At 37.2% G+C, this 144,179-nt stretch overlaps 8 protein-coding genes across 11 annotated transcripts in view; 4 read left to right on the forward strand and 4 right to left on the reverse strand.

The window, feature by feature from the left end:
- tfap2e (transcription factor AP-2 epsilon) overlaps positions 1 to 3,553 on the forward strand; it is a 12,995-nt gene extending 9,442 nt beyond the window's left edge. For both annotated transcript variants that reach the window (XM_073822017.1, XM_073822018.1), the window contains exons 6-7: positions 173 to 311; positions 1,666 to 3,553. In XM_073822017.1, coding sequence (XP_073678118.1) covers positions 173 to 311; positions 1,666 to 1,927 — 401 coding nt within the window. In that variant the 3' untranslated portion in view covers positions 1,928 to 3,553. The remainder of the gene's footprint in view (positions 1 to 172; positions 312 to 1,665) is intronic.
- An 878-nt stretch (positions 3,554 to 4,431) lies between these two features.
- psmb2 (proteasome 20S subunit beta 2) lies at positions 4,432 to 14,382 on the reverse strand. Its single transcript, XM_073822132.1, has 6 exons — positions 14,182 to 14,382; positions 13,083 to 13,205; positions 12,748 to 12,818; positions 6,140 to 6,302; positions 6,004 to 6,053; positions 4,432 to 4,622 (listed from the first exon to the last, which is right to left on the reverse strand). The coding sequence occupies exons 1-6, from the start codon at positions 14,270 to 14,272 to the stop codon at positions 4,521 to 4,523; spliced, it is 600 nt and encodes a 199-aa protein (XP_073678233.1). The 5' UTR covers positions 14,273 to 14,382; the 3' UTR covers positions 4,432 to 4,520.
- A 9,853-nt stretch (positions 14,383 to 24,235) lies between these two features.
- LOC141290090 (uncharacterized) lies at positions 24,236 to 26,666 on the reverse strand. 2 transcript variants are annotated; one of them, XM_073822288.1, is made up of 2 exons: positions 26,526 to 26,666; positions 24,236 to 25,548 (listed from the first exon to the last, which is right to left on the reverse strand). In XM_073822288.1, the coding sequence occupies exon 2, from the start codon at positions 25,518 to 25,520 to the stop codon at positions 24,528 to 24,530; it is 993 nt and encodes a 330-aa protein (XP_073678389.1). In that variant the 5' UTR covers positions 25,521 to 25,548; positions 26,526 to 26,666; the 3' UTR covers positions 24,236 to 24,527. The 2 variants fall into 2 exon arrangements, with proteins under 2 accessions (XP_073678389.1, XP_073678388.1); XM_073822287.1 differs by lacking the exon at positions 26,526 to 26,666 and adding an exon at positions 26,370 to 26,516.
- A 3,244-nt stretch (positions 26,667 to 29,910) lies between these two features.
- Positions 29,911 to 42,284, reverse strand: LOC141289797 (claspin). Its single transcript, XM_073821987.1, has 24 exons — positions 42,097 to 42,284; positions 41,497 to 41,611; positions 40,908 to 41,251; positions 40,245 to 40,409; positions 40,097 to 40,153; positions 39,934 to 40,006; positions 38,706 to 38,808; positions 38,112 to 38,608; positions 37,845 to 38,033; positions 37,602 to 37,756; positions 37,254 to 37,447; positions 37,124 to 37,176; positions 36,031 to 36,215; positions 35,063 to 35,588; positions 34,920 to 34,980; positions 34,748 to 34,829; positions 34,407 to 34,522; positions 34,071 to 34,232; positions 33,362 to 33,483; positions 31,941 to 32,068; positions 31,729 to 31,849; positions 31,193 to 31,269; positions 30,856 to 31,017; positions 29,911 to 30,161 (listed from the first exon to the last, which is right to left on the reverse strand). Exons 1-24 carry the CDS (start codon positions 42,118 to 42,120, stop codon positions 30,045 to 30,047), a joined length of 3,828 nt encoding a protein of 1,275 aa, XP_073678088.1. The 5' UTR covers positions 42,121 to 42,284; the 3' UTR covers positions 29,911 to 30,044.
- Positions 42,285 to 44,107: 1,823 nt separating this feature from the next.
- On the forward strand, positions 44,108 to 66,187 carry ago4 (argonaute RISC component 4). 2 transcript variants are annotated; one of them, XM_073821629.1, is made up of 18 exons: positions 44,108 to 44,268; positions 48,765 to 48,936; positions 50,130 to 50,250; positions 50,827 to 51,008; positions 51,102 to 51,238; positions 51,337 to 51,471; positions 51,869 to 51,956; positions 52,891 to 53,038; positions 54,151 to 54,270; positions 54,411 to 54,572; positions 56,679 to 56,812; positions 60,143 to 60,327; positions 60,411 to 60,570; positions 60,902 to 61,217; positions 61,380 to 61,514; positions 63,580 to 63,681; positions 63,798 to 63,997; positions 65,671 to 66,187. In XM_073821629.1, the coding sequence occupies exons 1-18, from the start codon at positions 44,250 to 44,252 to the stop codon at positions 65,777 to 65,779; spliced, it is 2,625 nt and encodes an 874-aa protein (XP_073677730.1). In that variant the 5' UTR covers positions 44,108 to 44,249; the 3' UTR covers positions 65,780 to 66,187. The 2 variants fall into 2 exon arrangements, with proteins under 2 accessions (XP_073677730.1, XP_073677731.1); XM_073821630.1 differs by having other exon boundaries at positions 54,411 to 54,539.
- Positions 66,188 to 70,952: 4,765 nt separating this feature from the next.
- cldn35 (claudin 35) lies at positions 70,953 to 73,711 on the forward strand. The gene has a single exon (XM_073821768.1). It carries the CDS (start codon positions 72,591 to 72,593, stop codon positions 73,275 to 73,277), a length of 687 nt encoding a protein of 228 aa, XP_073677869.1. The 5' UTR covers positions 70,953 to 72,590; the 3' UTR covers positions 73,278 to 73,711.
- Positions 73,712 to 74,395: 684 nt separating this feature from the next.
- Positions 74,396 to 77,604, reverse strand: airim (AFG2 interacting ribosome maturation factor). The gene is made up of 4 exons (XM_073822353.1): positions 77,114 to 77,604; positions 75,983 to 76,162; positions 75,749 to 75,867; positions 74,396 to 75,076 (listed from the first exon to the last, which is right to left on the reverse strand). The coding sequence occupies exons 1-4, from the start codon at positions 77,380 to 77,382 to the stop codon at positions 75,036 to 75,038; spliced, it is 609 nt and encodes a 202-aa protein (XP_073678454.1). The 5' UTR covers positions 77,383 to 77,604; the 3' UTR covers positions 74,396 to 75,035.
- A 202-nt stretch (positions 77,605 to 77,806) lies between these two features.
- Positions 77,807 to 85,488, forward strand: cdca8 (cell division cycle associated 8). Its single transcript, XM_073822355.1, has 11 exons — positions 77,807 to 77,872; positions 77,997 to 78,097; positions 78,173 to 78,301; positions 79,624 to 79,661; positions 79,766 to 79,838; positions 79,931 to 79,995; positions 80,714 to 80,796; positions 80,911 to 81,006; positions 82,138 to 82,267; positions 82,357 to 82,443; positions 84,660 to 85,488. Exons 2-11 carry the CDS (start codon positions 78,004 to 78,006, stop codon positions 84,690 to 84,692), a joined length of 828 nt encoding a protein of 275 aa, XP_073678456.1. The 5' UTR covers positions 77,807 to 77,872; positions 77,997 to 78,003; the 3' UTR covers positions 84,693 to 85,488.
- Positions 85,489 to 144,179: the final 58,691 nt, after the last annotated feature.

Consider the following 144,179-nt stretch of genomic DNA (forward strand, 5'->3'; position numbering starts at 1 on the left):
TGAGAACGTAGATGTTAATCTCAATGTGAAGCAATAACCTTCCTGGGAGTGTTAACTTAAAATTATAAGTGCCTAAGAAGGCATTTTTAAACATTCGGGAGCCTATTATCACCTCAAGCTTTCAGTCAGCACGTTCAAGTTCCACTTTTCAATCTTCACGCTCTCTTCTCAGGTGAGGCGGTTCATCTCGCACGGGACTTTGGGTATGTGTGCGAGACCGAGTTCCCCTCCCGGGCCACTGCAGAGTATCTGTGCAGACAAACGGACCCAGATCAGCTACCCACGCGACGTAGTATGCTGCTGGCCACCAAGTGAGTATTAGATCTGCTGAGATCTTCGAGAGGTTCAATCACTAGTTTTACTTACTCAAAAGGAATAAGTCTATTCAGTTCTAATAAAAACGTTTGAATGGTGTCGAACTTAAATGCATAGTTTCTTTGAATGGTGAAATAAACCTGAAGCACTCAGGTATAGTTCATATATAAACCAAGGGTTGTTCATCAATGCAACTAAAAGTTATTTTATAAGGGGTTTTCAAACTCGGGTCCAGTGGGTCCCACAAGGGTGATACATTTACCAAATTTTTGTTCATATACTGGTCAATCACAATTATTTTATTCTATCAACCACTCTAGTTGTATGCAAATTTTTGTTTACCTAATAAAAATAATTTAAGTAGTAAATAGTTTTCAGATTGTACATATTTTATAAATATATGCATACATACACAAAACATTTTTTCACTGAATGTATATATTTGGCTGTATTTAATTTATACATTAAACGTATATTTACACATTAAAAATGTACATATATATGTGTAAAATTTTAAGGAAATAAAATGTGTGTGTAAATGTATATGTATATGTATATATGTAAATATTCTCCACATTTTATTAATAAAATAATAATGTATTAATATTACACACAAATGCACAAACATAAAAAATGTGTTTATTTTTATTTAGGACTTATATGTAAATATATGTATATATGTAAATATTTTCCATAATTTAAGAAAATAATAATAATATACTAATATTGCACATACACAAAAAGATAAAAAAAGTTTGTTTTATTTGTATGTAAATATTTATATTTATATATTTATATTTATATTAATATATGCATATATGTAAATATTTGTAAATAAATTAAACATGTAATAATAATAATATTACACACATAATATATATATATATATATATATATATATTTATAATTATTTTTATTTTTTTTGACATAATATGGCTGCCTTTAGATTATAAGAAGAGGTTCTATGGCCAAAAAAAATAATATATATATATATATATATATGTGTGTGTGTGTGTGTGTGTGTGTGTTAAATCCGAGAATATTTACTAAATATCTAAATTCTTTTTTTAAGTAAGCCTGAAGAAAAACATAAAGCTAGGGTAGTCAATAGATTAAAAATAATTGTGATTGATCTTATGATTTTTGAACATTTTTGAAATAACAAGGTAATAATTTAACACCCCGGCATTCTCTGGGGTCGCCAGTTTTAAAACAAACTTTAATAAAACAACTTATTTCCAAACACATTTTCCCTAAATTTATCACTTTGTTCTTCCAAACCAATAACAACTGTTTATTTACATGTTTTGCATGGCTTACTGACGCTCACCTCTTGTTCTGTGTCTCCAGGGAGATTTGCAAGGAGTTTGTGGACCTGATGTCTCAGGACAGGTCGCCGTTGGGTGCCAGCCGCCCCACCCCCTGCCTAGAGCCCGGGGTGCAAAGCAGCCTGACCCACTTCAGCCTCCTCACCCACGGTTTCGGCACACCCGCCATCTGCGCCGCCCTCTCGGCCTTCCAGAGTTACTTGCTAGAGGCCCTAAAACTGCTGGATAAAGGAGAGGGAGGAGGAAAAAGCCACCACGACAAGGAACTCAAACACCGCAAATGAACAATCCAGAGAGAGACACTACCTCCCTCACTTTTAGGAGCGTATGAGTGTATTTATGTGTACGAATGTGTGCGTTCACCCCAGCGTTTCGCGTACTGCACTGACTACATTCGCCTCTGATGAAATCCAAGATCGAAAGTGGAAATGCGGACCTCAAGCTTCCTCTGACGGGGCCCTACACGGTGTTCTCTGAAAATCGGAGATCCTAAACCAATCGAATGACATGGACAATTAAAGGAGAAGTTCACTTCCAGAACAAAAATTTACAGATAATTTACTCATCCCCTTGTCATCCAAGATGTTCATGTCTTTCTTTCTTCAGTCGTAAAGAAATTATGTCTTTTGAGGAAAATCATTTCAGGATTTCTCTCCATATAGTGGACTTCTATGGTGCCTCCTAGTTTGAATTTCCAAAATGCAGTTTAAATGCAGCTTCAAATAGCTCTAAATGATCCCAGCCGAGGAAGAAGGGTCTTATCTAGTGGTTGCTCAGTTATTTTCTAAAAAAAAATTACAATTTATACACTTTTTAACCTCAAATGCTCGTCTTGTCTAGCTCTGCGGGTACTGTGTATTCCAGTTCGACACAGTTAGGTTATGTCAAAACACTCAAATCTCATTTTCTCCTCCAACTTCAAAATCATCCTACATCGCTGTTTTACCTTTTTTTTGGTAAAGGGCGTTTGATCTTGCATGTTCACTTTGTAAACACTGGGTCGGTACTTCTGCAGCGATGTAGGATGAATTTGAACCTGGAGGGAAAAAAAGATGGAAGTTTTTTGACATACCCTAACTGTCTTGAACTGGAATACACAGAGTTCATGCAGAGCTAGACAAGACAAGCATTTGAGGTTAAAAAGTATATAAATTGTCGATTTTTTAGAAAATAACCTATCATTTCCCTAGATAAGTCCCTTCTTCCGTGGCCGGGATCATTTAGAGCACTTTGAAGCTGCATCTAAACTGCATTTTGGAAGTTCAAACTCAGGGGCACCATAGAAGTCCACTATATGGTAGGGCTGCACGATTAATCGCACGATGTTGTGAGGCGCATTTAGTCAATGAAACCGGTACTTTGATTAGTAGTAAATCTCCATCAGGTGCGTTCAGCGTTCGGCAATTAATACACAGAGGCGTAAATCACTGACAAGCTACGCCAAATCGCGCTCAAAATCGAATGCGATTTTGAGCGCGATTTGGCGTAGCTTGTCAGTGATTTACGTCTCTGTGTATTAATTGCCGCTCCAGCTGAACGCACCTGATGGAGATTTACTACTAATTAAAGTACCGGCTTCATTGACTAAACGCGCCTCACAACATTGTGCGATTAATCGTGCAGCCCTACTATATGGAGATGCTTTCCCTCAGACAGCATAATTCCTTTACGACTGAAGAAAGAAAGACATGAACATCCTGGATGTCAAAGGGATGAGTACATTATCTGTACATTTTTGTTCTGAAAGTGAACTTCTTTGAGGATGAGGGTGCACAAGTAATTAGGTATTGACAAACAGATTTGAAAATGTCCTTTTGTACTTCATGTTGTATGTTTATTATCAATGTTCCTGTTATTCTTATTGCCGTATTGCAATGTAAATGTAATATATTATTAAACCACTGACTGAATTCAAACGCTTGATGCTGACTTCCTGATGAAAACAACTTTTTCTACATAACAAGCAGGTTTTTGCTTTGCATAAACGGACTTGTTGGCATGGTACAAATCTGGCGTGATTACAAAATTAGCGTGATACAAATTGAGCACCCAGGGGGATGTTTGAAATTTCTAGCCCCATTTGCTAAAGGCAGGGTGACATTAACCCAAACCGAAACCTCAATGTGACACAGTGGCAAATCGGGCAGAATTACCTCTGAGATAAAACAGTCCTGACCACTAACCCCCGGGGGCTCGGCAATCACTGGAGTCGGCGAACGCGGCTAAACAGTTGCTAGGCTCTTCTCTTCCAGCGCTTCTGTCTCCTCTCACCCCATCTGTCACTCTACCTTTCTTCGTCTGCTCAGGGGCCTCCATCTCCATACCTGCCCCCCTGCCGGCTCTCACTCACACGAGCGCACACACGTACCCATCCTGAGTGTCAATTCCCCGCTTCCCCCTCGCCGTGACCCCCTCCCTCCCTTCATCTCTCTTGTCTCTCTGACACTCAGCAGGGCTGCTCTGCATTTCTCTCTGCCTGCAGGCGAACATATGCTGCTCGTCCCTTTAGATTCCGGTGTTTTCAGGAGAGAGGGATTGTTTAATGTTTATTAATCACCTGTCTGCGGAGGAGAGAGAGAGAGAGAGAGGGGAAGGAGACGCGCTCGTGCGAGTGCAAAAACACTTGTGTACAAAGCACTGAGGAAACAAGTACACATCCAAAGATAGCATAAGTGCACGCCGATCCTGTTTCTTCCCTCTCTGCCAACTTCCATGTGACGCAAACAGATCCAACAAACTTTTGGTGTGGAAACCGGCAAAAATCTACAAAATGAAGAACGGAGTATAATTTACAGGGGATCAATGTTTTTATTAGAGTGCAGAGGGTTACATTTGCAGTACAAAAGAGTGTGACTAGAGGGGAATAGCAGTAGTTGCTCATTTAGGGCCCACGGGAAGCTTCTCCATGTCGTGGATGCCGTCTTTGTCGATCAAACGGACAGTGAAGGAAGGCAGGTTCAGGATGAAACGTTTGTTGAGCTGTTGGCGAACAAGGAAATATACAAAAATGGTTATGAAAGCTCGCAAGCATGGCAAAACCCATGATCGAAATAACTCAGAGGTGGTTTGTATAACCCACTGAACCAAAACAGAAGGATTTATACACTTTCTGAACAACATGTGAGAACATGTGGTTCTTGTCGACACAAAAAGGCACAACCACAGTGCTACCACAGTGGTTGCCACCACTTTTTTATTTTTTTCGAAAGTAATACTTTTATTCAGTACAGATGCAACAAATTGGTCAGGAGTGGCGGTAAAAGCATTTACAATGTTACGAAACATCTCTATTACAAATAAATGCTATATCCATCAAACTGTTTTGTTTCCACAAAAATGCGTTGATAATTACAAAATGTTCTTGAGCAGCAAATCAGCATATAAGAATGATTTCTGAAGAAAAATGTGATACTGAAGACTAGAGTAGTGGCTGCTGAAAATTCTGCTTTTCCATCACGCATACAAAAATACATAAATAAATAATTACATTTTATATATATGTATACTACCAAACTACAAAAGTTTTAAACAATAAGACTTTTAATGTTTTTAAAGAAGTCTCTTTTGCGCACCAAGCCTGCATTTATTTGAGTCAAAGTACAGCAAAAACAGTAAAAGTTTGAAATATTTTCACTATTTAAAATAACTGCTTTCTATTTGAATACATTTTAAAATGTAATTTATTCCTGTGATTTCAAAGCTGAATTTTTAGCATCATTACTCCAGTCACATGATCCTTCAGAAATCATTGTAATATTCAGATTTGCTGCTCAAAAACATTTATTATCATTATGTAGAAAACAGCCAAGTAGAATTTTTTCAGACTACTTTGATGAATAGAAAGTTCAGAAGAACAGCATTTATCTGAAACAGAAAACTTTTGGTTATCATCACTTTTGAAAAATTTGAAGCATCCTTGCTAAAGAAAAGTATTAATTTCTCTATATATATTTTTTTTAAATGTGTACTGACTCCAAGCTTTTGAATAGCACAAAAGCTTTTTGGATCTTTGGATTCATCAAAAAATCCTGGAAAATTTAGTTGTAATGATTCACATAGAAAACGGTTATTTTAAATAGCACAAATATATTTAAAATTGTTACTGTTTTTGCTGTACTTTGAATCAAATAAATGCAGACTTGGTGAGCAAAAGAGACATCTTTAAAAATGTTAACTTTTGACTGTTAGTGTATATACACACTTTCAAATAGAAAACAACATTTTTAATTTTGAAGTATGTGGGATTTGTTTGAATCTAACTCCAAGTATGAACAATAGTAATAGTGATGCTTCCCACAGCAGCAACCGATAATTATGAAAGTACAATAAAGAACAGATTAGCATAAGAAGAGCAACTTACCTCCGCTAAACACTTCTTGAGAAGATCCACAGCCTCCTCACGAGTCAGATCTGGAGCGAGAGGAAGAGAAAAACAGGTTTAGAACTCAAAAAATTATAATAATTATGCCCTCATAAAAATGAAAGTGCAGAATCACCTGGTTTGTAATATCTGTCCAGGATGGAGAGGGTGAGGAAGGCCCCATATCCGTGTGCAGCAAAGGGGGCTTTGGCAAGTGCTGACATGTAGTCCATGTAGTACAGTCCTGGACCATCAGCCTCATCATATCCTGCCAACAGCAGGTTCACGTGGTAAGGAGTCTAACAGAGAGAGGGGAAAAAAGTTATTTTAATGACTAAATCCAAAAATGAAGACACAGAAGTACAGCCGGATATATGTGTCAGTCAAAAAGTGGAGGTTATTTGGTGATACCATTATTCAGCTCATCACATGGCTACTAAAAAATGTAATAAATAGACATTTAATTTAATTAATAATACTTAAATTTTTTTAATTCTTATTAAAAAATGTGGAACCCAGTTTCTGCCACAGAATAAAAAAAAATAAAGATAATTTTTTCCTCATAATTGAGATTAAGACTTTTTTCTTAACGTCAGTCAGAATTTTGATAGACATTTTTATTCATTTATTTATTTAATTTATTCCATGGTGGGAACTGGAAAAAACAGATGGAAGACATGAAATTAGCACAGTTACACCACCACTCAGAAGTTTTTGAACAGTAAGATTTTGTGTTTTTTTAAAGTCTCCTCTGCTAACCAAGCCTGCATTTATTTGATCCAAAGCTCAGTTTTAAAATCTTAGCATCATTTTTACAGTCACATGATCCTTCAGAAAACATTCTAATATTTGATTTGCATGTATTATTATTATGTTGAAAACAGCTGAGTAGAATTTGTTCAGGTTTCTTTGATGAATAAAAAGTTCAGAAGAACAGCATTTATCTGAAAAAGAATCATTTTGTAATATTTGTAATGTAAAATTTTACTGTTTTTACTGAACTTTGGATCAAATAACTGCAGGCTTGGTGAGCAGAATAGACCCCCAGAATCAACTGCCTGGGGGAAAATACTTGAGAGGAATTAACCAATCAGAATCAAGTATTTCAGAGAGTCATACAATAAAAATAAAAAAAGTGTATAATAATAACAGCTTGAAAATAAAGCAAAAAAGAAATGTTGCAAAATTCAAACACAGAATCTAAGAATCTTATCAAAAACACCAACAACCACCAAACTTTACCATCAGCAAGAGTAGACGGTTAGATGGAGAGAGAAGAGCAAAGGGAGGGGTGTGAAACAGCCGAGAAAGGGGAGAGAAGGGGAGGGAGTGGAGTGTGGAGCGGTCTGGGGGGGGTCGCTGGTGTCACCAGCAGTGTGACATCTGCAGGAAGACGGCACCCCTGCTGCCGCGAGCACCTACCCACCTCCTCTCTCCTCCCCTCCGTCTCCCGCCCTCACCCCTATGCCCTGGAGCAGTGCCAGCTCTCATTAAAACTTCTTTTAGTCCTCTTCCTCCGTCTATCTCGCTTGCGCTCGCTCTATCTCAAAACTCTGTGCGGCTGAAACTACATTTGCTTTCCCCCACGTTTCCGTCTGTACGGCTCTCAGATAGTGAGATTTCAATCCACATTCTGCCTCCACTGCAATCGGCCAAATTCGGTGCCATCGGGTGGATTTAAAGGTGAAGCGTGTCATTTTTCACAATGTTAAAATTCACAATTTAATGTGCAAGTCTAAGACTTACACAAAGTGTTTGAGAGACCCGACATGACAACTCCAGCCTCAACGAATGATTTAAAGCAACTGTATGCAAGTTTTTGCATATATGAATGGCCTTTTTCATTTCAGAAACAATCTCCGTCATTACACAACCAAAAAAAAAAAAAAAACATTTTGGTCTGTTTACACTGAATTGCAACCACAGAGTTTTCAAACTAAAATGGGGTCTGCAGCATTTTCAAAAGTCTCAGTTTTCGAGGGTCAAAAACTCTGGAGTAGTGTAAACGACAGGCGTAACCGTAGCAAAGGTTATGCGGTTTATAACGAAAACGCACTAGTGTAAACGTATACTTAATTTAGTGAGCGCCTACCAAATCCCGCTAAAAAGGGTGGATTGCCTTACACCAACATCAAATGCACATATACAGTTATCCACAGAAATTATAGTGATATTTATAATAAATTTCATTCACTTAACTGCAGAGGGCTTCGAAGTTGTAAAAAATACAAAAAAACTACATGCACTACAGACCAAAGAAAGACCAAATCTAACGTACACACAGTCAAGTGCAAAGTCTTTCAGAGTAGACTCTATTCGATAGAGTTTTTCTCTTCAGAAGTTATGACCAATAAAAATGTCTTTTTTCATTGTTTAGAAACCATATTACGGTATATTTTGGGCTTAAATAGTCAGGTTAGACTTACTTGTCCAAATAATTAAACACTCAAGGGGCTTGGAAAGAGATCTGCTATTTTTTTTCTAAGTGAAAAAAATGAACCTGAGCTTAGGATCTGAATAATTTACATACTTGTGGGCTCTTTTGGCTTGACATGCTAAAAAAAAACTAAAAAAAAAAAAAACTAAAACAACTCCACATAGCAACAGCATAAATAAACAAAAAGTGCAATTGGGAGTGCAATTTTATCTCATACCTTCAAAAAATTACAGTTCTATGGACTATTTTAACAATATCCTTACTACCCTACCTTTCCAGGATTTCAATGTGTCAGTTGCGTTGCGGTCTATGAGAGTCAGAAAGCTCTCAGATCAATCCAAAATATATTTATTTGTGTTCCAAAGAATATCAAAGGTTCTATGGGTTTGGAACGACATGAGGGTGAGTGATTAATAACATAATTTTTCGGTTGAACTATCCCTTTAACATCTATAGAGCTTTTAAATTCCTAAAAAAAGGTTCTATTTAGTAGTAGAAAAGTGTTATTCACACACAAACAAAAAAGGTTCTTTTAAAGGTCCACTTAAGAAACACAGCATTATTCTATGTGTTGAAGTAATTTCAACTGAAACAGGAAGACAGGGCGGGACATATTAAACAGTCCCGCCCCTTTTTTAAATATCCAATAGCGTTTCGTTTATATCACAGCTTAGGCCAGAGCCGTTAAACTCAGTAAAGCTGAATTTGACAGTATATGACAGCCAGAATCATATCCATATCGCTATAAAATATAAATTCTGTGAAGAATTCAAATAGGTTCGATACGTTTTATGGTGTGCGCCGACTCACGCATATGATTTGCTCCATGCTATCTTGTTTCTGGACAAGAGCAGACTGTGCATGCTGCGCCGGGCACAAAACCAGGCTTTTTTCACCCCAATGGAAAGCAAACTTACATGCATATTTATCTGAATCGGTCTCTATCCCCTATATAGTGCACTACGTGTCATTCACCATACAGAAAATATTAATTCTGTGAACAAGTGACCAATTTCAGCCGCAGCTTCAACGTCTATTTATAGTATAGGGGGTGGGGAGCGTCGGATTCTATATTACTACTAAACTGTGAAAAAACTTTCATTTTGATTGTATGGGGACTTCAAGGACTGTTTACTGAAAGGTTCTTTTGGAAATCCAAAATGGTTCTTCTGTGGAATCACTATTTGAAAGCTTTAAGAGTGTCAAAGTTAATATATAGTATCACTTATAGTTCCTTTCAGCATGGATGAGACTACAGCAGCTCCACCTCAACTCACCTGAGAGGCTTTAATCTGATCTGGGCCATTCCCTGCTCTCGGCAGGTCTCTGGGGCACGTTTGGGTAAGTAAACACCCCCTAGAGAAGCTCACCTATGCAATATGCTTCACTCCCAGCAGGGAGGGTTTAGAGGAACAGAGGCTTGTTGAAAGACAAGGTTTGAGTTTGTATGAAATTCCCCCGAGTGCCATCTACCCCTTCGTATAAACCCAACACCTGTCTCCAACATTCTCCACCAACCTCATGAGCTACGGTTCAAACATTACACCCTTTCCTCTCACCTAAGTCTCTGTTACAAAAATCTGAGGGACACTAAACAAAAGCTCAGTATTGAGGCCAATAATTGTACCATATCATTCATTCATCCTGCCTTCCGCTTTCATGTTCTGTTCCTGCGCTCCCCATCCCTTTGCCCGCCGCCCCAGGACATGTTCTCCTCTTTGGCATCTCTGCCCAATCTGCCGTATTAATTGTTCATCTGTAGCGGAACAGGGGAATGCCTCGCAATATGGCACCAGTAATTATTTGTGCCAGTGTGCCGGGAGAGAATAAGCGGCCAATAATGTTTCATGTGTGCCAATGATGGCAAACTGTTGCTGGACTGTTCTGTGGAGAGCTTAAGGGGATGTTGGAAGCAGCACATGGTTAAAATAAAAAGCACAGCACATAAAACAACCACAGAAAAATGTGTGTTTGGCTGCAAAGAGCCTGTTCAGAATAGTACGTTGGACTATATCTGAGCATCTGTCGCCTCTTTCTTTCTACGTAAAGATCTGTCTGAGAAGCCACTCCAGGGGAGCCCCAAAGGCCCAGTTGTTTTTTTAGAAACCTGGTCCTTTAAGCGTGCATGACATCTCTCTCATTTAAACATCCCGAAGGGTTTAAGCACAAATGAAATGGGTTAAATAATACGCAAGGTTCCTTATTTTAAAGACAAATCTGAGAGTATTGTTACACATCGTGGATTACGGCAGTTTTCAAGTATCAATATGTGAACAAAACAATCTATTAGTCAAACATGCCTCGCTCTGAGGCACATTTGAGGAAAAATATTGAAACTGACTCATTTATTCTCATTTTGTGGGCAAGTAGCATTTAGGTTAAGACAAGCTAAAAGCTTGCGAATTTATGAACTTGTAGCACTTTCTCAGCCCCCCAGAGACCAGCCCTCCCACCCTCTCCCCCCTTTTGGCTTGCTCTAATTGTTTTTTGTAATCATTTTCTCCACTCTGCTATTGTGACAGGAGGCAGTTACACTCGTCCTAACAAATTAACACACACACTACCAGACAAAAGAGCCAGGATGGCGACAAGCCCATTTTTACACAGATGGGTGCACTCTATGTTGCCCTGAGTTTAACACACACACACACACACACACACACACACACACACATTTGGAGAATGTATCATATAAGCAGGATCACATTACATAGGAGGCGCAGGTGTCAACGACCTCTGAGACCTTGATATCACCTCCACACGTTCAAAACATACTGGCATCTGTTTTTACGCACATTTTAAAACCGGCTGCATTCAGATGTACTCTGTGGCACACCGCGCTTTGTTGTCGATAAAAGGGACTGAAGAGAGAAAGCAAAGTGCAAGAAAAAGTGATCGAAAATGTGTTTTTAACTGATATACAGTCAAACCAAACATTATTCAGACACCAGATATAATTTTACTAGTGGGTGAAAATTTGATTCGACAGTTTGACCAGACCATGTTTTGTTACATACCTTTTATCAAAGTTATCTGACATTATCAAGACACATTTGTTTAACTATTGATTTCTTGTCATATTTTATTAACATTTTCTAAACTATAGTGAATAAACTGTAATAATGCAAAAAAAAAACTGAAGGTATCTGAATACATTTTGATTGACTGTATATTAATTTGTGATTATCAAGATGAGTTTGTTCTGACACAGTCTGAGTTCTTGTCATACTTTATTACCATTTTCTAAACTATAGTGAATAAACTGTGATATTTTGAGAAATGTTGAAGGTTTCTGAATACATTTTGGTTTGACTGTATACACCATCAAAAATTTGGGCTTAGGAAGATTTTCTTTTAAAGAAAAACAGTAAGGCTGCATTAAACTGAATAAAAATGACAGTAAAAGCCTTGTTGTTAAAGATGTGAATTTAAAATGAATGCTAATACTTCTAAAAACTTTCTATTCATCAAAGAGTTGTGGAAAAAATATACCAGGTTTCCACAAAAATATTAAAAAGCACATTTCTAACATATCATGTGACACTGACGAATGAAGTATAGGCTACTGAAAGAACTTGAAATAGTAAAATTACATTTTAAAATATATTACAACAGTTATTTTAACTTGTAATGATATTTTACGTCATTACCAACCCCAAACTTTTGAACGGTAGTGTATATAGTCACTATAATACACTACCTATTGCGTATAATAAAGTGTTTTGTTTTTGTGCCATTTTTATTGTTTTCAAACAGGTTTCCTGTATCCACCTTTTTCTTTAAAGTAGAAGTAAGCCTATGGGTGAGACTTCTGGTTTATTAGCCACTACAGTAAACGGTAAAACTGTTAGCACTACAAATCAGTGTATTCATAATGAGGATAATACATTAAAATAGCATGGTAAGACACATCAACGTGCAATATAAAGCAGCAAAACAAACTGTTTTGTACTGCTAAAAATAGCTGGACGCCAATGAGACCGGAAGCCTAACCCATAAAATCTACAAATGGCCACAGCCGTTCTTATGGGGGAAAAAAAGGTGGATACCCTTTTGAATTACGTAAATCTACTTTTTTCATATGTATGTTAGAGTAGAAAGAGGAAAATTATTTATGTTAATTATGTTTAATCATTTTACAAGTAACCCTAGGTTTGATCCATTTTAGATGTATCCCAGGTTGGGAATCACTGATCTACAGTAGGTGTAATTAATCTATTGAGAAATGAAGGTTTGTAACCAAACTATTCAATATTTACAGATATAAGGGTGCATTCACAGATCATTCATAGAGCTTCTATACCAACCCGACTCCGCAGATAGTCTGCTAGGTTTTTCCTTGTGAAGTTTGCAGCGGCTGCTGGGCTGAGCTCATATCCTGCAAAAACAGAAAGATATATTAAAATCACTTCATAAAACAGCAGAAACAGTAGCCACGCACAGCACATATCTATAGTATGACAGATTTTAAATTCAAAATCTAATGATAATTTCTTGACATAAAATTAATTTTCAAAAGACTGAAAGCAACTCATGTAAATGATATTTAGAATTAAAAACAACAAAACAAAGACACAGTGTAATAGCTTGACACTCTATACAGGGGTGTGACTTCAGGCAAAAATGGAAAACTAATGCTTACCATTTCTCATTTTGTAAAGCTGGACATTTTTCTGAATGTATTCTGCAAACTGTACTGTGTCACCGGCTTCACCCACACACAGGAGCAGGATCTTTTCACTGAGCTTGAACATCTTGTCATAATCTGGTAAACATACATAACAGATCATCTTAACATTAGGTCCAACACAACCCTATCACATTTTACTAGAGCTCAGGTTTCTGTAATCATTCCGCATGATCTGTTTTAAGTATTAGTGGTCATAGAAACCCACTGGACACCTACAGTTTGCTATATTGACATTTTTGTGGAAATAAGAAAGTGAGGCTGCTTGTTACTATAGATATAGGTATATAGCTAGACGCCCTTTAGTTTACAATACATCATTACTTTCTAAAGCTTATCAGACTAAGGTGTTTTACAGGCAGAGACACTGCTCTTTTTGAGAGCATTTTATTGGATAAAGTTTTGTATACAGGTTTTATCAACATTTTTCTCAAAAAGAATAAGTACATTTTCACTGCATGCATCTGTTAAAAATAATATGACGGGGTCTTGGGTGTATGATGTTAGGTTAAGTTTTAACATACAACATAATATAGCATAAACAACACTAATTCTACTTTATGGTGTTTCCTTTGCGGTGAATAACTTGCGTTTTAATATTCCTCGTTCGTAACTACGTAGATTTAGAGACGCTCTTACTTTCACTTTCACCAATAAATCGCAAACTCATCCAAGGATACTCAACTGACACTCGAGGATAATCACACTCCAACAACTAACATGCTGCTCCCATTAAAAGTTAAAAGTGTATCCTAACTGAAGTTTAATATGTTGATTTAAATATCTATTAATGTGTAAATCAGTTCAGCGCACAAACTGTGTTAGCACGGGGTAAGTTAGCTAACGTAACGTTACCTCGGCTAAAAAATCTTAGCAATTGCTATATATTCTGAAGTGGAGATTTCATTTAAATGCAGTTGAGACAAAAGTGTATGAACATTGATATGTGGCTAATTATAGTAGTCTGCAACATTTTTATTCATAATTATGAGCTGTCATATTGCTGGCTGGCCGCTTAGCATGCTGCTAACATGCTACCACACATCAAACTCACCGTGTTTCATCTGGATTATGCTGCTGGCTGCTACATTATCTGCCGCAACCAGCACAAAGTCTGTCCCCTGAATCCCGATTAAGTATTCCATATTGCAGACCGAGATTAAAGGCAATTAAACACACTCTGGTCAGTAAGTACACTAGCAATGCAGCTCTATCAGATATTACACAGCAAAAGCTGAATGGAGTTCAACGGCGGCGCACTGTTCAGACGTCATCAGAGAGTGCGTGTTCGGCGGTCACGTGACGGTCTGTTATGGACCTTGCAAACTGGTGTAAGCAGTAAAAAAGTGACAGTTTACTGTCTGCTGGAAAGACATGGAAAATGTTAGACAATATTACAGTCATTAAAATATAAGAAAAAAAGACGTTTTTACTATTTTCAAACCTGGAAAAGTCGAGGCAATTAATAAAATCTCTCCGTAATATGACATCTGATTTGCAATCTCTAATTATATTACATCTCTAAAAGTATGTATGCCGCCTCTCTCTCACACACACATACACACTCTTGTCTAGATAGATAGATCGATTTTTTTGGCACTTTGTTAGAAGCATAGCATCAATCGGCCATATTGGCGGAACTGAACGTAAACATTGCCACTGAACCGAACGAAACTCGCACATTTTGCCGATTATTGCTGCTGAAAATGGTCAATTATTGTCATGTTTTGGTCTGTACTAATTGTCGGACCGGGAAAAACATTTGGAGTATAGACTGACAAAAATTATAACAAATTAAGGAGAAGAGTGCAAAAAACTGTCTGAGAAACAAAAGGTGTTTGTGGTTGGCCAAACTGAACCAGGATTTCCAGGGCAAGAATCTTAAATCTTCAAACATTGATGTTTGTTGTTGTCATTTCCAGTCAGGTAGGTGAAATATTAGGCTAATATCTTAATTAATACTGCTCGCGCATATCTTTACCACCTGTTAACTTTAGTTTGTCAAAATAATGCGAACTTTCATGCTTACCAAGTCATTTTCTATATGCTTTAGCAGCTTCCACACGTTTTTCCATGGTTTACACTGCATACATTAGCAGAACAACGTATTCAGTAGTGAATTAACTGTACAATCCATGCGTTAGTTTACATCCAAGTATCACCATTATGGCCGTGCATCCATGTAACTGACCAAATCGTGACATAAGTGCAAACTCTCTATACATGTAGATGGTTTTAAAACCTTTCCAAAACCCTAAGACTTGTGATTTTATTATGTTTTGCAGTGCATTTGTAAAAAATGTATAGTGTTATGCCTATTCCATTCCCACAAAATAGCTTCAGTGAGTATGAATGATTGATCATGTTGTCTAGACAGAAGGGGTTTCAGATCCTGTATACCCTCAGCTGCAGTAGGAACTTCTATAGCCCCCAACCACTACAAAGACTCCCATTCACGTTCATTAGTTTTGCCTCTTTGTGTCCCTTTCCTAAACCATGGTGCAGCTTCATAGTATTTAGATGTATAGTGAGAAAAATAATAGGCCTATCTTCTTTTGACTAATCTTTACTAGTTTGGTTTATATATTGTGCAGATAGTTTTACTGTAGAAATTTTTAAGACTGAACATTGTGTATCCATGTGATGAAAGTATTTCTCTCTCCCCATCTCTCTCTTTCAGTTGTTGTCACTGGTTCAGCCTGACTGCTTCGTTAGGACTCATCATTTGCATTCAGATTAATTATCTAATTACCGACAAATGTCCGGCGGCCACCCCGCACTCCGGCTCGTCAGCTCTGTGCCTGTAATTATTTTAATCATTTACTTTCATCTGGAGTGTTCCTGCCATACTTCTGTGTTTAGAGGCCATTCTTAATTACCCTGCCAAGACACTCTTCCCCTCTTTTCATGTGAGGAAAAGGGGCAGAGAGAGAGAGAGAGCCCAATGGGGACAAAATCCAGGAATCTTGACAGCATCATAAAAGCTCGGAGCTCTGCTGGTTGTTCACTCTGTTTTCCCCCCTTCAACTTCTCTCTCTCCATTTCTCTGTCTCTGACTCCCCCACCCCTCCGCCAACCCATATCCTTCTCCAATTCGAACTATTCCTCCCTCTCTCTCTCTTTCTCTCTCTTGCTCCCCCACCCTCCCTCACTTCCTCCAGTTCCCCCTTTATCGCAAGCACACACAGGAATCGCCTCCGGGGCCCAGTGCTCTGACTACTAATACACTCACACACACAGTGACATACATCATGCGCCACGTTCCCCGCATATTATCTGTTCGGTAAATCTATACACCTCTTTCTCCGCAGCTTCTCTTTATTTAGGCACCACCAGTCTGGTTCTTGGCTGCATCTGGTTTGTGTCTGGTAGTTGTTGGCTCAATTCCTGCCATCGCTGCTCTCGCTGTTGTGCCCTCTCAGCAATTGTGAGACACGCGCTGCGCACTGGTGCAAATATATAAGCTATAATTGGGGCCCCTGGCTGTTTAAGGATTATTCCAACTTTGGAATATCTAAAGTCGGGATGGTGGCGTTTCATTTTCATTCAGTTGGAACTCATTAACTGAAAATTGTTGTTTCCTGTCATCTGAACGTAAAATACTGCTTGAGAACTGTAATATAGTTCAGATGGGCATTTGGCAGAAAAAAAGCACTGTTTCTGCTCCGTCCAGATAAAATGATGGGTTTACTCGTGGTATTGTCCTATTTTGAGATCAACTCTTCAGCCAGAGACTCTGCAGAGAAAGAACAGCGCTGAGCATTAAGAGACACGCTGGCTCCAGAGGGACTCGCTCGTCTGAGTTTGGGGATTATGGACTCATAGCCCAAGGGTAGTTTGTTAAGAGTAGGGTATGTTTTGAACTCCGATTAAGAATATAGGTGGTGCATGAAGGGGGCAGAGCAAATTAATAGTATTCATGGTTTTTGTGTGGGCCCCACTTCAATCAGTGGATGAGAAATATGGAGGTTGCAGTCTTCGGTGTGATAAATAGTTCAAAATGCTGAGTGTTTGTGGGGAGGGTGATCACACAATGGATTGCAAGATGAGAAGAGTTTTTAAGAATTCTCTTCTGCTTACCAAGCCTGCATTTATTTGATTCAAAATATAGTAAAGGCAGTAATATTGTGAACTGTTTTTACTATTTAAAGTAACTGTTTTCTATTTGAATATTTCTTAAAATGCAATTTATTCCTGTGATCAAAGCTGAATTTTCAACATCATTACTCCGGTCTTGATCCTTCAGAAATCATTCTAATATGCTAATTTTCTGTTCAAGAAACATTTTGTATTATTATTTCATTTTTATCAATATTTAAAACAGTTGACTCATTTTATTCAGGATTCTTTGAAGAATAGAAAGATCCAAAGATCAGCGTTTATGTGATTACTGGGGAGAAATTATAGAAAATGATACTTTTATTTAGCAAGGATGCTTTAAATTGATCAAAAGTAATAAAGACATTTATAATGTTACAAAATATTTCTATTTCAGATAAATGCTGTTCTTCTGAACTTTCTATTCATCAAAGAAACCTGACAAAATTCTACTCTGCTTTCAACATAATAATACGTGTTTTTTGAACAGAAAATCAGAAAATTAGAATTATTTCTGAAGGATCATTTGACACTGAAGACTGGAGTAATAATGCTAAAAATTCAGCTTTGAAATCAGAGAAATAAATTACATTTTAAAATATATTCAAATCAAATATTTTTACTGTTTTTGCTGTACTTCAGAACAAATAAATGCAGGCTTTGTGAGCAGAAGAGACTAGTTAAAAAAAACCCATTAAAATCTTACTGTTCTGACTGTATCTATTTTTATTTACTTGAACTTGTATTTAATTACTGTAAAGTAAGCTAACCAATTACCAATTACTAGTCACTAGTACTTATATTTTTCCTTTGCTAGAACTTATATTTAATTATTGTAAAGTAAGCTAACCAATTACCATTTAGTACTTATACTTTTTTTTTTTGCTACTCCTTAAACCAAACGTCACAAGAAGCAAATTGCAATTTTAATATAATTTTGATATTCATTATTCACCTTTTGACTTGAATTCTTTATAATTTTGGTTACTAAATAAATACTATGATCTAGTCCAGACAATAGCACCTATTTATTAGAAACTAGTGTTTATTTAATTGTTACTAGTAACAATCTTACTGTAAGATTTTTTTATTAGAACTATAAAGTAGCCATTCTGATTAAACAAGTAAAAAAAACTGTAATAGAACTTAACTGAAAAAATACTAGTAGGCCTACCTTTGGAATAGTTAAAAGTAACTGGGTACAAATAGTATAATAAATGGAATAGGCACCAGTAAGTAGTTGAAAGTGAACAGTAGATTGTCCATGAAATTCAAAGGTCAGTATTGAGCATTACTGAGCATATTATCAATTCAACTGCACTGATACTATCAAATGAATACAACATTGTAACTAAGCTGGAGCTGTACAGCTGAAATTTAATTTGTTTAATTCTTATTGAATTCTGTAGCATTTACACGTATTTTCCTGTTTTTGTAAAGCTGCTTTGTATAATTCCAAATCGCTACTTATCAATACTGGGATAGTGACCGCAAAGGAAGAAGTACTAGCATCTAATGAAGTTAAAGTGCAACCGATAACACTTTGAGGGAAACATGTTTAAACGACTTGCCACACGCAATGCGTTGCTGTAATATATTCATGTCTTTTCACTTTATCTAGTCCAAACTTTGACTGTGAACAAAGGTTGCATCAGGGGAATATGGTCAGTCGTGATGGGAGCGTGTTCAACATTGCAATTTCCACATTTGCATTCTTGAAGAAACGCAACGCCGGTGTCACCGGCACCGCTTTTTCGGTTTAATCTGCAATTTCACGCTGCTGAGAGCGGGCCGGGTTGAATTCATTGTTCCGGCCTGTCGTCGTTTAGCGGCGCTTTGCTTTTGTTAAGTGGCAGAGGGCGTCCACAGGACCTGGGCACGAGAGGGACCACTTCATCTGAAGGGGTGAAAAAGAGCAAGCTAAATGGAAGTGACAGCCTCTGAAAAAATTCCTACCGGCAGCTGGGAGGATTTGACATGGCGAGCTCCCCCACCACTGTCGGCCCTGTGACCCCCGTGCCTGGCACACGCACCTGCCGCTCTGAGGCGCGCTTTCACCGGCGGAGAGATTATCGCGGGGCGTGGTGTGGTCGACCCGTCGTCAATGAAGTCCTGTGAAAACCCCCTTATGCGTGAAAGAGCCTCTATTCAAACGCCTTTGTTCAACACATTTTTATGGGACAACATTGGGCATTATGAGGTTTCGAGATTTACATGGGACTCCATAGAGGGGTATAATCCTTTCAAGCAGCAAACGAATAAAAGTTTAAACCCGCTGTTTTCATATTTATTAGCTGGTTAAAGCAGACGAGGCAGCTGATCCCACTTAAACCAACAGGCTTCAATATGTCTCTAGAAGATTATTAAACGCAACCAATACTGAATAAAGACAAGTTGTGTTCAGTTGTATAGATCTATCTATCTATCTATCTATCTATCTATCTATCTATCTATCTATCTATCTATCTATCTATCTATCTATCTATCTATCTTTTTATCATGTATGGACCCCAAGGCTGTCCACATCCCCCTGACTCTGCCACCCATTCTCTGTCCAAGCTGATTGTTTCCACACCAGTGGAGCGCTAGGGGCTACTTCACTGTCACACTGCATCATGAAGAGGGAAAGATGAGGGGAGAGGTAAGAAAGACAGAGAAAGAGAGTTGAAAATCGTTGAGGGCACACATGAGAAGGGACATGGTTACCAACAGCGATGCCTATTCACTTGAATGTGCCTGATATTGCCCCCTCGTGTTGAGGAATGTTTAATGCAACCACTTCCTTTCGCTTTACCCATGCATTTTAATCACTAACACCTTGAGTAGTTGCGAATTGCATGTTGGAAATAATTTTATTCAGGAATTGTGCCACATACACATATGCAAAAATGCAGTGCTGGATTAAAAAAGCCCTTTCCGAAAGAAAGTTCACGTTTCGACAAAACGGGCTATTATAAAAGTCCAGTTATTTTCTCAGACACATATGAAATACGTAATAATCACAAAAAATGCATACTATTGTTATAAAGCCCAGTAGTCAGAATAGAAACTGTGCCAGTAAGAGGATAATATCTACTTGGTTGATAGATAGTTCACGATAGAACTTGAGAGATCCGGTGAAGCATATTTAGATACAGTTTTGTGTTTGCTGTCGTAGCGGTGATACTTTCTATAACTAAGTTAAACGTATATAGCTCATCTCTCTTTATTTTGGGCGCAAAATCATCAGCTCCGCACCGTGAGAAACTCGGCGTTTTATCCTGCAGCACACCCGTATCTTACTTCATCTCCTCAGGTGGAGAAACGTTCTCACCGTTGCCGTTATTCGCGCCCAGCGGGGACCTTCTCACTCAGCAGTTTGTCCCACTGCCTACATTATACAGTGTGGCTTTTGACTTATTTTTATTTTTTTGAATGTTTTCTGGGCGAAAACACACCGAGTCACATCAAAAAACACTGCTGAACTATCAGGATCAACAACCCACCCCGCCATTCCTCCCGGAGTCATCCCAGGGGCCTTATAAGAGCAGGATAGCTACAGAAATAAAACTGAAGTACATTACATCATTACAAGGGGCAGTTTCTAATGTAGATGAGTTTAATGTTGTCCTGAAACTGGTAGTCTGTCCTCAATAAAGGGGAGTGTTCACCCAAAAATAAAAATAAACTCTTTCATGCTTTACTCACCCAAGCTGTTCCAAACATGTATGTTTTTTTCTTCTGCTGAAGATAGAATATATTGTGAAGAATGTGAGACTTCCATGGGGAAAATACTATCAAAGTCAATAGGGAGCATTAACTTTGGTTACCAATTCTTCAAAATATCTTCTTTTCTGTTCTGCAGAAGAATGCGAGAATGTTTAAAATATCTTCCATTCACCAAGCCTGCATTTATTTAGTCCGAACACAATCAAATTTCGAAATTTTATTTAAAATGACTGTTTTTATAATTGAATATATTTTAAAATGTAATTTATTCCTGTGATCATCAAGGCTAAAGTTTCAGCATCATTACTCCAGTCTTCAGTGTCACATGATTCTTCTAGAAATCATTCTAATATGCTGATTTCCTGTTCAAGAAACATGTTTTATTTTTGTTATTATTTAAAACAGTTGAGTAAATTTTTTCAGGATTCTATGATGAATAGAAAGATCCAAAAATCAGCATTCATCTGAAACAAAAAGCTTTTGTAACATTACAAACTACCGTTCAAAAGCTTTGCAAGGATGCGTTAAATTGATCAAAAGTGATGATAAAGACATTTGTAATGTTACAAAAGTCTTCTGTTTCAGATAAATGCTGTTCTTCTGAACTTTCCATTCGTCAAAGAAACCTGAAAAAATTATTTTTATATTATCTATAAAATATTATTTCAACATAATAATAAATGTTTTTGAGCAGCAAATCAGAATATGATCAGAATGATTTCTGAAGGATCATGGTAACGATGCTAAAATTTCAGCTTTGAAATCACAGGAATAAATTGCATTTTAAAATATATTAAAATAGAATTTTTTTTTTTTTTTTTTTTTTTCAAAAATTTAACTTTTTTTGCTCCACTCAAATAAATGCAGGCTTGGTGAGCTGAAGAGACTTCTTAAAAAAAACATTAAAAATCTTTCTGTTCAGAAACTTTTGACTGGTAGTTTACCGTTATACATAATATATAATATATTATATTTAGTTAGTAACCTATATAAACGTTTATTTATGTTCAAATATAGTTTTCAAGTAATCACTTAACTAAGTTTAGGCCAGTTAAGTTCTCAAACTCAACATATGAACTTTTAGGCCTACCTGAAGAAGCGGCTCAAGCAAGCACACTACATTAGTCTTCCTGACAGATAAAACGTAAGTACTGTCATTTATTCACTTTATTACAGATTATAGCACAAAAACTTTAAGTGTTGTGTTTAAAAAGTCATATATATGAGGTTATAGAAACGAATACCTTTATTTGATGAAGACATTTATAATGTTACTTCAAAAAACTTAACGGTTAGCAAACTAGGCGAGAGGCGCCAAAAATTGGATTACGTGTGAAAACCTCGACATATTTCGTCCAGAAAACACCACCATCCAAAACTGATATATTATTTTTTCCATTTCCTACAATGTGCTTCATATACATAAATGAGCAGTCGTTACCTGTTAAACGAGAAATGTTATCCCTTGTACAACACACACGTTTTCTTTAGCATGTTCTATCTGGTTAATTCTCTCAGAACACTTGCGCTCCGAGACAAAAACGCTTTCAAAGACGTGTAATTTTCTTAGCTCGCACTTTTGGTAGTGTGACATTGAGCCAAAGACGACAAACCAAATCATTAAACATGTTAATTCTTCAGTACATTCACAAAAGGGTGTGATAAGCGCACACGGTTAGTTAAAAACTCGCCGCATTGGGTGAGAAACCCTCGGATTATCCCTCATTTCGCCGCGGGCTTTTGGCTGCAGAGTGTAACCGGACCTGCAGGCTGCTCACCGGGCCGGATTGGGCCAGGTGCCCCGAGGCGCGCTCTGTCCAAATCCCTCAGGGACAAGGAACCAGTGCAACTCTTACCCTGCAGCTCTGCTTTGACTATGGATTATAGGGCAAACACTGGTATCTCCGTAAACACTCAGACACATGCATACACAGAGAAAGGCCAGACGCTCTCAGCCCGGGGCAACAAGATATAGAGCCCGTGCTATTTAGATTGATGCAGACCACTTTGATTTAAAACTCTCACCCAGCACTTTTTCTGTGTGATAAGGAGAAACAATTGAACACTGTGTGGTTCTTATAGAAAGCACTGTCATTTAAGGTCAAGAGAGGGTATTGAATATGTAATGTTGAAACAGTATCAAGCCTTAGAGCATGAGAATGGGCAAATATTATTATATAAGGTGTCAGTATTACATTTGTCTGAATTGTTTTTACACACTGGCTGGAAATGTGATCAGATAAACATGTGCTGTTTTTACCCTAAGGAACAATTTCGACCTCATCTGAGTCATGAAATTACAACTGATGTAACCTATTATATACACAACTAGTCAAAAGTTTTTAACAATAAGATTTTTAATGTTTTAAAAGAAGTCTCTTATGCTCACCAAGTCTGCATTTATTTATACAGTAAAACAGTACAATTTTGAAATATTTTTACTATTTAATATAACTGTCTTCTATTTCAATATATTTTAAAATGTTATTAATTCCTGTGATTTCAAAGCAGAATTTTTCATTACTTCAGTCACATGATCCTTCAGAAATCACTCACAGAAATCACTAATATCCTGATTTGCTGATCAAAAACATTTATTATTATGTTGAAAACAGCTGAGTAGATATTTTTAGGTTTCTTTGATGAATCATAAGTTCGGAAGAACAGCATTTATCTGGACTAGAAATCTTTTGCAACATTATAAATGTCTTTATCATCACTTTTGATCAATTTAAAGTATCTTTGCTAAATATAAGTACTAATTTCTATAATTTCTTGCCCATAAAAAACAATATATATATATATATATATATATATATATATATATATATATATAGCTTTTGAATAGTATATTAATATATAATATTACAAAAGCTTTTTATTTCAGATAAATTATGATCTCTGGATTTTTTTTCAAGATCAAGAATCCTGAAAAAAGTACTCAATTGTTTTAAATATTGATGATGATATGATAATAATAACAATTTCTAAAGGACCATGTGACACTGAAGACTGGAGTAATGATGCTGAAAATGTAGCTTTGATCACAAGAATAAATTACATTTTAAAATATATTTAAATAGAAAACGTATTTTATATTTTAAAAATATTTTGCAATACTGCTTTTGCTGTATTTTGGATCAATTAAATGCAGACTCGATGAGCAAGAGAATTCTTTAAAAACATTAAAAATCTTACTGTTCAAAAACTTTTGACTGGAAGTGTATAAATAAATAAATAAATATTTCTTACAATGTATTACTCCTCAAAACGGTGCATTTCATAAAAAGACACATTGTGCATTTATTGTTAAATATAATTTATTTTATACCACACATAAAACATTTATATGACATTTTTTAAAACATCAGATTGGAGGAGTTCGGAAACATCTGTAACCACACGGGCACAGTTCAAGGTGATGTATTGGAGGACATTCAACTACATTTATGATTAAAGTTTAGCATTATAAGGGTGAAATAGTTCAGAGACCCAGGAGGTAATTTGATTCAGAAGAATGAGATGCACAAAGATGCGAAGATCACAAGATAATAGTCATCAGCCAGTCTTATGACTTTTCTCAGATTGTCTTTATTATTGGGCAGCAGTGGCAGCGCCCATGCGCAGAAGCTCTTTCCTATGTGTAAGAATAATATCGAAACTTGACTGGAGCCGGTTCTGCTGCTCCTGAACGCGATTTTGCAAGGTGCGAACCCATCGGATGAGAGCCAGGCGTCGATACATGGTCAGCTGGACTTGATGCTTCTCCATCTCCTGTGCCTTAAACCTCTCCCGGTCCTGTAGAGTCCAGACAGCCTCCATAAGGTCTGGAAGCTCGGAACAGGGGTCGGTGTCTGAGTCCGACACGCCGTCTTCAACAGCATCAGTGCCCTCCAAACTCTCCCTACGCCGCTCTGTTTTCTTATCCACACGGTTTTGGTTTTTCAGAGCGTCCACGGTCGCATTTCCACTGTCTGCTGTTGGACGTTCACTGCAGATTTGATCCCAGATTGAATTGTGGGCTCCAGCGCCCCCAATGTCACAGCTCTCTGTGCTGAGTGGGGAAGAGCTTTCAGACCTGTAGCTGAATTCAAAATCTTCATCACTGTCAGCCCATTCTATGCCTCCATCCTCTTCATCATCATCATCATCATCCAGTAGGTCTTCTATTTTCTCACTCTCTCCCAGTGCCTTCTCCTTTTCGTCATCCGTCACTCTTCTCATCTCTTCATCAACCTTGCCCTCTTCTGCGCCATCTGGAGGCACTCTGCCACCCATATCGTCTCCAGATTCAATCTCAGGAAGAGGTTCCAAAGGACTCCAGCATGGGAGACGAGACAAGGGGGAGAGGGGTCCAGTTCCATAGTGGTTGGAAGAAAGAGGCAGATCACGACCCAAAGCTCTCGGACGCACCTGGTTGCGATTTTCATCTCCTGTCATAGGGTCATCATCCTGCCCCAAAAAGTTAAAGTTTCCATCTTTGTCGCATCTCTTCTGACTGTTCGAATGGTTGCGCAGAGTTGATGGTGGTCCAACCAGAGGTTGACTTCCAAGAACAGGGTTCATGGCCCGATCTTGCTGAAGCATTTTCAGTTTTGTTTGCGATTCACTTGCTCTTTGGAAACAGGAGATAAAACAGAGTTAGTGGTTTGACAGAAGAGTCTTTAAAGGATGCAAAAGCAAAGTAATACATTATATTATCATATTTTGGCTGGGAATATAGTTTCAGATAAAACAGAAAAGTGCTGTAGAGACTGTAAATATTATCTGTGGCTACAATCCCTCGCTAATAATGGTTAAAATAATGCATGAAATATTTAGTGGTGCAATTCCACGGCATGTTCTCCATTTCGGTGACATGAAATATTCAGATGTCCTCTCACAGATATAGTCCACGTAATAACTTCAGGGGCCTGTCAATCACTCGGCGTGACAGGCGCTGCGCGGCCATGTGGTGCTGAAGAACAGCAACCAGCGATTCAGGGTTGCGCGCCTGAGGCGCAAATAATAAAATGATTGAGGACATAAAATCTGCAAGTAGTAAAATGCCGCCCCAAGAACAGGACCCAAAATTCGCGCTAACCTGAACGGCTCGGTGCATTTCGACATATTTAAAATTCCTGCCGTAATTTACTTGAGGACTAATGCAATTCGATTGGAATAGCTCGAAGCGCCGCGTTAAAATAAATATATACGATGCATGAAGGAAATCAATGACTATTACAGTAAGCCACCAATCAAACGCATTTGTTCGAGCTCGATGCTCGACTAGCTGCCTAACGAGCACGAGCGATATCAAAATAAGATTTAGATATTTAGCAAAAGCAAATCACTAACACTCAATCGCAAAAGCCAAGAATAAATAGCGATTAATAAAAAAAAAATCGACATAAACAGAGGTTGTATTACGTAAGAGCTGCGTTACACTAGTCTCACCCCATCTCTCGGCTCCGCTCGCTCGGCCGGGAACGCGGCGAAAAACAGCGCACATCACCGAGAGCCTTAACCTCGCTCCAATTTTATTTAGCCGTTACATAAACATCTGACTGACAATATCATTTGAGAATCAATAATTAGAGGGCATTGTCTTACGGTTTGTTGTCCGTTTTCGTCCGCGAATAAGATACAGTGTCCTCCCTGTTTTCCCCTCCTCCGACCGACCCTCTCTAGCGATGTTAATCTGATTCCTCCTCTCTCTCCCTCCCATCCGCTCTCTTTTCCCGTGTACTGCAACGGACCACTGCGCTATGACTCACTTCCTAAACTGGGAAGGGACCACAGAGGTGGAAACCGGTGGAATTAGTGGAAAATGGTGTGGGAAAACTAATTCAAGCAAAGCTTGACTCTAAAGGAGGGGAGGGGGCTCTAAATTAAGACTTGAACCCTCCAAAAAGAGGTCAAAACTAACAACAAAGGGTCTTAAAGTATACTTAATCAATAGTACAAAATGCATGTTATTATTTTTTATTTAGTACTGACCTTAATAATATATTTTATATAAAAGACGTTTACAGTCCACAAGATAAAATAATAGCTGAATTTATAAAAACAACCCTGTTCAAAAGTTTACACACACTTGATTCTTAACTGGTGTTACCTGAATGATCCACAGCTGTTTTTTTTAGTGATAGTTGTCCCTTGTTTGTCCTGAACAGTTGAACTGCCCACTGTTCTTCAGAAAAATTCTTTAGGTCCAACAAATTCTTTGGTTTTTCAGCATTGTTGTATATTTGAACCATTTCTAACAATGACTATGATTTTGCGATTCATCTTTTCACACTGACGACAACTGAGGGACTCATATGCAACTGTTACAGAAGGTTGAAATGTTCACTGATGCTTCAGAACGAAAAATGGTGCGTTAAGAGCTGGGGGTGAAAACATTTTGAATTCAATTTCAGGGTAAATTTAAATGATTTTGTCTTCTGGGGAACATGTAAGTATCTTCTGTAGCTTCTAAAGAGCAGTGCTAAATGAAAAAAAAATTGATATTTAGGCAAAATAAGAAAAATCCTCATTCAGTTCAAATGTTTTCACCCCCTGGCTTTTAATGCATTGATTTTCCTTCTGAAGTATCAGTGAGCGTTTAAACCTTCTGTAATAGTTGTATTTAGGTTCCTCAGTTGTCCTCAGTGTGAAAAACTGGATCTCAAAATCATACAGTCATTGCTGAAAATGGTTAAAAAACACAGAAATGCTAAAAAAAAAAAAAAAAAAAAAAAAAAAATCTGTAGAACCTGAAGGACTTTTATGAAGAACAGTGGGTAGTTTACCTGTTCAGGACAAACAAGGGACTTATGAAGGACTATCACTAAATAAAAACTGTGGATCATTCGGGTAACAACAGTATTAAGAATCAAGTGTATGTTGAAAAGGGTCATTTTGATTAATTCAGCTATTTTTTCCCCTTGTGGACGATATGTAAATTTCCTTTATGTGAAATATTATATTAAGGTCAGTACTAATAAAAAATAGCACACATTTTGAATGATCCATCTTATTGTGGTCAAATAATTAACATTAAGCAGATTCCGCAAGGTGTATGTAAACTTTTGACCTAAACTGTATTTTTTGAATACTGTATATAGGTAATGTCATTATTTATCACTTTATTATAGAATTAACAAAAATTACCAGAGAAACCTTTAGTTTTACTTGAAAAGACAGCTGATGCTGATTGTTAGTTAACTGCAAACCACAGGAAAATTACAAATAGAAAAAAAAAAACATCTAAAAAAAACCTCAACGTCATCAGACAAGTGTTAAGGCCGACCATTTTACAACCAGGTTTAAATCCCTTAATGGGCCTGCAGTTTTGTTGTTGCAAGTCTATGATGGCTTATCATGAGATACTGTGTGACTGTTTTGGTGCTTGCACATCAGACAGACTCAGTAAGTACATTCCCTCCCTATCCCATGACAAGCAATTGCTGGCGACAGAAAAGAACTCTTCTCTCCCCCCTCCTCGCTCTGTCCAACAACATCCCCATTCAAGTGTGGCACCTTCAGGCTGTCTCTAGTCTCTCCCCCCTTCCATCTCTCAATAATAGCCTTAACACATGAAAAATACATCAAATAAAAAGCTTGCCTGCGGCTTCGTCACATGGAAAATCATCTACATCAAGCAAACAATCCGGGGAAGGAACGGGAATGAAGATGAGAGCAAGAGACAAGAGATGCTTGAAGTTGCCTCGTAAAATGAGCTTTAACACTTGCTGTATCAGTTCAAAAACACATTACCTGTAAAACACAAGCAAGTTCATGCCGCCAAGTACAAAAAAGCTGGATTGTGTCCCACACGTACATGATAACTTGCAGTAAAAGCACTTGTTTGGATGCGAACACGCCAAGCAGCCTGCAGTTATGACCCATTTCCCTCAGTTCAGTTGCACGTCTCCCGTCCCAGCGGTTTGAGCAGTGACAGAGCCCAGAGGGACTCACCCCTGGCACTGCTGTCAAAAGCCACCACTCAGATCCAGTATGGCAGCTACTGCACATTCAACCAGTTGCCCAGAAGCTCTTCATATATATATATATATACACACACACACACACACACATACATAGACTACATGGCTTGGCAGGCAACACAGAATTAGTTTTCTAGTTTGACAAGGTCAATTATCTTCAAAAGAGCATTTCTTTTTGGGATCATTGGTTAAAATGAAATGTGTAATGTGTGCGGAAGCTCAACATGTTGCAAGAACCAAACTCTCTTAAAAATCGGATGTTACAAATGAACCCAGAATCATTCAGAGGCTTCTGAGAGCTGACCCTCAGCATTCTCTTGACAATATGTGACTCTGGACCACAAAACCAGTCATAAGGGTCAATGTTTTAAAATTGAGATGTATACTTCATCTGAAAGCTGAATAAATAAGCTTTCTGTTGTATGGTTTGTTAGGATAGGACAATATTTAGCTGAGATGCAACTATTAAAAAAAGGGGGGTCTGAGCGAGGAAATTTACAAAATATCTTCATGGAATATGATCTTAACTTAACTTCCTAATAATTTTTGGCATTAAATTGATAATTTTGACCCATACAATGTATTTTTGGCTATTGCTACAAATATACCCGTTACTTAGGACTGGTTTTGTGGTCCAGGGTCAGATATAGTCACAAATCAGTGGCTGTCCAGCCTGCAGCAAGGTTGATATATTTAAAAAAAAAAAAAATTGGAAATTCCTGCACCCAACCCAGAAGCTCAGAAAGAGCGCATTAGAAACCCTTACAAAATGAGTTAAAAATACAAAGCAGTTGCTCTACAGTCAAAACACTGAGTTAACTAAAGTTCAACCAGACAAATGTCTTGGTATCAGTTTGAGAAGGTGAAATAGGACAAATTCATAGCCTGAGGGAGCCTATGCTAAGAGCTTAAGGGTTATAAAAATGCAAATAGCAGTTATTTGTTTTAAAATACACTTTAATAGACAATTTTATAAAAACAAATAAAATTACATCACTTAAAAAGAAGAATCACAATATTTACATGATACAAATATTCTAAAACAAGCCAAACATTCAACATCATAGCATTTAGTATGGACAAGAGGACAAATATAATTATGTATTCATTGTTAGTAACACTGGGAAGTTCGTAAGCAGCTTCAGCTCTCCAGAAAACTGAAAATACTTCGTGGTGGTCCTGTGGGTTTGAGGGAGCTCCCGAGACATGGACGCTTGGCAGCAGGGCTAGAAGTGTCCATCTGTCCTCTTTTCTTAATCTGAAAAGTTAAATTACTCATATTTAAGAACAGATGTCATATTTAAAAAGCTCATAATACATCATATATACACAATAAAACATGTATCTTGTGAGTTAAATAAGACACATGGACTTGTAGCGTCTTAAAGTAGAAGTTTACTTGTAAAATCAACATGATGTTCATGTGTTTCTTTCTTTAGTCACAAAGAAATTTTGGAAAAGAGTTTGAGGAAAACATTCCACAAATTTTCTCCATATAATGGACTTCAAAGGGAACCAATGGGTTGAAGGTCCGAATTGCAGTTTAAACGCAGGAATTTGTGGTTAAAAAGTATATAAATTTGTATTTTTTCTTAAATGGCAGATCGAAGTTCTTTGAAGCTGCACTGAAACTAAAATTTGGACCTTCAACCCATTGGCTGCTATTGAAGTCCACTGAATGAGTAAAATCCTGCAATGTTTTCCTTAAAAGCCTTAATTTTAGGTCTTTTCGACTGAAGAAAGACAGACATGAACATTATGGATGACATGGGGGCGACCAAGTTATCAGGAAATTTTCATTCTGGAAGTAAACTTCTCCGTCAATTAACAATCATTCTAAGACTACAGCTCCATCCGGTGGTAGACCTATTAATTACATTCAAGAATCATGCATCAAGAAAAACAGTCTGCAATTCTTTTGGTTCTACTCCCTTTTTTAACACTCAAAGTACCTGTTTTCTGGGTCCCGCTGATGCAGGCTGCTCTTTTTCCGGTGACAGGGTTTGGAAGAGAAAACCTCTTGAGTTACGAGGGGCCAAGGGGTTGCTGTCAGAGATGCTGGCTAACTTTTGCAACATTGCTTGAGGTTGACTGAGTAACGAGCCTCTCTTGACCTGGAGATAAGGTACAAGTCAAAAGATTACAAATCTGTGACAGTATTTCCTCTTAAAAGCAATTTAAAGCTGACAGTGACACTGCTATAAGAAATACTACAAAAGCATTACTAATAAATTTAAATTTTCACAGGAAGCAGAGAACAGCATGAGGGAGTGTGAGGTGGGTACTGACCACGGTTGGCTGAAATGGCTTTCGGAAATGGTTGGTATTGGAAGCCACTTTTTCTTGCAGAGGAACAGCTGGAGTGTCTGTAAACAGGTGAAAAAAAAAAACCTTTAGTATCTTTGTAGCTATTATTTTTAGAAATGCATCTAGGAGAAAATGTATACCATGGAATAAACAAATAGGGCCCTATGAAATCAGTTTTATTTTTGTCCCAAATTCAGTTTTTTTTTTCACCCCAAAAGGAAAATGATACATTTGGTCCTGGTCCGCCTAGCGTTCACACCGGCATTTTTGACAGTGAACCTAAAGATACCGAACCTAACAGTATAGTGATGAATTCACAACATGATTGGTCGGGTTTATTGACGTATATTTTGTGATTGAACTCACTGAACAATCCAAACAAAAGGAAAAGGTGCATTCAAGTTTAAGCGAGTGTGCTGCAAGTGTACGACAACAAAGTACCCATTCACTTATCATATTTTTCATTTTTATGACAGGATTCCTAAATACAGTAAAAAAAAACTCAGTGCTTGGGGTACCTCTCTTTTGAAGTGTCTTAGCAGTGAGCTTCTTGGCTAGCTTCATAAATTGACTGTCCTCTTCATCAATTTTTTCCTCATCATCTGCATCCTCCCCTCCTTTTTTGGCCTGAGCTTCAGTCTACAGAACAGGATCCAAGTCAGACACATGCACACAAGCATAAACACAAAACATCAATTTCTTTCTTTCTTTCTTACACGCACACACACACCTGTTCTCTCAGCCACTGTTCCCTCTCAAGCCTTTCTTTACGTCTTTGCAACTCAAGCTGATCGACTTCTTCATCTTCCTCTTCCTCATCTCCATCAGGACCAATTCCACCAAACTCAAAGTTATCATCTGGTCAAAACAAAAAAACTATGTAAAAACACGTCAGACACATCTAGTCCAGTTAAAGGAAAAGTTCACTTCCAGAACAAAAATGTATGTTTTGAGGAAAACATTTTTCTCTATGTAGTGGACTTCTAAGGTGCCCCGAGTTTGAACTTCCAAATCGTAGTTTAAATGCAGCGTCAAACAATCCCAAATGATCCCAGCTGAGCGAAACAATTGTTTATTTATTTAAATAATAAAAATGTAGATACTTTTAAACCTCAAATACTCGTCTTGTCTCTCTGCAATGTGCATGAGTAGCCTGTGCATCTCTGGTTCAAAACAGGTAGAGTAGGTCACAAAACTCATTTTTTCCCTCAACTTTAAAAATCATTATATATATATATATATCATATATATCATATATATATATATATATATATATATATATATATCATCCTACGCCACTGCAGAAGTACCAACCCAGTTTTTACAAGGTGAACATGCAAAGAAGATAAAAACATCCTTTACAAAAAAGGTAAAACAGTGATGTAGGACAATTCTGAAGTTGAGGGAGAAAATGAGATGGGAGTTTTTCGAGATACCCTAACTGTCTTGAATCGGAATACACAGAGTACATGCAGAACCGGACAAGATGAGCGCTTGAGGTTTAAAAAAATATATATAACCGATCGTTTTGCTAGATAAGACTCTTCTTCCTTGACTGGGATCGGTTACAGTCGTATTTAAGATCGTTTGAAGCTGCATTTAAACTGGATTTGGAAGTTCAAATTAGGGGCACTATAGAAATCCGAAAATGTTTTCCTCAAAAAACTATTTCTTTATGCATGAACATCTTGGATGACAGGGGGTGAGTACTAGGGCTGGGCTGTATGACCAAAATTTAATTTCACGGTGACGATCTTTCACGATATAGTTTTTTATATAGGTAGTTATTCCAGAAAATGTACAAAAGGGCTTTAAATAAGCTTGAATATTTAAGAAAAGAACTCGTTTCTCCTTTTCCATGTTTTTACAACCTCCCAGCGTATCCTTTAGTCTTGCATTCAACGGTTTGACCAGTCTCAGCCTCACGCGTGCTGCACGTGAGTTGGCCACGCCCACTTATTTACATTTCGCGGTATACACGGAATAAAAAATTATTTTACGGTACACATTTCATTCCGCGGTAACTATATATACCTTCATACCGCCCAGCCCTAGTGAGTACATTATCTGTATATATTTGTTCTGGAAGTGAACTTCTCCAATGATGTCAACATACTGAGAAGTGGGATCCAGATCACAAGATTAACTCACCAATATTTTTCCAGCGGAAACGCCGAGCTCGTCCAGGTCCGTCAGAATGGAGATCTCCATCAGCAAGGTAACGCTCCTGATAGAGCCGCAGTTTTCGCTTATCATCATCCAAGATCTGCTTCCTGTAGTGAGAACATAAGCCTTGTGTTACTAGTGAAAGACTATGACTATGTCTATCCACCAAAAAACCAACAACAAGATGCAGTAAACTGTAAAACTGTTTGCACTACAAACCAGTGTGTTCAGAATTATGGTAACACACTAAAATATGGTAAGACACAACAATTTACAATACCAAGCAGAAAAACCAAGCTGTTTTGTACAGCTAGAAATAGCTGGATGCGGATGAGACCAGAAGCTAAACCCATAAAATTTACAAATGGCCACATCCACTCTAGCAGGAAGAAAAAGGTGGATAAAAGAAGGTCATTTCTAAAAGCAATCAGGTTTAAGGCATTTATAACACTTAGGGAGTTGACTGATTGCATGGCATAACAGATGTACCCAGCTTTGATAAACGATTGGCTCCCCCATGTGGCACATTGAAGTTACAACAACTTCAACCAGCAGACAAGCCCACTTGTGCAGTCAACTGTAAAGCTACCAAACAAGCATTTCAGCTGCTTTTGCAACTGGGGAACAAGTACTCACCTGTTCCTCCACTTACTGAAAGAGCAAGTCAGTGGAGGATTAAGATAACATTTCTTACATGTGAATCTTGTTAACTTGGTCCATTAGTTCCTCATCTGACGGCAAATCTTCCTGTATCTCTTCCTCCTCGTATTCATCACCACCATCATCGTCCTCATCCTCACTGCCCACATCACTTCCAGACAACTCCGCCTCAGAATCCACAAACTGTGCTAAACGGCTGTTGGGAGACAAATAACATATATTGATATCAATACAAACCCACAAAATAAGATAAAATAAGGTAAGATAAAATACAATCATTAGCAATAAATCTCAACTTTTGCCAAACTGAAATGCATTTAAACAACTTGTATTGTTCATAAATGTCTTTGAAAATCAAAAATAGACATACATTTTCTTTTTGCCAGGGCGTCGTCCAAAGACTGCTTCCCTTTCCTCTTCCTGCTCGTCCTCCTCCTCTTCATTCTCACTTTCCTCTTCAGCATCTGATTTATCCTCATTTTCATCCTTAAATTAAAAACAAATAGTTTACATCAACAATAACTACAGGCAAACATTCACATTTACAGCTGCAGTGTGTCAAGACCCGTTTTTTTTTTTTTTTTTTTTTTAAACACTCCCCCATTTTCTGGACAAACAGGCAGTCCCACCCTAAACCCACACCACTGGTTGAACCAATGCTGGCACATTGGGAGAAGTTAACATTTTCAAGATCTTTTATCTGTAGAGTACCTTTTCACTGAGGCTGTCTACATCTGACAGGAGCCGGAACTCACAGTCACCTTCCTCCTCTTCCTCAATTATGTTCTTGTTCCTATGGGGACAGTTTGAGGGTATGCAGCATTTAGTATTTGAAACAAATAAAAAATTTATAAATCTAAGTACACTTATTATAGGTTAGTACCTGCTCGTTTCAGATGGCTTGTCAAAGGCAGGACTTGAGACTGATCGCAGCGACGAAGCAGCTAAAATATGATAAATATAATGTTACCTACAAAACTTAACAAGTATCCTTTTAACCCCTAGTATAAACAAAACAAGACTTACAGGGGCTTCCAGTGAACTTGCCAGAACAGAGAGCCAGCAGCTGGTCCATGTCTGCCTCTGAGCTGCCTTGACTCTCCCCTTGTTGCTCCTCTGGTTCCAAGGGTTTCTTCTTCTCCTTAGGCTTGACGGCTGGCTCTTCAGGCTGTGTGGCAAAAGCTCCAGAGCACAAGCCCAGCAGCTCATCCTCTGCTGCAGGTTGAGAAGCCCCTGGCTGGGTCTGCCCTGATCCGAAGCCCCCTGAGCAGAGCCCTAGGAGCTCACCCATATTCGCGTCCATGGCGTTTTCATCCAGACTGTCTAGTATAAGCTGCCGTTTGTGGGAACGGCTAGGCGCACCACGAGGGCCAACGTTTAAGAAGCCATCGGCATCCAGTAGCTGGGAGTGGGTGTCCTCCTCCAGTGAGAAGCGACCCTGGGAGTCCCCAGCCGGAGGGAGAGCGGACTCACTCGGGGAAGAGGGAGCATAAAGGTCTTGGGAATCCTCCACAGGGAGGGAGAGGGAGGGTTCGGACATCTTACCTGAGCTCTGAATAAGGAGATGATAATATATAAATATTTGGTGTCTGTTAAATTATTAATTGAACAGATAAATCACTTGACACAGTGGGAAATCATCACCATTTTTTGCTCACAAAAAAGTACTCTTGTAGCTTTATAAAATTAAGGTTGAACCACTGATGTCACAGACTATTTTAACAATATCCCTACTTCCTTTCTGGGCCTTGAACGTGGTAGTTTCATTGCAGTCTACGCAGGGTCAGATTTCTATGCAAGCTGTCAGATTTCAGCAAAAATAAAAAAATAAATTCTTAATTTGTGTTTCGAGGATAAAGGACTTACGGGTTTGGAACAACATGAGGGTGAGTAACTAATGACAGAATTTTCATTTTTGGGTGAACTATCCCTCTAAATGAAACTGAAGAACAAACAGGTGAAATTATTTTCAAGGAGTTCCAAGTGACCCTCACCTTTGAAGCAGAGCCGAGGAAGCTGGATCTGAATAGGCAGGGAGATGGAGAACGGAATGCACTGTTGGACAGACCTCTGCCTGCAGCTCTATTGACTGGCTGGTATGATGGGATCATTGAGCCCATCAGCTCAAAGCTACTGTTATGACTGCTGTCCTTAGCCAATGAAAGGGTGTCATCCTCCTCTGTAAAAAGAACCTAATTTCAGTCTGATTTCACATACAGTGGTGGTCAAAAATGATTAGAACACTAATATTTTCACCAGCTAAAAAATAGTTTTAAGTTATTCATTTCTACTTTTTGCTGTAGTGTGTCAGTAGGAAATATTTTAAATTTCCAAACATTCATTTTGCCATTAATTGTAATAATCCAGTGAGATTCTTTATTTGCACAAGGAGTCTGACAACAGCCAGTGCTCACACAGAGATCTGATCTCATCATCATCCAGTCTGGAATGACAAGAAACCGAGTGAGACAGACTAAATCCAGAAAAACTGTGGCAACGTCTCCAAGATGGTTCAACAAACCAACCTGCAAAGCTACAGTAGCGTGTCATGAATAGATTTTCTTTATCAATTACCTTCCATTAACTAAACTAAAATCAACATTTGGTGTGACCATCCTTTGTGTTTAAAGCTGCTTCTGCCCTAGGTGCACTTGCGCATAGTTTAGGTAGCTTTGTAGTACGGTTTCTTGAAGCATCTTGGCGGTCTTGGTAAAGTTCTCAGTTTGTTCTGTTTCTTCATGTCATTCTAGACAGACTGGATGATAAAGAGATCAGATCTCTGTGTGGAGCCCTGGCTGTTGTCAGACTCCTTGTACAAACAATAATCTCACTAGATTAGATTATTTTATATGGCATGTATGTTTGGATATATAAACTGATATTTCCTATTGACACACTACAGTAAATGACAAATAACTGACTTAAAACCATTGTTTAGCTGCTAAAAATACTAATAATTCTAATAATTTTGGCCACTGTACATCTGATAAGTGTGCCCATTTGTCAAAGCAACAGGTATAATAACTATAAATAAATTGTTTTAAATAAGAAACTGTAAAATATAGTTTAATATTCATACACACTCACCCATTTTATTGTCAGCTTCATGGCCAGCTGCACCTAATCTTCTTACACCATCCCTGGGCAGAAAAAGACATCCCATTCAATTATTATGGACTAATGTGTGTTGCAGCCCAATTAGGAAACTTCTACATACCCTGTCCGGGAACAGGAGTTGCCAGCAAACAGCATCAATGTTCCATCAGTGTCTGCTGGAGTTGGAGAGGGACTTTTGAAGCCTGGGGAGGGGCATGTTTTCACTGAAACTTCATCTTCACCTTCCTCTTTGTCTACTTCTCCCTCCTCTTCTTCTTCCTCTTCATCATCACCGCCTAACAATTCATCAACACCCTAAAAAAAAAAACAACGGAAATAAAGTTAAAGTTGATGAATATGAAATGAGAAAAGTAGTGTTAAAGAGTAGTTGATCTGGAGATCAACTACTAGAGAAAAAAAAAAAAAAAAGACCAATGAGAAAATCCAAAGTAACGCCCATTTCTAGTACCTCTTCATCTTCTGACTCAGTCATCTCTGCTTCCTCTTCTTCCTCACAATCCTCATTGTCAAGGCGACGCAGTGCAGCTCTGCGCTCCCTCTCCTCCTTCCTGCGGATGGCCATGGCTTGTTGCAAGCGAGATTTCAACAATACTAGTTTCTCACCTACAAAGACACAAACAAGTAGTATTTAAAAAAAACACATTAAAACTGCTTCCATACTTGCAAATTAAAGCACTAGTACTGACTGTACCTGGTTTGACATTTGCAGGCTCATCTTTTCCCTCATTCACAGTAATTGTGATTGATTCAGAGCGCAGTTCTTCCAGTCCTGAGGGGGCACTGTCTTTCCTCACCACATTAAGCTGCAACGTGCGCTCCCTTTTAGGACGAGGAGCAGGTTGGATGTGTTTCATAAAGCGTTCCTGTAGTGCTTTCAGAGCTGTACACAAAATCCATCATCAGTTGTGAAAAAAAGGTGAATGACATTTAAAAAGAGATGATAATCTAAAAATCTCACCTGGGTTTTCCTGAGGTGGCTCCAACTGGACAAAAGCCCCATCATCTGCACACAACTTCGCCACTGGAGGAGGATCTAGACCAAGCTCTCTTAGTCTGGCTAGTTTATCCTTGCGAGGTTTGAGCATCTGAGGAGCCATCTGCGCCTGATCAACTGAGACCTGTTGCTTTTCTTGGTCCTTGTCTGAATGTTGTTCACTTGTCTCAATGGAAGTTTCTTTCTCTTGACCCTCCGGTTTGGGTTCGTCAGTGCTTATGTCATGTTCTACTTCGTTTTGAGCTTGGTTTGAGGTCTGTGGGTCGCTATCATTGGTAGGGTTGTCTTGAGTGCTGGTGGCTGTGTCTGCTTGAGGTAGGGATGTGGTGGAGGACTGGTTATCCAGAGATGATTCTGTTGGAGGGCTTGAGTCCTGCTCAGGCATGTCCTGAGATCTTGAGGCTTGTTCTGGAGGTGGTTGTGTAGTGCTTTCTAAAATGCAAGCCTGGTACTTGGCAGACCTTGAGGACAAGTGAAAAAGATTATATTGGTTATTCCCACTATTTTTATGTATATAGGAGATAGATTAATTCATTAGTGATAGACTTGATCTCATACTTGAGCAAAGCCATGGCGCGACCCTCTGGACGAGGTCTTTTCTTGAAAAACTGGTCAATACTTTTGGGTTCTGGCATGTAATATGGCAGATTGAGCATAGACTCTGCAAATGTATAAAAGAAAGTCAGTATTGTCAGTCCAAAATGCAGTGAGTAATATTGTAAAACATTTTACCAACTGTTTTCCATTTGAATATATTTTATAATATAGTTTGTTCCTGTGATGGCAAAGCTGAATTTTCAACAGTCATTACTCCAGTCTTCAGTGTCACATCATCCTTCAGAAATCATTTTTAATGTTGATTTGGTGTTCAAGAAATATTTCGTCTTATTAATATTGAAAACAGTTGCTTAATATTTTTTTTTGTGGAAAAACAGCTTTTTTTGATAGAAAACTTTTGTAATATTATAAATGTATTTAAAAGCATTAATTTGTCTAAACCTTTGTTGCATGGTAGTGCATATCTGTTAGTCTAAAGCATATTTTAGTCTAAAGCATTTACGTAACATTTAAAAAAGACAAACAATTGTTTCAGTCTAACTGAAATGGCTCACATGCACTTTAAAAGGGATATTTCACCCAAAAATGAAAATTTGAGGTTTATCTGCTTACCCCCAGGGCATCCAAGATGTAGATGACTTTGTTTTTTATCAGTAGAACACAAATGAAGATTTTTTTAACTCAAATCGTTGCAGTCTGTCAGTCATATAATGGCAGTCAATGGGACCCAAGGCTTTAAGAGTCAAAAAAACATCCACAGACAAAACCAAATTAAACCCTGCGGCTCGTGACGATACATTAAGGTCTTAACACACACGAAACAATCGGTCTGTGCAAGAACACGCTCAGGACAGTTTGACATTGCGGTGGAACAGAGGTAAAATAAATTATATATATACACTGTTCAGTTTTTCACAGACTGATTGTTTCGCGTCTTAAGACCTCAATGTATCATCACAAGTCGCAGGGTTTAATTTGGTTTTGTCTGTGGATGTTTTTTTGACTCTTAAAGCCTTGGGTCCCATTGACTGCCGTTATATGACTGACAGACTGCAACGATTTGAGTTAAAAAAAATCTTCATTTGTGTTCTACTGAAGAAACAAAGTCATCTACATCTTGGATGCCCTGGGGGTAAGCAGATAAACATCAAATGTTAATTTTTGGGTGAACGATCCCTTTAAGAGTTTCAAGCCTTTTAGAGCATAGCAGATGTAACTTCTGACTGACCTCGCACAAGTCTCTGACTCTCACTGTGAAGTTCCTTGATTGCCTCCCTGCTGGCTTTTGCTGCTTTCCTCTCCTGAAATCAATTTGTTCAGGAAAAGTTTTGTTTTGTTATACTCAATTAACACAATCAGTGAGACTATATCACTATAATAAATAATCTCACCTTGCGTGGTGACCTGTTCTCTTGCTCCTCGTCTCCACTGAAGTCTGACAGATGAGGCTATAGATAAATCAAAATAAAAAGTAACCATCAGTAAACGATTCAAATCCAGTGGAGACTTCAGACAGTGGAAACAAAAGTCTGTGCTCACTTTGTGTTTGGCCTTCTTTTTCACAGCTGATCGGATAGCATCTAGAGACTCTTCCTCTTCGCCTTCCAATTGGTGGTCAGAGTCTTCTTCTAACTGGGCATCAAACAGATCAGAGTCTCCAAGCAGACAGCCGCTGTCATTAAGTGCTTTGATTGGAGGGTCCTCCTTAAAAACAAAAAAGTGCAAAGTTATTAAAATAATTGTGAAACAGTTAGTTGGTAAAGAATAAATTCACTTCCAGAATAAAGATTCTGTTAATTTACTCACCCCCATTTCTCAAAGAAATTAAGTTTTGCGAAAATCAATATTATGGACTTCAAGCGTGCGAACAGAGCTAACGCAAGATGAACATTTGTGGTTAAAAAGTATATAATTATTTTTTAGAAAATGACAGATCATTTTGCTAGATAAGACTCTTATTTCTCAGCTGGGATAATGTAGAGTTCTATCAAGCTGCACTGAAACTACAGTTTGGACCTTCAACCCATTGGCCATCACTGAAGCCACTATACGGAGAAAAAATCCTGGAATGCTTTCCTCAAAAAACAATTTCTTTTCGACTGAAGACAGAAAGACATGAACATCTTGGATCACATGGGGGTGAGTAAATTACCATTTTTAATCTCGATTTGAACTAATCCATGAAGTCTTCTAAGCACCCACCTCTGTGTTGTCTTTCAGTCGTTTTACAAGGGCAACGTTGCGTTTTTCTTTTTCCTTGCGTCTTTGAGACTTCTCCCTCTTCTTCTTTGCTTCTTTTGGTTTGACTTGGATTTCCACTTTCTCTGGCTCACTCTCGTCGCTGTCCATCGAGATACGGGACACTCGTTTTCCTCGCTTCTTTTTGATGCTTTCTGTCTCATTTGTCTTTGTCTCCTCATCACTGGACTCTGACAGGACCAGAGCATTTGCCATTCCAGCCTCTTCCCGTTCTCCATCGCTGTCACTGTCCTGCAGTGCTTTCCGAGAACGTCCCTTCCGAGTAACAGTAATATCTTCATCTGAATCTAGAACACAATAGTTAAATAAAGACCTGTCATCACACAATGTATTTTAGCTGTCACTGATCAGAAGTGTCAAAAAATTCCTTTTGCTCATTCATCAACAAATACAAAGCAGTTGGGATGCATTCAATGTTCAAACAGTTGTTGCTATGTTAATATATATATATATATATATATATATATATATATATATATATATATATATATATATATATATATATATATATATAAAATCTTATCCAAATTACCTTGTTGGTCTTCGGTGGCCATGTTGTTGTTGTCAATCACAGGCTCCTCCATTGGTGAGCCCATTCCACTATCTGAATCACTTTCAGCTGTTCTTGCCTCAGCCAGATCTACAGGCTATAAAATATTACATTTGCAATGATTGTTAATACTAATTTGACAGACTTGCTTTACAAAAATAAATCCAGTTTGATTCTGAAACATACAAGAGAATGTAAATATCGCATTGTGGCTAAGTAACATACCCTTTACGAGCACTAACTTGCACTATAACTAGAAAGCAACCTAGACTGTATTTAATGTTCTTTTCCTTTGCAAACACTGAAAAGAATATTACAAAAAGAACTTCGACATTTGGGAACAACTGAGCAATGAAAAATAGCAAATAAGGTGTGCACAATTCATCTGGCCTTACGTTACAAAAGACAGGATGAATAGCTAGCTAAAGCTAACTTAACACAAATAAAATGAGGAATTAATTCAAAATGTTTAGCACCTATTGGGTGAATTAGTTGTCAGCTAGTATTCGTTCACCGAATGTAGTCGTTTAACTTACACCTATTTTGGAAGTAATTTATTGTTATTTTGCTCTGGTACGTTACCCGCTCAGACAGAAGAGAGCTCATCTTTTGGTCTTGTCTCGAGTATTATTTAGTACAAAACGACATCAATCGCACGATGCTGTCACTCCAACTGCGTATAAACGTAGAAAACGCTTTCTTTTTATCCGAAACGTCATAAAATCAAAATATAAACGTTATTTTTACAATGCCAAACTGTATACATCCATCTCCCGCCCGATGGTGGTAAACGAATAGAACTTCACTCTTCGCGCGCTAGGCTCGAGCGCTTTTCTTTAACTGTCTCCGTCATTCTTTTTGAGCCTCGCTATTGGACGAACGGTTGTTAGGCTCTTTTGGGTTGTGCTGATTGGACGGGACGGTCAGAACTGAAACACCAATAACGCGTCGGATTGGTCAATGCTGACTGTAAATGGACAACAACAGAGTTCCAAGCTGCCATTTGGGGGCAGGATATTTCTGTGATAAAATATACACTACCAGTCAAACGTTTTTGAACAGTAAGATTTTTAATGTTTTTTAGAGAATTCTCTTCGGCTCACCAAACCTGCAGTTATTTGATCCGAAGTGCAGCAAAAGCATTAATATTGTGAAATAGTTTTACGATTTAAAATAACTATTTTTACTATTTAAAATGTAATTTTATTCCTGTGATCAAAGCTACATTTTGAGCATCATTACTCCAGTTTTCAGTGTCACATGATCCATCAGAAATCATTCCAATACGCTGATTTGCTGTTCAAGAAACATTTATTATTATCAGAGGTGGGCAGTAGTTAAGTAAAGTATTTTTACTTTACTTAAGTCACGTTAAATTTAAAAAGCATCTGTACTTTACCAGAGTTTTTGGAAAACGTTTACTTTACTACATTCCAAGGAATAATATAGTACTTTTAATGCACTAGATAATCATAAATAAACTTGAGGACATTAAAAATGTAGTACTTTCTTGTATTCAAGTAAATCTTTGAACTACTTTTACTTGAGTAAAAGAAAGAAAGTACTACATTTCTAATGTAATTAAGTATTAAATGATATTTAATATGAAACATGGTGCAGTAAAAAGTACTTAAATTATGCTTTGGAACGTTGTGAAGTCACATGTTCTAAAGAAAAACACTCTGATAAAAGTACAAACACTAGAAAAGTACTTTTAAAGCAGAGTAAAAATACTTTACTACTGTCTGTCTCTAATTATTATTATTATTATTATATCAATATTTAAAACTGTTGAGTACATTTTCTCAGAATTCAGAATGATCCAAAGCATTTTTGAAATAAAAAGCAAGCTTCTGTAACATTCAAAAGCTTGGAGTTAGTATACTTTTTATTTAATTTTTGTAGGGGGAAATATATAATAGAAATTAATGTTTTTATTTAGCAAGGACGCTTTAAATTAATCAAAGGTGATGATAAAGATTTCCATTTCAGATAAATGCTGTTCTTCTGAACTTTCTATTCATCAAAGAAACCTAAAAAAAATTCTACTCAGTTATTTTCAACATAATAATAATAAATGTTTTTTGATCAGCAAATCAGAATATTAGAATGATTTCTGAAGGATCATGTGACTGAAGTAATGATTCTAAAAATTCAGCTTTGAAATCACAGGAATTTCAGTACGTTTAGTGCAAGCTGTTAAGATAGCATATAAAGAGAACGAAAAAAAAAAACCAGCGTTTTAAGTGTTTGTCCATGTTGTAACCGCTTCCCATCCACAATTAATTTGGTATAAATCAATACACGTGTCAAATGTCACTTACAACTGAAATTAGTAGGCGCGCATCAGACTTTCCCTGGATTTATAGATGGTCAACTGAACTGCATTAATTTCAGCGCCACGAGCCGTTCCTAAAACCAAATTATGTAACGCAACACGCAACTTGATGAGCCTGTGGGTCCGTGTACCTCACCGCCCAAACCTTTATCATTTTCCCTGTGTGTGTCAATGTGCGCGTCCACCAACCGAATTTCGTGTCCCCGCGCATGCGCACTTACAAATCCCATGGATCTGCTTTAAATCACTCAGAAGACAACGCAGGCAGAGCGCTGCACATCTACGCATCCTTCCATTTCTTAAATTAGCCACCTTAAGCTTCGAGATACCGCCCCCAATTTCAGTGTCGGTACGGAGCCGCCAGGCCGGGACAGAGACGGAGAGAGAGCCCGCGGCCATGGAAGCGCTCGGACCCGGTAAGTGCTAAAAAACGAGCCGTGTGACAGCGTAGTGCGGGCCGTTGCGCTGCCTCACCAGGGCCCGCGGTAGCGCGCTGTTTAGGCCTCGACGGAAAAAACGAAAACAATCCCCCTATCACGCTACGCCCGCTTGTCAGAACCGTACTAACGACACAAAGCTGTTGATAATCGCTCTCAACCTAGGCCAACGAGTTTTCTGGAAGCCAACAAGTGTGTGTTTATTACTGAATGAGCGTTAAATGGTTCTAGTCCAGTGCGGAAGACAGAACGGCATTGTGTGGTGGTGGGGATTTAACCACACGCATCTTTCTTCCGCGTCTGCCATGAACAAGCCTACATAATAAAAACACGTTCTTTATTTTACAAATGACACGTGTTTAATGTTTTTTCCTCCGACGTGTTGATTTCCAAATGTACAAATATCGTAATGAATGTGTTGTGCGAGCTTGAAACGCAAATAGAACGCTTGCGTGCGGTGTAGTTGATACCCGCACGGATGTTTTTTTCTCTCTCCCTGTCCTTTTTTATTGTTGGCGCTTTGTGTGATCCCCATGTGCGTTTGTTTATGCCTAAATGCTGACCATGCCAGAGGATAACGGTTGACAGGACTTTAAGCGCCAATGTCACGTATCTAACTATGCACACTGTAAGAATGAACTTTTGACCTCTGGCAAATAGGGTTTATTGTGATCTTAGACTATGGCATGCATGATAATTAAGAGATGTTGATACTGTATCAATTTTTTAGGAGTTAGTGCGCCTATTTCAAATTGCCATGCATTTGTTTTCTTGTTGATTGTTAATGCATCAGTGTTTTTAAAAACATCTTACATCGCCTGCTTTTCTCAAATGATGCTTTTTATTAACCTTGCAGGTCTTCTGGCTCATTAGCTTTATTTTTGTTCAGTCATTATCTTCTATAATCACAATTGGTTATTGGACAAATGCGAAAGCCTTAACTCTTAATTAGCGCTTTGTTAGAGACCATGCTTAAAAAGGAAATAAACAGGGTGCATGTTATAACAAATTATTTTTAAAAAGCATACATTTGGCAATGTTTGCCCTGGCAGTAAATGTAACTTCTGTTCTTGAGCTCTGAGGTTAGGCGATGCCAAAGATCTGCCATCAAAGTGCTTGCAAGAATGACTGTGTGTTGATTGCAATATTAAACCGTTATGTAATTCTGAGCTCCGGCACAACTCTCTGTACGCTTGTGTTTGTTGACATTCTGTGGCTGTCAGAGTCTTGTGGCCTCTGCCAACCAACATCAGCTTTGTTTTTATCTGTTACTACAAAACAAGGGTTTAAAAGTCAAAATGGAATCTTTAGGTGACCCTAATGGATCCACATTTCTGGTCTAATTGGGGGTTTCTACTTGCGTCACGATTTAGTCACCCGGATATATTGACGATACTTAACAGGAAGGATTGCTGGAATATGTTGTTTTGCTAGTTTATGCTGTCTAAACCATGGAAAAAAAACATGTGGAAGCTGTTAAATCATATAGAGAAGGACTTGATAAGCAGGAAAGTGCACAATATTTTTTAACTAAAGTTATTAGGTGGTAAAAATAAGTACGAGCAGTATTAATTAGGATATTAGTCTAATATTTCACCTACCTGACCAGAAATAATAAACATAAATGTCAAGATTTTTTCCCTGGAAATCCTGATTCATTTTGGCCTTTGTTCCTCAGACAGTTCTTTACACTCTCCTTGATTTGTTATAACTCATATAAGCAGTCTATAATGCTCCAAATGTTTTTCCCAGTCTTACTAATTAGTACAGCCCAAAACATGACAATAATTGATCATTTTTAGCAGCAATAATCAGCAAAATATGCGGGTTTCGTTCTGTTATGTGGCATTGTTTATGCTTTGTGCCGCCATAATGGCCGATTGATGACGTGTCATGAAAACGCTTTGTGAATTTATAGATAATTTGGAATCATTAATAAAAAAAAAAAAAAAGTGAATCAACTGCCAAACATTTCATTGTTTTTGCAAACTCCCATTCTGCTAATAATAACCGTTTTTACCATCTCTTCAGTTCCTGATGGAAAATGTAATCCAAATGCACCACATTGAAGGAATAAAATGAGTTGAAAGCTACAGTTCATTTGGATGATGTTGCAATCTTTCATTTTAATTATTACTTGGAAATCTAGAATTAAGAGGAAACGTATGAAAGATCAACGGCTGTACAAGCAGCTCTTGTCTTGTGTCTTGAGCTCTGATTGTGGCTGTGCTGCACAGTTAACATGGATCCTGCATGTCTTTGTCATGTCTAGCATCCGCTTTGTAATCCAGGTGATCTGCCTGTGTCATGAGACTCAGTGTCATTACTGAGTCATCACTTAGTCCAGCTGCCCCTCAGTTTAAGCCTATCATGCCATTTAGCTCTCAGCATGACACTTTTAGCCTGTTGCCCCCCAGTAGAAAGATACTGCATGCAGGATACAGTTTGGAATTTTCTTTCATGGCCAAATTACAGGATCTTGTTGCCATTGCCAATACAGCAGAGTAAAACAAAAGTGGCACATTCATTTAAAACCCTCTTTTTTTGTGTGTATTTTCCATGTTTAGAGTAGAGTTGCATGGTAATATGTCATTTTAATTTCTTGTTTGTTTAGACAGCCCAGTGTTATGTCATTTTAAACAACATTGAATTAAAAAACAATGTTCTTTTTGGGGCTTCTAAAAGAAAAAGCTCTTAATTTACCATTCCTCATATTAAGACATTAAAAGGTCTTAAATCAGAGCAGTAAGTCTTAAATGTATGAAATCGTGGCATTAAATGTAGCATGCACTGCAAAAAAATTAACATCTTCCTCTTTTTTGTTCTCCAATACAAATATCAAAGATATATATCCTTAAATTAAAATACATTTGCTTGAGATGCAAATTGAACACACAGTTTTGCTTTCTGATAAATCAAAATTGAAATGCTTAAAACAACACACATCTGTTAATAGGGTATGAAATTATTTTTCCCTGTTGATTTTTCTTAGCCAGCTGGCTCATATTTGTTCTTGTTTTAATCATAAACTTGCTTTGCTTCATTTTGATTTAAGAATCTTTATACGTGGAAAAACGAGAAAAAAAAAGAAATTAAGAAAGAATCTTTAGACAAAATTGGTAAACAAGACAAAAATACAGATGTGATTAGATCAGTTGGAAGTTGTTGTTTTTTCAAACCTTGTCGCATTGCTAATACAAGGGATTTACATTTAGAGAATATATTTATGTATTGTTACATGCAATTTATTCCTTAGTTTTTATTACTTGGTTCTAAAAAGTTCTTAAATTTGCTTTCATAAAACCTGCAAAAACTCCCATTCTTCCATTCTGATTCCATCATGCCATTACACTTCAAATGACTGCTAGACTGTCAGGTGGTTGTTAGATGTTCTGGATCAAATAAGCAATCTTTTGTTCATGAATTGCTTTACTCCTAATGCAATTGAAGGCACAGGACACAACTGAAAGCACAGGCTCGATAAGACCATGATTGCAGACTGAAGGCAGTAGCTGCCCACTTTTAGCGATCGTGTCTGACACTCCATCTTGGTGTGAAGTGTAACAGCTGAGTGGCCTATATATAGAGAGTCCTCTTGGTTTTTGATGAATGCTGGATTTCCCCCATCTCCACCCTAGCCGTGATCATGCTATAGTTCAGAGCGCTTTGTTGGTGTTGAGGAGGGGGGAGTCATAGGCAGACAGTATGTTGAAGGGATGAGAGAAAGCGGTTATAGAGGCTCCCAATTGTTCTTCCTGCCGCTTGGCTTGCTAACTGGAGCGTGTAGGTCTGTGAGGGGCTTAGACCCCTGCAAACCACAGCAATTGACAAAAGGGTACATCATATCACTCTGATGGGCCCCAATAGCCATCAGTTCCCCACAAAATGTTACATTTTTAAATAAGGAAGTGAATTCTTTAAGAAAGTGAAGTCTATTTGAAGGAAATAGGACTAAATTTCTATTTTTCATCGTGTTTACTATAATAACAGAAAATTTCTTACATAAATTCATACATAAATTTCAGTATAGAATTTGCATCTGTTTGGGTGTGTTGAGATGGTGTCATCCCAGATCGCAGTCCCCCCCCCTTTCCATATGACCCTGCTGTCGTCTGTCTGCAGTGGACACACAGTCTTTTGTCTGATAGCTTGTGTGGGGCTTGCTGGAGGCGGGACATTAATGATTGGCTATTATTGTTCCTTATTTTGTTGGGGTTTTTTTTTTACCCCGTTGGTGGGTTAAAGGTCAAGGTGGATGTCATGTCGCCTTGTTAAGTTGTTTGTATGTCTGTCATTGTCTGTTCTTCCCCGTTGACCAATCTGAAAGCCGGACGCTGTCCATATTGTTGTTCCTTGAAAGAAAAGGGCATATCGGTGTATATCAGATCAGATCTCAGTCAGTAGGCACTACTATGTTAAGTGAAGCTTCAGCCTTATGGCGTCATCTAAACAAAATGATTGTTTGTTTCTTTTAGGCCCGCCTGCCCCTACCTCCCTCTTCCAACCACCACGCCGGCCCGGCTTGGGTACGGTGGGGAAGCCGATTCGCCTGCTGGCGAATCACTTCCAGGTGCAGATCCCCAAGATCGATGTCTACCATTATGACATCGACATAAAGCCTGAAAAACGGCCCCGTCGAGTCAACAGGTGAATGCAAGAGTTAAGAAATACAGGTTTATTTCAAATAAATGATTACCAATTTGTTTATTTTGAATTTCACTTTCAGCATTCAGGTGGTCTGATACTAATCAAAGATTTAGGGTCATTAAGTTCACTCCAGAATTAAAATTTACTCACACTCGTATCATCCAAGATGTTCATGTCTTTCTTTCTTCAGTTGAAAAGAGGTTTTTGAGAAAAACATTCCAGGATTTTCCTCCATATAGTGGACTTTAATGCGGATCAATGGGTTGCAGGTCCAAATTGCGGTTTCAATGCAGCTTCAAAGGGCTCTACACAGTCCCAGCTGAGAAATGAGGAACTTATCTCACAAATGTAATTTTCTAAAAAAAAAATTAAAATCTTGTTTTTTTTAAATTGCAAATGCTCATCTTGCACTAGCTGTGTTCACGGCTTCATGCGTTACGTATTCAAGTTGAAAAGGTCACGTGTTGTGTAAACAAAAGTACAGAAGTGCACAAACGAAGAACTAACGACACATGGCCTTTTCTGACCTTTGTGTGGTTAAGTATGTAAATTTGTGTGTGTGTGTGTTTTTTTTATTTTTTTATTTATTTTATTTTTTTTTTAGAAAACGAATGATCATTTTGCTAGATAAGGCTCTTCCTCAGATGGGATTGTGTAGAGCCCTTTGAAACTGCAGTTTGGACCTTTGCAGTCCACTTTATGGAGAAAAATCCTGTTTTTTGTTTTTTTGTTCAAAAACCTGTATTTCTTTTGACTAAAAAAAGAAAGATCAACAAATTTTAATTCTGGAGTGAACGAATCCCTTAAGGAACAATTTTTGATAAAACACTTATGCTTGCCATGGCTACATTTATTTATTATTTTTGCTTTTATTTCCATTACTCCAGTCTTTAGTGTCAAATGATCCTGCGGAAATCATTCTAATATGCTCAAACTTTTCTTCTTATCAATCTTGAAAACCGTTGTAATCGTGGAAACTGATACAAGATTCTTTTAGTAGAAAGTTGAAATAGAAATCTTTTGTGATATTATCAGTTTTTTGCATCCTTGCTAAATAGAAGCATTAGCTTCCTTAAACTGTACTGACCCCAAAGTGTTGAGCGATAGTGTGTAGCTAACTGTATGGAAAAAAAAAAGTATTCAAATGAAATGTATTCAAATAATTGTATTTTGGGGAATGTTTTATTCCATAGAGAGGTGGTGGACACGATGGTGAGACATTTTAAGATGCAGATATTTGGGGACAGGCAACCTGGTTATGATGGAAAGAGGAACATGTATACGGCACATCCGCTACCCATCGGGAGAGACCGGGTAACAATACATGATGCATGCAGTATTTGTTTTTCCCAAATGTTCAATTAACATATGTTTGCGTGTAAAGGGTTAGTTTATCCAAAAATGTAAATTCTGTCATTAATTACTTACCCTCATGTCATTCCAAACCTATAAAACCTTTGTTCATCTTCATCATCTTTGTTCATTTCGTCTTTTTATTTATTTTTTTTTTTTGATGCAATCTGAGAGCTTTCTGGCTATGTCTAGACAGCAGTGCAACTGCACACAAAGTATACTCATAGCTTCATAACTTTACTGTTAAGCCTCTGTCAAATGGACTATTTTATTGATATCTTTACTACCTACTCTGGGTCTTAAACTTGGTAGTTGCGTTCCTATCTATGCAGGGTCAGCATTTCAGAAAGCTCTTGGAGTTCATCAAATCTCTTCTTTTGTGTTCTGAAAACTTTTGTGGTCTTGCGGGTTTTGAACAACATGAGGGTGAGTAATTAATGACAGAATTTTCATTTTTGGGGGAACTTTCCTTTAAGTTCTAATTGCAAGAAGAAAAGCTTCTTTAAAAAATGTTTACATTTTTATTATGTAATGCAGGTGGATCTGGAGGTGACGTTGCCAGGTGAGGGGAAGGATCAGACCTTCAAGGTATCTCTGCAGTGGGTCTCAGTGGTGAGTCTGCAGATGCTCCTGGAAGCTCTGTCTGGTCACTTGAACGAGGTCCCAGAAGATTCTGTACAGGCTCTGGATGTCATCACTCGTCACCTGCCCTCCATGCGGTAAGCCAGTCTCTAAAATCCTAATTTGCCCATGTGAGTTGTTTAAACTCATATTTTGGTTGACCTGGTGTCTTTCGCACCTTTTTGATTCAGGTACACTCCAGTAGGTCGTTCCTTCTTCTCACCACCAGAGGGGTATTACCACCCGCTGGGAGGAGGGAGGGAGGTTTGGTTTGGTTTCCATCAGTCTGTCCGTCCAGCAATGTGGAACATGATGCTCAACATAGATGGTATGTTTTGCCTTCCAAAATCTATCCCTTTTTGTCTTTCTGTGCATCTTGAGAATATGCAAAATTCTGCCTGTTTTAATTTTTTCCACACATTGCAGTGTCAGCTACAGCCTTCTACCGAGCCCAGCCTGTCATTGAGTTCATGTGTGAGGTTCTGGACATCCAGAACATCAACGAGCAGACCAAGCCCCTCACAGATTCACAACGTGTCAAGTTCACCAAGGAGATCCGAGGTGAGAAGTGAAGTATGTTGCTTTAAGATGGTTCATTATGCCATTTAGCTCAAATTTCGTTTATACTATCAATCAAACATTTTCTAATATAATTTAGTGCTCAAAAACACTTTTCAGTGCTGAAAACAGTACTGCTTAATATTTTTGTGGAAACTGATAATTTTTTCCAAAAGAACATTTTCACAAGTCTTTCCTAACATTATAAATATCTTTATCACTTTTGAGCAATTTAATAATTATAATCATTTTCAAATAATAAATAAATATTAATTTCTTACTGACCACAAACTTTGAACGGTGGTATATGTTGCATCACCTCAATGGCCGAGACTGTTTACAGTTGCTTTCAGTTGTGGTTATGTAGTGAATTGCTGAGTTCATATCATTGTGTGTTCAGGACTGAAAGTGGAGGTCACACACTGCGGCCAGATGAAGAGGAAGTACCGTGTGTGCAATGTCACACGCCGCCCAGCCAGCCATCAGACGTTAGTGCAGTTTACATTGTTACTGGTGTTTGCAAAATTTGCTGTAAAATATAGTTAAAGGGGTCATGAACTGCCTTTGCTTTGTTTTTTGTTTTTGTACTGCTCTCTGAGATCCACTTATGTTATCAAAATTTTTACATCGAAAAACATAATTTAAAAGTAAAAAGCGACTTTCTGTCCTGTTCTTAACCCCCCTCTTTAGAATGCTCTGCTTGAATGGGCGTGGCAAATTGTAGACTCAAAGTAAATGCCCACTGGTATGATTGGCTAACAGTTGTTTATGTTTGACAGCTTACATCCTTCATAGATGGACGCTACTGTAATTTAGGTTAAAAACGCATAAATTCTCAGTACATATGAAATGATCTGTAATAACAGACAAAGCATAGTGACCACGTAATAAAAACAGTTACTCGTTTGTGTGTTGCGACATTGTCCAATGTAGTCGGTGCAGCATAGTCTTTTAGTTTCAGTCTTTCTGAAAATCCTGTAATGAATTTTGCCTTGTTTGTAAATGAATCTGTGGGAAAATGTGAACAAAAGACCAAGTTCTTACTGATGCGGTCTGGAACTTCATTAAAATTAAAGTTCATCTAATGTTTGGATCAGAAGGAAGGCGATGCAAAGTCTGTTTTTTTTTTGTTTTGTTTTTTCCCACAACTTTTTGTTTTGTAGAGCCATGTTTATTATTTGATTTCTGCATAGACCTGCATTTGCCTCTCACGTTATTTACATGCGTAAATCTGTAGGCAGGGCTAAACAGGCAGAAACAAGTTTTGAGTTCTGAAACTTACAAGAGGTCATTGTACTATAAAAACATCCTGCATGTCAGAAAATTATGGGAATATTATTTTCTCAGTTCATGGCCCCTTTAAGAGTTAAAATTCTATTTGTGGGTTGTTATATACCCACCATTTTCTGCACATTTCTACAGATTTCCTTTGCAGCTAGAGAACGGACAAGCTATGGAGTGCACTGTTGCCCAGTATTTCAAACAAAAGTACAGCCTGCAGCTCAAATACCCCCACCTACCCTGCCTCCAGGTGGGGCAAGAACAGAAACACACCTATCTACCCCTTGAGGTAAGAGACATGCAGTGTTAATTTCATTGACAATTTTCATCAACGGCATTTTTTTCACAGAAAACAAAACTATAACAAAAACTTGTTTAGAATGACAAATCTATTAACATTTTCATCAACGAATTAAAACAAGAAGAAAATGTTAGGGAGAGACGATTTGGTAAGAGATTCATTCAGAATGAATCTGCTGCATGGTTGGCAGGTTAGATGCGTACATTATAACTGAAGCAGTCTATTGATCTAACTGGTGGGACATAAGCTGACATTTGCTGCACATCTCAAATGTTGAAAAATGTCAATATCTTAGAGTAAGAGCAGACATGGATAAATTTGACAACGTAAAAAGCTCAATTTGGTCTGCTTTTCTGAGCGCACACACTGAAGCAGCACCTCTTACACAGCACACAAGTACTCTTTTGCATCTCGTGAATTGTGAAATGCACAAAATGATGTTAAATTGTCTGTTTTGACAAGTAGTCACATAAACGCACTCGGTTACTTCTTAGGTGAAGGTACATTGCATCTGTGCATTCAGTTTTAAAGGGACAGCAGCCTAATTTAGTTGCTGTTGTCTGTGGCGTTGATGTTAATCAAGCAACAAAAGAGACATAAAATAACTCATTGCTCTTGACTGAAACACTTTAGTAGCCCTAATAAAGATTAATCTAAATGTTTTTTTTTCTATAAATATGTCTGTTGAAAGAATAAAGAATGTAGTAAACCGTTTGTTATAAAGAGATTTACTACTAATCAAAGTACCGGCTTCATCGACTAAGCGCGCCTCACAATCTCATGCGATTAATCGTGCAGCCCTACCATGTTGTTCTTTCTTTATGATAAGGGTTTAATTAAATTTTAATATGTATAAAGGCATGTTGCGTGTCAGCAGTTAAATCTGTCTATCATGATAAAACCTTAATATCAAACCAATATGAGTTTGGTAATTTTAGAGAAATGCTTAATAAATGCGTTACACTGTAAATAAACAAAAGACTAAGACTAAATCAAAATTTGCTGTCAAATTTATCACCATATGAAGTGTTTTCCCAGCTTTCACATGAATGTGTTTTGACTTGGCACTTGTTGACACCTGTCTTGTATTCTTCATAAAGGTTTGTAACATAGTGGCAGGACAGCGCTGTATAAAGAAACTAACAGATAACCAGACCTCAACCATGATTAAAGCTACGGCCCGCTCAGCCCCAGACAGACAGGAAGAGATCAGCAGACTGGTGAGTGGCACTTGTTGAAAAATGAGAGAGATAAATCACAATACTCAATATGGCTGCAGTACAAAGGGAAGTCCAGCCTCATGGTTAAGAGTCAATTCCTTTGTTCTCAAAGAAAAATTCAACGCTGTTAATCATTTCAGGTCAAAAGTAACAGCATGGTGGGCGGGCCAGACCCTTACCTGAAAGAGTTCGGCATCGTGGTGCACAATGACATGACAGAGGTGACTGGGCGGGTCCTCCCAGCGCCCATGCTTCAGTATGGGGGCCGGGTGAGTACAGACACTGGGAGGGACTGTAGCAGGGTGAGTACTGGGGCTCGGGTGCAGGGTGAGTACGGGTGGGCTGGGAGCAATGGCCTGTGTGTACGTGGATGTGTTTGAGTGTTGTCGTGGGATGAATGGACTAATCAAAGGAATGATGACCAGACTCCACTGGTGTGTTTAGGCCAATGCTGTTTAGCATCATCAACTATTTATTTCAACATCTCAGGAAATCATCTTGAGGAACTCAAGTCTAATGCAATTAGATCATTATAAACTTCCACAGATTGCATTCAGTCAACAACAGTATTTTTTTTATACTGTTGCTGCTATTGTTTACATCTTATTTTAACTTCCACAAATGGATGTGAGATGTTACTCATGTGGAGAGAAGCATCATTATTGTTCATGTAACAATTGTTTAAATTGAATCTGCCAGTAGTCCTATCTTCATTCCTGTGAGAACTTTTTGAGAGATTGCTCTCTTTGCAAGCAGTACCTTTTTTTTTTTTTTTTAAGTTGAGAAAAACTACTGTATGTAAAGAGATGCAACCTCATGTCTTTGCTACTAAATCTCACTTAATCACTGTCACTTTTACTATGTCAACTATGTCACTAAATATGGGAGCAGTCAATATTGCCACTGTGATTAATTTTTGTTAATGAGCTCACCTGAAAATTCAGAGTTATTGTCATTTCTAATGTCTTGCTTGTGTGCTTGTTATGAGTGCTTTTAATCTAAATGTATTTTCAGATGCTTCAGTCTTCAGGGTCTTATATTATATTCTATTACATTATTTTACATTATATTATATTTTAAATGTTTACAACAAAGCTTTAATATTAGTTAACCATATTAGTTAACATGAACCAAGAATAAACAACACTTCTACAGCATTTGTTAATCTTAGTTAAGGTTCATTTTTAAAATCACAAGTTGTTTGTTAACATTTAGTTAATACTCTGTGAGCTAACATGAACTAACAATGAACAATTTTTGTATTTTTATTATCCAACATTAACAATGATTAATAAATAGAGCAATAAATGTGTTGCTCATTGATCATTTATATTAGTTAATATATTAACTAATGTTAACAAATGACACCTTATTATAAAGTATAGATATATGTTATCTAATGAAAATTCTGTCATTAATTCTCACTCTCATGTTGTTCCAAACCTGTGAGAAAATGAAGATGCTTTTAATGAAATCCGAGAGCTTTCGGACACTGCATAGACCGCAATGCAACTGAAATGTTTTATAGCCCAGAAAGGTAGTAAAGACTTAATTTTATGAAACTATGGGAGTACTTTCTGTGCGCAAAGAAAACAACAATTATTTATTTTCTTCCTTGTCAGTCTTTGACACACATTCACAAGAGTACCATGACTTATGTTTGTGCATTCCTCTGCTTCCAAACAATGGAAGAGAATAAATTGTTGAATGAAGTCGTAATTTTTACTTTTTGTGCACAAAGAAAACTTTCTCATAGCTTCATAAATTAAGGTTGGACCACTGATATCACACGATGACCTTCCTGGGCCTTGAATGTGGTAGTTGCGTTGCTGTCTATGCAGGGTCAGAAAGCTCTTGGAATTCATCAAAAATATCTTAATTTGTTGAACCAAAATGAACGAAGGTCTTAAGGGTTTGGAGTGACACAAGGGTGAGTAATTAATGACAGAATTTTCATTTTTGTGGACCATTAAGAGTATTTCATTAGCCCTGAACACTGGAGCAGTTCTTTTTTTTTTTTTTTGTATTAAATTCGAATGAATTAATGAATTCATTCATTCATTCATTCAAATTCAAATAACTCATGTATTGCTATTTCAGATGTAATCCTCCTTGAATAAATGATTTGTGTTATTGCATTAATTTACTTGCTTCATGCTTAACCTTTACAGCTAATTTGAACTGCATTTTTAGACTTAATTCTTTATAATCTTAAACCATTCTGTGTTTAACCAATGACATGTTTGGCAGTGGGTCTTTTCTGCTTTCTGCTATTAGCCCAGGCTTGCCAGACATGAGTTGGGTTGGGTTTAATGGGTATTGGGTTGGCATTGGAGTGTATTTAGTAGAATGTGTATCTCCTGATGAGAACGAAGGATTCACTAAGAGTGTAGGGACTCTCTCCTCAGAATAAGACGGTGGCTACACCCAACCAGGGTGTCTGGGACATGAGGGGAAAGCAGTTTTACGCGGGTATAGAGATCAAGGTGTGGGCCGTGGCCTGCTTCGCCCCTCAGAAACAATGTCGAGAGGATTTGCTCAAGTAAGGATTTTTTTATATAAATTATAATTTTTCTTTAAGTCTGTTGCAATCGAAATTATTCAACCCCCTTGACCTGCAAGACATTTTGCTGCAGAGAACACAATTTTGTAAAAGCAACTCAAAGGCATCAGTACACTATTAGAGAAATGTATAAATACACATTTGAGTCATTCTGAAAACGGAAGCTGATGAATAAAAAAAAAAAAAAATCAAATTGGCTCTAAATGTTCATGTTCAAAATTATTCAACCCCTAAAAGTCAAATTTTGTGCAGAATCTTTTATTTTTTAAAACCGCCAATAAACACTGCCTGTTAATTCTTATAAGCTTCTGTTACCTCTCTACTGCAATCTTGGCCCATTCCTCGCCTGAAAAAGCTTTGAGATCACTGATAATCTTTGGTTTTCACTTTGCCACTGCTTTCTTCAAATTCAACCAAATGTTTTCAATGAAAATTAAATCTGGAGACTGAACAGGCCACTCAAGTACATTCCATAACTGATCCCTGAACCAAGCATAAGTAAATTTTGGATGTATACTTTGGGATGACTTTCCTGCAGAAAAGTCCATTGATCATCAGCTTCAGTCTTTGCACTAAAGGCATCACAATTCTTGCCAAAATGGCCTGATACTTTAAAGAATCCATGATGTCCTTCATACAGTCATGATTTCCACTTACTGCTACAATAAAACACCCCTCTAACAGGACTGGTCCACTTCCAAGTTTGACGATGAAGATGGTGTTCTGCTCATAAGCTCTGCCTTTTTTTGCACCAGACATACCACTGATCCATAGGTCCAAAAAGTTCCAGTTTGGTCAGATCACTCTATAGACCTTTTTCCTGAGTAAACGATGAGCGCCGCCATTACGTATTCCAACGTCAGATTGAATGCTTTTCTGTTCCGGTTTCCATAGGAACCCATTCAAATAGCGTTCATCTGTTTTTAATGTAGCTAACGTCCGCTGCTTCTTGTCATCTACACACATTAAAGTGAGGCACTGACAAATGATGGTCATTGCAACATTGCCAAGTGATGGCGCTATGGAGCCATGTGCTTTTTAAAAACATTTTAATAGGTTTAACATTAGTTTATTAGCTTGGAATATACCCTAATTTGACTAGAAACAATGCAGATCAGAAATGCAAAGCATTCTTTCAGTTAAGAGTTGGACTTACTTCAGTGTTCAGGAAAAACGTCTATAAAACATTCTTGCAGGATTCCACATGTCTATCTAAATTAATTTTAGCATGTTCAAGTCAGCCTTTTTGTTCTTCTTGGTCAAGAGTGGTATTCAGCAAGATGTCTCAACATGAAGGCCATAATTGTCTAGTGTTCTTCTTATACACTGCATTGAAATGTTTTTCCTCCTTGGGTCATCTTACAACTCTTTGGTTGTACACTGCAGGTTTTTCCTCAGTTGTTCTGATCAAACATTTTATGATACTGTGCTTTTTTTGTTCAACACCTTCAAAGGTTTTCTGGTACAACACATTTTAAACTAACGAATAAGGCTGCCAGCTGTGTCTCTAGGAACCTTTAATGCCTTGGAAATCTTCATATAGCCTTATTTTCTAAAGTAATAAAATTATTTATTCTCTGTAGCGTCTCTATAGCTTTTGTGAGAGCTCTTTCGACTTTGTCATATTAGCCACTAAAACCTTAGCATATGCATGGCCTAACTGTATGTATGTGTAACAGCACAAGCTAATTCTGTTTTCTAATAAAATTTCTAAAGGCTTAATTATGTTTTAGGACAATTTTGTTCCCCACCATACAAATAAGAGACTAAAAAAAACAGCAATGTTAAACGGGTTGAATAATTATGACATAGCTGTGTTATTAAAAAAAATCCTAGAACTCTAGGCTTGACTATCACTTTTAATATGCCAGTAATTGGTTTATAGATGCAATTTTTTTTAAAGTCCTGGATCTTCAGAAAAGCTTGTATATGTAAACTACTGCAGTCTCTGGAGGGTTGAATAATTTTGATTGCAACTGTACATTGTTTTCACCTATGGTTTTCTTTAATGATGATGAAGACAAAATTTAAAAGATGCATTTAAATAATTTTGGTTTAAAGAGCAGGTCATATGGTTTTCTAAAGTGTCCTAATATTGTGTTGGAATCCCCTACAACATGTTTAAATGCATCTATGGTCAGAAAAAATTGTAGTTTTCTCTGAATATACATTTATACATAGTCATTTGTCAATGGTTTCAGAACGGTTTGTTTTAGCAGCTTTGAGTGTAATGTCGGTAAACCCCTCCCTACCATGAGCCTACTCTGCTCTGATTGGTCAGCTGGCCAAGCCTGTTGTGATTGGCACAGAGAGGAGTACTTCAGCAATTTAGCGAGCGCTGTCATCTGTGTTGCCAATTTTGTGGTTGTTTTTGATGTCTTTGGGTTAAAGCGACCCTAATGACGTCATATTTTGCCCCTGGGAAACCTGATGAAAAGCATCTATTTTACACCCCAGAACGTTTTTTTTTTTTTTTCTTCTTTTTTTTTTTTTTTTGCAATTGGGCAGGTTTTGTTTTGAAAACCTGGCCACCCTGAGCACCTTTACATAAAATGATAATATAGTGCTCCAATCTGTTCCTAAAATAATGACATATAAACATTTTGTTTATCATTTATGCAAGTGAATCGTGCCCACAGCTAAAGTTCAGCTGCTAAACCGTGAACACACAATAAAACAATAATGGTGGATACGCTAGCTGAGTGCTAACGTGACTAACTGATGAAACAACACAGTTTGTAAACCAAAATATGTCTAAGTTACATTCTTTATTATTAAATGAAGTATTTAGAACAATTACAGTCTACATTAATCAACTCATTCTTAGGAAATATCAGAGCTTTCTCTGAGCAATTTTAACCACTGATTCTTTACATTATCATCTTTCGGCAATGAAAACAAAACAAACTTGCTTTCGCAACGCAGAACACAGCATCTTCTCGACATGATGCAAACACAATAACTAGCAGAAGTGTTTGTGGGCAGGTCAGAGTGTCTGTATTTCGCAGCGATTATGCTAATGTGTTACCCAGTGACGTATATCGGTAACAGGCAGAAGATTCGAAAATATGACTACTCATTAAGGCAATTCTGAGTCGACTCTTTTCAGAAAAAAAAATCTTTGTGTATAATGCACTTTTTTTTTTTTTTTTGATTAACAGCTTTGCAGACTGTTTACATTGAAGGATGGCTGTTACAAACTGCAAAAAAATATATTTTTTGAAAACCCATATGACCTGCTCTATAAAGTTTTGGCGAGGAAATGGTTCTGAAAGCTTGGTTAAAGATTCTTGTTTTGTGTATTTGTAGGAGTTTCACTGACCAGCTGCGCAAGATCTCCAAGGATGCAGGGATGCCCATCCAAGGTCAGCCCTGCTTCTGCAAGTATGCCCAGGGGGCAGACAGCGTGGAGCCGATGTTCAAACATCTTAAGATGTCTTACGTGGGACTACAGCTCATTGTAGTCATTTTGCCTGGGAAAACACCAGTCTATGGTAAAGATCTTCATCAAACGATGAAACGCAACAAATGTCAGAATTTGACAATGTGATACTGAAGTGGTTTTGTGCCTTTTCAGCGGAGGTGAAGCGTGTGGGAGATACTCTGCTGGGAATGGCCACTCAGTGCGTTCAGGTGAAGAATGTGGTGAAGACGTCCCCTCAGACGCTGTCCAATCTCTGTCTGAAGATCAACGCCAAACTAGGGGGCATCAACAATGTGCTGGTGCCACATCAAAGGTGGGTTTTGGACTAGGATTGTTTATAATGAGCTGAGACAAACGGAAAGATTGGTAACGATTTATTTTTCCAGGAGTTTGATCAAAATTTTTTTCCCCCTATTGTAATGTCAAATATACATGATTAGAGTAGGGCCCAAACAATGCTTGCATAAAATATTCATTTTTAGTCCACTCAAAAAAAAGAAAAAAAGAAAGTCACCTAGCAACAGGACTGACAATCATAGGCAATTTTAAAGAGCTTAAATGCATTGTCAACCTAGAAATTCATCGAACAAAGGAAAGAAACTTCCATTTTGTTCCTTCATAAGACTGTGTTTGCTTTCCATCAGGCCCTCTGTGTTCCAGCAGCCAGTCATCTTTTTGGGGGCAGATGTCACTCACCCACCTGCAGGCGATGGGAAGAAACCGTCTATTGCGGCTGTGGTGGGAAGCATGGATGGGCACCCCAGCCGCTATTGTGCCACCGTGCGAGTTCAAACCTCACGCCAGGACCTGTCCCAGGAACAGTTCTTCAGCCAGGAAGTCATCCAGGATCTCACCAACATGGTGCGAGAGCTCCTCATTCAGTTTTACAAGTCTACACGATTCAAGCCCACACGCATCATCTACTACCGCGGAGGAGTCTCTGAGGGCCAGATGAAGCAGGTGAGTCATCCGGAGGAGGTGCACTGATTCAAACTGCAGCTGCATTGATAACTGAAAGCAGACTTTATTTGAATGAAATGAAATATGATTTTGAGATGAATGGGGGTGAATAACATTTTCAGTTTTTTTTCTTCAAGTAATATTGTTAATTGTCTTGTGCAGGTTGCCTGGCCAGAGCTGATTGCCATCAGGAAAGCTTGCATCAGTCTAGAAGAGGACTACAGACCAGGAATCACGTACATCGTAGTGCAGAAACGTCACCACACTCGACTCTTTTGCTCTGACAAAGCTGAGAGGGTGAGTTTCCAGCACGTTGTTGACTTCATCTATTGCTTAATTATATTCACCAAGGCTGCATTTTTTTTTTTTTTTTTTTGACATTTTCAGCAGCCATTATCCCGGTCTTTAGTGTCAAATGATCCTTCAGAAATCATTCTAATATGGTGATTTGCTGCTAAGGAAACATTTATATTATATTATTATAATCAATGTTGTAAACAGCTGAGCTGCTTAATATTTTTGTGGAAATTGCTATACTTTTTTTTTTTTTTTTTTTTTTTTTTTTTGGAATTCTTTGATTTAAAGGGAACCCCAGATATTAAGACTTGTATTGCTTAATATAACGTAAATTATGTCTTTTACTGAAATGTAGAAAACCCATGAAAGATTTATATTTTTTTTTTAAATTTACATTTTATACTTGTGTCGGACCATGGGACGTGCCATTATTTAAATGACATGAAATGGTTGCACTCAGTGAGCTACTTTTTCTATTTTTAGCACAACACAACTCGGAAAATAAAATACTGATACGATGCCACATTGTCCAGCTTTTGGTTGTAATTTTCAGTCGAAGGGCAACAAGTAAAGTGATGTAAATCTTCACTGATTTCCTAGCAATAAGAAGAGGAGAAACAAATGAGAAGATGCCTGTGGATGAAAAAAAAAAAAAACTTTCTTTGTTCTCTCTGCTTTAGCCCTGATGCCTTTTGAGGCTTTTAGTAAACCACAGCTACTGAAAGAGCTTAAACAGCAGAGACTACAAATGCTAGATGCCATCCTGGCAGGATGTAAACACGCCGATGCTTGTCATGACGTCGTGGCTACTAAAGGAGTTTCTCAGTGCAGGTTTCTCTCAATATCTGGGGGGCGTTTAGACTTGTGGGGAAAAATCAATGGTACGGCATTTGGTTTAAGCCTATGCTTCTATCTATCGCCATCTGTAAGCTCTTTCAGTAGCTGTGGTCATCATATCAGTATTTTATTTTCTGAGTTGTGGTAAAAATAGCAACAGTAGCTCACAGAGTGCAACCATTTCACATCACTGAAAAAATGGTACCACCCATAGTCTAAAATATGTATAAAATAATAGATTTTTTTTAAATAGCGGATATTTTCATTGGTTTATCTACTACGTATCTTAATGAGACATTTATTTTTATATTTTGGCATACAAGTCTTAATACCTGGGGTTCCCTTTAATATAAAGTTTCAGAATTTATTTTAAATGGAGATCTTTTAAACTAAAGGGGTCATGAAATGGGTTTAATTATTTTAATATGTTCCTTGGGGTTCACTTATAACATTATACGGTCGCAATCAGCATAAACAAGTGTCGGTCATTAAAATAGAAGTACATTTCCAGAACAAAAATTTAAGGATAATTTACTCACCCCCTTGTCATCCAAGATGTTCATGTCATGTTCAAAAACATTTGTATCCAAGGTAGAGCTTGATTTTTGGAGTTTCATTGTTTATAATGAGGATGGCGTTTTAAGCTGTTTTAAGCTGTGAAACTTGCAGGATGTATTAATGGTACAAAGACCTCTTACATGCCAAGATCAAGGCAAATTTGATTTCTCATGTCATGACCCCTTTAAGTAAATGGAATCCTCCCTGCCCACACTTTTGAACAATAGTGTATGATTACATTATGATTGTGTGTATAATGAGTGTATGATTCTTCATTCTCAATCTTAACACTGCAATTGTTGTAATGTTACCAGTGTTTATCTGTTTAATAGGACTTCGGAATGTTTTTGCTTGTTTTCCAACCTTTAAACTGCCTCATCGTTGGTTAAAAACAAAAACTGTGGTTTGTCGTTTGTAACGGTCTTAAGTGGGCGGTTCATAGTCAGAAAATGCGTAGTAGACATGCAGAGCCAGACTTTTGTTCCATGTTTAAAGTATCAGTGTATATGAAGCAAAATATGAGAAATCAGTGTGGGTGGACAACCTGGAGCAACCCGCCTGTTACATAAACAAATCATCAACAAAATCTTGTTTTATAGGACATTGTGTAAATCTTAAAATCAACATTTTTAACTTTTCAAAATCTTATGTACAAATTTCTTTTACTCAGGTTGGGAAGAGTGGCAATGTCCCAGCAGGCACTACAGTGGACAGCACCATTACACACCCCTCAGAGTTTGACTTCTACCTGTGCAGCCATGCTGGTATCCAGGTGAGTCAAAGCCCAGTTGCTTATTTGTAAAACTTTTTTTTTTTTTTTTTTTTTTATATATATATATATCCTTTTGTCTATTTACGATTTCACACATTTGTATTTCCTTTCCACAGGGCACAAGCCGTCCCTCTCACTATCACGTTTTGTGGGATGACAACTGTTTCACGGCCGACGAACTGCAACTGTTGACTTACCAGCTCTGCCACACCTATGTGCGCTGCACCCGCTCCGTCTCCATCCCCGCACCAGCCTACTATGCCCGACTCGTGGCATTCCGTGCCCGCTACCACTTAGTGGACAAAGACCATGACAGGTTATTAGCATTCATTATTAACCTGGGAGTTACTGAACAGATTTTAATTTCTTTTACTGCAACTCGGAAAATAAAAATACTGATACGGTGACGATGGATGTAAGTGTAGGCTCCCCACAAGGAGTCAAAAACTCTTCCGGATATCATGTGAAATCTAGACTGAGAAACTCTTTCAGTTGCTGCAGCGTCATAACAAGCGTCGGCATGTTTACATCCTGCCAGGATGGCATCTAGTGTTTCTTGTCTCTATCATTCGTGATCTATTTCAGTAGCTGTGGTCTACTAAAAACCTAAAAGGCATCAGGGCCTAAGTGAAGAGAACAAAGACGCAAGTCTTTAGGAAGTTTTATTCATCCACAGGCATCTTCTAATTCTTTTCTCCTCTTCTTATCACTAGGAAAGCAGTGAAGATTTACATCACTTGTTGCTCTTTGACTGAAAATTACAACCAAAAGCTGCACAAAGTGGTGCCGTATCAGTATTTTATTTGCTGAGTTGTGTGTCCCAAGAGTGCAACCATTTCACCTCATCTATATAATGGTGCCCATAAAAGTTAATGAACATATTTTAACTATTTTTACTGCAACTTGAAAAATAAAAATACTGATACGATGGCGATGGATAGAAGTGTAGGCTTAAACCAAATTCCATACCATCGTTTTTTTTTGTTTTTTTTCTCCACCACAAGGAGTCAAAAACGCCCCTGGATATGGAGTGAAATCTGCGCTAAGAAACTCCTTTGGTGGCTGTGGCGTCATGACAAGTGTGGCATGTTTATATCCTGCCAGGATGGTATCTAGAATTTCTTGTCTCTGCCGTTCATAAGCTCTTTCAGTAGCTGTGGTCTACTAAAAACCTAAAAGGCATCAGAGCTAAAGCGGAAAGAACAAAGACGCAAGTCTTTAGGAAGTTTTATTCATCCACATCCGCATCTTCTAATTCTTATATCCTCTTATTGCTAGGAAAGCAGTGAAGATTTACATTGGTACTCTTGTTGCTCTTCGAACCCAAAGCCTCACTATTTGGCATTGTATCAGTATTTTATTTTCCCGAGTCGTGTGTCCCAAGTTGTGTTACAGTTAAAAAAATCACTGAGTGCAACCATTTCACCTCATCTAAATAATGGTGCCTATAATAGTTAATAAATAGTTGAACTATTTTTACTACAACTCAGGAAAAAAAATACTGATACGGTGGCAATGGATATAAGTGTAGGCTTAAACCAAATGCTGTACCATGGGCTGCACTGAGAAACTCCTTCGGTGACTGCGGCATCATAAGCGTGGCATGTTTATATCCTGCCAGGATGGCATCCAGCGTTTCTCGTCTCTGCCGTTCATAAGCTCTTTCAGTAGCTGTGGTCTACCAAAAACATAAAAGGCATCAGGGCTAAAGTGGAAAGAACAAAGATGCAAGTCTTTAGGAAGTCACAGGCGTCTTCCAACTCTTTTCTCCTCTTAACGCTAGTAAAGCAGTGAAGATTTACATCGGTACTCTTGTTGCTCTTTAACTGAAAATGACAACCAAAAGCCTCACAATGTGGCATTGTATCAGTATTTTATTTTCCGAGTTGTGTGTCCCAAGTTGTGTTGCGGTTAAAAACTCTCAGACTGCAACTATTTCATGTTATCGAATTAGGATTTAATGCTTTCTGTATGATTTTCTGTGTGCAGTGCTGAGGGTAGTCACGTATCGGGACAGAGCAACGGCCGAGACCCTCAGGCCCTGGCTAAGGCGGTCCAGATTCACTATGATACCCAGCACACTATGTACTTCGCCTGACGTCAACCAGCAGGAGACGCACTTCTACACTCCCTTTTCAATCTGTCTCTCTCTCTCTCTCTTCCCGTTTCTCTCTATCGCGTCTTCGTCTGCAGCAAAGCAGTTCTGAAGCCAGGGGGCCATCTGTCTGTCCAGTCGAAATTGGTCGGCCTCGGAAGAACCAACCTCTACCAGCAGTCCTGCACTGAGAGGCTTTTGGCCTCCAATGCACAGAAAAAAAAATCTAATTGAGCCATTTTTAACTTTTCATTTCTTGTTTTGATTTTTGAATGTCTTTTTAATTTGTAATATACACTGAGTGTGAGCAAACCTGCGCCATTGGTCAGGGCAGCTCTGGCTCTCTCAGCTAAGCTGGACTCTGTCTACTTTTACCTCAAGCCACAATTGGCTGAATCTTGTCACATGTCTTTTTGGGGTGGGCGGGCGGGCGGGCGGGCGGGGTGGGGTATATCTTGCATGTCGGGGTCAGGGGGGTTTGACTTGGGTGGATTTGTTTTTCTCCTTTTTATGGTCGTATTTGGACTCTCTCCTCTCAGTCTTTTACAAACGAGGTGACCTGGGTATACATACCCATTACCTGCTCCCATTTTGTGTGCTCGTGTATGAGTGTGAGTGTGTGTGTTTGTGCGAATGTGGGTTCGTGTCTCATGGCAGGCCACTGAATTGTAAAGGGAAATCTAGGAGCAAACTGCTGTAAATGCCTCTTCTTTTTTATATTAACACACACATAGATATATAAAATATATAAATATTTACAGCTCTATAAGCATATTCCACTTGATGATCTAACAGGCTTTCATAAGCTGATGGTTTGTGTAGCAGTAGCATTACCCATGGTCTCCTCTGTGACTGTTGGGCTTGTTGGACCTGGGCAAACAGGGCTTGGTACAGGTGCCATTCTGCCTGTGGCAAGACCGGAAACGCATGCGTCTTATTCAGATGGTTGTTTTACAGGGTTGAAAGGTATGGCCATTGCACAGTTACAGACGTAGCGCCAACGCGCCATCTGATAGGCTAGGCTTGCAACACACAGCACTCTCCCTTCTTTTATGCATTTATACATAAGATTCAAATCAGATTTGTAAGAGTTTAATATAAATGGTTTTTTGTGGTAACTTTAACAGTTTGTTAGAGTAGATAATCGTCGTTCTTGTCGTTCTTAATGTTGATACTGATCAGTTGTCTGCAAATCGGTCGCATAATTGATCCAGGAGTCATTGTGGTTGTAAATGGAGAGTTTTTTTTTTTTTTTAAATATACAGTTTAATTTCTTGTAGCGTCGTGGCAATGGTAATGAGGGCCCAAAATGCTTTGGTTTGTCCACTTACAGCTTTTTTTTTAAATTGTTTTTAAACATTTAAATTGATCAAAGTTTGCGTTTTAGCTCATTTCTGTACCAAGTTAATGGAAAAAAACAAATGGGAGTGACAAATCAGAACTTTTTGGGGGGGAAGATCTTAGCAATGTTCAGCAGTTCTATGAATTTTACACTTAAAGTGTGTTTATTACTGTGTGTGTATATGAACTTGAATCTATAATATAAATCTGAATGAACTTTCTCTTGCGTATTAAAAATAGGACACCGTACATTAAGACACACGAGCATAAGCACTGCCTTTGGACTGATCGGCACCGTCGGTGCAGTTTGAAGGGTCTCCAACGCGCACGCCTCGTCAGGGGGGCCGCTCTGCAAAAACCCTTTGTAATAAACCATCCGTAAAGCAGCAGGTTTGCTATGAATGAGTTTGAGCGCCACTCTGTCGTTGGCGTGGACGCTGGTCCCATGAAAGAAGAACCGGAAGTGGGCAAGGGCATCACATGCAATAAATTGGTTTTAAGCGTCGATAGGTTACTCGATGTCACGGCTTCCAGAGAATAAGTATGTGTGTGAGTGTCCTTTTTAGGCATTTTCGCTAAATTGTTACATGACGTTTAATTCCAGTTTCTATCATGATATCATTGCAAAGCAATATAACCTGAAAATCTAGAACAATTTAAAAGCTGTAATACTTTTTGTCGATGTGGCTGTTGGTTGGATTCCTATTGCCATTTGTGTTTATGTACTTATTTTGCTTGTATCAATCAGTGGGAATGTGCATATGGTGGATTAGCTCTTTAGGCTATGTGGAAAATTTTCAAATTTAAACTGTGCTCGCCTGCATGCCAGAGTATTGTTCTAATCTCTTATAAAATATTTATTATGGCGCAGAAGTTTTTTTTAATTGCGTAAATCAATACAGTGAGACTGTTTTGAGTAGCGATGTTGTCCGGTCTCTTTTACAGGATTTTAAACATTTCTCCAGTAACTCTGATGAGGGACAGATCTTGGGGGCTGAGGGGGTGCGGATGTTGGTCTTTGGGAGCTCCAACCCAAACGAGGTACTTTCTTCAATCACTGGGCCGCGAAGACTGACCTCCTCACCTTTTCTTTCCGTCTTAGGAGCCCCGTCTTGTTCCCTATCTGCTTTCGGGCTCTCCAGTGCTGTGGCGCCGCCCTGGTGGCACCTCCACACATGCACTTCCTCTCTGCATGTGGTGGGCCTCGAGGGTCCACTGCACAAGGATTACCTCTTTTAACTTTTTTTTTTTTTTTTAACCGTTCTCTGTCCCAATTTAAAGAGAGCATGATTTTTTTTTTTTTTTTTTTATTCCTATTTGATATATATGGCTTTGTTATTTGAAAAATGTGTATTGTAATTTAAGTTTTTGTTTCTCTTACTGGTGTGTAGCTTTTTTGTGCTGTTCTATTCTCGTGTTCTGAGCTGTGTGACTTGTCCAATAGCAATAGGGGCACTTTCTTTGACCTGCTGGGGAACGCTCAGGACTCCTGTAGCTTCTCCTATCTGAGTGCCCCGTCAGTTGCTGTACTGCTTTGTTTTAAAAAAATCTCCCCCCTTTTTTTTTAGCCTGCAGGGAATATTTGTGTTATTGTGCAAAGTAATAAATTGGTATTTTATGCCTATAACACACACCTTTGTCTCCTGTCATTACTGAAGTTTAGTTATCCTACTTAGAAATTCATTTCTGCACAGATATTTAACAGATTCAGTTTAAAGCCACTAGATGGCAACACCTGCTTAGGTCTACAAGGTAAACCGCAGCACTATCCAGTTTAAAATATTTTCTTTGCTAAATGTCTATGTACGGATTTTGTATATTTACAGTGCCTTGCGAAAGACTTCATACCCCTTCATTTTTTTTTTTTTAACGTTTTAGGTTGCTGCCTTATGTTAAACTGTTTTAATCTATACTCCATGCACCATAATGACAAAGCAAAAACAGAAAAACAAAAACTGAAATAAGAGCAGAAGCACCTTTACAGCCTCATGTTTTTTTTGGGTTTTGCACATCCACATTTACCATTTATCTGCCATTCTTTTCCTCACCTCTTTACCTCTCAAGCTCTGTCAGCTTGGATAGGGTCTGGCAGACATTTTCAGGTTTTTTCCAGAAATGTTTGATCGGGTGCAAGCTCAGGCTCTTGCTGGGCCGCTCAAGGACATTCATAGAGATGTCTATAAGCCAGTCTTGCTGTGGGCTTGGGTTCATTGCCCTGTTGGAAGGTGAACCTTCTGCCCTGTCTGAGGTTCTGAAGGCTCTGGACTGGGTTTTCATTTAGGCTATCTCAATATTTTGGTACATTGAGCTTTTCTTCTACTCTGACAAGGTCCCTCAGTCCTTGCCACTGAAAAACAGACCCATAGCATGAGGCTACTACCACCACACTTTACTTAATAATGAGCAGAGCCTGGTTTCCTGCATACATGATGCTTAGAAAGAAGATCATCAGACCAGAGAATCTTCTTTCTCACAATCTGAGTTCTTTAGTTTTTTTTTTTTTTTTTTTTTTCCCCCAAGTGTGTTATCACTGAGGAGAGGATTGAGTCTTGCCACACTGCCATAAAGCCCAGATTGGTGGAGTGTCGCAGTGATATTTGTCCTGTAAGTTTCCTCTTGTCTCCACACATGATCATGGAGCTCAACTAGAGGTGACCATCAGGTTCTTGGTCACCACTCCAAACCAAAGCCCTTCTTCATCAATTGCTCAGTTTGGCCAGGAGGCCAGCTCTAGGAAGAGTCTTAATGTCCTGCATTAAGGGTAACCTTTAATGCGGCAGAATTTTTTCTAAAACTTCCCCAGATGCGTGGCTTGACGGAATCCTGTCTCTAAGCTCTACAGGCAGTTTCTTTTAGTTCAGGGCTTGGTTTTTGCTCTGCAATGCATTTTCAACTTTTAGACCTTTTATTAAGGTGTGTGCCTTTCCAAATCATAACCATTTGCCACAGGTTAACTTCACTCGAAGTGTAGTAACATCTACAACCAATATGAATGCTCCTGAGATAAATTTTCAACTGTCGTAGATAAGGGTATGAATACTTATGCAATGGAATCATTTTAGTTTTTTTTTAATTTGCAAAGATGTTAAAAGCCTACTTTTTCCACCTCTTCTCTCTCCCTCTATTTATTTGTTTGAGAAGTCATGTGAGAAGTGTATACTACAGGTTGCCTTTTTAAAAGCTGTATTATTGTATGATTGTTGAATTACACTTGAGCTTCACCGTGGGCTGTCACTCATTCATCTGCTCTCTCTCTCTTTTGTGTACCCATTCTCTCCTGTGTTGTGTACCCACTCCTCTATTTCCTGTGTCCTGTGCTGTTGTCATGACCACTGTTGCCAAGGAGAGGCAGCCACAAGAGAAAGGAAACTTAAACCAGAGATCTTGTAGCTGTAATATTTAATTCATCACCTCAGACACTAACGTTTGCAGGTTATGGAGCAGGCCGAAACAAAGGAAAGGGGCAAAATGACTCACAAAAACAGCATAGCCTTTGGAAACAATTTGGTAGTAGTTCTTTAGCAAATAATTACAATTTTAAAATGTAAAATATAGTACACACGCAGCCCAAAACAACAATGCAATCAATTCATGTTTAATCACCTTGCAAGGTAACCTTATATTGCTGTAATTAGATCATTTGTATCTTTGTAAAATATCCCTTTACAACATGACAGCCATGTCAATTCACACTTCTTAAAATTCTATTTTACTGAGAATGTTTTTGAAAGGAAGTCGATTACTAATGTTATCCATCACAAAAAATGGACTGGCATGCTGTTTCAAAGTGAGGATTTTGGTGTTAGTCACCACAGTCGCCCCTAGAAATGCCAACAGCAGCAACACCCTCACAAGCCCACAATTTCTTTCTTTGTCTGTATAAAGGAAATAGCAAGCATTTTTTTTGTAGCGGTCCCTCAAAAGAACTGAGGCGTATTGTTGCCCCTAGATTGTCTTTGTGTTAATTGATCCGCTAGCAGACACCACTCTTGCCCTCCCTCCTCTGTCTCGCTTCCTCTCCCTTTATATCCTGCCATCCGCTGATTTCCTTTCAGGATGAGAGTGGCTTTGCTCGACAGTGTTTCTAAAGATGGACGGGACTGGCACACTTGAAACACCTGTAAGGGTTATCGGGCCGCCCAATAGGCGATCTCCACTCTGACAGCAACCAACCAACCCGTGAAGGTTTTGCAGGGAAGAGGACTTTGCTTTTGTCTTTGCCTAAGTGGCCTGAAGCACAGCTCCCTTTTTGTGTCTGCTCTCGATACGACACTCCTCTCTATAAGAGCAGCTAACCTAAAGAGGACAACATCTCTTTACTTTTGGCATCTATCCATCCAGGTGTCACATCTGAAGAACCTTTCTTTTTAGCCCTCACAAAACTCTTGGATAATTTACGAGGGCCTTTCCCATCATTCAGACTCTAGTTTAGGCTTTGTTTGACGTTTGTTGGGTGCTTGGAAGTAATGCATCTTTGACAGCCAGTGCATCCACGTCACAGTATCAAATTCAATCGGTGTGACCTATTTGGGTAAGCCAACACCGGACTGGGTAGCAACAGGGACACATGTCCCGGCGATAAGAGTAGATCTTTCTTTACCGAGAAGACAAGAAGTCCACCACACTTTACAGTGGTGCAAGACCAACTTCTACCCTCTGGACATAGCCTGTGATGATAGTACTCTCATTGAAGTTCAATCAATCCCATGTGGGTGAGTTGAGACAAGTGGCAGCAGTTCTTCAATTATTCATCGCTTCAAAGAAAGACCAGGCGAAAGTGAATACAACTGTCTGAGGAACCAAAAGACGGACTAGAATGTGGCTGAACAAAACTTTGTTCCAAGAATTCTGAAAGACAAATCTCAGAGTCTGGCAAGGATCTGACCAAGACTTCTTGCGGGGGACTGGCAAATGTGACAAGACCAAAAACGGAAAGCACTTTGAGAAATTTAAAGATAAAAACAAGAGGTCTAATAAGGAACTTTAAAGGAGGACACAAGGACTAACTGCGGACTAATACATCTGAGGAAAACTTTGCTTTGAGAAATTTGAAAGCCTAAACAAAGAGGTCTAGCAAGGAACTTTTAAAGGAGGATACCTAGGACTAACTGCGACGAATTGTGGAGGACTAATGCATCTGAGGAAAACTTTGCTCTGAGAAATTTGAAAGACAAAACCAAGAGGTCTAGCAGGGAACTTTTAAAGGACACAAGGACTAACTGTGACTACTTGTGGAGGACTAATGCGTCTAAGGAAAACTTTGTTCTGAGAAATTTAAAAGACAAAACCCAGAAGTCTAGCGAGGCAGTTTCAAAGAAGGACTGACCAAGACTTCTTGCCGAGAATTGGCAAACGTGCCAACCTCTGTGGGCAAGGAGGTCTGAAGCTATTATCTATAGTTGGACCACCTGCAAGCGGAAAAGTGTCTTCGAGGTTGTGGCCCGAGGAGGCGTGGTACTCAGAGGGTGGCGAGATGGTGAACACAGGTATGCAGCTGATCAGCTTTACCTGTGCTGTGACAGGTTGGGTGATGGCTATAGCAGTGACTGCCCTTCCCCAGTGGAAGGTCACGGCCTTCATAGGTAGCAACATCTTGACCTCCGAAATAGTTTGGCAGGGGATCTGGATGAACTGCATCTACCAGACCACTGGCCACATGCAGTGTAAGACCTACGACTCCATGCTGGCTCTACCACCTGATATCCAGGCGGCACGGGCGTTGATGTGCATTGCTATCTTCTTGGGCTGGTTGTCCTGCACTGTCTCTTGCTGTGGAATGAAGTGCACCACCTGTGCCGGGGACGATCGCCATGCCAAGGCTGGCATAGCGCTGTCCGGTGGGGTGCTCTTCATCCTGACGGGCCTGTGCGTCCTAGTGCCGGTTTCCTGGACAGCAAACACTGTGGTGCAGGACTTCTACAACCCCAATGTTCCCCTCCAGCACAAGCGGGAGCTGGGTCAGGCCATTTACCTGGGATGGGCAGCAGCCGTGATTCTTATGATCAGCGGGGCAGTGCTAAGCAGTACCTGCCCACACATCGAGAGAGGAGGGTACAGACGTGGGTACATAGGCCGTAGTTTTGCAAACTCAAGGCCTTCTGCTCCCGATCCGCCGAAGCCTATTACCACCAGTACCCTGCCTTTAAAGGAGTATGTATGATAAAAAAAAACAAAAGCAAATATGGGAAAGTGTGGCGAAACAGGGATAATTATTAAAGATGTACTTCGTAATATTTGTTTTGAGATCCTATTCATATTTCCATTTCCATTTCTTTCATTGCTCGTACATCAGACATATGTAACCCTGGACCACAAAACCAGTCTTAAGGTTTTTTTTTTAATTTTCTTGAATAAATAAGCTTTCCATAGATGTATGGTATTTGGCCTAGACACAACTATTTAAAAATATGGAATCTGAGGGTGCAAAAGGTTCTTAGCAATGCGTACTACTAATCAAAAATTAGATTTTGATACATTTATGTTAGGAAGTTTACAAATGTCTTCATGGAACATGATCTTTACTTAATATCCTAATGATTTTTGGCATTAAAGAAAAATCGATAATTTTGACCCATACAATGTATTTTTGGCTATTGCTACAAATATACCCGTGCTACTTAGACTGGTTTTGTGATCCAGGATCACATATGTTAATGCTGTTGACTTTGGCTCCTTTATTACGTTGTCTGTAATATACATATTGTATTTATTGTTATTTGTTTGGTTTGCTTTTATTTAGATATATTTGTATGTTTGTTTGTAAAGCTTTATTTTTAAAGTGTCACTTCTGCACCACAAGTGGCACCAAAATTAAATTGCAATCTGCTATTTTTTCTGTACAACCAAAGTTGTCAGATTGGAGTGGAACTATTAGTTTGTCAGACAAATGGTAAAACATGAGTTTTTAAAAACTTTCTTTGACACGGGTGCAGCAGAAATTAGACTGTATTTCTGCACCACTAGCGAAAATGGAATTTAAAAAATAATGATTGACATTTACCACTGAAAAACAAATGGTTTCAACCCAAACACAGGAAAGACTGATACACTTACGCTTTATCTAAACTTCTTAGCTCAACTGAATTGTAAAACACAGCTGGCCCATGTGATCTTTGTCGTAAGTATTATTCATTTCTTCAGGGGTAGGGGTTTTAACATGGAGGAATTTACTGAGTGTACCTTTAATTAAATACAATCTAGTATCTAGAATAAGGAACATAGTGTTTGAGTAGCAACATTGTAGTATGTATTGCAGTGGGTCTAACATGTTACTTCCCCTACTGTTTGTAACTCTGCCTAATAATTTATTTTTTCATATGAAGTGTTCATTCCAGAATTCTACTATTAATAAGGACATTTAGACAATTTGATAAGACATTTTTGTTTTTCAGTCCAATAGTATTAACTATGGGCTAAATGAACTCTTCGGCCCATTTTGCAGTGTTTTTCTCTTATTTGTTTTTTGTAAATGCTAATCTATCTTGTGTTTTGTAGACAAATTACATCACACCACTGCTGTCCTTAGAAACAGTACACCCACATTCAGTATGTCTTGATTGCTGTGTTCATTGTATTTTCTCTGTATTTATTAAAATTGTGTGAACTTGAACCATCTGAGGAAAAAATAAACGTGTGATGTGACATTCAATGACAAAAGTGCAGTTGTTTTTATCAATATAAAAAAATAAAAAGCATAAATTAAATAACGACATTTATTAAAATAATAAGAGCACTGCTCTTACACCAATGCTGATATACAGTCTTTGTCAAACTTATGCCCACAGCAAAACAAAATCAATCCATGAGTGAGAGTTCCACCATTACCATACCACTGTCCTTTATGTAAGGATCCTTCGTTGAAAAAGAACAATAGCCAACACAGGATGTGGAAATGACACCTTGATAACGTAGCCGGCATTTATTCAGTGTCCATGAAGAATGATACTTGACACAATGCATCTAAAAAACAAAATTAACAAATATTAAGAGAGCAAAATCTCTAATTTTACTGTTATACATTGTATATACAGTGGTGGCCAAAATTATTAGAACACTATTATTTTCACCAGCTAAAAAATGGTTTAAGTGAGTTATTTCTATCTTTTGCTGTAACGTCTGGATTTAGTCTGTTTCAGTTTGTTCTGGTTCTTCATGTCATTCCAGACAGACTGGATGATGATGAGATCAGATCTCTGTGTAGAGCACTGGCTGTTGACACACTACATCAAAAAATAGCAATAACTGACTTAAAACCATTTTTAGCTGGTGAAAATACTAGTGTTCTAATAATTTTGGCCACCACTGTATTTGTATGTTACATGTACTTGTATTCTAATTTCCAACACTTATAAAATGCTCACAATTTACAGCAAAGGAACAAATGATTAATAAATGCAGCCAATCTATTACACAATATCAAATTATCAGTTTACACCTGGTATAAACATATTAAATGTGTTTTTATGTCCATTTGTGATAAAAAGGGAGCATCAGAAAATGTTCTGGACCGCTGTTTACTCCTGTTTTTAGTTCTAAGCACTTGTAATCAGATCCTCCAAGACAGACATTAATACCAGGTGAAAATGGGGCCAAAGCGTGTAACCTTATCTACTCTAGGAAAAGGGGAAATACCTGCAATTCTCTCCTCTCCACTAGCTGAATGAAGAGATTCCCATCTCTTTGGTGCTGTTTCCATTAACGTAAGGTCATTGGGTGTCAGCATCTGCAGGAAGTTCTTTCTCTGCATTAATCTGACCAGATAAATTGAGGATTCATTGCAAAATAATACATGCATCTAACACACAGAGAGATGACGCATCAAATAGATGGCAACAGTGGTCATGAGGAATGAGACTTAAAGGATACTGTAGGCGGTAATAGCGATTTGCATCTTGAAGCCACTCTAACATGTCTGAAATGGAGGGACAGATGGCAGATCTGGAGACACAAGCGTTAATGTCAAGAGCGTCTGTGTTTTTCTCATAGAACTGGAAAACAGCAGACACCTGTTGACTGATGCCATCCCGCACCTTCTGAAGAGCATCCCTGGAAATAAAGGCATTAAATTAAGTATTGGTTTTTATGTGCTCCAAAGGAGAAGTTCGCTTTCAGAACAAACATTTACAGATAATTTCCTCACCTCCTTGACATCCAAGATGTTCATGTCTTTCTTTCATCAGTTGATAAGAAATTATGGTTTCTGAGGAAAACATTCAGGATTTTTCTCCATATAGTGCCCAGAAGTTTGAACTTCCAAAATGCAATTTAAATGCAGCTTCAAAGGGTTCTACACATTCCCAGCTGAGGAAGAAGGGTCTTATCTAGCAAAGCGATCTGTCATTTTCTAAACAAATTGACAATTTATATACTTTTTCATCTCAAATGCTCGTCTTGTTTAGCTCTGTGTGAACTCAGACAGTTCAAGACAGTTAGGGTAGGTCAAAAACCCATCTCATTTTCTTGTCCAACTTCAAAATCATCCTACACGTTTTACCCTTTTTGTAAAGGCTGTTTGATCTTCTTTGAATGTTCACTTTGTAAACACTGGGTCGGTACTTCTGCAGCGATTTAGAAGTTGGAGAAGAAAATGAGTTGGGAGTTTTTCGACCTACCCGGACTGTCTTGAACCTGAATACACAGAGTTCACACAGAAGCTAAACAAGATGAGCATTTGAGGTTAAAAATATATAAATCGTAATTTTTCTTAGAAAATGACCAATTGTTTCGCTAGATAAGACCCTTCTTCCTCAGCTGGGATTGTTTAGAGCCATCTGAAGCATTTAAACTGCATTTTGGAAGTTCAAACTCGGGGGCACCATTGAAGTCCACTATATGGAGAGAAATCCTGAAATGTTTTCCTCAAAAAACACAATTACTTTACGACTGAAGAAAGAAAGACATGAACATCTTGGATGGCAAGTGGATGAGTAAATTATCTGGAAATGTCTGTTTTGGAAGTGAATAACTTATTTAGAATAATAATCAAACAGGACTTACATTTTCTCTGCAAGTTTTCCTAGAACTGCATCCACAGCCAGGGACAGTTTGTAATGAAGGCGTTCTTGTAAACTAGGGAAACTGGCAAGAGGTGTATTAGCAATCTGAACGCTTTTCAATGCCTTCAACTGCACTGCAAGATTTCCAAGAGAGCTCATGAGAGGTTTGCATTCAGCTAATTCACCATCCCAAATGGTTTTATTCGCTTTTAACGTCTCAAAGCATTTTTTGAGTTGTTGGTGCAGTGATAATAAAACAGCACTGGACATTTTTTTTAATCTTCTTCAGTGACAAAACTTGAGAAACACTGTGAACGACGTTCTTTTACAGAAGACTCATATAACTAATATATTAAATACATTTTTAAACTATATTATCAATCATACCCCGCTAATATTTCAATTTATCAGCTAAATCACAAATTATATCTGTGAGAGCCCATAAAATCGTCTAGTTTCCATCGTAGACGTACATGTGATAACTGCGATGCGCTTCTTCCGGGAACACATGTGTCATCCACCAATCCGCTTGTTTCTTTCTTTAGCCCTGAGAGTAAAACACTCAACCATTGGACAGAGTCTTCGTTTAAGAGAGGCGTTATCTTATTGGTCAGAGCACACAGATGTTTACAAAGCGACGGCCAGAGCTCCATCCTGATTGGCTTAGTGACGTCGCAGCGTTAAATTTGAAAAGGTTCTTCCTAACTGCCGATGTCCGCTGCAGAGAGAGACACAGTTCGACATAGACCGGGTTGTTAGAGTAAGAAAAATATACATGCACTTTATATCGTTCTAGTTGACTATATATATGTATATACCATATACTAAAACACATTAGCGTAATCGCCGTGGGGTTGAAGGAATTTATCGTCTTTGTGTTTCAGGTTCATCATGGCACCGAGAAAACGCACCCAGAATGCTAAAAACAAGAAGAATCCCAAAACGCCGAAACTGGAAGCTTTTCTACTTGATTTTGACGATGAAGGTAAACTTTGACGTTAGTGTTTGAATGCGTACATGTTTGTGTTCATATTTTGAAAGCTTCACTCTTTTACTGTAGTTCATACCATTGTTGAAAGACTAAAGGAGAAGGCGAACAATCTTCTGAAGGATGCAGACAACCTTTACAAGACAGCTTTGATAAAGCTTCCCATGGCTGTGAGGAAAATGAACTGGATCGATTATTGCAGTAAGTATTTTAGTTTTTTTGTACCATGTCGTATATGTGACTCTGTCATAACCAGTCATAAAGGTCTTTTTTTTAATTCGGTGTTATAACGTTACATCGTCTAAATGCTGCATAAAATAAGCTTTCCATTGATGTATGGTTTGTTAGGACAGGACAATATTTGGCCGGGATATAACTATTTGAAAATATGGTATGGATCTGAAAAAATCCAAATATTGAGAACATCACCTTTAAAGTTAAATTAAGTTCTTAGCAATGCATATTACTAATAAAAAAAAACTGTTTTGATATATTTATGGTAGGAAATTTACAAAATGATCTTTACTTTATATCCTAATGTTTTTTGGCTTAAGGAATTGGTCATTTTGACCCATACAATGTATTTTTGGCTATTGCTACAAATTCACCCATGCTACTTAAAGGGATGGTTCGGAGTAGAATTGACTTCATTGCTATGCAATGAAGCCCATGTAAATACCCCATCCGAAGTTTTTTTTTTTACCTTAGTCAAACATTTATGGAGATATTAGAGTTTTTCGAATTGCTTGTTACAGGAGTGAATGGTACATGTGATGTATCTCGTAAATAGGTTATGTACTCACAAAACGCTGCATCAAAACATTTGTAAGCCCACCGTGAGTGTTTTAAAAACACGTTTTAGCCGATCCCTACTAGTCTCAAAAACTACAAATGGCGACACGTCGACGTCACTTCCCTGGTTTGAAAAAAGCACGTAAAAGTCCTCCTACTACATCTGTGTGCATGTCAACTTGTAGGAGGACTTTTACGTGCTTTTTTCAAACCAGGGAAGTGACGTCGACGTATCGCCATTTGTAGTTTTTGAGACTAGTAGGGATCTGCTAAAACGTGTTTTTAACACACTCATGGTGGACTTACAAATGTTCTGATGCAGCGTTTTGTGAGTACATAACCTATTTACACTACTGTACAAGTTTGGTAAGATTACTTGCACGTTTAGTGGTGCAATTTACGAGATACATCACATGTACCATTCACTCCTGTAACAAGAAATTCGAAAAACTCTATCTCCATAAATGTTTGACTAAGGTAAAAAAACTTCGGATGGGGTATTTACATGGGCTTCAGAATGCATAGCAATGAAGTCAATTCTACTCCGAACCATCCCTTTAAGATTTTTTTTTTTTGTGTGTGTGTGTGGTCCAGGGTCATGTATGTAAGTTGCATCATTTCTGACTGGTAGTCCTTGTTTCTGTTAATATGTGCTTAAATAGCATGGGAATAAATATTTCACGTAACTACATTTAGACATTCTGTCTCACAGTTCTCATTTTAAATTTCAGATGTAGAAAAGCCAAAGTCACCAGTGGATGATTCAAAGGTACTTGCAAAGAACATGTTTATTTAGCCATATGTTATAAACTCATCAATATTGTGAAATCAATCACTGTTGGTTTTGATTTAAAGTCTTCTTTCTCTGTTCAGGTGAGGGAGGAAGCTGCTCAAGTAGAGCTTGCTATTGCCAAGAATCATGTGATTCCCAAATTAGGTGCCAAAGGTACATTTTGCACCCTCTGTCAGCTTGTTAAAACCTTTTTACCTGTAATTTCAATGCTAATTAAATTATTTCCACTTTTACCTCATTCACAGAAGCCAAGAATGGTGCAAACTCAGAGGATGAAAACATGGCACCTCTCAAGTCTGCAGTGAAGAAGGTTTGTGGTAGTATAGTCTTTGTAATCTACCAAGTATCATGTTGAAATTATTGTATTGACAAGATGAGTACATGTGATTGTTGTCACTATGTAGCAGTGATAAACTCTTTGAGCCTCTAAAATAAAATGTGAAAATATGCAATGTGCGTATTCCAACTAAAATCTAGATTACCACCTCCAAACATTTAAGTAGGACATATGCATTGCTATACATTTGGCAGAAGCTTTTATCCAAAACAACTCTGTTTTCACTGTATAGAGGGTTTGCACTTACATCATGGTTTGGTCAGTTACCCGCATGTAAACAACAGCATGGATTGCATGTTAATGTACTACTAAAAAAACATGTGGAAGCTGCTAAATCATATAGAGAAGGTGCAATATTTTGACAAACTAACCAATTAGTACAGCCCAAAACATGACAATAATTGATGATTTTTTTAGCAGCAATAATCAGCAAGATATGCGAGTTTCGTTTGGTTTAGTGGCATTGTTTACGCGTTGTGAAAACACTATATACATTTTTTTCAGTTATTTTCTTTTTCATGCATAACCTTGGTTCTGCTATTGCTATACTGTACTGTTTGATCTACAATTGCTTATGTTAAAGAAATACTTTGTAATACTAATCTTGGAAGGACCCTTAAGAAATTTGGGCCACTGTTTCTGTGTGTACAAGAGCCTGACTGCCTTTCTCTCCTTAATGTGTCTAATGTAGAAGAAAGCATCAAAGAAGGCACCTTCTACATCCAAGAAGGCCAGAGCACTCTCCATCAACAAACAGGGCAACACCATCCAAAAGTAAAGAAAATATACAATCAGCTAATATTAAACACAGATTTTGTCCAGTGTTGCCTCTCAGAATCCCAATAAATTGTTCTTAAGTCTGAATCTGTGTTTGCTTTTTGTGCATAGGTCTACAAGAAAGCCTCTGATCACCCCTGCTAGAAGTTTAATGGAGTCTTCAGTCATTGGTGCCACTCCACTCATCACGCCACGCTTTGACCCAAGGTAAATACACTTACACATGACATTGTGTGGCTTTGATTGTGGGCTCTAAATATGAATGCCTTTTTCAATATACACTATCAGTCAAGCTTTTTTTAATGCTTTTTTTTTTTTTTTGCATTTATTTGATCCAAAGAACGTCAAAACAGTACAATTTTGAAATATTTTTACTATTTAAAATAACATTTCTATTTGAATGTATTTTAAAATGTACTTTATTTCTGTGATTTCAAAGCTGAATTTTAGCAATTACTCCAGTCATATGATCCTTCAGAAATCATTCTAATATTCTGATTTGATGCTCCAAAAACTTATGTTGAAAACAGCAGAGTAGAATATTTTTTTCTTTTTCAGGTTTCTTTGAATAGAAAGTTCAAAAGAACAGTATTTATCTGAAATGGAAATCATTTGTAACATTATAAATGTCTTTATCATCACTTTTGTTCCTTGCTAAATAGAAGTATTAATGTCTATTTCTTTCCAAAGAAAAAAAAAACGCTGACTCCAAGCTTTTAAATGGTATAGTGACAGTGTATAATGTTATACAAGCTTTTTATTTCAGAAAAATGTTGATCATTGGGCCTTTCCATTCATCAAAAAATCCTGAAAAAAAAAATGTACTCAACTGTTTTAAATATTAATGATGATAATAATTAATAAAAATGTTTCTTGAACAGCAAATCAGCATATTAAAATTATTTCTGAAGGATCATGTGAAACTAACACTGGACTAATAATGCTGAAAATTTAGCTTTGATCGCAGGAATAAATTTAATATTTAAATATATTTCCAATTTTTACTGTTTTTGCTGTGCTTCAGATCAAATAAATGCAGACTTTTTAAACATTTTAATCTTTTTAAACATTAAAATCTTACTTAATTTTTAATCTTTTGAAACATTAAAATCTTACTGTTCAAAAACTTTTGACTGGTAGTGTATTTATTAATTTTCACAAGTTGCACATTTGCCAAAAAAAAGGCTCAATCTACAAGATCCCATTTCAGTATTTTACATGGTCTGAAATCTGAATTTTTGCATCCCAAAAGTCAAATAATTTTAAAATGGTTTCAAACTTTGAAAAAAGTCTAAGTCTTAGGAGTAATTGTGTAAATGTCTTTTTTGTGTATGTCAGATTGCCCAAAACTCCAGCATTGAGACTTGCACGTCACAGGGAGAAGGTATATAGCATGTCTGTTAACGGCTCACCTATTGCTGGCGGTGGAGAGGACATCATCATTAGTGTCCCCCTCGGAAACGGAGAGGTGGGTGATTTGCTGCTGCTACTGTTACTAATAGAGCAAAGAACATTGTGTATGTATGCATACATTACATGTTTTCTTTATCATTTCAGTGCATTCAGCTGCTGGCCAGTGAGATGGACTCTGTGGATCTGAGTCAGCTGGATGAGAACGCCCTACGCAGTATCAGAAACCTGCAGGTATGTATTGCTGTGTTAAGGTTTTTTTTTTTTTTTTTTTTTTACTAAATTAATTTTAAATTAAATGTACTTTAAAGGTGCCATAGAATGCATTGAGAGAATATTTTAAATTGTTCTCTGATATCTACATAGAAGGTATATGGCATAGGAAAGGGCAAAAAATCTCCAGAAATGGTTTTACAGGTCCATTTACAACCCTAGGATTTGCCCCTATAATAAAATGCTCTGTTTTTGCCTTATTTGGAAGCTTCATGAATATTAATGAGCTCTGCTCTGAATGGCTGTTTCACAGAGCTCAATAGCTGGCACATGGATAAAAATATATATTTATTACGGAGCTCTAGCCGCTTTTAATATGCGGTTTGTTGAATCTGCCGGTTTGAATCGCTGACATTTTAGTCTGATTACTGTGATGCATGTGCTCTAGGCATGGGCCGGTATAACATTCTGACGGTATGATAACCTTGGATAAAAATATCACGGTATTGCTCTACAATGTTATATTTAAATGTCTGGGTAAAAAAAAATATATATATTTTTTTTTACACTGAACACAGTATATTTTATTTTAGGAAACATATAGAACATTTTGTAACAAGGAACATCAGGCAAAATAATTAAAATAAATAATTGAATCTTCTTAATTAAATTAAATTTCAGTCACTTGTGTGAGCCTAAGCCTGCAGCTCAACAATAATCAACAAAATAAAATTTTCAAAAACAAATCCTTCTTAATAGAAAAAATGCAATCACTAATCAAAGCAAAAATATGACCATTAGTGACAGTTCCAAAAATAAACAAACACTCAAAGACATGTGAGAGCCAGCCAGTTTTTTTTTTTTTAAATGTTAAAGGTGCACTGTGTAATATTTAAGATGATCTCTAGACAGAGGTGCAATAACTATGTTTTCAGGGGTGCATAAAGACCTTAATGAACCATTATGTTTTTATTAACTTAGAATTATCAGCTTGTGAAATAAACAAAACACTGACACAATGATGAACAAGTAACAGTAATATTGACAATAACAAAGTTTTATTGAATGATTAAGTACATATAATTCCTTAAACTACGTTTTAAAAGAAATCTCACTATTCGTTGCTGTCAAAAAAGGCGAGATTTTAATCCTGTATGGTCTTCCGTAGTTCTGTAAAGGGAGGGGTGAGCAGTGGACTGTTGCTATTCACAACCTCACCGCTAGATGCCGCAAAAACCTACACACTGCACCTTTAACGTAGCAGAAGTGCTTAAAGCAAAGACGTGATTTCACCTTAACTTAATTGTTGTACTAATGTTCAGTCACAGAAATGAAGGTTAGTACATATAGTCTACTATTCCCCACTCTGTGTTGTGGGGGTTCACCTCCTTCGGCCATCCTGAACTTATATTACTGCTGAGTGTCACTGACTGTGGATCACGTGCACAATCACAGACACGCGCCTGCAGCACTAACCGCTGGGGGAGGGGCTGCATTGTTTTCGCTGCAGGTACGCACACACACAACCTAGTAGCGAGTCCTGCGCTTTCACTTTGACGACACAGAAAATGCACATATCGTAGGAACGGTATAACTTTTTTTGTTTGCGGTTTTGAAACCGTGACTTTTTTTCAAACCGCGGTAAACCTTGAAACCGGTTATCATCCCATGCCTAATGTGCTCTGTTTAAAGTTACAATGCAGAGACACAAGTACTTACCACACAAGTTGAGCTGCTCGTCAGTGATTCTCCAGATCTGTAAATCATTCGCCATCAACACAGTTATTTCTCCATCATTCACCATCAGCGCAGTCATCTCTCTGTTTATGTGGTAAGTGAAATCCTATGTATAGCAATGTAACAGGCTAGCACTAGCATTAAGCTAACCGTGTCCCTTCAGTGGCTTGCCTTGTTTAACTGATGTGCTGACGTTAATGATGATTGGGCGATGCAAATGTTGGCGGCGTAACTATTAACGATCTCGCAACAGTCGGTGTTATGTTGGAATTGACCTATTTTTCGGTGGTCTTTTGCAAATACTAGATTTATATAAGAAGGAGGAAACGATGGTGTTTGAGACTCATGCTATGTCATGTCCATGTACTGAACTGTTATTATTTAACTATGCCAAGGTAAATTCAGTTTTCCATTCTATGGCACCTTTAAATGTTTTTTTTAAAATGATACCACCTTCTAAATTGGCAGACATTAAAATAACTTTTTTTCCTCTAATGCAGAATCGTCTCACAACTCTGTGTGGAACCAAGTGAACACCTCTTCAATTTTGTACAGCACTCTGCATTGTAATATCCCTTCAAACCATCAGCATTGTGTACTCGTATTCTTTTCCATTTTATTTTTGTATTATAATGGTGTGGCTTTAACTTTTTTCTTCCATGTTTTAAATATGTGGTATAGTTTCATTCCCACAAGCTTTTAAAAGGAAAATGTAAATAAGATTAGTTGTTGTCATAATCTTTGTACTGCCTTTTGTAAATATGACTCTTAAAAACCCTGATTCCACATCCCTACTTTTCCTTGTCCTGTTTCTTTAGATTTTTTTAAAATTGTAACCAGGGTCTGTCAAGCTCTAAAAAAAGACATAAAAACCAACAAGAAGTTGTATGATGGCAAAGAAGAAAAAATGTAAGTTGATCATTTCTGATATTCCAGTCTTTTACTGGCATGTTTGGATATACACATGTGAGAATTATATTTGAGGGGAGAAATTTCTGATCTGTTCTAAAAGATTTAATTAACAGCCTAGAGATAAAGACCGCACCTGTTCTATAGTATTGCTTAAACTAGATTGCCCTCTGGTGGTTGCAGTGTAAAACATTGATAGCAGGTGGACTGACGTCAAGTTTCAAATGAAATTGGCTCCATGTTTATGAAAAAGAAAAACATTGCCAGTTCTTCTGGCTGCTGTGTGAAGCCAGTTGGGGAGAACATGTACTGAATGACTCTGAATACCTAAGTTTACAGCCTTATTCATTGTGAGTCATGCCAAATGCAAAGCTAACAGATCTGTGGTCTGTGAAATAAAGTTGAGTATGCTTTCTCTCACATGAATGGGCATGTTAGTTACTTTATTATAGAAATTACCTTTACAGGATTACATTTGTTCGTTCATTTTGTTCCACGACCAAAAAGCACATTTAAGTAATCAAATCTTATTTGTTACTAGGATCATTCTATTATATATTAAAACCCATAATAATATTTAAAATATTAGGAAGCTTAATTAAAATCATAAAAATAAATAAATAAATAAAATCATCAATTATTGGGTTCTTTCAATTAGGAGGTGGCTGTCCTGAACCCTAAACCCTAAATTTCAACTTGATACTCAAATAAGTTTGGTATTTTTTTTTTTCTCCATTGTTGTTTTGAAAAGTATCCTTCTGATTATTATTATTATTATTTTTTTTTTTTTGTGAATTCCATAAATTTGTCACAACCAAAACACGTCGTCATTGTTTCAGTAGTGACAAAAGGAAACACACAATCCTTATATTTAAGGGAAATAAACATTTTAGAACAGTTATGCATTTATTATTATTGTTTTTTTTTTTGTTAGTATGTTTTAATGGTGGTTTAGTATGGAACTTAAATTCTGTAATGTGATGTGGTCGCTACCAAAACATGGAATGTTTTGTCAAATATGAAGTATATTTACAATGTAGATGTAAGCAAAATCTTAATAGGTCAATATAACCCTTCTAATTAAATTATATATTACATATGTTTCGGTAGTGACAAATTTAGGTAGTTGACAAATATTACTAGAGGTGGGACCAAGTCATTGTTTTGCAAGTCACAAGAAAGTCTCGAGTCAAGAAGGGCAAGTCCTCAACTTTAAGCTTCAAGTCCTAACCAAGTAATTAGTTCTATTTGCCCAAATTAGTGCCCCTGTATCAATTACTACAGTAAATTTAAAGTCAATAATAGTCTATAGTAAGTGTAATTATAAAAGATCTAATAATTAGTGGTGTATCATTGAGGAATTAATCATTCCTGATGAACAAATATAGGCCTAATTGAATACATTTATATTAAGTCCACCGTTTCGTTTGTTAATGGTTCAGTGATTTTAATAGATCAATTGAGTCAAATATTTAATAACTTACTAATGGATAATACAGACAGTATTTACAAAACATTTATGGTACTTGATAGTTTATACAGAATGGTATTACTTAGAATTACTGGGCAAAGAGATGCAGAAAAGTAAATGCATAACAATAGTTACAATGTGTATGGGTGGATGGCATGGCATGTAATTCTACCTGTCCATGATGTCATACTAATAAAAATTGGTATTTGTAAAAAAATATCTTTATGTTGGTCCTCTGACTAGGTATTATTACAGTATACCATAACTTTAGTTGGTTTATAAAAGCCTCTACAAAATTGTCATATGGTGTGACTGTCTGGGCTATGTGAGACCTTACTAACATGACAATGTATCTCAGCAAAGTATAAATAATCAATATATTTACAGTTTAAGTAACATAATTAGGCATTTTTAATAGACAGAAAGTGTTGATGTCTGTGCATGATAAAGCAAGTACTGACTAAATACATTTTGTCCGTAAAATGGGTGTCAGGCTTGCCGAGTCACAGGGTTCAAGTCCAAGTCAAGTCTCCAGTCATTGCTGTCTTAGTCGAGTCGCAAGTCTTCTTTGATTATGTCAAGTCAAAAGTCATCAAATTTGAGCCTAGAGTCCTCAGTCATGTGGCTTAAGTCCATAACTCTGAATATTATTATTTTCTTTTGGAAAAAGACATTTTTCAAGACGTTTCCAACTATTCACGTTGTTTTTTTTGTTTTTGTTTTTTATGTGGAAGTAAGACGTTTTTTTTTGTGAATGTGAATGTGCGAGACATTCGTTTTGTTTCATTAGCCCGCTGTAAGAAAATAACAAGAAGAATAACAAAATGCAGTAAACGGTGAAACTGTTTGTACTACAAACCAGTGTGTTCATAGTTACAGATAATACATTTAAATTATATAGTAAGAAACACCAGTTTGCAATATTAAGCAGCAAAACAAGCTGTTTTGTACAGCTAAAAATGACACCGAAGAAAGATGCATTAAATTTACAAAATGGCCGCACCCAGTCTTACGGAAAAATAAGGTGGATATAGGCGTACTTGTTTTTTTTTTATTAATTTAAAACAAATTCAAAAATTAAAATAAAATATTTTTAGTATAACTTAAAAGATGTAATAATATCTGATTATTATTCATATATATATGTATGTATGTGACCCTGGACCACAAAACCAGTCATAAGGTTAAATTTTACAAAACTGAGATACATACATCATATGAAAGCTCAATAAATAAGCTTTCTTGATGTATGGTTTGTTAGGATAGGACAATATTTGGCCAAGATACATCTATTTGAAAATCTGAAATCTAAGGGTGCCAAAAAATCAAAATACTGAGAAAATCACCTTTAAAGTTGTCCAAATTAAGTTCTTAGCAATGCATATTTCTAATCAAAAATTACATTTTGATAGGTTTACAGTAGGAATTTTACAAAAAAATCTTCATGGAACATGATCTTGACTTAATTTCCTAATGATTTTTGACATAAAAGAAAAATCTATTGGCTATTGCTACAAATATACCCCAGCAACTTAAGACTGGTTTTGTGGTCCAGGGTTATTTATTTTTATATATATATATATATATATATATATATATATATATATATATAGTATGTTTTTATATTTATGTTTTATTTTAACATTTTCATTCCTTAATACATGATATCCACTGGGCTGCCAGAATTTGTATGTCACTAGAGGGCAGTGTGCACATATCCATACAACACCTTTGACTAAGTTATGCAAAGAATCGTCCAAGGACAAAGCAAAACAGCTGACTGCAGCTGCTTTCCAAAGATCTCAGTCCGTTTAGTCATTATTAGAGTTCAAGAGCTTTAAAAAGTTTTTTTTTTTTTTTTGTAAAAAGTTATTTCAACATCATTGAAGAAGAAGAGAAATACCTAACAAATGAATCACAGCTGATACACAGCATACCTTTCTTTCTCTCTTTCAGCCCACAGTCTCCTCTTCCTCCGTCTCTGACCTTCAGGGTTGGGAAGAGCCAGTAAAAATGCATCCAATTAGTGCTTGTTAATGCGCTGCCCTCATTACATGAGAGAGCAGGATATGAGTTCAACATCAGTTCCACACTGAGCCCTATTGCTGCTTAACAGCTTCTGGCAGACTGCGTCTCCTCCAGCACACTCTTTCACGACATATAAGCTCTACATTCACTGTAGACAAACTCACTTTGCCATTAAAGATCAGTGCTTAAGAACTTTGTGGCTTTATGGGACTGAACAGACGTTGAACTCACTGAGGCGTTGAGTTCAGATCCCCTGTTAGCAAATGTAGACTAGCACACCTGCTTCATGAATCACATCCACACCGCTGTTATGCTTCAGCTACTGAGCTGGAAAATATTTTTCTCCCTAGATACATGACTTGATTTACAGAATAATACATGCTGATACAGTCCATTGGACAAATGGGCCCTGTCCCAAATAGCGCGCTGGGTATATAATCATAAGGTCAGAATATTTACATCTTCGTTAAGTCGGTTAACCGCGTTATCCTTTTAGTCTACGCTTCCATATTTTTCCCGCATAAACGAAATTTGTTTTTCATTACAAACAACCGCGCGCCACATCAGAGCCGTGTTTTCCACACATGCATCATCACCAAAAATCCAGAGGAGACGGATGCCTAATTATGCAGTGGGATGGAGGAAATTGGCAAATTTGTGGGGAGATGGATTGCCTTGGCACCGCTCTCACCAGCCAAATGAATTCCTCTGTCTGCCCTGTCCCCCTTACGAAACCATCCGTCAAGCGGGTCCTCTAATCGATTTATTCACAGCGTCTCAGTCTGCCACAGTGGCACTTCCTTCTCACTTAGTGGAGCTCGAATACAGCCATACACGCTGCTGATGCGCTGCTGAGTTTGTATGGTGTGTTTTATGAGCATACAGTTATGTTTTCGGTCCATGAGAGGTGTTTTGCCTGGCGTTGAATATAAACAATAAGTAACTGGTAATTGGTTAAGATTTTGCTTAATACTTAGGCTTGCAGTATAGGGATGTGCACAACATAATTTCCTTTTAAGAGCTTGAAAAGATGAAGTGGGACCAAGTGTGCTGGGGATTACATGTAATCTGGATTACTTTATCAGATTACAAAAATTAAAGGAGTAGTTCACTTTCAGAACAAAAATGTACAGATAATGTACTCACCCCCTTGTCATCCAAGATGTTCGTGTCTTTCTTTTTTCGGTCGTAAGGAAATAGTTTTTTGAGGAAAAACATTTCTGGATTTCTCTCCATACACACTGTAAAAAGTTTTCACCCGTTTCAACTTAAAGACTTAAGTTTAGCAGCTGCGTTAATATTTTAAGTTAAATCAACTTTAAAGTGCAAGTAATTTCAACTCATAAGTTAAATCAACCTAAAAGTACAAGTCATTTGAACTCATTTTATTGTCATGAGTTGAAATGAAAAGTAGTTTTAAGTGGATTTAACTTAAAATTTTAAGGCAGCTGCTGGACTTACGTTTCTAAGTTGATACTGGTAAAAACTTTTTACAGTGTGAGTTTGAACATCCAAAATGCAGCTTCAAAGGACTCTAAACGATCACAGCCGAAGAAAGACGGGTCTTTTCTAGCAAAACGTTTGGTTATTTTCTAAAAAAAAAGAAAAAAAATTATATACTTTTTAACCTCAGATGCTCGTCTTGTCTAGCTCTGTGTGTTCTCTGTGTGGAGATTAAAAAGAATATACAGTGACTTTTCACATTTTGTTATGTTGCTGCCTTATGTTAAACTGCTTTAAATTACTTTTTTTCCCACATTAATCTACACCCCCTACTCCATAATAGCAAAGCAAAAAATAGGTTTTTAACATTTGTGCAAATTTATTAAAAATAAAAAACTGAAAAGATCCCGTTGCATAAGTATTCATACCCTTTTCTGGGACACTCGAAATTTAGCTCAGGAGCATTCATATTGCTTCTAGATGTTACTACACTTCGAGTGGAGTTAAACTGTGGCAAATTCATTTGAATGAGTATGATTTAGAAAGGCACACACCTCTCAGAAAAGGTCGAACAGCTGAAAATGCATATCAGAGCAAAAACCAAGTCCTGAGGTCAAGATAACTGCCTGGAGAGCTCAGTGACAGACTTGCGTTAAGGCAATGATCTAGGGAAGAGTTCAGAAAAAAATCTGCTGCATTGAAGGTTCACAGAAGCATGTAGCCTCCATTATCCATAATGGAAGACGACTGGAACAACTAGGACTCTAGAAAATGTCTGCCAGCCCCCATCCAAGCTGACAGAGCTTGAGAAGTGAAAAGGTGAGGCAAAGAATGGCAGATAATTGCCAAATGCAGATGTGCAAAGCTTGTCACATCATACCCAAAAAGACTTGAGGCTGTAAAGGTGCTTCAACTATGTACTGAGTTAAGGGTATGAATACTTATGCAATGTACTTATTTCATTGTTTTATTTTTAATAAATTTGTAAAATTTGCAAATCTGGTTTTTGCTTTGTCCATATTATGGTGTATGGAGTGTAAATTGATGTGGGGAAAAAACGAATTTAAAGTAGTTTAACATAATGCTGCAACAAAATGTGACAAAAATGAAGGGGTGTGAATACTTTTGCAAGGCACTGTAAATTGTAAATGATTGGTTATTTCCTAAAAACGTTTCGCTAGATAAGACCCTTCTTCCTCGAGCTGGGATCATTTAGAGTCCTTTGAAGCTGCGTTTAAACTGCATTTTGGAAGTTGAAACTCGGGGGCACCATAGAAGTCCATTATATGGAGAGAAATCCTGAAATGTTTTCTTCAAAAAACATAATTTCTTTACGACTGAAGAAAGAAAGATATGAACATCTTGGATGACAAGGGGGTGAGAACATTATCTGTGCATTTTTGTTCTGAAAGTGAACTTCTCCTTTAAGTACTTGTAATTAAATTACATTTTAAATACTTGTAATCAAACTACAGTTACCTTTTTATTGATTAAGTGGTTATATATTATTCACACACTAGCAAAAATTTGTTAGAATTTACTGATTCTCCCTAATTCCTCTTTTCATCTTTTAAATGTTCCTTTTTAAAACAGCCTATCGTTTATGTATATTCAGAAAGTCTTCCAGTTTTGTGAACATTCACTTATAGATCAGTCAGGTGGCTACATAGCCAATGACCACTGGATTTACAAAAATCATTTCAGGTTTAAGAAGTGTTTTAACATCACTCAGATTGTTTAAGCATGTATTTCTATGTCTTTGAAAGGCTTTTGTCTTTCAAACACATTAAAATGCACATTTTTTTTGTCTATTGATCTTTCTTCACCTAATATATTTACTTGAAGTACCCCTGGGATTTTAAAATAAATATTTTTATAATTTTAATAATGCAGGTAAACAAATAAAATATTTAATTTATTCAGTAAGTGTTTAATTTGATTGATTGCTACCCTCAAAAATCCCTTGCTGTTCCTCACTAACCCTAGTTTGAGAAACCTTGATGTAATGTATGTTTAATGCACTTTATGTTGTTAATAACAACAAATGGAATTTTATTACATAGATAATAATGGATATTATTACAACCAATTTTTTCTTTCTTTCTTTTTTATAGTATGCTACCAGATCGTCCTGTTTAAATCAATGTTAGGTCAAAAGTAACCTAAAAGTAGCCTAATCTAAAATTAGTCTGGTTATATTACCTAAAATGTGTAATCTAATTGATTACAAACTACAATGTTGTCATGTAATTATATCATTATCATTTTATTCAGCTGGATACATTAAATTGATCAAAAGTGAAGAAGACAATGCTATGAAAAATGTTACAAAACATTTCTGCTTAAAATAAATGTTGTTCTTCAGAACGTTCAATTCATCAAAGAATTATGAACAAAATCACAGTTTTCGCAAAAAAAGTCAACTCTAATACATGTTTCTTGAGCATGAAATCAGCATATTAGAAAACTTTGCCAATTGCCATCACAGGAATAAATGACATATAATATATTAAAATGAAAAATATTTTTTAAATTGTAAGAATATTTCACAGTATCTATAATATATCACAAAATCCAGATTTAAACATAGGCAGTATCTATTATTTATGATATGAATGCAAGTTATTTTTATTTGTATTTAATTAATTTTTTTGTTCTTGATTTTGATTTTTGTTTTTCTCCAATTTTTTTTCCAAAAGTTAATAAATTGACTAAGTCAACAGAAGTGAGAAGTAAAATATGTGATGTGATTTGTGAAGAAAACTACACTGTAAAAAGTTTTCACCTCTTTCAACTTAAAAACTTAAGTTTAGCAGCTGCCTTAAGATTTTAAGTTAAATCAACTTAAGGCATTTAAACTCACAAGTTATATCAACTCATTTTATTGTAATAAGTTAAAATAACTTAAAAATTTAAGGCAGCTGCTGAACTTAGGTTTTTAAGTTGAATCTGGTGAAAACTTTTTACAGTGTAGGTAAATATCACTTTTTTTCTTTTTTTTTTTTGTACAATTATGCCAAAATGTAAAAAATATTATTCAATTGTGTGTCTGCATACATAAAATTCTTGCTATGAAATTACCCTTAGCTAAGACTAAGGAGTCATTATTCTAAAAATGTTTCAAATATATAATTAAACCACCATAATTTCCATCACATAAAAGCATTAAACACATCATGTGAGATGTGCCCGGTAATGCCAGAAATTCCAGAATTCTACTGATGCATGTACAGTCAAACCAAACATCATTATTGTTTATGTATTAGTGAGTATAGCAAAATAAAGTAAACAGTGAAATTTGGAACCAAAATTATTCAGACACTTTGACCTGACCATGTTTTGCTTAGGTGTTTTTTCTTTCATTGCTAATGTGAGCTTTTTACAGTACAGACTGAACAAAATTAGGCATTGCTTGGTAATTGCTCAACAAAGTATTGATAGTTGTAAATATTGTCATACTAACAGTTGTCTGAATTTTTGGTTAATTGCAATCCATTACGTCCCTTTTTTATCAAAGTTATCTGACATTATCAAGATGAATTTGTTCTGAGACAGTTTAACTCTAAGTCCTTGTCATATTTTTAGGGGTGGGCATAGATTAATTTTTTTAATCTAGATTAATCTAGATTAATTTTGGAATTAATCTAGATTAATCTAGATTAAAATGGCTAATTTGAATTCTGCTGAAGGCATTCAGAATATGTGTGCTACCCAAATAATGACTAAAAGTAAGTCTTTGAGATCGGGTTTCTCAAGCCATGTGGCGCATTAGACCAGGGGCCCATCTCCTGTTTCCAAAATGCTTCACAAACTGCTTGACAATTGCATTTACAACACAATTAACTATACAAACTTGTGTAACCAACTATTCCCACACTGCATGTACTTCTGAGTAAAAGATTAATACACAGATGCGCAAGGGCATGGATATTAGTGGTGCAACGGATCACAAAACTCACGGTTCGGATCACATCACGGATTTGGAGTCACGGATCGGATCGTTTTTCGGATCAGCAAAAAACAAACAAAACAAAACAAAAAAGTTTGTTTTTTTTACTAATTACTGAATGCTTACTTTAAGTACTTCTAATCCACAGCAAACACTACTAGCTGAACTAATAAAGTCAGTAACAAAACAAGAACAATTACACAAATATCAAGTGTAAATGAATACAACATAAAGTTACTTATAAAATCAATAACCTTAGAATGCAGGTGCGGAAATTTAATAATTAATTGTAAAATGCCTAGTGCTTCTCACTGCAGGTATTTATAGGATGCTGTCTCTTTAAGGCCAAATGCACGTACCGAATACTGGCACGCATCTCTTTCTCAGCTGTTTCTGTTCACTGAAGACATAACCGACTGTGTTTACCAGAACACCAAAACGGGTATTAAGACATGACTTTGTATGTACGTTTCCGTTCAAAAATAAGTTAAAGAGGAATCAATCTGTGTGAATCGCGCCTCTCTCTCTCTCTCTCTCTCTCTCTCTCTGTGCGCGTGCTCTCTTTAGGTGTGTGCGTCAGCGTGCGTGTTCCCTTTTTAAATTGGTAAATTGGCAAGACAAAACATGTGCCAATTATAAACTTTTACTCTATGATGGTTTAACTTAACAGTTAATCCGCGAATCACATGCGTGCCAAACCGGTTTGGTCTGTACGGATCACGGATCATCATACACTCAATTCGGCTAGGTAGACATCCGCGCTAAACTATCAAGGTGAAAGTCATCATAGCTTGCATAGTTTAGACCCAGCTCCCAACCTAACTTTGAGAATTGATTAACGGCGATATTTTTTTTTATCGCCCGATAAGAGTCTCACGTTAACGCAGCACGTTAACGCCGATAACGGCCCACCTCTACATATTTTATTGCCGTTTTCTAAACTATAGCAAATAAACTGATAATGTGAGAAATGTTGAAGGTGTCTGAATACATTTTGGTTTGACTGTATATGCTCAGTTGAAGATTATTAATGGAGAGCTTAAAAACCAGTAAGTATTTTCTAAATCTAGTTGAACTCCGTGAACAACTAGTGGTTGCTGGATCCATCCCAACTGTGACTGCTCCATGGAGACAACCCAGTGCTTTAATTATGTGGTGAAATGTCTTGCCCATTTGATGACCCTGGTAATTAGATAATAGAGCCTGACGTTCCCATAGATCAGAGGCTGATGATACTGCACCAGTCTGGGCACGTACCTTCTGCCAAATGGTCTAAGCCCTAATAGTGTTTTGATGGGCCACCCCTCTGTCACCACAAACCCGAGGTGGTGCAGAAACAAGGACATCTGCTGCCAGAAAGTCATACTGCTTCACAATCGACTTTGCAAATGAATGTAAAGGAGCCGTCAGCAGACTCCCAGGACATGTTTTGCCCTCTTGGCACGTCCAATATGTTGTTTTATCTGTCAGAAACACTGAATAAGCCACGGAACATCAAAGAGACAGAGGAAGGCCCTCAGAGGTTCCGATACAGTACAACAGAGCTCATGCTAATTCTTCTGTGCCAGCCTCGGTCTCCGAGGTCGTCCTATTATTTGAGAAATGTGAGTTGCGTGCAGACGAATTAGCGTCGGTTTTATTTTTTGTCTTATATTTTGCGTGGGTTTGGATGACAAACATCCTTACCTTGACACTGAGAATGAAATTAGCTTAAAAAAAAGTACTTGCAGTCTTTGAAAAAGCTAAGTCTCTTTAGGTTGGCAAATTGCGCTTTGGTTCATAGCCTTCTTTCTCTAAAGTGCCTCAATAAAGTCTATCACCTTATTTGCGAAAGTAATATGGCCCAGTGCGATCCCAAATTACATATAAATGACACAGCAAATTGGAAAATTAGGAGAGGAGGGAAGGGTAATTTGCAAGCAAACAGGGTAAAACCAATTTATTAGGTGAGCAGGGAGAAAAATAGCCACAGCTACTGTCGTCCGTAAAAGCATCAGACTCTCATACAGACTCGCAGGTTTATCTCTCAAATCCTCCTCGGGTCAAATATCTGAATGTCTATTAACACTGAGAAGGATGAGGATGCTGTTTGAATGAAATGCAATGATAGTGTGATTAGTTTGGTTGAATAATTAGTTTATAAAATGAGAGAAAGTCTTTTGAATGAAGTCTAAAACATGAACTGGTTTCTGCTGATGTTTTGACTGTTTCTTGGACAGATGAGGAATCTGAAGGAAAGGCCATTAGTGTTCACTTCGGCTGTGTTCTATCACTTCTATCGCTCATTTGCCACTTGTCCTTCACCAGTCATGCGTCTAAAGTGAGGGTCACATCTCAGGTGAGAACATGTCCATCAAAAGTTGAAAGCATCTTTTAAATCAGCACAGCTTGGTTCACATAAGACAGGTTGGTTTATAACAGCAGCAAAAAGTATTTTGACATACAGAGCTAGTGCTTTGAAAAAGCTTTTGAAGCAATAAAAAATGTACATTTATACATTTTTAAAGTTGGATTCAGCCTTAGTTTTTGCTGTTTTTCAAATGCATGTACAGTTGAGGTCAAAAGTTTACATACACCTTGCAGAATCTGCAAAATGTTAAGTATTTTACCAAAATAGAGGGATTATACAAAAATACAATACAAAACAAATGCATGTTATTTTTTCTTTTTTATTTAGTACTGACCTGAATAATTTATTTCACATAACACATTTACAGTTACATATAGTCCACAGGAGAAAATAATAGTTGAATTTATAAAAATGACCCCGTTCAAAAGTGATTCTTAATACTGTGTTGTTACCTGATTAATCCAGCGCAGTTTTTTGAGTGAAAGATAGTTGTTCATGAGTCAGCTGTTTGGACTGTTAAATTTCCTGCTGTTATTCAGAAACATTCTTCATGTCTCACAAATTCTTTGGTTTTTCAGCATTTTTGTGTATTTGAACCCTTTCTAAAAATGATTGTATGATTTTAAGAGCCATCTTTTCACACTGAGGACACCTGAGGGAATCATATGCAAAGAATTACAGAAGATTCAAACGCTCACTGATGCTACAGAAGAAAACATGATGCATTAGGAGCCAAGGGCGTAAACTTCTGAACAGAATGAGGATGTGTATAATTTCCTTATTTTGCCTAAATATCATTCTTTTTTTATCAATTTAGTACAGCTCTTCAGAAGCTACTGAACTTACATGTAAGTACTTACAAAATAAGTTAAATTTACCCTGATCTTCAAATTCCAAAAGTTTTCACCCCCTGACTTAATGCATCACGTTTCTTTCTTTCGTTTTCACCTTCTGTAATAGTTGTGTATGAGTCTTTCAGTTGTTCTCAGTGTAAAAAGATGGATCTCAAAAGCATACAGTCATTGTTGGAAAGGGTTCAAATACACAAATATCTTAAAAAACCAAAGAATTTGTGGAACCTGAAGGATTTTTCTGAAGAACAGCAGGCAGTTTAACTGTTCAGGACAAACAAGTGTAAAATTGGATGTTTATCTGCTTACCCCCAGGGCACCCAAGATATAGGTGACTTTGTTTCTTCAGTAGAACACAAACAAAGATTTGTAACTAAAACTATTGCAGTCTGTCTGTCATATAATAGCAGTGAATGGGACCCATGGCTTTGAGAGTCAAAAAAACATACACAGACAAAACCAAACTAAACCCCGGGGCTTGTGGCGATACAGTGAGGTCTTAACACATGAAACAGTTGGTCTGTGCAAGAAACTGACTGCAACGGTTTGAGTTAAAATTCTTTGTTTGTGTTCTACTGAAGAAACAAAGTGATCTACATCTTGGATGACCTGGGGATAAGCAGATAAACATCAAACTTTTATTTTTGGCTGAATATCTCTTTAAGTGTATGTAAACTTTTAAACGGGGTCATTTTTATAAATTCAACTATTATTTTCTCTTCTCTTGATCCCTCTTATCTTGTTAAAATAATTTACATTTTGCTGATTCTGCAAGGTGTATGTAAACTTTTGACCTTAACTGTATATTTATATTGTAATGTTTGTTTATAGTTCTTTGTGTTCTGCTAAAATGCTGACCTTGCTCTTTGAGGAGAACAGCCTGCTCTGCCTTCACACTTCTGTGAACCTTCATGTCCTGAAAAAGACAGTTTTACATAGTACCAGTCAGTCCAAAAACACATACATGCTTTAGAAGCAGTCTATATTTATTCAGATGCTGAGACAGAAAGTTGGATATTGTTCAGTTTCTGCATCCTGCTGTGGAGCTCTATGGCCTATGTTTCTGATGGTGGTAATATAACAGCTGAGTCATTTGACTTTGTGGGCTTGCCATGTTGAAAACAGCAAGCTGAAGCGCTATGCGAATAAAGAGCTGCCTTCAATACCACCTTTCAATCAAAGCTCAAAGCAAAAGCAATTTTTAGTAGCACACCTGTGGTCAAAGCGCTTACTGCTGACACAAATTAGCATGTTGATTTCTTTTTAGAATGTTTCAGGCTGCTGTTAGTCCTTCAAACCAAAGCAGCTAAAAATTGGTCAAAGCGAGCACTGAAGCCAACTGTGTAATTTAAAGTAGTGGTAACTGGCTGTAAACATACTGCCATGATCATTCAAATAAATTTCCATCCATGTAACATACCAAAGCCAAAATTATTTATTTTTATTTGTTTATATATTTTTAGAATTATATGTCCTTGAACATGGTAGTTGTGTTGCTGTATATGCAGAAAGCTTTCGGATTTCATCAAAAATATCTTAATTTGTCTTCAGAAGAAACAAAGGTCTTACAGGTTTGGAATGACATGAGGGTGCATGAGTAACAATTTTTCATAATTTGGGTGAACTCTCCCTTTAAGCCTACAGTACACAAAAGTGAAAATTTGCCTATTATTCTCTGTTACACCTCTTGAGTTAACTATTTCTGTCTTCCTGCCAGGTGAGTCTCTGTGCTCCATATATGGCGGTATCACAAGCTGCAGACGGACGGCCAGTGTGAGTCCAGAGAGTTTGAGGTCCCAGGTCTGAGGTTTTTGACCATCAAATGGGCCCCGTGTGTTTCACTATAGAACCGGATCCTCTAACACCATCTGTGCAGCCTGTTCCTGATCCCGACACCAGGGAAACCTGTCCAATCAGTAAGCAAAGGGCAGCCATGTTGGATCACAGCCATTCTCATGCTGGCCTTGTAGCAGCATATTGTACTACAACACATTTTTTTTTGGTTAATTTGTACAAATAATGGATCAATATGTTGTTCAGTCTCTCAGCAAGAGGTCTTATTTAAGACTGATGCTGAAGCAAAATTTTGATAAATATTTCCTTAAAAGTTCTTTTGTGAGTTCCTTAGAAAGTCTTGCATGGAGGTTGTCTAGTTATTCATTTAGACTTAAATCTAACGGGAACAAAATGAAAGCTGATGCTACAGACAGAAAATAGGGCTGGCATATGCTCACCTTTTTTGTAAACAGCAGAAAACATACTGTAAAGACTTTCAAGCATCAAAATGATGCCACAGTTAATAATGGATGTTTTTCTCTTCAGAAAGTTGTTCGGATGCTGTTCTGACAGAAGGCCCCCAAAGGCCTGTATAAATCAGCAAGAATGTAATCGATAAAGCGGCAAGTTTAGCTTTTCCTACAGTTTGCCAAGTTTCTTTCAGTCAAACTGAGAAGGGCATTTTGTAGTTCTCAGCATGCTATTCATTGTAAGTAAATGTTGGTTATTTTTAAAGGGTCCTATTATTCTTTTTTTTTTAAAGTCTTTATTTTTTGGGGGGGGGGGGGGGGGGGGGTGCACTAGAACATGCTCTCATGCTTGGTGGTCCAAAAAACGCATTATTATTCACATAACTTACATTATTACAATAGCTTTCTCTCCAGGCTGGCACAAGTGGCTCGAATAGTTCCGGGTTTGATGAAGGCCCGCCTTCCGAAAGACTAAATGTGTTGTGATTGGTTAGCAGTCCCACAGCGTTTCAGTCCTGCCACGCCCCTTCCCAAAGCAGCTAGTTCTGTGTACAACTGCCCAAGCTAGATATTTTTCTTACAAAAACACATTGGATCACTAAAGGAGGCTTTTACACTCATGTGAGGCACTTTTTATTATGGATCGACTTGTTTTGGACTGATGGAGAGAAAAACTGGTCTGTGCAGTTCAGTGGTGTAGTCCAAAGGAGCCGTTTGTTGTAGTTCTTGAAAAGGTAAATATCTCCTATTGGAGTAGACTTTGAGATTTGTAACTTTGTAGATATTTTTTATGCCCAAACATACACAACACAGACTGGCTAAAATTCAAAAAGTGAAAAAGCATAATAGGACCCCTTTAAAGAGCTTTATACGTGTTTTTTTAGCAAGATGAAAAAGAGGGAGACTTGATCGTGTTTGATGTTCATTCATGATGCGAGTGGAGCTTTTGTTGAGATTTAACATGCTAACATGCTATTAGTAGCAGTTAGCTAGTAAGTAGAAACTGAATGATGTTACTCAAAAAGGTTATGTAAAAGGATTCATATCAGTTATACAGTGCCTTGCAAAAGTATTCATTTTTTCACATTTTGTTATGTTGCTGCCTTATGTTAAACTGCTTTAAATTCCTTTTTTCCCACATCAATCTAAACTCTATACACCATTACGACAAGGCAAAAACAGAATTGTCACAACTTCATAAATGTATTAAAAATAAACTGAAATAAGTACATTGCATAAGTATTCATACCCTTAACTCAGTTTTTAGCTGAAGCACCTTTACAGCCTCAAGTTTTTTTGAGTATGATGCAACAAACTTTGTACATCAGGATTTGGCAATTATCTGCCATTCTTCTCCTCACCTCTTCACCTCTCAAGCTATGTCAGGTTGGCTGGGTGCAGACACACATTTTCACACAATCTGAGGGTCGTTCAGGTGATTTTTGCAAATTCCAAGTGTGTTTCATGTGTCTTCACTGAAGAGACAATTGAGTCTTGCCACACTGCCATAAACCCTATTGCCTACATATTTGTTCTTCTGTAGGTCTCTCCCATCTCCACATATGATCAGGATCTTGGATCTTGGATCTTGATCAACAGGATCTTGGTCACCACTTTAACCAAAGCTCTTCTCCAATATTTGCTAGGAAGTGTCCTGGTTCTTTCTAACTTCTTCCATTAAGGGTAACAGAGACTACATGCTTCTATAAAGCTTCAGTGCAGCAGATTTTTTTCTGAACTCTTCCCCAGATATGTGGCTTGATGCAATCCTGTCTCTGAGCTCTACAGACAGTTTTTTTTTTGACCCCATGGCTTGGTTTTTGCTCTGATATGAATTTTTAGCTGTTAGACCTTTTATTAAGACTTGTGGGCCTTTCCAAATCATAACCATTCAACTGATTTTGCCACAGGCTAACTTCACTCAAAGTGTAGTAACATCTACAAGCAATATGAATGCTCCTGAGCTAAATCACATCTGTCTCAGATATGAATGAATAGATGAATACTTATGAAATGTTTTTTATTTTTAATAAATTTGCAAAGATGTTAAAAACCTATTTTTCGCTTTGCCATTATGGTGTATGGAGTGTAGATACATGTAGGGATTTTTTTTTAAAGCATTTAATATAAATCAGCAACATAACAAAATGTGAAAAATGCAGGGGTATGAATACTTTCGCAAGGCACTTTATAAATGTATAAACAACACTAAATAAATAAGTTGAAATTGCTGGAAAATTTCACAATTACAAAGAAATTGCATGTAATACATTGAATTAAATGTGAAATTTTAAAATATAAAGACTAAAAAATTTGTAAAACATACTTCAAAAATCTTTGTTTTATTTGCAACTTATTTACAATGAGTAATTTTCCTTGTACAGTGTATATCTATGAATTTATGTGAACAAATTATGTATTCTGACAAAGAATTCATTTAGAACTAAAAGGATTTGTGTTAAACTGATGTACATTAAATAATGTAAATTTAAACCACTTTTTAGTTAGGAATGATTCCTTTATGAAGGATTTATTGTTGGTTTTTGAAAACACTTGGAGATTATATGTGACCCTGGACCACAAAACCATTCATTAGGGTAATTTTTTGAGAAAATCGCCTTTAAAGTTGTCCATATGCAGTTCTTAGCAATGCATATTACTAATTACTAATAATTACTAAGTTTTGATATATTTACAGAAATCTTCATGTATCATGATCTTACTTAATATCCTAATGATTTTTGCAATAAAAGAAAAATTTATACGATTTAGATTTTGACCCATTTAATGTATTTTGGCTATTGCTACAAATATACCTGTGCAACTTAAGACTGGTTTTGTGGTCCAGGGTCACATATAGTAAGGACATGAAAGCATTGTGAATGTTGTATGGAGTAAAGTACTATATGTACAGTATCATACTTTTGCATTTTCATAATTAAAATGTAGTCAGACTGTTCTTCAGACTCTGCTTTGACATTGTACTGACCCTTGAAAGCATAAAATGCATGCTTTCATAATGTTTTGTTTCAATCAGTGATACACTGTACAAATTTTCATATTTTCTGTGTGCTGCCATTGATAAAGGATAAAGCGGAAGTTTCTTTGCCCCTAGTGCTGCAGCCTTGCATTTCATGAACACGGAAGAGTGTAAAAGGTTTATTGCCTCAAATTTCCATTCACGTTCCCTCTTCAAATCTGTGATGGCCTTATCTTGCTCGGCTATCTATGATCAAAGCAATAAACTGGCTTTACCGCGGCTACACCACAGACATCAGTCAGCTTTGCCTGGGAGTCGCTTTTATTGCAAACACATATCAGAGCATCCACACTCCTTACGTTCCTACCAGACATACTGGAAGATAACATGTCCACACTTACTCGGTTTTACAGTAACCAGGGAAACTGGCAGGCCTAGTGGAGGCTGTTGGATGAAAAATGAATCATTTCAATTAGAGCTGATGATAAGCGAATGATTCTGAAACAAAGTTCAGCACAGAATTACGATGCAAATGTATTATCCTGGCCATGTATTTGTGATGTTTGAGGGCACTATTAAAGTCCTACACACCTAGACAAAGGATCAAACAATTTGTATGAGCACACTGAGAGATATTTTATAAAACAGCTCCGTTTAAATCAGTCGTGATAGAGCCGCTGCCAAGGTAATGTTGCCATTTTCTCCTGGGGTTTTAAAGATAGGGCTGGTTGGTTTTATAGATAGGCCGGGCATCTCAAAATTAAGAGACCTGAAAACGACCTAAGCAGCATTCTCGTTACGAATATTAAATCGTGTAGTGAGAAATGCGCAAAGCTAGCCATTCTGACATGAGTACGGACACTTGGAATTGGAAATCTTGGCAAATTGGGGTGACGTGAGGTGACTTTGTTTATTTTGGCAAGGATGCAGTTCTCAGAAAGATAAATAAATTAGGATGAGCCGTGGATCTGGATTGCAGGGACCAGCTTCACGCCTCAGCACGTGTTTTCCAGGATGGTGTGATGGATGGGGTGCTGCATGGCGAGCCGCTCTTTGTGCGCCCGACATGCGGCGAGCAAATTAAGAACGGCGACATACGAGAATGAAGGTCACCGCTATCTTTGAGCGAAGTGCTCAATCTTAAGTGTGAAAGTGAAAATTCTTCTGTCAGAGCACATGATGAAGAGAAATTATGCAAACTTGTCCTGTTGTGCGGCTCGCCTGTTGAGTGCAAGCTGTTTTGGTCACAGTTTTTTTTTCAGTCTTTGTTTAAAACCCTCTAGAGCGCTTTGGTCACTTTAGAATTTTTAAAAATCACAGCTTAATCGGAATGATATGAAACTCTGTGACTTTTATGCCATTTGGAATGTCAACACACAAAAAAATTGAGGGCATGATTCAAGCAGGCCAAGGCCGCGATCACACCGAACGCGTTTTTGCAGTGAGAGGCGCCTTTTTTGAATGGTTTTTTGTTGGCAGTGAGCGTTCTGCGCACTGCTTATGCGCCCCGGGCGCCTCGCGTTTTCACCGCCTGCTGCGCCTTGCGTTTTTGCAGAAGCGCTCTGAGCGCCTGAAGTTGAAAAAAAAAAAAAGCAAGTCTGAGCGGAAAAACGCCCAATGTCATTCGCGTTTTTTCCATTGTCCAATCGAATGAATGGAGAGGCGGGCCCTCTGTTGTGGTGACGAAAGTTTACTGTTGCTTAAAAAGTCCGGAGACTGCAAGAAATGGAGGAGAAACTTTTGGTGTCTGTTGTGGGTAACCCGGAGCTGTATTTTTTAGGGTTTCTGCTAATATGACAGTTTAATTAACAGCAAAAAACAAAGATTTTAGAGCGCTGGCACTATAATTCTTTGATTTGACTGACAGGACAGCTGTTTTGGTCGTTGCCTAGCAACATAAAACAACGGCAGCACACTGCCTTTTATTAAAAGTCACCAAAAAAAGGCAGTGCTGTGCGCCTTGCGTTTTTAGAACTAAAAGACGCGTTCGGTGTGATCGTGGCCTAAGTGGTCGTAAAAAAAATCACACTTGTGCTCTTCGGTCTAAAATGACCGACCATAGGAAATGAATGGGAAATCGACAAAAATACAAACATTCAGTGAATTTTTGTGTGTACAATCTACAAATCCTCCCCAATGCTGAAAAAAAGTACACAGCAGTGAAGGGGTGACACTCTAAAACACACCCATTCATAAACACACCCATTCACACACACACACACACACACACACACACACACACACACACACATGATATACATACCTCTCTTCGGTCACTTTTGACCAAAACATTTTCGGTTTTGAATTTTTCAAAAAATCACAGCTTCATCAGAACGGTACCAAATTCAGTGACTTTTATGGCATTTGGAATGTGAACACACATAAAAAATGAGGGCACGATTCCAAAAATAATAATAATAATAATAATTTTAATTATTCTCAATGGCAAAAAAATGGATATTAATTACAGCATAAACATTAATTATTACCACAAAACCCTCTCAAAATGCAAAATAAAAAATATTATTAAACAAAAATGAATTCGAATGGTTTTACTGAAAAAAATTACAAGATGCGTTACAGGTGTCCGGTCACTTCTGACCGCGAAGAGCACAAGTGTGACTCCGAAACGAAGAGCACCAGAGGGTTAAAAATAGGGATGCACCGATACGAATCGGCCGATAATGCTTGCGCGTTTTGTCAGTAAAGCCGGTTCTGTAATCAGCGGTAAATGCCATCAGGTGCGTGATTTCACGTTGAGCCGTATATACTACACACAGCCGTTGTTTACCGACGAGCTGCGCAAATCAATGTTCATTATCAGTGTGAATGTGCGTAGCTCATCAGTGAACAACGGCTGTGTGTAGTATATACGGCTCAACGTGAAATCACGCACCTGATGGCATTTACCGCTGATTACAGAACCGGCTTTACTGACAAAACGCGCAAGTGATTGGCTGATATGTATTGGTGCATCCCTAATTAAAAACATACATAACATTCATTTACACAAAGGACATTTTTTGTACATGCATTTATGTCCATATTTATCCAATCAAATGCGCTCTAGAACTAGAATATCCCTTCTCCTACCTGAATAAAATAAAAAGTACGCTTGTGAGAACTGAGCTGTCATTTCAAATAGACCTAATTTTTAAAGCAGAATTTTAAAAATTTCTGACTGTATTGTTTAAAAGATGGGTGAATGAACTGTTAAATGAATGCTTTTTTATTTTCATAAAACTTTCCCCCAAGTATAAGTTTAGATTAAATGACCACCTTTTTACCGTAAGAGCGAGTGCGGCCATGTGTAAATTTTATGGGTCAGGCTTCGGGTCTCATCCACATCCAGCTATTTTTAGCGCTACAAAACAGCTTGTTTTGCTTCTTGATATTGCAAATTGGTCCATTATTTCATCTTATTGTAATGTATTATCCTAATTATAAAGACACTGGTTTGTAGTGCAAACTGTTTTAGCATTTACTGCATGCTGTTATAGAGTGTTTTCACAGTGCATCGGCAATCTGCCATATTGGTAGCACTGAATGTAAACAATGCCACTGAACTGAATGAAACTATCATGTTTTGCAGATTATTGCTGCTGAAAATGATCAATTATTGTCTAATTGTACTAATCGGTCGGATTGGGAAAAAACATTTGGAGTACAGACTGCCAAAAGTTCTAAGAGAAGAGTGCAAAAAACTGTCTGAGGAACAAAAGGTGTTTGTGGTTTGTCAAACTGAACCAGGATTTCCAGGGCAAGAATCATTCATGTTTGTTTCGCTAATATCTTAAAGGAACTGTATGTAAGAAATTTATTTCAGTTAATCATAAAATGGCCCTGACATGTCACTAGACATTAAGAAATCATGTTCATTTCAAATACTTGTATCACTGACAACAGTGGTCCGGCCAGGATATTGTCATTTAAAAGTGAAAGTTGCAGCCCTCAACTGATGTTATTGTTGTCATTTTGTGTTTTGGTCTGAGGCTCCACCCTCCAGCTATCTACCAATCACGAAGTCAGTAGAGTTTTGTGATCCGGGTTGCCAGCTCTGTTCCAGCTGCAGCTATAGACCATTTCAAGGACGTAAACAATAACAAGCGCGTTGGAGCCCTACTGCGCATGTCCGGTCCTGAAGCATTTCCGGTAGCGCTATTTCTCCGATCTGACAATACGAGCACATTCTTTTAAAATCTAGCGAAAACGCTACAGTTAAGTTAAAAAGCTGCTCATTATCTAATCGATGCTGCGTGCGTGTACATGGGAGATTGCTAAAAGCATATCACATGGATGAGAACGGAAATGTGGCGAACATTTATTCGTACAATGGATGCCATCAGTCTGAAGAAAGACAGTGCAACTTACTTCATGTTTTGTTCCTAAGATATCCGGAGAGGTTGTTCGTGATTAATTCACTTGCATTGCGTGGTCAGTCTGTATTTCTGTTTAAATATTTGTTTTCATTAGAATATTACTTTTCACAATACATATTGTTTCAGTACAACACTAAATGTATGCTATTAAACTAAACGCTCGATGCTGTTATTACGTATTGAATTCATTTCAAAATGTGTTTGGTTTGGTCGTGTTTGTTGCTGTGGAACAGTGCAAGAAGAGGGTATGAATGCTCCGAGTCATCATGTGATCACAAATAAACAAGACGAACGCAATTCGATGCAGGCTACCGTGTTTTGCATTAACCTGTATATAAATGCCCGCACAAACACACTACATACAGCATTCATAAATGTTTTTATGCACGTATTTACTGTACACACCCACATATATATATATATATATATATATATATATATATATAGCATAACACATTTTTTATAACAAAAAATCATTTAAATAATAAATCATGTTAATGAACATAAAATACTTTTTTCAAAAACATAAAGAAATACGTTGTCCAAACTTTTGACCAGTACTGTATATAAACAAAGAACATTCTCTCACTTTCAACTGTTTTTATTTCCAACACATGTATTGATATGTAAATATTTGTATGAACATAAATGCTTCAACAAATGAAACAACAACAACTGAAACAACATTTGAAATGAAATGGAGTACAAAGGGGGAACAAATGTCAAAAGCAGCAGTCTGTATCTGGCCTGGTCATCAGTAGCTTTAAGTACTACACTAAATTAGTGAATACTACACTCAAGTTCTCAAACACATCTGGGTGTTCATATGATCAGATGTAGTTTGTCACTGCAGGATGATCAGATGTCCTTGGGTGTCTACAGATGATGGCTCTCCTAAGGATAAAAGTAGAAAAACAATTATTTAATATAATGCACAATATAAAAAAAAAATAATGCTATTATTGCTTAATATGTCAGTATATGTTGGAATTAACATTACCAAAGCTTATGTGATGGAAAAAATGTTCACCATTAACATTACCTTTTGTTAACTACTGCTGATAACTGTTACACAATACCACGTTCAAGTTTACTTTCATGTTACTCACTGCTTTTGTCAACTGACAAGATAACTAGACGACTAATATGAACTTAGTTATAGCCCACATAACACTTAGCAATAAAACAGAAATAAAAAACTTGCCTTTTTTCACTAACGTTACACACGAATCAAAATGCAAGCTGTATATGTAAACAATGACAAAATGCTACTTTAAATTATACGGCATCATACTTGAAGAGTTAACGTAAAGATATACATATAATCAGATTAATTAAAAACGACATTTACTTGCCTAAATCGAAATGTGCGCTGTAATATCCTAGAGTTGCTTGTTGTTATCCAGCCTTCTCCTTCACTGCCGCAACTCGGGTGCGTTTCTCGGAAATATACCGTAAAACGCGTCTCATAATGTTAGTTCCGGCCCAGGGGAAGCACACAACCACCGAACGACAAGAATCTAATTTTAAATTACACATTTAAACAGGAGGATTGTATATATTTGACCGCAATCCCACTGTTCATAAAGCGCTTCTCGCCATTGTTTTCAATGCGCTGGATCATTAACCGGAAACTTCCTGGGACCAACGACGTCACTTCCTTAAGCCGCCGAATAGCGCTTGAAATGGTCTATACGAACGTGTCGGATAAAACATGTATAACGTTACGAAACCTAAAAGACCTCGTTATGAATCTGAAATACGTCGTGACAAAGTCCGAAATAAAACAAGGATTTGTATAGGAGATGCCTTTGAAAGATGGAGACGGCTGAAAACGGAGAAGAATTTGAAGATAGACGCCAGTGTTGCTAATTTTCTCCTGGACAAGTAAGATTCATATGTTTGGTTTACTTTGCTTCAGTACACAGTGGATTTTCCACGGTCGCCCGTGCTAAATGCGTTCATAAAAAGCTTTATATCGCACCACTAGCAGGGTATGAAAACAATCTATGTTCCGACTGAAAAGTGGTATTACAGTACATCTTTACGAAATATTTGGCTAATCGCCATTATTTTTGCATACATAATTACTTCGCAAAACATCTCTCGTGAAGCATAAACATAAACCTAAACATAAACCTGCAGTTTAGCTGGCAACCTCGAGTCAGGGGGAGCGGGAGGGGATACACCGTTCTACAGTATTTTGAAAGTGATTGCAGTACCAGTTTTGGCCACAATCCTACATACGGTTCCTTTAATTAATACTGCTTGTATATATATATATATATATATATATATATATATATATATATATATATATATATATATATATATATATATTACCACCTCTTAACTTTAGTTTGCCTTTTCCTGCTTACGTGCTTCTCTATATGATTCAAAAGCTTCCACATGTTTTTTCCATAGTTTAGACAGCATAAATTCACAGAACAACGTAATTAGTAGTACATTAACTGTGCAATCCATGATGTTGTTTACATCTGAGTATCGCCAATATTGCCAAACTGCTATAAGTGCACTCTCTATTCTTCTAGTTATGTACATGGCGGATATAACAATTTACAAAATGTACTTTAAGCTTTCCTTTTAAAACTGTAACCCAATTATTGCATTAAACTATTGTTTTCATTTATATGAATGTAGTACTTTTATTTTGAAGTGAAAGCGATATGTCTTGATGTGGGGCGAACGAGGGCCAGTAAAAGGATCTTGTACCGCGATACAATTTTATTGATTAATCATTCTCCGACCATGGAGATTAACAACAACAATTTAGAAAATAATCTTCCTGAAATATTATAACAATCAACTTTATCGCCTATTTTGTCGGCGGTTTGAATTAGAATCAGAATCCATTTGTGAATGAATCATTTGGTTCTTTTGTCCATACGTGACTGCGAAACAATCTGAATCGGTTCGCGATTCATTGTGAATGACTACGTTTACATGGGCAAGAATAATGCGATTATTTCCAATAATCAGAGTAAGGACTTAATCGCATTATGATGTTTACATGTCAAGAGCAAAGTTCTTCACTCCGGTTTACATGGAATTTCCATTATTCCTATTATTCCTATTGTCCGTCAATGAATTGCATTATGTTCATATCGCGCAAAGTCCAGTTTCCTAAGCTCCCTAAAAGTGTGTCGCCTTTTTCGCCATCGTCGTTTCTAATCTACAGACAGGCGCCAGAATATTTTCTCTAACTGGGCTAACGGGGGGCTAGTACAATATGTGGGGGTGCTAAGAAAATAATCGATATTCGTGTAAATATCGTAAAAGTTACTTAATGAAGAAATTGTGTCTTTTTTCTTTTTAAAGAAAAGCAGCTCTGGTAGCCTACACACCATATTTAACAGAAGTAGCCTATAATTTAAATTTTATTTAAAACGGCATTTTAAATTATATTTAAAACTGACACGAACGAAAAAAATAGACACAAACTTAAAACAAGCCCTGCATTCCAGCCCGAGCCCGACGGGCAGCAGTGAGCGCGCCTTCAGCGCATTTTTTTTAGGAGTTCCACAAATCCGCAATCAATACTAACGCATTTTCCTCACGATTGCCTAAAGATTCCTGTTCCTGAAGAAGAGAGCCCATTCCATTTTTTTATAGAAAAAGCACATCAATTTGTTGGTATTGTTTGTGAGGGCACGCAAATATACATAAATCCTTAACAGTTACGAATAATAGCTATTACTCTTACCTTTACGTGTAAAAAAGTCAGCGTATTTTAAGATGTTTGCAATGCAAGTGATTACACTTGCTACTTCATGTCCAGTAAAGCGAGCGTTTAGCCTCCACTCTCCGCACAGACGATAGAATATGAGTCTAATAACAGCGCACATACAGGTTAAATGTTTAAAACTAACATTTGATATGCTTGAACTCTTTAATATCTATAGATTTTATTTTAGGCAAGTCGTGATGATTTAAGAAAGCTAAATTGATCAAGCATATGAACTCACCATCTGCCGCTGGTCGCTTCTTAAAAAACAAAACAAAATAAAAAACAAAAAAAACTTAGCCTATATTTAACGGGAAAAAATGCTTTAAACTTTTTTCTAAATTAACTTAAAAAAAACTGAAACGAAATATAATTACATTGTCATTTGGCCTATATACAAAACTGAACTATTTTAATAGCTAAAAAAAATGTTTTGGGAGAAGTGGCCAAAAAGACGATCTTGGGTCGGAGTCTGGCCAGTCTATTACCAAGAATTCTGCCAAGAGCTGGGCTAGATTTTAGGCCTATTCAGGGCTCTATACACAAAGCAACGAAAAAACCTGTTACATGCAAAAGGAAAGACTTCAAAGCTGGACAGCACCATGCGCTCCGTGAGACTGGGTTGTGCGCTCAACATTAACACAATTCATATGAATGCGTAATTCAACTGTGTATACTTTACACTTATATTAAAAATTAAATGAACGGCACGTCTCAATCTTAGTGATGATGTAATGGATTAAATGTAGCCTAATGGACGAAACTGCGCTCACATGACGCGTGTGTAAGGATATTGTGACAAACAGCACGAGACAGCAGTACTCCTCTATCTCAGCTGGTTGGGGGGCTAAATCGAGATATTAAAAATTCTAATGGGGCTATAGCCCCCTAGCCCCTTTGTAGAGCAGTCCCTGTCTGCAAGTGCGTGGCACGTGTAAGTCACTAGCGCATGCGCACTCTGGTCAAAGCGGCAATACTGCGATTAAGGTGTTTACATGCCGGTATACTTCGATTAAAATCGGCGTGCGCCACCTATGTTAATACGATTATGCTTGCTGCGATTATGAGCTTAATCGCATTATTATAATCGAAGTATTGCGTTTACATGAGGAAAAGTTTAATCGCAATATTGCCAAAATCTCATTATAATCGCATTAAGAGGGTCCATGTAAACGCACTCAATGATACAGGCAGTTCACTCAATTGTTTGGCGCGCATTCTACGTCGTTGGAGAAAGTGGATATTTAATAACAGTCCGTCGAAATTAAACCTAACAATTCATCCGGTTGTTTGCCAGCGATGAAGATGGACTTTATGTGAACGACTCTGTGCTACAGGTAAAGACATTTACAAAACAGATATTCAAAACACTAACGTTAGTACACAAAAAAGTATCTTGTTTTGGGTGGCCCAGCACTGAAAGTATTGCTTCATTTTGTCATACTTGCAACTTTAAGTATTTAAAGTACAGACTGTAAAACGAACCATTGAACTTTATTGTTTTGGAGTTTCTTGGAAGGTTTCTTGGGACATAAACACATTTGCCCACTCAGCAGTTCAGCCTCATTAGAAGACTTCCCAGTGTTCATAAGTGTGTTTATCATTTAACCTAGTCTAATATTTGCTTGCATAGCAAATTGAATGCTTACAGTTGTGCAATTGTTTGTTTGCTATGTCACAGCAAAGCCACAGTAAGTCAATGATGGCCCATGTGGCACTGGGCCCAACTGGAAACCCATCTGTCATTGCAGTGAAATATGTCCATCCTGTCAATATATACATTTTCTTATATGTGCTTTGGTTCCTTTAGCAGCTGCCTAATGCACACATCTTGGCACCTGTGGTGTCAGCCCTATCTCCCAGCGCCCACCCTCAAGATGTAATAACACCAAGTCGGTGAGATAAAAGAAGCAGATGAAGGAATGGGGGCATGTCATTCCTTTAGAGAAGAAACCTCAAAGGCGTCAGCAGAAAAAATGTGCTTGCTTTGTTTCTTTCGGCTATTCAGCATTTTTTGAGCAGATGTTCTGTTCTCATATCAGTGCATGTGTATTTCCTGCCCCCCGATGAGGCTGAGCTCTAGTCACAGGTACGCAGGCAGCCGTTGCTGATGGTGTATTTACTCTGGATGACTGGTCTCGCTCTTACCGTGTGGAGTGCTGTGGGTGGAGTTCTGAACTGGGCTTTCATTAGTGCTGAAGAGGTAGTTTAAGGGCTCCAGAGGGTCCAAATTAGATAAACATACAAACACTCAAAGCAACTGCTGAGAGAATTATAACGCGTTTCTCTGTTTCTCTCTCCATCTCTGTTTTTTTTTGTGTTGCTTCTTTCTTAAAGGAACACTCCACTTTTTTTGGAAATAGGCTCATTCTCCAACTCCCCCTGAGTTAATAAGTTGATTTTTACCGTTTTGAAATCCATTCAGCCGTTCTCCTGTTCTGGCGATCTCACTTTTAGCATAGCTTAGCATAAATCATTGAATCCTATTAGACCAGTAGCATCGCGTTCAAAAATGACCAACGAGTTTCGATATTTGTCCTATTTAAAACTTGACTCTTCTGTAGTTATATCGTGTACTAAGACCAGCGGAAATGTAAAGCTGCGGTTTTCTAGGCGGATAGGATTAGGAACTACACTCCCATTCCGGCGTAATAGTCAAGGAAGTTTGCTGCCGTAATATGACCGAAGCGGGCGCAGTAATATCACACAGCACATGTGGAAATGCTTACTTCCGTCAACATATCCAACGTGCATGCACAGCACAGACAGCGTTCCTCGCCATGGAGACATTTGTGAGAGACGATTTAGAAGATATTTACTTTGGTGCAGATCCTGAACCGTATCAATTTGAACCAGAATTCACTGAAGCTGAGGGTTTGGAAAGAGGACTTGGATGCAATGCTGCATCCTGCAGTAGTAGATTTTTTTTTTTCCGGTTTGACAAAATAAACTGGAAAAAACCTCACACGCCGAGAGTACCTAATGGCCAGCTGTCGCAAGAGTAAGTTATTCCTGCAACCACTACAATATATAATATAAAGATTTTGAATGCAAACTGTCAGTTTGCAGTTTCAGGCTTATATTTATGATGTACACGTTTACTCAAAACTCACTTTAAAACACCACCGACTGTTCGCAATAACTTTCTTTTGCAATCACACATGGAATTTGGTCATAGCAAATACTAAGCCAACTGTTCGCCGAAACCTAGTTGTCAGGGATTGCATTTCACAGGTAACGTTAGCCAACAATAGCCATTAGTCATGTTACACTTACATGCGATGCTCCTCGTTGTCCTGTCTGTAACGTTACTCTGAAGATTGTTGGGATCGCCGTGTCCTTTAGACGCCGTGCTGTAGTACCGGTAAAACTATCCAAATAGTCATCCGGTTGAAAATGCTCGGAGCAAACACGCCATTTCTAAATCGTTTCTAACGGTGTTTTGAGATCCATGTTGAGAGCAGCCAGCCATTGATTCATTAGTCGGAATTGCTTTTTTTTTCGTGGGAATTCTATGAAACATGGTAGTAGAGTACATCTTCGACTTACTATCACAGCCCCTTACAATGCACATAACTATAGCTAATCACACACAGGTAAATCCAGCCACTAACAATTTACCAGCTGCAACTCTGACAGCTGCAACAACCGGAATTACACAAACTTAGTGCCGGTCACATTGGAAGTTACCTAGCTGGGATCTAATTTCAGGCGCTGTGTGATATTAATGCGCCTGCTTCGGCCATGTTACGGCAGCAAACTTCCTTGACTATTACGCCGGAATGGGAGTGTAGTTCCTAATATTATCAGCCTAGAAAACCGCAGCTTTACATTTCCGCTGGTCTTAGTAGACGATATAACTACAAAAGAGTCACGTTTTAAATAGGACAAATATCGAAACTCGTTTGTCATTTTTGAACGTGATGCTACTGGTCTAATAGGATTCAATGATTTATGCTAAGCTATGCTAAAATTGATATCGCCAGAACAGGAGAACGGCTGAATGGATTTCAAAACGGTAAAAATCAACTTATTAACTCAGGGGGAGTTGGAGAATGAGCCTATTTCCAAAAAAAGTGGAGTGTTCCTTTAAGACATCTGTTATCTTAGAGCAGGGGTCCTGAACTCTGGCCTTTGAGTTCCACTTTCCTGCAGAGTTTAGCTAATCAAGGTCTTTACTAGAAAGTTACCAGCAGGTGTGTTTGATGAAGGTTGGAGGTAAACTCTGCAGGAAAGTGGACCTTGAGGTCCAGCATTAAAAACCCCTGTCTTAGAGTCTAGTATTCTTGTGCCATCAGCTAATCAGCATTGTAAGGGCTAAAGACCAACTGGTGTTTAATGTAATTTAACCATTGAATTTAAAGTGATAGTTCACCCAAAAATGAAAAAGACACCATGATTTACTCACCCTCAAGCCATCCTATGTGTATATGGCTTCTTTTTATTCTTCTTTCAGATGAATACAATAAGAGCTAAATTAAAAAATGTCCTGGCTCTTTCAAGCTTTATCATATGCATGTTCATGAGAGAGTGGCTTTCCAGCAGATGACATAGGTGTGGTGTAAGCTCCTGTGAGAATATGCTAGTCTTGTGAGAGCCAAGTTTTGTTCACAGCAAAGGAAAACCAGTCTCCTCTTGGCTTATTTCTGACATTTTGGTGAGTGGAGTACTTTTTATCATGGATTGATTAACTTTATGGGCTTCAAAATCTCAACAGCCATTTACGGCCATTATAAATTTTAGAAGAGCCAGGACATTTTTAATATATCTCTGATTGTATTCATCTGAAAGAAGAAAGTCATATACACCTAGGATGTCTTGAGGGTAAGTAAATCATTGGATAAATTGCATTTTTCTTTATATATATTTACTTTATTCCTGTGATAGCAGAACTGAATTTTCAGCATTATTACTCCAGTCTTCAGTATCACATGATCACTCACAAATCATTCTAATATGCTGATTTGGTGCTCAAGAAATATTTTATATTATCAGTGTTGATAACAGTTGTGCTGCTTAATATTTTTGTCATTTTTTTTTTTTTTTTTTTATAACAGAAAGCACTTTTTTGAAATGGTCATCTTTTGTAGTATTATAAATGTCTCTATTGTCACATCTGATCAATTTAATGTGCCCTTTATAAATTAAAGTATTAATTTTCTTTAAAGGAACACTCCACTTTTTTTGGAAATAGGCTCATTCTCCAACTCCCCCCCGAGTTAATAAGTTTAGTTTTACTGTTTTGAAATCCATTCAGCCGTTTTCCTGTTCTGGCCATATCACTTTTAGCATGGCTTAGCATAGATCATTGAATCCTATTAGACCAATAGCATCGCGTTCAAAAATGACCAACGAGTTTGGATATTTTTCCTATTTAAAAGTTGACTCTTAGTCAGTAGTTATATTGTGTACTAATACCGGCGGAAAATGTAAAGCTGCGATTTTCTAGGCCGATAAGATTAGGAACTACACTCCCATTCCGGCGTAATAGTCAAGGAAGTTTGCTGCCGTAATATGGACGCAGCAGGCGGAGTAATATCACGCAGCGCCTGAAATTAGTTCCCAGCTAGGTTAGCATTTGCACATGTGCTGCGTGATATTACTCCACCTGCTTCGGCCATGTTACGGCAGCAAAATTTATAAGTTTATGTATAAATTTTTGTACATAAAGTTGTTTTGTGATTAATAAGGATGTGATATCAAAATCGGAGGATACAATCATTTGGTGATATGAAGTTCACAATGCAATATGTATTGCGATATTTAAAAAAAAAAAAGACAAATTAAGATTTTAATAAAATATGAAAATTTTGTATATTTCAAAGTTTAATTATTCTATCTAATACACTTCGGGACTTCAAAATAAGAGCTCCCAAACCCTGTTCTTAACTAAGAAAACTTAAGTCAGAGAAAAGTCAGTGAATTGACTTGTTCCTTTTTATGTGTGATATACTGTCTTATTCTAATTTACATTCACACTGGAGTTTTAGGAAGCCAAACAAATATGAAATAAAATAACAACAATGACAGTAATAGCCATATATTCTAAAACAGTTGCACTGCAAAATAAATGAAAATAGGTATATTATTTTTGCTTTACACTACAACAGGGAAATTACAATACTTTCTAATTTCTACACTTAAAAGATATTTTTTGAAACTGGACTTCAATAACATTACCCATTTAAACCTTTAGCTGTCAGCAATTCATACTGAAATTGTAAGCTTTTATTTTGATGGAAACAGCAGTAGAGCTTTTGTTTTGAGGAAAAACTCAAGCTTCAGTGAAAACAGGCTTACAAAAACGCGTCAAATCTATTGAAATGATGTAATCATCTGCTGTGAAAAAAAAAAACCCTCAATCTCATAGCACATGCAATAAAGAAGTTCACTGCATTCACTGTGAACTGAGCCATTCTGAAGCGCGGAAAACATCGGAAGTGCATGCTAGCTTTGAAACACACAGCGAAAACAGACTTGATGAAAAGATTAAACCATATTGCACTTTCGGTTTTAGTTTGTTTGACAAACACTGTGTCAAAGCATAATGGCCCAAAACACAACTTTAAATACCTTTTATGTTAGAATAAGACTTTTTGACATATTATTTCATATTGTCATGTGACCACAATGTTTTTCTATTGCGATACCATGATACTGATAATAACGCTAAATCCCTAGTGATTAAATAATTTCAAATATATTTTCATCTTCTTCTTTGGCAATGTATTATTGTTAAGCTACACATTTCTTACTAAAAATCAAAAAAATAATTTTCCAAAAAAAGCATTTATGCCCTTTATTGGTAGCTGCTCTATTAAGCCCGGGACACACCAACCTGACGCCAACCAACTAGCGCCGACGAAAGCCGACCGTCTTGTCGCCTTTAGTCGCCTGCATCCATTAAACTGAGCTCGAACACACCGAACTGACTACACCCAACTTCAAACTAGAAGGTGCTTTCTGTGCATGCGTGAGGAGATATACCGTTGATGGCAGTATTGTATATAGAATTGTGCGAATTGCAAAATGATGACAGCGAGCCAGTGATGCGCGGGTTGATCCAAAATGAGCGGGTGCCTGCGGTCACCCCCGGTTATGAGTCATCCAAAAATATTTTTAATGATATTCGGGTCGCGGGCGGTCGGGTCGTTTGAAATAAAGATGCCAATTAAACCTTTGTAATTTATATAGTACTAGACACAATTTTCTATGAAATACGTAGACCTACACTTTATTGGTTGAATAATATTTACCTTTTGAATGTTGAGCGTTATTAACTGTTGAATAAATGCTGACGCGGACAAAATGCCCGATTTCCCAACATGTTGAACTGAGCAATGCCATTGTACCATTTTAATAGGCTACTTTTAAATGCATATAGCTCAATAATGTCAGTTTTATGTATTTTCTGAGAGGGGGTGGGATTTTTGTTGGGAAAGACGGGTTAGAGACGCACACTTCGATTAGACTGGATAAACACATGCAGCATCTTAATTGTTAAGAAAATGGTATTCCTAATAAAGGTCTCGAATATTTTGTTTCTTTTTGGAATTATTAGACACATTTCTCTGTCTTTTCAAATGCCTAGGTCTGTTTAATTTCCTTAATTATAAAATTTCTAGCACTATTTGTAAACGTTTATTCAAGCAATAATATATAAATTATCTCATGTATATGCTTGTTTAAAACCAGGGATTAAAAACGAATTCTAAGTAAAAACTGTATTTTTTCTTTACATTTCCAGAGAGCGAAACGAACGAAATTAAACATTACTTAATAAATTCAAGGCACTATAATGTCCTTATTCATTTGATACAACTATTATAGCTATACAATTAATATATATAAAATAATATTATTTTGTCATATTCGTGATTCCTGAATTTATATGAACGCTTCGTTTGAAGTGCATTCGTTATGTTTGTATAAGAAAATTTGTTAATCTAGCCTATTGAGTTGATTTAATATTCTTGATAATTTTTAGAAGTTAAAAATTAAGAAAAAAGGAATTAGCTTGTAGTCTATATATATATATAATATATATAGGCTAATCTTTTTCTAAACTTTTATTTCACTGTAGATCGAAATTCTTGATCATATTTAACATCTGAGAATCACTGACATAATTTAGAGTACTTCGAAAATGAAATAATTTAAATCTGTATAAAGGAAAGACAAAATAAATCACAGCATGAACAATCTGTATTTTTCTTGTAATCAAGAACATTTCTTTTGAAAAAATTACCTAATTAATGCCGAATGATGTTTGACAGTGAACGCATCTCCACCGCAGCCGCATATAATCGCTGGTGTCAGTCGCAAATATTAAACATGCGGGTCAGGAAGCAGGTCGGGTACAATATTTTCTTTTTTTTTTGCGGTCCGAGTTGCGGGCGGGTTGAAAACTTCGGTCGGCGAGCCGGTTCCCTCTTGACTTCTTCCTTTGCTTGTTACGTCACTACACATTCAAGTCCTCCACACGCTCTGATTCGATGTCTGAACAGCCAATCAGAGCGCTCTCTTTCCCAGACGGCCCCGACAAGCCAGACGCCGATTCAACATGTTTAATCGGGCAAACTTTGGCCGACGAAAGCCGACGTGCGGAACACACCGAACCGACGTGCTTCACGGACGCCCACCAACTGCCCGACGAGGCCAGATGGCCGATCGTCGGCTTGGTGTGTCCTGGCCTTTAAAGAACCGTTAACACATTAATTTAAAAAAAGTGTGAATATCTGCCAAATATCTATTTAACTGCAGCTTTCCCAAAATTTCAGACCTCTTGGCTTTCCTTCTAACCTTTTTGATTAGTTTTTGTATAAGCCGTTTGTCTTTCAGATACCCGTTTGTCATCCTCTTCGCCTTTCTCCACCCCACCGTAGCATTATTTAGATTTTTCTCAGGGTCCCTTTTGGCCCCAACTCCTCCTCCTATCGGTTTTTCTCTCTTCTTCCCACTCTTCTCGGTCTAATGATGCCGACTAAATGCTTACTCTTGTGTTTCTCTCTCTTCTTCTCTATCCTTCCCCCTCTCACCCTGCCGGACCCCCCAAGGTTAAACGAGCTCCTTTAATTGCCCGTCATCAATTAAATGTTGACTCATGAGCTCCGGGGTGTGCAGGATAGATCTAGTTATTCAGCTGAAGACCCCTCCTTGGACCCTGTTATAGTGTTTCTCTTGCAGAGTCTTTCTTAAACAGATCCTACCGGTTGTTGGAGGAGGGCTTGTGGTGGGATCTCGCCCCAGGGACAGGATCTTAATGCGTTTTTAATGAGAGTAGTCTGCAAAGTGACACTGCGTAAATGGCTGATATGATGTGTGTTTACGTGTAGAAGGGTTTGCTTTTTTCCCAGGTGTTTATCCTTGGTGCCTTCTCCGTACCGTCCTCCTTTGTGATTCAGTAATGACCACTTCAAACAAAGCCTCTGTGTTATTTCCCTATTAATGGCTGCTGTATGTTTAATATCTCTTGGCTCCGCTCCGCTTTGGAGGTGCATAATAAGAGAGAGTTATTTTAATAAGATGACAGCGATTAATATTCTCATTTCTCCAATGTGAGGAAGAGAGAGGCGATGCACGGCCTCCGGTGCAGCATATATTACAGTCAGTGCGCTCCATCTAATATTAATATGGTTTGGTTGGATATTTTAATATGTCTTGGGCTAAACCGATGGATGGCATGGGAAAGATAGATGGCTGACAAAAGAAAATTTTGCTGCTTCATTATTGAGGCAGTCAATTGAAAGTAATGGAGTTGGCGGGCATGAAAGAGTGTCTGAAATATGAACTGAGAGACTCTTTAGCCTCTCATCATGGTCCGCATGCCTCTCACACACTTCAGCAGATCAGTTGGCCGTGTGCGCGGTGCATTTAGATCACCAGTCTGCCACCAACTCAAATGCTGTGAGTTTTAAAACTTGCGACTTAAATTTGCCTCTTAACTTGTGCCGCCTGTCTGTATATAATGCAAATGATAGCAGATTTCAAAATGAATATGCATCTTTCATAAAATACATCCTAAATTGTCTTGTAGTGATTATATTTCCTGTATTTGTGTTTCTGTTTTGTTTGTAATATATTTTAATATTTTAGTCATAATACAATTTTAGTATAGTATGGACCTTTATATCATCCATTTACTATTTTTTAAATAAAATCAGTAAAACGATATTGGTGCATCAACAATCAATAATGGTAAGACATTCAATTTTATATATACACATACAATTTCTAAACCGCATAAGGCTGCGATTTTATCTATCCCCCCAACGGCACCCCCCACCCCCGTCAAGTTCATTTTAATTTCGATATAGCGCCAGATCACAATAGAAGAATCTTTCCTATAGAAGAGGTCTATACATTGTTTTTTATCAAACAAACTAAATTCCCTTATGTTATTTATCTTATTTACACGAAGGCATGTCATTTCTGTCTCTACATGGTCGCGCGTTTACAATGTCTCCTCCACGAAAACACGGACTGGATCGTGGACTCCATTCATAAAAACAATTTACTATAGCGCAAAATGCCACGGAATTCGTTGATTTTTGGATGAATAAATCAAAAGTTGGTCTGTCACTTAATTCAAATCGCGATATGGACTAGTGTCTGTGAAAACTGAAATGCAAAAAGACCGTTTTAAAATGAATCCTGCATGTTCCGTTTGCCTCTGTATGTATGAATGGCAGAGACGCGTTTTTTTGTTTTTTTACTACACGCACACGTGATGCTCCCGCTAATTTTTGGCATTTGCATCTAACATGAACAGATAAACTCAATCTCCAAAGCTGCTGTGAGTGTCACTTTTACCGTTTCATTTGAGAAAACTAGCATCATATCATACTGTACAGTGTACACACAGAAACTTCACGGCAACCTGTCAAAATAAAAGTACGGTTTAACATGTAACAGAACAATATTAGTCTTGTATTACTTTTGTACAGTATAATGTACAAAACATACATAAAACAATATATATGATTAAAAAATAAATATTACAACAAGATTGTTTAAACGTTTTAAACTGAATATAATTTTTCTTCCATGTATTGATTTTAACAGTAAACTTCTGTTTGTTTGCCAAAAATTAAAAGGGTTTATTTTTCATTTGATTAAAAATAAATGTTTATGCTTTTTGATTATCAGAAAAATTAAAACAAATAATTAAAAAAAAAAAAAAAAAAAGCAAAAGATTGTAGAGCCCTCAAAATGTTAAAATAGAGAGTTTTGGACTTATTTTTCCACTGAAATGAATGTTTTCGTTATTACACAAAGTAGGCTAAAGTACCGGGAAAAGAAGTAACATGGCTAATTTATTTTATGTTGTCTGTTTTAAAGACAATTTTACAACAGTTTTGTTTATTAAACTTAATACTATGTTATTTCATTGTGAAATGTTTTGTTATGCACTTCTTGTGCACTGAATACATTTAGAATGTATGTATGTAGCTTGTTTGAAAAAGCAAAAACAGTTGCCAAAATCGCAAATAAAACCACAATCACAATATTCGTTCAAAAAATCGCAATATGATTATTTTGTCCATATTGCACAGCCCTAATTCAGACTTAACTATGTATTCAGATTTATATTTATAGTCAGATTTATAACTATATATCTGATTCACGTCTAAATATTCACAATTATAACTATATATTCTGATTTACCTCTATATATTCTTATTTCTAAATATATATTCAGATTTACTTCTATATATTCACAATTTACACTTTTATATATTTAGATTTTATATAATTATTTCCTGTTTGGCGCCTCATAATTTAATAATATACATATATATTTGTTATATGTAAATAAAATCTGAATAATCAAGTGACATTTTAAAATATATTAAAATACTATTAAAAAACTATTTTTATTTATTTATTTATCAATTAATTCTTTAGCACCAGTATATGGTAATGCTTTCTGAATGATTATATTTAAATAGATTTGATCAAATTTTATATTTTTGAACATAATTTAAAATGTAAAATAATTTAAAATTTAAATTTTGTTCAGCTTAATATATTTGTGGAATATAATGCATTTCTGGATAAATTACAGAATACAATATATATGCATTTTATATGTATCATAACAGTCTCAAATGACAGTTTTCATTCTTCTACATCTTTAAAAAAATCAATTAGTCTTTTGGACTAATTCTTAAGATTATACATATTGTTTTTTTTTTTCTTTTTTCTTTGCAAGCCATGGTCCGGGTATTCAACCACAAGGCTTTTCAAGTACCTTCACCTTCCTCCAGTTGAGTAGTTTTTGTGTTGACGGTGCTGCTCTTTTATAACAGCACAGATACATAGGGATACATCGTTTTTCCTTCGCCCTTTATAAGATTATTATTTAATGGCACTCTGGTAACGAAAACCAATAGGTACAATTGATTTTAGAGGTTGTGGGTATGGGACTCCAGGTCATGTTTTCAATTTTACCCCTGTTTCAGAACTCAAAATGATATAGAATGTAGACACAGACCCTGACCTTTAGCCCCAAGGGTAGCGGTTTGAGTGCAAATGTACTTCTTTCCCTTGCCCCTTTGCTCTGTTCATCAGAGGGAGAAGATGCAACAACCTTCTCCAGGTCTTCCTGTGAGAATCCACAGGCAGTGATGAATGCAGAGGTTTGCGTGTCATCAATCAGCGTCATGCGTGTCTGTCTCTTTGGGGCGAGCCTTCTGATTTGCAGCCCCAATCCCTCTCGAGGAACTGCTGTGTGCCAATGCTAGACCTCTTGCTGGGAACTGTGGGAGTGTGTAATGAAGCGGATTCTTTTCATATTTGGACTTTTGTCTTGGAAGTCCCGAATAACAGAAATCTATTTTGAACCAGCCATCCGTCCAAGAAAAAAATAGAGACCTTAACAGTCAAAGCAAACAGAGAGCAAGTGAGAAGTATTCTGTATTTTTTATTTATTTTTGGTTTTTATTTTGTTTCTGGTTTATTTTTAACGTTTTCTTAAATAATGAAATTTATTGAAACATAAAAATATGATTTGTTTTACTGTGTTTTTTTCTGAATATTTCTTCAGTTTCATATAAATGTCTGTCGTTCTGTCTATCTGTCTATCTATCTATCTGTATAATATATATATATATATGTATAACATATACATGTATACATATATATGTACAGTTGCAATCAAAATTATTCAACCCCCTTGACCTGCAAGACATTTTGCTGCAGAGAACAACATTTTGTGAAAACAATTCTACAAAGGCATGAGTAAACTATTAAAGAAAGTTTATTAATACACATTTGAGTAATTCTGAGAACGTAAGTTGATGAATAATGACAAAAAATCGAATTGGCTCTAAACATTCATGTTCAAAATTATTCAACCCCTGAAAGTAAATTTGGTGTAGAATCTTTTATTCTTTAAAACCACCAATAAACACTGCCTGGAAGTGCTTAGATGCTTCTGTCACCTTTCTGCTGCAATCTTGGGCCATTCCTCCCCTGAAAAAGCTTTCAGATCACTGATAATCTTTGGTTTTTACTTTGCCACTGCTTGCTTCAAATTCAACCATGTATTTTCAATGAGAATTAAATCTGGAAACTGAACAGGCCACTTAAAAACATTCTATGACAGATTCCTAAACCAAGCTTAAGTAGATTTGAACGTATACTTTAGGATTATTGTCCTGCAGGAAAGTCCATTGATTATTAGCTTCAGACTTTGCACAAAAGGCATCACAATGTTTGCCAAAATGGTCTTATACTTTCATAAATCAATAATGTCCTTTGTATGGTCATGTTTTCAACTTCCTGCTACAGTAAAACAACCCTATAACAGGACTGGCCCACCTCCATGTTTGATGATGGAGATGGTGTTCTTCTGCGTATAAGCTTTGTCTTTTTTGCACCAGACATACTGCTGATCCATACGCCCAAAAAGTTCCAGTTTGGTCACATCACTCCATAAAAATTCTTCCAGAACTCCACAGGTCTATCCAAATGAATTTTGGCATGTTCAAGGCAGCCTTTTTGATCTTCTTGGTCAAGAGTGGTATTCAGCAAGATTCCTCAACATGAAGACTACACTTGTCTAGTGTCCCTCTTGTACACAGCATTGAAATATTTTTCCTCCTTTCGTTGGGTCATCTTGCAAGTCTTTGGCTGTACATTGCAAGTTTTTCTCAGTTGATCTGAGAAAATCTCAGTTGATCTTATGATATTGTACTTTTTTGTTCAACAGCCTCAAAGGTTTTCTGGTTCAACACACATTAATCTAAGGAATACGGCTGCCAGCTGTGTCTTTAGGGACTTGTGATGTCTTAGACATCTTCATGTAGTTTTAGACTTTCTAATATAGCAAAATATTTCTTCTCTATTGATTTTGTGTGAACTTTGTTGACTTTACCATATTTGCTACTCCCTATCAGCACATGCATAGGCTAAGAGCAAAGTATATGTAACACCCCAAGCTAATTCCATTTTGAATAAGTTTGTAAAGGCTTAAGACAATTTAAGACAATTTTGTTCCTGACCATAAAAATAACTGTCTTAAAACAGCAATGTTGAATAGGGGTTGAATAATTTTGACATAGCTGTGTTATTAAAAAATCCTATAACTCAAAAACATTAAATTATATATTGACATTATCACTTTTTAATATGCCAGAAAACTGTTGTAGATGCAATTTAGTCCTGGATCTTCAGAAAGAGCAAAAAACATTTGTAAAGTACTGCAGTCTCTGGGGGGGTTGAATAATTTTGATTGCAACTATATGTATATATGTGTGTGTATATACACTCACCTAAAGGATTATTAGGAACACCATACTAATACGGTGTTTGACCCCCTTTCGCCTTCAGAACTGCCTTAATTCTACGTGGCATTTATTCAACAAGGTGCTGAAAGCATTCTTTAGAAATGTTGGCCCATATTGATAGGATAGCATCTTGCAGTTGATGGAGATTTGTGGGATGCACATCCAGGGTTCGAAGCTCCCATTCCACCACATCCCAAAGATGCTCTATTGGGTTGAGATCTGGTGGGTGCCATTTTAGTACTGTGAACTCATTGTCATGTTCAAGTCAAGAAACCAATTTGAAATGATTCAAGCTTTGTGACAGGGTGCGTTATCCTGCTGAAAGTAGCCATCAGAGGATGGGTACATGGTGGTCATAAAGGGATGGACATGGTAAGAAACAATGCTCAGGTAGGCCGTGGCATTTAAACAATGACCAATTGGCACTAAAGGGCCTAAAGAGTGCCAAGAAAACATCCCCCACACTAGGGCTGCACGATAGATCATTTTAGCATCGTCATCGCGATGTACACATGCGCAATAGTCACATCGTGGCAGTCACGATGCAGGGCAAAAAAAAAAATGTGTGTCTGATTTAAAAATGTACTTTCTATATTTCTAAACTTTCTATTCACGGATCTATATTTGTCTAAAATAAAGTAATTAACTCATGTATAAGGGTTCTTTAAAAACTACAATGCACACGTTGCTTCACCTACTTCATGCATGCAGTCTCTGCGAGCGCATGGCGAAATGAGCGCGGGACGGGAGAAGAGCGCCGAAATGGAAGATTTGGTCGCAAAAAGAAACGCAACGTCGGTCATATGGAAGTATTTTGGATACAAAAAGGATGCTGCTGACCAAAAACAGGTGCTTTGTCGGGAGTGCCTGTCAGTTGTTGCCACAACTCGCGGAAACACTACGAATTTAAGGGACCGTTCAAATGTCGCACCTAAAAACGCGTGGAAAACGCTAGGCGCGCCGCTTTCTCCTTCTTTCCAAAGCGCTCTGTAACTTGAGTGGCAGAGGGGCGTCTGCCGTTGCTAAGCAACCATGACCCGCGCTCTCCTAAAGATGCGGAAGTTTCAGCAAAGATAAATAAACAAAGATAAATGGATATTCAAAACTAAAAATTGCTTGCAGTAGCTCTGCTGCTAAAAAATGTTATCCCTGTAACAGCTATGATCAGCTGTTCCTCCATCTTGGCTAAGCTTTTAATGTTTTTTGTGAAAGGAAGAAGCTGATTTCCCTTTCATCAGGGTAAAAGCAACATTCATTATTAATTTCATATTAGAGCCTTGATTTGCCTGAATTGACAGTGAATAAGGTGAGTCAAACTGTTTATGAAACTACCCAAAATAAGCTTTAAAAAGTATTTTATTTCAGGGTTTTGATTATACTGTACTTTTACTTTTTTTTTATTCTTTGAAAATGCTTACAAAATTACCCCAATTATTCTTTAATTATTATTTGATTTTAAGCAGTTGAAAACAACCTGATGAACATAAATTAATTTGTACACATCGCAATATATATCGCAAGAAAAAAATATATTGCAATGTAATTTTTTTCCCAATATCGTGCAGCCCTACCCCACACCATTACCCCACACCATTACACCACCACCAGCAGCAGCCTGCACAGTGGTAACAAGGCATGATGGATCCATGTTCTCATTCTGTTTACGCCAAATTCTGACTCTACCATTTGAATGTCTCAACAGAAATCGAGACTCATCAGACCAGGCAACATTTTTCCAGTCTTCAACTGTCCAATTTTGGTGAGCTTGTGCAAATTGTAGTCTCTTTTTCCTATTTGTAGTGGAGATGAGTGGTACCCGGTGGGGTCTTCTGCTGTTGTAGCCCATCTGCCTCAAGGTTGTGGGTGTTGTGGCTTCACAAATGCTTTGCTGCATACCTCAGTTGTAACGAGTGGTTATTTCAGTCAAAGTTGCTCTTCTATCAGCTTGAATCAGTCGGCCCATTCTCCTCTGACCTCTAGCATCAACAAGGCATTTTCGCCCACAGGACTGCCGCATACTGGATGTTTTTCCCTTTTCACACCATTCTTTGTAAACCCTAGAAATGGTTGTGCGTGAAAATCCCAGTAACTGAGCAGATTGTGAAATAGTCAGACTGACCCGTCTGGCACCAACAACCATGCCACACTCAAAATTGCTTAAATCACCTTTCTGTCCCATTCTGACATTCAGTTTGGAGTTCAGGACATTGTCTTGACCAGGACCACACCCCTAAATGCATTGAAGCAACTGCCATGTGTTTGGTTGATTAGATAATTGCATTAATGAGAAATTGAACAGGTGTTCCTAATAATCCTTTAGGTGAGTGTATATATAACATTTCTGAATTACCTAGTGACGACAATCACTAAACTCATATTTGGAATATTTTTAATTACAATTTATAATTTTAATCAGTTGACAGCTATATTTTCTGTACAAGGGAAGACAAAAAACATTGAAAAGATGAATAGTAAGAGGGGTATGAAATGATAACAAAAGAAGGGGCAGTTGAAGGTGGTAAATGTGTCGCTGCACTGGGCCACATGTGCCTGAACAGGTTCCCCTATTTTTATTCTACAGCAGTGAAAGAGAGAGTTCTGCTTCATGGAGTATGAATTGAAGTAATGTACCTTGATGGCTCTCTTTCCCTCTCTCTCTGTCTCCCTGCTGTTTTTATGTTCTTCTCAACACCTACATGCCTAACTGCAGCTGTCAAGACGGTTTGTACCCTCCTCTACCCTGTCATCTGTCCTGTTTCTTTCGCTCGCTCCCTTTTGATTATTTCTTATGTGGTCCCCCTCCTATACTGACGTGAGAAATTACCAGTTAAAATGAAAGCTTGTGTGTGTGTTTGTGCATGTTAATGAGGTGCCATAATGTTCTGTCCAGGGAAATAAAACAGCCGCTCTCTTTGACTTTGCTGCAGTGGCAGGACATGTACAAGATAAGAGAGAGGCAGAAAGAAAGAAGAAATGAGAGATTGTGACACTCTAAAGCATTTTAATGAATCATGAGCTAAAAACTGCTTAGCAAAATTGTTCAAATGTTATAAATAGACTTAAAAAATTACATTGCTGTTAGTAAATGTACTATACTGGTCAGTAAGGTAGTAGCCACAGTATATCTTCACATGTTTAGTCATTTCACATGAATTGAGGTCTGATTTGGAAAAGTAAATGGGATGGGCTTCTTAATTTCTTATGGTTCAAACAGAAGTCAGTTCAACCCAATTAATAGATAAATTAAATAGATGGTTAAGGGCATTAAATATGGATGTCTATTCATCCTGGGGACTGTCCCGTAGCACGTTAACATTTGAAGTAGTGTGTGCAGAGATTCAGCAAAGGAAAACGATCCGTTTGCTGCAGGGAGAGAGTGTGAGAAAGTCAAAGAGAGGAAAAGAGTAGAATATGAGAAGTGAAGAGTTTGAAAATTTGCCTTTTGGGCTTTAGGGTAATGAGTCATAATGTGAAAGTTGCTATTTTCATTTCATAGAAACCTAGACACAAGCTTCTATAGGAAATGCATTATTATGCTAAAAAACAGCACCCTAAAAGTTGCTATTTTCTTTTCATAGAAAATGGATTTTTGGGTAGTGAGAGATGGAGAGATGCTATAAATACAAAAATAGATATACTAATTTAATGTGATTTTGCACTAAATGAATGCTCGAATATGAATAGTTTATTTTTTATTTATCTAATTTATTATTTATATAAAACTGTCACCATGTAAAAGCCAGGAGACAGCACAAATTTTGCATTAAAATCGTGTCTATCATAATTTTTACTGGCAGATTCAACTGTGAATTTACCTTATGTAATATGACATTTTCTGCTTGCAATTATGGGGCATGTTGTTACAAAAGGAAATAACTGTTTATGCAATCAAGACGTTACTGTGGAAGCCCATGTCTGCCACTGAATTAAAAAGAAATTAAAGGTTATTGCAACTTTTTATCTTTTAATTCTAACTTTTTTTCTCAGAATTCAAGATACAAATTCACAATTCAGATTTTATTTTTTAAATTGTAAAATATAAACCTACAATTGTGAGAAACACAGTCAGAGTTGCAAGATAACTCATAATTCTGACATACAGTTCTTAAAATGTAAGTTTGTATCTTGCAATTCGGACTTTTTTCTTGCAATTTCAAGTTTATATCTCGCAAATCTTGCAATTTTTTTTTCAGAATTCGAGATACAAATTCACAATTCAGATTTTTTTTATTAATTTGTAAAATATAAATTCACAATTGTGAGAAATACAGTCAGAATTGCAAGATAAAAACTCAAATGTACTCAATGTAAGTTTGTATCTTGCAGTTATTACTATTTTTTTCAGAATTTGCAATTGTGAGTAAAAGTTCAATTCTGAAGGGAACAGATATGTTCTCAGAATTTATATGTTACAGTTCTGACTTAATTTACAATTGCCTGTTATAAAGTCAGAATTGTGAAATATATACACATTTAGAGTTTCTTGCAGTTCTGACTATATCCTGCAGTTCTGGCAATTTTGAGGAAAGAAAAGTCAGAATTGTGAGTTTCTATCTTGCAATTCTGACTTTATTTCTCAGAATTTCAAGTTTATTTCTCAGAAAGTTCATATCACGCAATTTTGAGAAAAAAGTTAGAATTGTGAGTTTATATCAAGCAATTTTGAAAAAAAGTCATAATTGCAAGTTTTTTTCTGAATTGCGAGTTTATATCACACAATTCTGACTTTTTTTGCAACTTTATGTCTCAGAACTGTGAGATATAAAAAAAGACTGATATTTGCTCAGAATTGCGAGTTTATATCTTAACTCGCAATTGCATGTTGCATGGGATTTTTTTTCCTCTTAGATATGAGTTTATATCACAATTTTGAGAAAAAGTCAGAATTGCAAGTTTTGTTTCTTAGACTTGCATTTCTCAGAATTGCAAGTTTATATCACAATTTTGAGAAAAATGTGAGAATTACAAGTTTATATCTTGCAAGTCTGACTTTATTTCTCAGAATTGCGAGTTTATAACATGTGATTATGTGGACAAAAAGTCAGAATTGCAAGTTTATATCTCACTTCTGAGAAAGTCTGAATTGCAAGATGTAAACTCATAATTGTAAGAACAAAAGAATTGTGAGATTAAAAAGTCGCAGTTACCTTTCTTATTTTTTATTCAGTGGCAGAAACAGGCTTCCATTAGGTGCCAGTACAGCAGTGTTTTTCAACCACTGTGCCGTGGTACACTAGTGTGCCATGAGAGATCGTCAGGTGTGCCGTGGGAAATTATTCAATTTCACCTAATTGGTCTAAAACATTTTTTTGAAAACTAAGAAGTTATTGTCTGCGAATAATGTGCCATTGTCGAGTGTCTGCGCTGTCTAGTGACACCGGCAGAGTAATCATGTCATACTCTTCCATATCAGTAGGTGGCACTGGCAGTAGATAGCTAATTGCCTGTTTATTTGATTCCTAGTCAAGACACTTTGATAAGAATGACTGTATATTGTTAATTGCACTTTTTATTTGAAAGAAGAAGAAATATGAAAGATCATAAAGTACTTTTTTCTTTGTGTTTATTTGATTCCTGTTCAAGACACTTCGATAAGAATGGCTGTATTTTGTTAATATAGGCTACAGAGTTTCATTTTTTTTTACAGTTTCGATTGTTGGTGTGCCTTGTGATTTTTTATTTTTATTTTTTATTAAAAATGTACCTTGGCTCAAAAAAGGTTGAAAAACACTGCTGTACAGAAAAGTATCTTATATCTGCATCAGTGGAATTTGTAACCATAGGGGTCTTTTCAGTTTCTCTTGAATGAATCGCATTCATTCCACAGAGACTCAGTTATCCTACACTTTCTGTCATATCATTATTTCCTTTCCTCAAGCAGCGAATCATAAATGTCAATAACATTGTGATGTACCACTTGATAAAATTTAAACTTATATCAGTTTCGTACAGTTGTTTATATCCGACTCTCTGGCTTGGATGAATTGGATGAAGTTCAGAGTGCCACTGGCTCTGCGTCACATCTCTGAAAGGGGAGATGCCGAGAAGAATGTCGAGAGTGTATGTGGATGTGTGTGTCCTTTTGTCATGTTTACAGCACCTGCAGTACTAGAGTCCTCCAGTTGTTGTTAGATCATGCTGTCTTGTTTAGTGTGTAAACCCGCTGCCCCTTGAGCACTCAGATGATCTAAACACACTTCTTGTGGTTGATGCTTCAGTTCTCTTGTGTTAAAAGGCCTCCAGTGTTTGCCGGTAATCTCTTTGTCTCTTTCGCTCACTTTCTCTGTCTCATTTTGTAATCGCTCGCTAATCATAGACTACAATAAAGCACCTTAGAATTGCAATTTGTGAAGCCGCGTGGGTGGGGGTGGAGGGGGGCAGCGTGAGATGGTGGTTGACTTTGTGCAAATTAACTGAAGAAGAAGAGAGAGAATGAAAAAAGATGAACATAAAAACACTCACGTTCCCACATTGCTGCAATTACTAAACTGATTGAGAGATCAAAAAATTATTTTTTATCTCAAGTGCCTGGGCACAACAAAACTATTGAAAATAATCCTTGAACAGATTATACCTACCAAATAAATAAAGGTGTTGAGCTATAATATCATTCCTGATTTTAAGAGGAACTTCACTGATGTTTTGTAACATCTAACATCTACTTTTAAAGCACCAAATTAGTTTGATTAAATTTGAATCAATACGTAGCTCATTTTCACACTTCATATGTGGGCCCTTTCTGGGCCTTAAATGTGTCAGTTGTGTTGCTGTCTATGCAGGGTCACAAAGCTCTCGGATTTCATCCAAAATATCTTAATTTGTGTTCTGAAGATGAATGAAGGCCTTTCAGGTAGGGCTGGGCAATTTGGCTTAGAATCAAAATCTCGATTAATTGAACATTTTAACCCGATTACGATTAATGAACGATTATTTTATTTATTAATAAAATTATATTTAATTATATTTATATAATAATTATTTTTTTGCCCTCATAGTTCACTGACAAGTTTTGTACAGTAAATATGCTCACATATTACAAGCGAGAGATTTTTGGATGAAGGGTGCATTACTTGATTTTAAAATAATTGAAGGAAACACACTATCTACGATCTATGATTATTAATTCAACATCAGTGTTGAACAACTGAAATTAAAGCAAGCATTGCTTAAAACGAAAAGTCACATTTTTCTTAAATTAGTGAAAATAAATAACTTGCACTATTGGAAACAAAATAAATAATTTTCAATGTTTTTCATATTATAAGTAGAAAATAAGCAGTATCTCCTCTAAATAAAATTACCCTTGTATATCCTGTAAATACTTTTTACTGTATAAATACTGTTTAAGCTCTCCATGTCGGCGGAATAACGTAACGGAGCGCTTGTGTTTTTTAAAGGGAAAGTAATTGAAATAATCTTCCTGGAAAAATTTTAACGATTATAGGTTCTGAATGTCGATTTCGATTATTTTTCGATTAATCGCCCAGCCCTACTTTCAGGTTTGGACAGACATGAGGTTGAGTAATTACTGACAGAATTTTAATTTTTGGGTGATCTATCCCTTTGAACTCTCCATCTGGAGTCTGTTAGTTTATTTACACTTTTTAATAAAGGATAATAAGGCTTGTTTTGGTCATGAATGAACCTGTTTTTTAGTCAGTTAGACTAAAAGATTGAATGAACACATAAGATTTAGGAGATGATCACTTGTCATCTACTGACATAATGTAATCTGCAGAAATGTTCACTGAATGAATTGGTTGGTTCTAAAGATTCAAAGCACTGAGATGAATCAAAATCCTACACCTCTATCATATACAGTTGAGGTCAATAATAGTGTGCATACACCTTGCAGAATCTGCAAAATGTTAGTTTAGTTATTTTACCAAAATAAGAGGGATCATACAAAATGCATGTTATTTTTTTATTTAGTACTGACCTGAATACAATATTTTACCAAGATGTTTACATATAGTCCACAAGAGAAAATAATAGTTGAATTTATAAAAATGACCCCGTTCAAAAGTTTACATACACTTGATTCTTAATACTGTGTTCTTACTTGAATGATCCACAGCTGTCTTTTTGTTTTGTGATAGTTTTAAGAGCCTGAATGGTTCAGTGTGCAAATAAACAACATCCTTTAAAATTCAAACCAGTTCACCTGTCAATCATTGCAAAAAGTTACGTTTTACCTCGGAGGTAAGTTTCACAATGTCAGTTTTTACATCATGATGCGCAAAGAGTCTGTCAGTAACTAGAGTTACTGAACCCGTTTACGTCTCATCGGTTGTCATCCTGAAGAGTGATGTCCCGTGTCTGCAGGCTCAACTCAACCATGTCAGCAAATATATATTCCTAATAGTACTTTGTCAAATCCGAAATGAATCTTGGGATTTGGATAGTTGAAAATGCATTGTTCAGTCTCAGACCCACATTTGTTTTGTTCTTGAGTCTTGAATTACACATGGAAAGAAATTGTAGACTCCCAGAACAAACAGATATGTCACTCTTCTGCCTTTGAAATGCTGATTGATTGCATCTAGGCCTCTTTTTTCCTTATGACCAAACTTCCTATTTCGTTGTTGTGAACTGCTTCGTGTGCACCATGTTAATTCTGAATGTGTTTTCCAGCAGAAATCAATGAAGACGTTTTCAAACAAATGTTTGAGTGCGTTTGTTTGTCTCAGCTGACAGCGCGCCAGTGCTTTAGTGTCTGCTTTGACATGTTTGTCAGCTTTCCTCTTCCCCTCTGCCTTCATTGACACGACCATGAGCTCTGTGATTTCACTCTCAGCCTGTCTCTCCCTCTCTTTTCTCGGTTTCTCGCTCTTCCTGTTTCACGATGTGCCTGAGCAGACGTTTTAAAGCTGCGTGTGTAGTTTTAATGGGAGTTTTTGATTTCTCTCAAAGCACTAATATCCATAACCATTCATATTCATGGCCTGTATTAATAAAGAGGAAAATGAGCAAATCCGGGATCTTTCAATGCCAGTTGGCCTATTATCCTTCATTATCCTTTTTTAATGGCCTCACTCGTGAATGGAATCAGAGACTGCTGCTGTAACTTAATAGAAGAGTGGAGAATAGATGTAGAGAACAAGGCAGCACTGACAGATTGGGTGTCAGTTTTCTTGTTACTTTCACAAGAAAGGAATATTAAGAGCCTAAGTCTATGGATCATTATACTGTGAGGTTCAGTGTATTATAATATTTCATTGTGTCTTACCTTGTATTATAATATTTGTCATCGATATATTGTTATCTTTTGTTCCAGGTATAACATTTGTATATGGTTCTTAACTGGTTTTACTTTAGGGCGCATATTTTACATTGAGCATAAATTGGTGATCCAAAAGTTTATCTAAATTGTGTATTGTATTGAATGAATTAATGAATGAATGAACGGATATTACTCTGAAATGCCTATCATCATTATGTGGAATAAAAAGGAAAAAACATGAAATGCATAAACTTGCTTGAATATTTTGGCCAAAGTAATTGATTTTGCAGCAACTTTTCTCAGTTGTCATGCTATTTGCAGAATGTGTTGTTGTGCAGTGAAATTCTTCCAGAAATCATGTTGATGGTAGTTGGTGTACAGTTACCTGAAAATATTGCAATGCATAATTAAGACTAGCGTTACAAAAACGTGGAAAACTTCTAGTACATTTCAGAAACTTTCCAGTAGGGTTGCACGATATGTATCGGTCGATAACTTGCGCGTTTTGTCAGTAAAGCCGGTTCTGTAATCGGCGGTAAATGCCATCAGGTGCGTGATTTCACGTTGAGCCGTATATACTACACACAGCTGTTGTTTACAGACGAGCTGCGCACATTCACACTGATAATGAACATTGCTATGCGCAGCTCGTCGGTAAACAATGGCTGTGTGTAGTATATACGGCTCAACGTGAAATCACGCACCTGATGGCATTTACCGCTGATTACAGAACCGGCTTTACTGACAAAACGCGCAAGCTTTATCGACCGATTGGTATCGGTGCATCCCTACTTTCCAGACAATTTTAGGAAACTCTTTGTAATACTAATTATGACAGAAATGTTGCAATACTCTACAGACATTGTTGGGGAATATATTACATTAGTCCCTAAAAATGTAACTAATTGAGTTTATGGAAAATATGTTATTACTTTTGCGTTACTTTTTTTGACCTGGGCTGTATTTGCTTCCTTGTTTTTAGTATAAAACATGTTTTGTTTTGTTTTTTGGGAAAATTTTAAAGTGCTTTCACACCAAGAATAAATAAGCCTTATGGCGCTTTTCCACTACACAGTACCAGCTCGCCTCAGCTCGCCTCGGCTCGACTCGACTCGGCTCTGTTTGGTTTTCCACTGTGTAAAAGTTGTACATGTACTGGCTTCCAGGTACTTTTTTTCGTACCACCTCAGGCGAGGTTCCAAGCGAGCTGAGTCGAGCTAAGGCGAAACTAAAATGTGACGTGAAAACACAGCAGACTACTGATTGGTCAGAGAGAATCGTCACTATTCACTGCGTCATCATTGCACGCGCCAGCAATAGTATCCAGAATAACCTCGCCATTTTTAAAAAGTTTGGCCAGAGATTGCGTGACATATCCAATCCATTACATATTATGGCAACTCGGAAGAATACGCCGTGGTCAAACGAGGAGGTGCAGACAGCGGGTGTGTGTCGCGTAGAAGATTACATCACGGCAGTTTCTTGCAGCGTCGCTATGACAACCAGGTACTATTGTGGAGGTACAGGTACAACTTTTACACAGTGGAAAACCAAACAGAGCCGAGGCGAGCCGAGTCGAGCCGAGTCGAGCTGGTACTGTGTAGTGGAAAAGCGCCATTAGACTTAAGGAAATGTACATTCACGTGTGTACAGTAGAGGGTTTGCTTAAACCTTTCAGTTTATTCCTTTCAGCTATTTTGGATTGCATGAAGAAAAGGGCACAGGTGAACACTTCAGCAATTCCAAAAAAAAAGAAAGAAAGAAAAACAGATTATGGTTATCTAAAATAATTTTTGATCATTAGTACAGTTGAATTGGATCATTAAAGTTTAGCATCAAAGACAATGGTTAATAAAATACTTTTTTTTAAATTATTGTTTTATTTAAATATTGCAGTTTTGCTTCATATTTTGAATTTCATTGCACTGTTGTAATTCATTTTGAGAAATACTGAATCTGTTTTTGTGCAAGAGAGATAGTAAATGTATGATCTCTTTTAGTGTAGAACTGCAGTAAACACACAAAACGCTTTGGCAATTACTCCCGATTTCTCTCAACATGGTGACCGGAGAGCTGTCAGTCAGTAAATGGGGAAAAAGTAACTGGCTTTACTTATTTGAAAAATTAACTAGTAAATATTAGTCTTGTAGATATTTTTTTGTAAATTACAAATGTATTGCGATGCGTTACAATATGCATTACTGCCTTATCGTTATTATGAGGTGATAAGGAGGGGTTTTCATAGGGCCAATCATAATGGAAATGATTAAATGGAAACAAAGAAGCAGTATTGGACACAGATGATTTACTTGGTTTACCAAACAATCAAAGCAGCTGCACTTAATTTTTTAAGGTTAGTAATCTGATCCTTAATGTCAGTTAATATCTCCATATAAGTGATTAACCGAATGTTTTTATTGAAATTTTTGTGTAGTTATTTAAAGGAGTATTTCACTTCCAGAACAAAAATTACAGATAATGCACTCACCCCTGTTGTCATCCGAGATGTTTTTTGAGGAAAACATTTCAGGAATTATCTTCATATAGTGGACTTTAATGGTCCCCGTAAGTTTGAATGTCCAAAATGCAGTTTAAATGCGGCATCAAAGGGTTCTAAACGATTCCAGCCAAGGAAAAAGGGTCTTATGTAGCAAAACGATTGTTTGTTTGTTTTTTATTACAATTTATATAGTTTTTAACTTCAAATACTCATCTTGTCTAGCTCTGGCATGCGAATGCGTATTGTACTTTGGTAATCCGGGTCAATGCAGTTAGGGTATGTCTCAAATCTCATTTTCTCCTCCATTTTACATCGCTGCAGAAGTACTGACCCAGTGTTTGTAATGTCTAATGCCCTTTATAATGTCAAATGCCCTTTACAGAAAACGGTAAAACAACTATGTAGGATGATCTTGAAGTTGGAAGAAAAAACGAGATGGGAGTTTTTCTACCTACCCTAACTGTTATGAACCGGAATACACAGGGCACACATGCGCATCGCAGAGCTAGACAAGACGAGCATTTGAGGTTAAAAAAATATGTACATATTTATTTATTTATTTTTTTTAGAAAATGATCATTTCGCTAGATATGACCCTTCTACTTTGACTGGGATCGTTTAAAGCCCTTTGAAGCTGCATTGAAACTGCATTTTGGACGTTCAAACTCGGGGGCACCTTTGAATTCCACTATATGAAGATAATTCCTGAAATGTTTTCCTTTAAAAAACATAATTTCTTTATGACTGAAGAAAGAAAGGCATGAACATCTTGGATAACAACGGGGTGAGCACATTATCTGCAAATTTTGCTCTGGAAGTGAACTACTCTTTTAAACACTTAAAAGTAGCTTCCAGGAAGGAGTTTTCACAGCAGTGCCATAGATGAACCATCTTTGATTTCCTAACAAATCTTTCAGTTCTCGAAAATATTTTTATAAAAAACTAAAACTGAAAACTATGTTTTTGTAACTAAATGTGGGTAATTGGTAATTGACTTGGTAATTTTCTGTCAAACATTATCGGTTAGTGAAACTTTGGTTCATCACAACTTAATACGGGGTGTAATAAGAGATTTTTGTTTGATAAATATTGCGAGCCACCATGAATAATGTGAAGAATTGATTTACTTTTAAAGTGATAGTTCACCCCAAAATTAAAATTGTCATTAGTTACTCACCCTTATGTCCTTTCAAACCCGTTGTTCATCTTCAGAACAAAAATTAAGATATTTTTGTTGAAATCCGAGAACTTTCTGACCCTGCATAGATAACAACACAACTACCACGTTTAAGGCCGGTGACACACTGGATGCGTGGCGTGAGCGTGGCGTTTCTGATGCGTGTCAGTTGCGTGGCGGCTGCGTCGCTTTTTCTGTGTCTTTACACACCAGAACCGTGCCTGACGCGGCGCTGGCGCGCTGCGGCTGCTGTAGGTGACATAGGGAGGCTTCCGACAGACCAGGCTCTTGTCTTCACGACAACATTTTCAACTTCAATATAAAGCCTACTGATAAAGGACACCGTCAACAGTATTTACGGCAAAATAGACTGTTTGACAGGTGCAATATTTGAAAATCGATAATTATTTGTATTTTTTTATTTTTAAATTACATATATATCTGAATTTTTGTCTACCTATAAACTTTCCAACATCAAAATATCATTAATTAATATGTATTTGTGTACAAAATGACTTATAAACATATTTTCCTATTCTATTTTGCCTGGAAACGCTTCCAACACGCTTGCGTGTCGCGTGAAAAATAGGCGTCGGTTCTATTTCTAGCAAGCACGCGTTTTCCGCGCGGCTCGAGCCGCGCCTGAGACGCGCGTCTCACGCAGGCAGTGTGCAAGCTCTAACCTGTTAACATGGGAGCCGAAATAAAAACGGACACGCCACGCAGCTGAGACGCTTACGCCACGCATCCAGTGTGTCACCGGCCTAAGGCCCAGAAAGGTTGTAAGGACATTGTTAGAAATAGTCCATGTGACATCAGTGGTTCAATAATTTTATGAAGCTACAAGAATACTTGTTATGTGCAAAGAAAACAAAGGCAACAGTTTTCAAAAGTAATGATTTCTTCTTTACTGCATTTCTGCTCCATGAATGGTAGTTGTGTTGCTGTTTATGCAGAGTTAGAAAGCTCCTGGATTTCATCAAAAATATCTTAATTTGTGCTCAGAAGATGAACAAAGGTCTTATGGGTTTGGAACGACATGAGGGTGAGTAATTAATGACAGAATTTTCAGAGTATGACAGAGTAGTTAGCCACATATTAGCGTCCTGTTTGGGAGCCTGTCAGAACAGACTTTTGGTCACAACCCACCAATTGAGAACCTACTGCTTTGGGTATGTTTGCAGTTTGGATGTACATTCAGTGAAACTGTGTAGTGAGCGTATGCATGTTGAGCTCTTGCTGTGTGTGAAATAGAGGTGGCAGTGAGCAAATGTGTGTTGAATGTGAAACAATGTTGGAAAGACACGCACCAATGTCAGTTGGACACCCAGGGCATGTGGAAACCACATGGTCACATCATGGCTCGAGATAAGAATGGTTTTCCAAAGGGTTAGGTGTAGCTTGAAGGCCCAATAGAAGACTGTCAATTGAAGGAAATGACTGAAGGCAACTGTCCTCTCTGTGTATTTATTTTATTTATTTTTGTAGTGCTGTCTGAATTAAATACAATTGTTAATGGACAAATAAACAAGTCGTCTCAGGTGTTTCAATGACAACGGCGTTGTTTGGAGTGTCGTCACATATCCTGTAAAATAAACACACATTTCTGTGTTGTGCGGAATGTAAGATTGATTGAGCTGCTTTCACCTCTTTGGTCTCCCTCTTCCATTCACATCCGTTTGATCTTCTCGTCTCGCTGTTCTTTCTCACTGTTTGTCCTTGTAAATTCCTGCATTATGAGTTCATCCGTCACAGCTGGAGGCAAAACGGCGCAAACTGCTTCATGCAGTGAGTAGAGTGCCATTTGATCACAACCGGACAGATTAGCAGGAAAACATTTTGGGTGACAGCTTTAAATTGAAATTTGTACCGTGTTTACCATGAAGGATGTGTTTGAATATGTTTACCTCTTTGGGAAATGGTTATTTTTGTCTCCTACGTGTGATTTGTGATTCAGTGATGTGATTCACTGGAGCAGATGCCCACACGTTTGTGTTGGTGTTTCTCAAGCTGTGTTGGTGTTTCTCAAGCTGTGTTAATGTCTCTGATGGAGGGATTCATGGCTGAATGAGGTAGTTATTTGGACATTGTGTTTCTTTTTTAAGTTTAAGTAAGTGAGAGGATGACTGTTGCCCCTTGACAGACTGGCAATGACTCCACTCATCTATAGAGGGCGCTCTTTAACTGCACATATGTGACCCTGGACCACAAAAGCAGTCATAAGGTTACATTTTACAAAACTGAGATGAGATGTATTTTACAAAACTGAGATCATATGAAAGCTCAATAAATAAGCTTTCTATTGATGTATGGTTTGTTAGGATAGGACAATATTTGGTCGAGATACATCTATTTGAAAATCTGGAATCTGAGGGTGCAAAAAAATCAAAATACTGAGAAAATCACCTTTAAAGTTCTCCAAATTAAGTTCTTAACAATGCATATTACTAATCAAAAATTACATTTTGATATATTTATAGTAGGAATTTTACAAAAAATCTTCATGGAACATGATCTTTACTTAATTTCCTAATGATTTTTGGCATAAAAGAAAAATCTATAATTTCTATCTATAATGGTCCAGGGTCACACATGGACTTGAATTGTCATTCTGACCTCAGTCACTGAGTTTATGCCTTTAGAATAATGTATGTGTGGACAAACATATAAAATGAGTACAGTTATTAACTAATAATAAATATTCTTGAGATATCTGAGAGTTGAGAGTTATTTGGATGCAACATTTTGTGTGATTCAAAATTTATTTCTGTTTTCTTTATTAATACACATTTCAAGTATTTTTGTAACTATTGTACATTGGTATGTTTTGTTATATAGGGTCAATGTTATAAATCAGATATCTCACTCTGCATTTCTTTTTATTTTGAATATCTTGTTTTACTATGTGCACCGTAAATGGGTTGTCAATTATAATTCTTGTAAAGATCCTGCTCCATGAAGACATTTTTAAATGTCCTACCATAAATATATAAAAACGTAATTTGATTAGTAACATTCATTTCCAAGTACTTCATTTGGACAACTTTAAATGCTTTTTTCTCAGTATTTAGATTTTTTTGCACCTCAGATTCCAGATTTTCAAATAGTTGTATCTCGACCAAATATTACAAACAAAATATTACCTAACAAACCAATGGAATCAGTGGAAAGCTTATTTATTCAGCTTTCAGTTGATGTGTAAATCTACATTTTGAAAAATTTGACTGGTTTTGTGGTCCAGGGTCACATGTATTTTATGTGTATATAAAACACACATATTTTATGTATGTAAAATATAAAGATGCAATGCAATATTGTCAAATTACAAATATGATAACTTATTTTTTTATTAGGTAACACTTTACAACAAGGTCTCACTAGGAGCTGACTAGGAGCTTCAGCAGAACAACAGTGAACTGCGGTCACATGCGATGTTGTCTTGGCCATATGTCAGTAAAAACGATTTTACCTGTCCTGTCAGCCGTTATACTATGCTCGTAGCACGTCCTATTCAAACCCAAATGAAACTTCAAGAATGCATTGTCATAGTTATGTCGTTAGTTAAGTCATGAAGTTACCAAAAAGGCGATTTGAAGCTTTTAAAGCCTTAAAACTGTACATGTAAGTATTTCTTATTTATCACATTTAAAGCAGTTTCAGTTCTGTGTCAAGTTCAGCAGCGGCAGCTTTTAAAGTAACAGCAGCCAAAATGTCCTGATAACCAGCTGCTGTGATGTCTGTTAATCAAAGAACAAAATTAAAAACAGGAAATCAATAACTTCTCTAGTTTTAAGCTTTATCTTTATTTAATTTAGAATTTAGTGTTTGATAACAATTAAATTTGGCAATGTTTTCTAGCTTAAGGGCACAGGTATCTAAATGACATTTATTGTTATGGGTTATGTGAAGATTGTTTTAAGTTCACTTAAATTAACGTTTTTCTTAAGTCTATTAAATGTTAAATTGATAGGTCTCAGTTATACTGTAATGTTGAATGGCTATAGTCAATGGTTATATATTAGGAAAAAAATCTAGAGACATCAGTTGGTATCAGTGATACCTGCTTGTTTTTAGTTGTAAAAAAGATGACATTAAACAAACTTTCTTTCTTACAAAGCAAAAGGAACTCCAAGGCACTCTCATTTGGAAGAAGTTAAAAAGCCTTTATTGCAGCGGCTTGGTCACATTAAACCTTTCTAAAAAACTCCTACGCGTTTCAGCACATGGCCTTCATCAGGGAGTCAAACAGTTCTCACAGGTAAGGGGAGGTACTTAACATCTAAAAACACCAATCAGAAAGCTCCACCTTGCAGATCAATTAGTCAGGTGACAAGTATCTGTATATCACAACCAACAGGTGTCATCCTTACCAAACAGTGAGACATAAACATTATACCTGAAACACACTGAATATCACATATACATACTAAAAAACACACACAGTCACCAGGTAGAAGTAAACAAAATCTAGTGCAAAAATAAAAGGATGGCAACAAAAACACAGAGAAAAACACTAAAGTCCAGGTCTTCATTTAGGCCTGGATATTTAGTGGCTTGCAATTTAAATATCCAAAAAGTCTCCTTCTGATTTAACTGCCTCTGTCTATCACCTTTTGTGCTGAAACGCGTTGGAGTTTTTTAGAAAGGTTTAATGTGACCAAGCCGCTGTAATAAAGGCTTTTTAACTTTCGTCCAAATGAGAGTGCCTTGGAGTTCCTTTTGCTTTGTTGACTATATTTTCCCATCCAAAGAGCACCTCTAACAAACTTGTTTTGAGTCCAAGAAGCGCTCCTGGATTTACGTTTTCTAAACTTTCTTTCTTACTTCCTTTCTTAATTAATGTGAAGATTGAATGTGAAATTATTGAGATATAAAAATATAATTATTACAATTATATATAAATTTCAAAACTGAATTTTTAGTATCATTACTCCAGTCACGATCCTTCAGAAATCATTCTAATATTCTGATTTGTACTTATATATTCTAATAGAAAACAATTATTTGAAATAGTAAAAATATAAAAAAATTTTTTATTGTTTTTGCTGTACTTTGGATCAAATAATTGCAGGCTTTGTGAGTGGAAGAGACTGCTTTAAAACATTACAAATCTGGTAGTGTAGTATATTTAAACCTAATTTTAACATGTATTTATCATCACATTCTGACTATAGTGTAGCATTGTTTCTGTATTTTTCCTTTAAAAATATTGTTAACATACTACAGTGTAATTATTTCTCCTCTTTATTTTGTGTCTGTAATATTATTGGAGAACTCTGGAGAACTCTGGATGTTCAGCCCTCATTGCTGTGCAACGTGTGCAGGCCTGAACTGTCACGTAACTTGCTGGGTCACGAGGCCTGTCTCCTGCGGGCCAGTTTAAATCCTTGCACATGAAGTCTTCTTTAATATTAATGCCTGCTGATTAAACTGTCCAGAAATTATAATGAACCTGACAGAAAGTATCAAGTTTGCGGTGCTCTTTAAAGTCTTACGTTAACACTCTTAAATGTCATAAAATGGCTAAATATAGACGTTTCAAGGGACGCTCTGCAAATGAGGCCAATTCAGCTGATACACTAGTTTGCCAGTAGTAAACATTTACTCTGTTGGGTGTAGTTTGAAGATTAATACAGTGAGTGTAGTAATTCTTGTGTAGTGGGTCAGTGAGCTGTACTTTTATATCTTGTTTTAGGCCTTCTTTATAGCTGCCTGATGGGCCTGTGGATGGGATCTCACTAATAGATACATGGTGTAATTTGTAAGCAGTGTAAATCAATGCGAGTGGGAGCGCCAACAAGAGAATAAATCAGGTGATCATGGACAAGCACTAATAAGCCATTTCGCTCTTAACAAATGACCCTGCGTAGTATCTGTGTCTCTTTAAGCGTGTAGAGAGCTTAAATGTCCGTGTGCAAGAAATAATAGAGGGGAATGCAATATTAATCATGATGATATGCGTTTGTTTTACAAATAA

The sequence above is a fragment of the Garra rufa genome, chromosome 17, assembly GCF_049309525.1.
Source record: "Garra rufa chromosome 17, GarRuf1.0, whole genome shotgun sequence".
Classification (NCBI taxonomy): domain Eukaryota; kingdom Metazoa; phylum Chordata; class Actinopteri; order Cypriniformes; family Cyprinidae; genus Garra; species Garra rufa.

What these genes read in the sequence shown, in the direction of transcription:
- psmb2 (XM_073822132.1), bottom strand. Translation starts at nt 14,272, where the DNA reads ATGGAATACTTAATCGGGATTCAGGGGACAGACTTTGTGCTGGTTGCG. An exon ending in GCTTTACAAAATGAGAAATG is followed by an intron (nt 12,819 to 13,082) that starts GTAAGCATTAGT and finishes CTGTTTTTGCAG; the next exon opens with GATATGAGCTCAGCCCAGCA. An exon ending in TCAAGAAGTGTTTAGCGGAG is followed by an intron (nt 4,623 to 6,003) that starts GTAAGTTGCTCT and finishes GTTCGCCAACAG; the next exon opens with CTCAACAAACGTTTCATCCT.
- LOC141289797 (XM_073821987.1), bottom strand. Translation starts at nt 42,120, where the DNA reads ATGAGCTCTCTTCTGTCTGAGCGG. An exon ending in GAGTCAGAGACTTGTGCGAG is followed by an intron (nt 38,809 to 39,933) that starts GTCAGTCAGAAG and finishes ATACATTTGCAG; the next exon opens with AGTCTATGCTCAATCTGCCA. An exon ending in TAAGACACTTCAAAAGAGAG is followed by an intron (nt 31,270 to 31,728) that starts GTACCCCAAGCA and finishes ACCTGTTTACAG; the next exon opens with ACACTCCAGCTGTTCCTCTG.
- ago4 (XM_073821629.1), top strand. An exon ending in CTGGGAGGGACTGTAGCAGG is followed by an intron (nt 54,573 to 56,678) that starts GTGAGTACTGGG and finishes CTCTCTCCTCAG; the next exon opens with AATAAGACGGTGGCTACACC. An exon ending in GCTCTGACAAAGCTGAGAGG is followed by an intron (nt 61,515 to 63,579) that starts GTGAGTTTCCAG and finishes TCTTTTACTCAG; the next exon opens with GTTGGGAAGAGTGGCAATGT.
- cldn35 (XM_073821768.1), top strand. Translation starts at nt 72,591, where the DNA reads ATGGTGAACACAGGTATGCAGCTGATCAGCTTTACCTGTGCTGTGACA.
- airim (XM_073822353.1), bottom strand. Translation starts at nt 77,382, where the DNA reads ATGTCCAGTGCTGTTTTATTATCACTGCACCAACAACTCAAAAAATGC. An exon ending in GGAAAACTTGCAGAGAAAAT is followed by an intron (nt 76,163 to 77,113) that starts GTAAGTCCTGTT and finishes CTTTATTTCCAG; the next exon opens with GGATGCTCTTCAGAAGGTGC. An exon ending in TGGAGAGGAGAGAATTGCAG is followed by an intron (nt 75,077 to 75,748) that starts GTATTTCCCCTT and finishes TTTGTTTTTTAG; the next exon opens with ATGCATTGTGTCAAGTATCA.
- cdca8 (XM_073822355.1), top strand. Translation starts at nt 78,004, where the DNA reads ATGGCACCGAGAAAACGCACCCAGAATGCTAAAAACAAGAAGAATCCC. An exon ending in GAACTGGATCGATTATTGCA is followed by an intron (nt 78,302 to 79,623) that starts GTAAGTATTTTA and finishes TTTAAATTTCAG; the next exon opens with ATGTAGAAAAGCCAAAGTCA. An exon ending in CACCAGTGGATGATTCAAAG is followed by an intron (nt 79,662 to 79,765) that starts GTACTTGCAAAG and finishes TTCTCTGTTCAG; the next exon opens with GTGAGGGAGGAAGCTGCTCA.